Source organism: Equus caballus, chromosome 16 (assembly GCF_041296265.1).
Source record: "Equus caballus isolate H_3958 breed thoroughbred chromosome 16, TB-T2T, whole genome shotgun sequence".
Classification (NCBI taxonomy): Eukaryota; Metazoa; Chordata; class Mammalia; order Perissodactyla; family Equidae; genus Equus; species Equus caballus.
In genome coordinates this window covers 80,934,876-81,077,426 of record NC_091699.1, presented here as the reverse complement: position 1 = coordinate 81,077,426, position 142,551 = coordinate 80,934,876, and the positions used below count along the sequence as shown (strand labels likewise).

Sequence of the window (142,551 nt, the reverse complement as noted above, 5' to 3'; positions counted from 1 at the left end):
TTCACAGGCTGTGCACACTGAATGTCAGTATCCGGTAGCCCCCATGTGGTCTCACACTCCCAGCCCTGTCCCGCTTCAGTCTATTCTCAACACAGCAGCCAGATGGATCCTGTTACAACATGTCAGAGCGTATCACTCTCCAGTTCAAAAATCCTCCAGTGGTTCCCGTTGCCTTCAGAGTAAAAGTCAGGGACGTTCCAGTCACCTGCTAGTCCAGGCTGGCGAGCCTCAATGAAAGCCCCCACCTCGCTGTCCAGACACTCCCCCTGCCGGCGGTGGCCTACAGGAAGCGTAGCAGCTCAGCCGGAAGTTGTGAGTTGTCGGGGGCGGGTCAGGGTAGGGGCCCTCTCCATTGTGGGGTTGCCCTGCCCTCCAGGAAGTGTGTTCTCGCCCAGCCCAAACTCCTTTTCCCTCCCCGAGATAACAGGGCTTCGTCACTGCACTCAGGCCAGTCTCAAAGGGGCACTGGGCATGAAGCCCAATCTCAAAGCCCAGACCAGTGAGCTGGGGCAGCTGCCGAGACCCCAGCAAGGTCAGCCTGCCCAGCAGCCAAGTTGGCTGATTTCTTGATGAGCCCTGTGTTGTGTACAGATGGTCCTGGGGTCAGAGTAGTCCAGCTATGGCCTTCTTGGCCTCGGAGGGGGTGGCTGTCTGCCTGTGCCACCTGGAGGACAGGATCTAGCCTGGTGTTTGAATGTCCTCAGGCCATGTTTGGGACCCCAGAGGCTGCATGGGAAGGACCCTTGTGCTGGGTACCAGGGACACAGTGAAGAATGAGCCACAGCCTTGCCCTCATGGGGCTCTCATCTAGTGGGGAGACAGACACGTAAATGGGTAGCAGGGCAAGCATTGGAGCAGCAGGAACTCAGAGGAGGGTACCCTTATGACCCTGGGGTGTGGTAGGCAATCACGGAAGGCTTCTGGGGAAGGCCACAACCCAATTTCTCAGGAATAAAAGTTGCACTGGTATTCATTGACTTCTTTAGGGATCAAGACCCAGAGGACCTTTCCAACAGTTCTGATAAGCTGAGCACTGTCATCCACTTCTCACCACACTTGCACCGATGTCAACTGGCCATCCTGTATGAGTCAGCATCCTTGGCTAGAAGCCTGGCCCAGAGTTGTGGTTTTCTCATCCCCAGCATAGGAGGAAGGCAGGGGCTCCTGATGGCGCTGAGCATCCACCGTTTGCCCCGAGCATGCTGGGTGCATTGTATACCTGATCCCTGATCCCTTTTTGTTGCAGCATTGTTCTGTGGGGTCAGTATCATCACTGCCATTTAAGAGATGAGCAAACTGAGGTTCAGAGGGGCTCTATGTTGCCCAGCCACATGGAGGTAGGAAGAGGCCACGCCTGGATTTGCACACAGATCCATCAATCTTCAACCGTGAGACCTTCCCACAGAACTCAGGATGCACCTTCATGCCCTCTGACACCCCTGAGCAAGGGGAGAGTGACATTTGCGGTGTCTCTCTCACAGCCTCCAGGCAGCAGAGTGTTGCAGAAGCTAGGGCTGTGACTCAGTGGCCCCCAAACTTCACTTCACTTCACTCAGGCAGACTTCTTTATTTTTCTTTTTAAGGTATGCTTTCTGGTGAGGATGATTGGCCCTGAGCTAACATCTGTTGCCAATCTTCCTCTTTTTCTTTTCTCCCCAAAGTCCCAGTACATAGTTGTATATCCTAGTTTGTAAGTGCTTCTAGTTCTTCTCTGTGGGACACCGCCACAGCATGGCTTGATGAGTGGTGTGTAGGTCCACGCCCAGGATCCGACTGGCGAACTCTGCCCAGGCTGCCCGAGTGGAGCGCGAAAACTTAATCACTACGCCACTGGGCTGGCCCCCCCAGGCAGACTCCTTCCTCAGCCTCAAGGAGAGACGGGCAGAGCAGTTCCCCTGACAAACAAAACTCTGGAGGTGAGCTCCACCCCCCTCACAGCCTGTCTCACAGGAACCGGCACTCTTCTTGGCCAGTCACAGGAACACAGACAGACTGCCCGACACCCTCTCCCCAAAGATGGCTCCCCTTTACTGCAGGCAACAGGGTAAGGCCCGCAGTGATGCTAACAACAGGTCCCTGGTATCATGCCCTTCCTGGGTGCCAGGCAAAGCCAGGGGCTCTTCATTAGACCCTCACCTCAGATCTCTGAGGCAGTCAGAACTTCCGATCTCATTTTATAGAAGAAAAGGAGACCCAGAGATAATCAGGTCACAGTGTCTGATTTGAAACCAAACTGACCCAAAGCCCCTGTAGTGTACTCTTCTCCCCCTTTCTCTGACACCATTGCTCCCAGGACAAACACTGCACCGTCAGGTTGTTCTCTGGAGAGTGGGCACTCTGCCGTGGGTCAGGCTGAGGACTCTGTGTTGTATCTGGGGACAAGGACCAGTTAGCCGGACACTAAGGTGTGGTCCAGGAGAGACGACCGTGGAGTGTAAGTCAGGTTGCCAAGATGTCTTGAGGCCAGAGGTTCACCTCCCAGCCCCGCCTTCACATCACTTTTTCACATTTCATGTCAGGAGAAGGTGGGGACAATTAGAACAAGACCCAGGGTTCTCTGTCCTGGCTGCACAGTGTCATCCCCTGACCTGGGTCCCACCCAGAGATTCTGATCCAACTGGTCTGGGGTGGGACAAGAATATTAGTATTTTCAAAAATCTCCTGTGCCCCAGGTCGTCCTGCTTTGCAGCCCAGGCGAGGATCCCTGGTCTGGAAGGTGCCAAGTCCTGCTGCCGCCTGCCCTCCAGCTCCACTTCCCCACCCACAAGAGGTTGTGAGCTGGATCCAGTCGTGGAGTCAGGGCCTCAGCTGGGAGGCTTCTGCCAGGTGGACCCCCGACGCCCACTCTGGCTGCCTGGGCATCTGGAGAGCCAAGGAGGATGTGAGGCCCTTGCTCTTCACACATCTGGACAGAGGCTGAGCATGTCCTGGGAAAGCAGATTCCAGTCCCTGGCTGGCCTCGCCCTCCAGGACTGAGGAATTTTGGTGCTTTTAACTTTTTTCCTTGGAAGTCTGGCCTTACAGCCCTCTGGGCTTGGCCAAGTGCCATCTCCTTTTGTAGCCATGGAGCCAATGGCCAAATGAGTAGGACATTTCCCTGAGGGATCCCGAAGCATCAGCATCATTTATTCCTTTCTTCCTCTATTCATTCAACTTCAGTCTCTCACGCCTCTGTGGCAGGCCCTAGCTGCTGCTGAGTCAAGGAACTGACGGGGAGATGCAAGTGGCACACCCTCGTGGATAGACACATCCTCATGGCTGACAGACTGCTGAGTGGCTGTGACAGAGTGTGTGCAAGAGACAGTGGGGTGGGTGGGCGGGAGAAGACTTGACACCCAGCCTACATCTCTGCTCTGCCCTAGAGAAACCAGAAGCGGGGTTGGGCGGGGGCAGGGGTCAGAGATACACTAGGAGTTCACGGCCACTCTAGGTGTCTCTGAGCCAGATGCACTGGGGAAGCTGGACTCACAGGGGCTCTTTCTTGGAGACCCTGTGCTCCTCCAGACCTCATCCTCCCTGCCGATGCTGCCACCTTGGGGGTGGGAGTGGGAGCAGCTGAGATGGGTCGGGGGCACCAGAGCCTCTCCAGGGCAGAGCTCTGCTGAGGTCTTCATTCTCTCATGTCTTCATCCGGGAATTTCCTGTTTGATGGCTCCTCCTCTAGGCAGGGGCTCCCTAGCCCAGCTGTCTGCCAGAGGCAAGAGTCCTGGAGAGGCCTTCCTTTCTTCTGACCTGGTCTATCTCACTGCACCGCCAGCCAAACCTTCCTAGATAGGAGCCTGCGTGCTGGGAGAGGGGTCTGTTTGGAAACCCTGAAACACTGACAGACAGTTTCCTGAAAGCCATGGAGTTCTTGGGGCCACCCTGAGGAGCCCTGAGCCCTGGTGAGGGTCCTCTGCCTCTGAGCCCTGACAAGTGTCCCCCAGTCCTGAGCTCTGATGAGTGTCCCCAGCCCTGAGCCCTGACAAGTGTCCCCCAGTCCTGAGCTCTGATGAGGATCCCCAGCCCTGAGTCCTGATGAGGGTCCCCCAGCTCTGAGCTTGGAAGAGAGTCCTCAGCCCTGAGATCTGGTGAGTGTCCCCAGCCCTGAGCCCTGATGGGGGTTCCCCAGCCCTGATGAGGGTCCCCAAGTCCTGAGGTCTGATTAGGGTCCCCAGCCCTGAACCCTGATGAGGGTCCCTAGCCCTTAAAGTCTCATGAGGGTCCCCAGCCCTATGATCTGATGAGGGTCCCCAGTCCTGAGCCCTGATGAGGATCCCCTGGTCCTGAGCTCTGATGAGGGTCCCCAGCCTTGAGCCCTGATGAGGGTCCCCAGGCCTGTGCTCTGATGGTGGTCCCTCAGTCATCAGCTCGGTAACATCTAAATAGAGAGCTTTCAGCTGTCGGACCATGTCTCAGGCACTGCCGCTCAGCCAGGGTCTCTCACAGCATCTATTTTCTGCAAGAATGAGTCAGTAACTGACTGCCTCCCTTCCCCCAGCTGTCCCCTGTCCTCACTAGCCCAGGATCCCCACCTCCCCATCCACCCTGTCCCGGCACACTCACAGTCTCTGAATGCATGCCTGCTGACCATCTGCTGACCATCTTCTGAACTCACTTGTTGCTTCTCTGAGTACTTGCAGACTGTGCCCTCCTGAGGGGCATTTAAACCCACCCTTTTCCTTCTACCACGTGCTCTCCTGTGCTGCCCCTCCACCCTGTCTCCTCCCATTCTACGTGCACATCCTCATTCTTCTTCCGTCAAGGGCAGCAGCCAGCGAAGGTCTGGGGAACTCAGGCAGTTCCAGCCTGGCCAGCCTCCCAGGAGGCCAGCCCGGGTTTGTGGGTCATGCGAGTCTTCTGCTGAGCCCTTGGGAACACACAGGAGGCTGCCTTGCCAGTTGCGGTGGTGAAGGAAGCCCTATCTGGAGACCCAGAGGAAGAAAAGTGAGGATGGGGGGGAGGAGCCACGGAGAGCAGGGGGTCAAAGATCATGGCCCTTTCCTGTGGTCTAGGAGGACTGGGGCCCCCTCCTTGCAGGCGGATTTACAGTAGGGCCAGGTGTCTGCCCCCTTCCCATACTACGTCACATAGACATGGCTGCAGGCCCGGACACAGGAGCTGGAGAGAGATGGGCAAACAGAAAGAGAAGAGGGGGGACCAACCTGAGCAAGCTGGGCCCAGGTTTACGGAGCAGGCTGAGAGGCAGAGTGAGGCCACCTAGCAGATTCAGGCATGGGGTGGAGGCTGGGGTGGAGGAAGCCGGGGCAGAGTCCCAGAGCCCACTCTTGCTTACCCTGAGTCCTCTGGGTTCCAGTCTTTTCAAATGTATCGACTCCCTTTTGATATCCAAAAATCTTATGTCTTTTATGTGATTGACAGTATTTTTACGTTGTTTTTATGCCAATAATTTCCAGAAAATGAATTAAGAGCAGAACTGTCTACTTCGGTATGGACGTGGGACAAAATGTTCCCAAATGCTGTTTAGGATGAAAGGCCCACAATCTTTGGAAAACCAGCTTTGTTTCAGTAGGATTAATTCCTTCTTCTCAGATTTGATGTATTGTTCTGTCGAATACGTAATTATTACGTATTTGGATTTCATTAACCGCATTATTTAAGAAGTCCAGAAATAGTACCATTTTGCTTAAAAATACTTTTTTATTATGGAAAATTTCCATCACAAAAGTAAATAGTAAATTAAATCCCCTTGTGCCCATGACCAGCTTTAATAATTGTTAGCACATGATAATGTTGTTTTATCTCCAACTCCCACTTCCACTCCTTCCCCTGCCTCTGGCCACTGGATTTATTTTTAAGCAAATTACAGACTCACATCATTCCATCGGTGAATTCTTCAATCTGTTTCTTTAAAAACATAACCACATGCTATTACAACATCCAAAAGTCAACAATTATTCCTTAATATCATCAAATATCCCATCGTGTTTAAATTCCCCCAGTGGTCTCATTAATGGCTTTTTACAGATGGTTTGTTTAAATCAGGATCTAAGCAAAGTTCATGCATTGATTGCAGTTGATTATGTCTCTTAAGTCTCATGTAATGTCTAGCAGCTCTGCCTCCCTCTTTTTTTTTTTTTTTTCTGGTCATTTATTTATTGAAGAAACCAAGTCATCCATCCTGCTGAGTTTCCCATACTCTGGACCTCGTAGGTTGTACTCTCTTGGTATCATTAACATGTTTCTCTGTTCCTTGTCTTTCCTGTGAATGGTAGCTGGATCTGGAGGTTTAATCAGATTCATGGACGGTTTTCTATAAGAACCTGTCATAGATGGTGTGATTTAGTTCTCATTTTATCACAGCAGGAGTCACTTAATGTCTGTTGTCTCTGTTTTTGTGAGACATTCATTGTACAGTGATTCATTGTAGAGTTTTCAAGCAACATTCCAGCTAGTCGTTTTAAAAGACAGCCATTCATGACCATTGCCTAGATTCAGTATTTCATTAGGGTGTGCAAAGTGGTGACTTTCAAACTCTATCCACCCTTCTGGAATTTATTAGCTAAAATTTCTTAACTAAAATTCTTCTGTAAAGAACTTTCTTACGTCAAGTATTTAGTTACCCTGAAATACAGTTTGTGCAAAAATTGCAATAAACGTTTGCTTTTTAACAATTTTCAAAATAATGAGCTACTGTCCTAATAACTGTCAAAAGTGACCAGTGAGAGGGGTGAGTGTCTGGGATCTTAGCTTACGAAGAGCCACCAAGTTAGCCTGTCACAGTTTCGTGGATGTGAGCAGAAGACAAGAGATTTCTGGATCAGAGACAAAGACTTTTACTCACGTCACAGCAAGCAACAGGAGCTTCATGTTGACGTCAGTTCCTCTTGTCTCTCAAGTCCCATGAGGCAACACAGAGTGAGCCAAGTACGTGCCTTACACACAGTGGGGTTGCATCGCAGCTGATTGATCTTGGGAGATGAGGAGTCATTTTTGTCCTGGAGGGAGACGTTACTCATCCCCCAAGGTTGCTGTCTGCTAACGTAACCCTGATAAATGGCCTGTAGAGTGGCCAGGGCCTGGCATTCTTTGCATACCCAGCAAGAACATGCAGGGGTGCTCAGGGCCCACGGCCTGAATCTGACAGTGTTTTTGTTTTTGTATTGTTTATGTATGCACTTGGTTATTTTTAATATATTTGATACATTTCATTCCATTGCAGTAATTATTCTTTTTGATGCTCAAATTGTCCCATCTCTGGCCAGTGGGACTTGACTCTTGTGATCTTTTGACATGACCTCGGTAGTCTTGGGTGGCATCCTTACTTTCTAGTTTGACAAAATGTTGCAGGCTCAGCTGGTCAATTTCCTGCTTAAGACCTCTAGACGTATCTCCAAGAAGCCCTTTATTGGAAGCCGATATCTGGAGAACATAATCTGGATGCTAAGGATGCTCATTGCTGCTGGATGGGTCATTGATTCTAGGTCTTTTCAGAGCTAGGAAATAGTTATTTGTTTTAAATATAAAAATAAATTATGAGTGAATATTAATATTTCAGATTAAACTTTAAGATTATAGAATTTGACTTAACTTTTTAAATTTTGTATTTGTCTCTCCTTTCTCTTATGCTAAAAACTTTGATTCCTATTAAGACTAACATAATTATTTACTTTATCCTCATATATAATAGTTACAAAATAGTGTTACTAATGTTACTACCACAATATGATTACTGCAGTCATTGATTTAATATTTCTTTGCAGTTTTCTCAGCGTATGTCTTATTTGGAATATTCAGCCAAATTACTGTATTTTAAAGTCACTTTAATAATTCACTGTATGATTAAGCCATCAATTTGATATCTAGTTAGGTGCATTTGTTATATTTTTTACTTGATTTTTATGTGTATTTTCTTTTGATTTAATTTTGCGTAAGTATTCTGAAAACACCTGCATGATTCTAAAGTCAAAGCTGTAAAGTAGGATAAATTCAGCCTCCATTCTCTTCCCCTAAATTCTTTACACTCCCTCCATATATGGGAAACTGTTCTTGCTTTTATTTTGAAATACAGGCAAATATGAATATATACATTTATATTCCCCAGTCCTATATAAAAGATAATATATGATACACATGACTCTACACCTTGCCTTTTCTCATTTAACACTATGTGCCCTGTGGGTTATACCCAGAATGTATGTAGAAACTCTCCTTATCCCTTTGTGCAGCTGCATCGCGCTCCATTGCGTTGACATACTGTGGTTTGTTAAAGTGGTCCCCGACTGCTGAAAATGTGGATTTCCAGTCTTTTGCTATAAAAAACAGTGCTTCAGTAAAGAGTCTTACGATACGTCATTTTGTATTTTTTGCTGCTGTGTCTTTGGGATAGGTTCCTAGAAGTCGAACAAGTAAAGAGGTAAATGCGTATGTGATTTTGCTAGATATTACCAAATTTCCCTCCGCAAGTTTTGTGCTGTTTTGCGTTCCCGTCATTGCACACATTTTAAAGAGTGAGGTGACAGTTTTATTGAATATTTAAATATATCAGAAACTGTATGTATTTAGAGCAATTTAGACTTAGGATAAAATACTTTCGAGTTTAATTTTGAGAGAGTACAAAGCTTTTAAAAAATATTTTAGGGTTTTTTGAGCAAAATTTTAAGACAACTGGTGTCAGAGAGTGCAGAATGATTGCTTGGTTTGTATTCATGTGTTCATGTTGCTCCTGGGTGAAGGGTGAGGCTTTGACGTCAGGTAGACCTGTGAGCCCGTTCCTGCCTCTCCATCTACTGGCTGGGTGACCCTGCACAGGTCACTTAATCTCCCTGGGGCTCATGGGGAAAGCAATAGTGGAAAGTGGGAGATAAGTTAATGCATGAAAAGCCCTTGGCACAGAGTCTGGAGCAGGTGGGCCATCCTGTGGGAGAAGTTATTATTGACTTGTTCTTGCCAGGGCCACACTGCCCCTCCCCGTCCTCGCAGGTCTGAGTGGAGGGGGCAGCTACAGTAGGACTGAATGACTGGGGAGGAGGTTGAGCAACTTGTCCTGGTTTGCCCTGGACTTTTCTGGTTTTAGCTTTGAAAGCTTCACGCCCTGGGAACCCCCTCAGTCTTGGGCAAATTTGGACAGTTGGTCACCCACCTGGGGAGACAGCCCTGCGTTGAGGGGCCCCAGGGACGTCTGTCGGAGGTTGGAAACAGCTCCACCCCACTGTTCTCAGAAGGTCTCATGGCAGAGCAAAACAAACTACTCCCACAGAGGGGACCAGAAATGTTTGGAAGTTAAAATGGGGCCCTTGTCTTGAAAGGCGGACCCTGCAGGGGAAATCAGGGGTGACTGACTCCTAGTCTGTGGCTGAGAACAGTTTTCCGAAAGGCCTTTGTCCTCTTGGCATCAGCTGTAACTGAAAACTCCCCTGCCTGTCCCAGAATATTTTGATAACAATAGTGAGGTGTATAGTCTATTAGCTATTTCAAAACATGCATTTTCATGTAATAAAAAGCAATCCCATGACACTGCATTTAATCTTCCCCGTTTGCTGGGTTAAGTCATTGTTTAATACTGACCCAGCGAGTGAGAACACTGGTGCTTGGCAGCCTGAGCTTCACTACTCACGGCAAGAGTCTTCGTGCCAGATTTGTGTCACTCAGCTCCCATTATTTCAACATTTTCATGAAAGAAAAATGTCCTTCCATAGGTTGCAGGGTGCCCCAAGATTGCCAGGAATTAGGCCACTCAGCTAGAAAGTCCGGGAATGTGCGGGTATTCACTGACCCACCTCCGACATTCTAGGGCCACTAGGCCTCCCCCAAGAGCATCGCACGCCTTCCACCCTCCGGTTCCTCCCGCTGACTGGCCAGGGAACAGCCTTAGGGTGTGGCACACCAGGCGCTCTGAGGTTTTAGCCCTGATGGACTTGTAACATGAGTCATACAGCCAAATGCCATTAATTACCTCTGAAACTGTAACTTCATGTTCAGAATAGCTTAACGGTTCTTCAAGACCCAGGATCGCTCTCGCCCCCAGGGCCCTCACAGGAAATGCGTGCAGCCTCCTGTGTCCTTTCCTCACTCCCATGCTCCCTTTGGTCTGACCATCCACTGTAGTGTCAAGCGCATTGTGTTCTATCACCCCTGCAGGGGATGTTCAGCTGGTTGTAGTGACCTGGTGCCCCTCCTGGCACCTACCAGAGCCCAGTGAAGTGGGTGAAGCCTCCTCACCATGGGCAGCCCTGGTAGGGTGAGGCCAGGATGGACAGGATGTGACTCCTGGCCCCAGGCACTTCCCAGTATCACCCTGATGCAGCCAAGGGCAGGCACGGAGGTCTGGTCAATGGGCCTTCCTCTTCCGGGACCCTGATTCTCCACAGAGCCACGCGAGGGCTGAGCAAATGTCTGGACTTGAGCCCACTTGAGCTGCAGCTCTGGGAGAGGCTCAGATGTGGCCTACCTCCCGGGCTTTCCAGCCGGGTGCCCTGTGCACAGGTCGCTGGAGCCCATGGTGGCCTGGGGCCACAGCACTTGGCCAACACTTGATGGTGAGGAAGGCCTGTGGGCCATCATGCTTAGGGACATCCTTGTGAAGTAGTCTGGCTCCTCAGAGCCTTGGAATTTAAAAACTTTCAGAAATGAATTACTTATTTTGATCAAGTAATACATAAACCTGATACCAAATTCAAAATGTTTATAATAAAACACAGTAGAAACAAGGCCTCTCCCACTCCTGTCCCCCGTTCCGTGCTGCCAGCGTCCTTGTTTCCTCCCAGAGCTAACCCACACACCCAAACAGAACCCACCTGCTGACACGCTGTTCCACACCCTGCTTTCCCACCCACAACCCATCCAAGAGTCCCAACGCATCTGACGGGAGGGAGGAGGCGGGTGATTGTGTTGGCAGGAACAAGAACCCATTCAAGGTTCAAGGCTGGCCTCCAGGGGAGGGATGGCAGGACGGGAGCCGGGTGCAGCCTGTGAGTTGCCCTGTGGGTCTTCTGGCACCGCTGCTTGTTTCCTGTTGGGAGAAACCATTTCAGAGGCTTGACAAGGCCATTGAGCTATCTCATCCAGATATGTCTTCTCTGTGTGTGTGCAAGCGTGCACTGTGTATACGCACGAGTATGTGTGTGTGTGATGATGATGAGTGTGACAGGGTGGGGAAAGTCAGGCCTTATTCATCTTCTAGCTCTGAGCACAGGGCCTGGCACACGGTGGGAGCTCAAGATCACCTCTTCCTGGCCCCCAGCTCAAATCCTCCCTTCGCCAGGCTAGGCTATTGTTCTCCAGCCTCCCAGCCTTTGCTCACGAAACAATTTTGCTGCTTCTTTTTGGTTTGTTTTGTTTCTTCTACCGGGACTATTCTCCCAAGTTCATCATTGCTTGTTGAAGTTGTGAGCATGCTTCCTGGCCCTCCTTTTCTGGAATGCTTTCCCTCACCAGCGGGACCAGCCAAAAGCCACCAAACGCATTCCTCTGTCTCACACAGGACTGCCCCTCACACGGTTCTTCCCCAGGCCGGATGGCTCCCAACGGCACCTGGGACCAGAGGGCTGGAGCAGCCTCGGCCTCATCTTGGATCTGTGGTCTTTGCATGGTGAGCCACTGTCTCGGTAGCTGGGACCCTCAACGGGTGTTTCTTTTTCTTGCTGTCACCTGGCTAATATTCTCTTCAAACTCCTGAGAGAGAGGGAGCTGGAGACAGTCAGGGAATTGGCCCCAAATCCTCACCATGTGAGCTGAACTTTCTCCTCCCAACCATGCCTAGGTGCTGGCCCGTCTGGGGATGGGTGATACCGGGCCTAGTCAGCTGTAGGCAGAGGGGAAGAATCCTGGCTGTCTGGAGCTGCCCTCTCAGCATTCACTCATTCAATCATCCCTTATTCAACAAGTGTTAATCGAGCTCCTTCCATGCTTCCATGGACTGCTGGGCGTTGACATAGAGCTGTGAACACCACCATGTCCAGCCCTTGAGGAGCTCATGATCTAGGGAGGGAGACCAACAATAAACACACAAGCGAGAACAGAAGCTAATGTGTCAGCAATGCTGTGAAGCAAACAGGAGAGGAGATTAGGGTGTGCAGTGGAGTGGACGCTGGCAATTTGTCAGGAGGTCAAGGAAGGCCTCTCTGGTGAGGGGATACCTGTGCGGGGACTCGAAGGAAGTGAAGAAGGCTGTGTGGGAGCAGAACATGGTGGCAGAGAGAACAGCTGGAATGTGCTGGGGGCGTTCAGTGGTGAACAAGGGCCCAGGGTGCTGGGGAGGGGTGAGCAAGGGGACAGTGGGAAGAGATGAGGTCCAAGGTGGGGTGGAGTAGGGAGCAGATCGTGCAAGCCACAGAAAGGACTTTGGATTGTCATCTGTGTGACAGAGGACAGGGAAGTATCCTCTGGACTCTGGAACATTCTAGAAGAGTGACAACATTGGACTTATATTTTAACATGATTGTTCCGCAGCTGTGTGGAGAACAGTGTGTAGAGGGTAAAGGCAGAAGCAGGGAGACCAGGGAAGGGGCCACAGCAATGACCCAGGGAGAAGAAGATGGCACTTGGGCTGGGGTGGCAGCTGTGGAGGTGATGGGAGGTGGTCCAATTCTGGACAGATACAGAAGCAAGAGCCAGCAGGAGTTGTTGATGGATGAGACGTGGGGCGTGAGAAGGAGAGAGGCATCGGCAGAACCCCAGGTTTTGTCTTGAGCACTTGGAAGTTGGCAGTGGGAAAGGCTCTGGGAGCAGGAGGCCCTGAGATGTCCGGGACAGACCGCAGGATACCCTCTCAACCTTGCTGTCCGACTCAGTGGAGCAAACCTTCTCCATAATGGGTTCAGTTTTTTCTTCACCTCCATAACTTGGTGGTGGTTAGAGACTGAGGCTTGAGGAAAACCCAAAGCCTTTCTCCTCTTCTGGGCCCACTGCACAGTGTGGTGGCTCTGCAAGGCCTCCTGATAGGGGAGGGGGGCCACTGGGCTGCTTTGTTCAGGCCAACAGCCTGACCAACACTGTTCTAGTCTTTGCAGGAACACCATCTGTAGCAAGTAATTCAGTTTTCATATTTACACCAGAATTCTCAAATTTGATACTGGAAGATAGTTTTTTAGCCTCTGCTGAATGGCTACTTTGGGGAGTGACGGCTTTTTTTATAAACAGACAGGCCAGCCAGGCCAGCCTCAGCTGAGGACTGAGGAATTCTGATCCCATCCCGCCACTGTTATGGGAACATCCACACTGTGTCCTTTGAAACAATGGAGCTGGCCGAAATGTAAACAGCGCCCTTTCCCCTTGGATATCCTGGCTGGGACATCCCCTCTCCGCTCCCTCAAAGCCTCTGCAAGTTGAATAGCTTCTGCACAGAGCAGAACCTGCCCTGAAGTCAGAGGTCGGGGCTGAGCCTGGAGCTCCTCCGTGCTCCCAGGCCCACTCGGGGTTTTGGCTTTCGATGAGGAAGTGGGAGGACCCTGGCCAGTCTCGGCGTCTGTAGGTTGGGGGAGCTGGTGGATCCTCCCTTCTGAGTCTCTGGACGTTGTTGCTTGAGGCCTTGTTCTGGTCACTTAGCAGTGTCTCCCAGGGGACTGTGCACCGCAGGGGGGGAGCGCCTCCATGCTTCTCCTTTAAGAAGCCATGTCACGGCTCTCGACTATGAAGGAAGACAAGGACCCACTCACCGGGAGGCAAACTGGCGTCCATCCTGGGCCAGTCCGCTCTGCAGGCTGCTGGAGTCTGCAGGAATCTAACGATGGTGGTGGCTAATGTTTATGGTAGGCTTACTGTGTGCCCGACGCTATTCTAAGCACCTGGCATGGACTCCACCATCCAATCGTCACAGACACCAGATGCGATAGTGATCTTGTTGTCGCCGCTTTACAGTTGAGGAAATCTAGCCTGGGCAACATTAAGCAACGTGCCTGAGGTCACATTGTCTGGGAGTGGTAGGGCAAGGGTGGAAGCCCGTGTGGCCCTGCGCAAGAGGCTTCGTGGTGACAACCACCCTCGGTCAGGGTGGGGAAGTGCCAGCCCTCAGTGGATGGGGCATCGGACGCCGTGGCGCCACAGCACAGGAGACTTGCAAACGCTCGTGGGCCCGCTCTGGGGGTTCGAGCATGCACACAACAAAGTCCTGCCCTCAGGGAGCTCACAGCCCAGCAGCGCAAAGACTATGTGCTAAACCTGCCACCCTCACCAGTGCCCCGGCCTGGTCATTGTTCCACAGCGTTCCCTGCATGAGCAGGAGCAAAGAAGTGACTTCTGCTAGGATGCTAATGTTCCTGGGCTGAGATACCTGCCTTTTGGGGCTTAGGCCTTGTAAAACTCTTCCTTACAAATATTAACTGTTAACTTGGTGTGGGGAGAACCATGAACCCCATTGACTGTGGTGCTCACAGGCCTAGCATGGGGCCTGGCACGTCACAGGTGCCTGGTGAGGCTTGAGCGAACACAGAACATGGATCACTGAGGCGAGGGGTTGCTGCATCGTCAGCACGGCAGCCCTGGCCCCTGGGCCACCCAAGTGAGGCTCCAGAAGGCACAGGTGGATTCTGTGGATGACTCCCCTGGGTCCTGTCCTGAGTCCTTGGAAGGGACAACACTTTGGAAATATTCCTTAGTTTTAGGAGCCGTGGGTGAACGTGCCTCTTAGCACCAGCCCAAAGCCCACCCGAGGGAGGCTCTTCAGGGAGTGTGAGGGAGGCTGGAAGGAGCCTTCAAAGACAAATGGGAAGACTGGAGGCCGGCTCTGGGGTCCACACTGCCACTCCCCCACCAGAGGGCTTGGAGAAGGGAGGTGTGCCTGTGAGGTCCTGTGGCTCCTTCGAAGGAACCAATCTCCTGTGAACAGGTGTTCAGGACTTCCTCAGGCGAGATGTGACCAGCTGGGACAAGAGCAGCAGGGCAGTGCAAGGCACAGGCTCCCAGGACAGCCCAACCCAGCTTCCTGTCCCCCAAAGGGGTCAAGGAGACCCTCCAGTCCCTCAAAGACATCAAGAATAAGTCTCACTTTCCTTCAGTGAATATTTAGTGAGCACCTACTTCAGGCCAGGCACAGAGCGGACCAAACCCCTTGCTCCTGTGGTGCCCACCCTCCACTGTCATGACACGCCCCTCCCCCATACATGGAGAAGGCTCGGCCACCGGGGCTGTGCCTCTCCTGCAGCCAAGACAGGGGCTGAGTGGGACGGACCAGAACTACAGAGTCAGGCTGCCAGGAACACCGTGAGCAGCAACCAGGCCATCTGGTCACAGACTTTCTCAGCCACAGATATATTTTTTTAACGAATCCTACTTGGAACCCCAAGTAAACAGAGTTTTATTAAGCATTAACTTCATTTGGTGCCTTCTTATTTGTAATGTTTACTTATTAAGCCAATTGGTGAGAACAATAAGGCAGTTTTGATCAACATAACCACTTGATATCCAGGGCTATGGAAATCATCAGAGTTTTGTGCCAATCTCGGCATCCAGCGCCTTCCCATATCTGGATTTCTTGACCTCAGCACCATTAATATTTGGGGCCAGGTGCTTCTTTGTGGTGGGGCCTTGTCCTGTGCACTGCAGGATGTTTGCCAGCACCCTTCGTCTCCACCTGCTGGACTTGAGCAGTAGCCCTCCCCTCAGTAGTGAGAACCAAAAATGTCTCCAGATATTGTCAGGTGTCCCCTGTGGGGGCAACGTCGCCCCAGTCGAGAATCACTGCCATCTTTGATTGCGCAATGTCAAGAAAAGCCTGGCTCACTTGGAGACTACTTGCAGTTGGTGAGAGTGTTTTGTTTTGTTTTCTTAATCAGCTCTCTGGATACCCCTAGGACCTCCTTTAATTAAATAGAAGCTTTACTCTAAGGTCTGCACGAAAAACAACGCAGCCGCCCAAGCTCCCGCGTTGGTAGTTTTCAATGTACGAAAATTTACATGTAACACGTTTGTGTGGGTGTGTTGTTTTATTACAATTTCGAAGAATAGGAAAACCGTCATCTTAAAAACATTCAGACCAAATGTTGGCCAATCCCTTAAGCCCTTTGAGGGTAGGTTCAGAGATGCTGGTTTCACATTAGGAAGCGGCCATGGAGAGATGCCGGGATTTGCTGATGGTGCAGGGTCTCGGGCGCCTGTCTGTGCCCCAGGGACCCTGAGGCTTCATCAGGCAAGCCTGGAGAAGCAGGGAGGGCATGTGGAGGAGTGGGGGCCTCTCAGGAGAGGATGCAGAATTGGAGAAAAGAAAAAGAAGACTGATTTGTGGGGGTAAGCCGAAGGAAAAACAGGCCTCTTGCCCCATGCAGTTCTAAGAAAGAGCTCCATAATCTCGGTGACGCAGGGCCAGGAGGTTAAACCCAGAATAATCATAATGAAAACAGTCTGTTTGCACCGTTTGATGCTTCCAGAAATTCCCGGGAGCAAGTCCAAGGCAGAGAATCCCAGCGGAAGTGCTGCTGGTTGGAACTGAGCGGGCGGTGGCGGTTTGAAAGGATAGAGGAGAGCATCTTTCCCAGCTCCCAAAGTGGTGGGCATCGGCTGCCCTGAGGATCACGGAGTCGGGGGACCCCCAGGCTACAGAAACAACAGCTGTCTTTAATGTTCCGGAAAAAAATAGTCCTTCACTGGAATCAATTTGTTCTCCCTCCTCCGAAATTGGGAGTCAATTTCATGGCTCGCTCCTGGGAAAATCTTCCTTGAATGCAGTCAGACCGCTGACCACAGGCCAGCACCCGCCACACCCGCAGGGACTGATAATAGACACAGCAAAACATGGCAGAGGCCCGACTGGGGCCCAAAAACTGCCCCTGGCCGTGTCCTCAGCCTCTGGGGTGGTGCTGGGAGGGAGCCTGGCTCGGGCCAACAGGATGAGCCCGCTGGAGCCTGGAGAGCAGAGCACCATTCATGGGGCACCCTGAGCTCATTTCTCTCCTTCCCCTTCACCAGTCACCTAGGGGAATTTTGTCCTTGTGATATGATTGACTACTTTTTCTTTTTTAAAGATTGGCGTCTAAGCTAACATCTGTTGCAAATCTTCTTTTTTTTCCTTCTTCTTCTTCTCCCCAAAGCCCCCCAGTACATAGTTGTATATTCTAGTCTTAGGTCCTTCTGGCTCTACTGTGTGGGGACACTGCCTCAGCATGGCTTGATGAGCGGTGCCATGTCCACGCCCAGGATCCGAACCGGCGAAATCCTGAGCCGCTGAAGTGGAGTGCGTGAACTTAACCACTCAGCCACGGGGCCTGCCCCGTGACTGACTACTTGTAATGTGTCAGACTTTTCGTGCTGAGAGAGACCTCAGAGAAAATGAGGTCCAACTCCTCATTTCCGACCCCTGCCCCCCAGCTGTCTCAGTGCTCTCTAAAACCACCACTTGCTTTCTGACGGGGGAAGGTGACTTGTCCAGAGCCCCTCCGCTTTATCATCCAACTTGGTGTCTCCTGAGAAACAGCGAACGTGTGAGCGAGATGTGTGCAATTGCGAGGATGTGTCCCCTGGCACCACGGGGAGAACAGACACGCATGTGTCTACACATCTTTGTAAATTGCTGAGTACTCTCTGTCTGGACAGACACTGTGTTAGGTGCCGGACCAGGTTAGATTAGGGAAGGGTTTGAGGGTTGAGGTGTGGGGGTGACTGCTGAGAGTCAGGCAGGCTTGTGTGGGACCAGGAAAGTCCTTGGAGGTCTTTGACTGGAGTGTGCTCAGTCAAGGTCAGGCGGGTCAGAGAAGGTGTCCCTCTGGAGGTCCACGGAGGATGCTCAGAATATCAGTTGGTGAAGAGGGGCTCAGGAAGCTTGCCCCGCGGAAAGAACAAGGGCTGGGAGGCTGGAAAACAAGAGGCATGTTTGGGAAAGGGCAAATAGTCCACACTGACTGCACTGCAGGGTTTATTTGGGAGCAAATTGTCAGCTGCCAGACATTTATTGAGCGCTGGCTGTGTGCAGGTGCTGTTCTAGGTGCTAGAGACAGAGGTGGAGGAGACTTGAGTCGAGAGTTTACCAAGACTTTGTTCTATTCAATTCCCAGCGGACTCCCAGAGGCCCTGCTCTGTGGCACATTGGGTTCTAAGAGGAATGAAGAGAGCCCTTGAGAACTCACAGACCACGGGGAAGCCTTCTGGGAGGTGGACACAAAACGGAGTGCCCAGGGCTGTGGGGGCTCCTTGGGGGGCTCCTGCCTCATTCTACATCCCAGCCTAGTCGTAACTCCTACATGCCCAGGAGTCCTTAGCCAGGATCTTTGTGCATCCCCTACCCCCGAGAGTCTCTGAACTCCCAGAATATGCGTGAGTGTATGGCCCTCCCATGGGAGATTCTCGGAGGACGCCGGTTAAGAGCCACCACCCCCATGCAAGCTCAAGTCTCGATCTGAGCTCGGGTTAGCCGGGGAGAAGCATCCCAGGGCACCGTATCTCAGAGTCAAGGATGAGAGAGAGACTCCTCATTCTGCGGTCCCACCGTGCCCTCAGGCAGCCCAGAACCCCAGCTTAGCAGTGGAGGCTGTCCCAGCGGACTCCGCATATCTCCCCGGGACGACTGGAGACTGCGTCTCCCTTCACATCTGGGAAGCATCTCACAGCCTCCTGTAACACAAGCCCCTCCTTTGGCACTGGCGGAGAAGCTGTGGTTTCCATTTTACAGACGGGGTCACTGAGGCCTGGAGCGGGCACACATGGTGCCCGAGAGTGGGCTCCCTCAACGTTGGTGCCCTCCTCATGCCCGGGCCCTGCCCTGCAGCTTTCCTCACAGCCCCCACCCCCTCCAGCCACCGGGCAACTTCCCGCTGAAGGCGGGCCACGTGTCCCCGTGTGCCCTGTTCCTACGCAAGTGGAGTGGTTTCCAAAACCAACTGTGAAGTTTCCTGAAAGGCGCTGCGGGGCCGCTGGCTTCAAGGGCTCCGGGAAGCACTGGGCCACACTTCCCGCATCGCTGACCCTGGCCTCAGGGCCCTTCCTCTCCTCATCAGGGAAGGATGCCGGGGAGGATGCAGGAGGCTCTGAGGAGAGCCCAAGCCCTCCAGGGAACTGTCCTAAGGGAAGTGGACACTCCTGGGTGGCCCTGCGTGGTGCTGGGCCGCGCCCACCCTTGGCTTCAGCAGGGCTTTGGCGCTGGGAAGAATAGGTCTTGGCTCCCGGGCCTTGTGGGAGGCAGAGGTCACACATTCCAGGGCCGCACCTTTCCGCCTCAGAAGACTCACAGGGTGGGTGGAAGGCCTGGGCCTCCCCCTGGCTGTGCCAGGAGCCAGCAGTGGACAGGGGGTGGGGACAGCAGCCTCCTCTCTGCCAGGCAGAGCTCTTGGTGCTTGGGTTCTGCTGTTGGGAACTGACCCTGGAGCCTCCCTCCCTCAAGGGGCTTCTGGACCCCACACCACCGCTGGCTCCCAATGCCTGGGCCCAGCCACTGAGCCAGCTGAGGGAAGGCCTGTTTCTCCACCGTGGACAAGACACACGGGTTCTCATCCTGCCTCCCTCTCCAGACATCCACATCACCTGGTCTCCCCTCAATGCGCACAGGCCGCCTCCGCCCCTCACGGCTCTGCCCCGCTCTCTCCTCTGCCTGAGCGCTCTCTCCTCACGTCTTCCTCTTGCAGACGCCTGCTCCTCCTCCAGTCCCAGCTCTCCCCTCACTTCCCCGGGATTCCTTCATGGACCCCAGGATGGCTGGCCGCTCCCTCCTGTTCCCTGGCCTCTTCCTCCAGAGCACTCCACAGGGTGATAGGCAATGACCTGAGGTCAATCCATTGACCTCCCCTTTCCAGCCACAGGAGGGCTAGGGCAGTGCCTGCCGCTTGTAGGCCAGGCTGGACACAGTGGGAGCGGCCTCACTATGCGTATTGGGTAAGTTGAATGTTCTAGCAGGACTGGGGGCTCCAGAAGGTACTGCCTTGGGACCTGGCACACACCTAGGGTGAGAGGAGGCATGCACGGCCCAGAAAAGGTCCTTCAGGACAGGGCAGGGTCGGGGCAACAGGGTGCTCACACTGTGGACAGGCTGGGATGGAGTGCCGAGGGCAGTGCTGGGCAGGGAGATTGGAGCGGTGGCTGGTCCAAAGGGGACAAAATGCCTCATGATAGGTTTGCAGGGAGATGAGAGAACTGTGGAGGGAGCAGCGCTCAGTGGTGGACCGCCCAAGGCGGATTCCCTGAAAGCTTTGCATAATGTCACCAAGGGTCTCTGCTTACAATCGACCTTCCTCCTCGTGGGGAGGCGGCGGAGGATTCAGAGGCAGTGGGTTCCAATATGCTCCCCACCTTCTCTCTGGAGCCCCAACTTTCCTCATCTGTAGAGTGGGGATGACAAGACCTAACTGATGGGGTTATTGAGAGGTCAGCTGAGGGAATGTTCTTGAAAGGCATGTCGAACGTCATTTTGCTTTTTCCTCCTCTCCAGGGGAGGGGAGTCATCACCGTCTGGATAGCTGCCCTCCAGCTGATGGTAAAGGATGGCAAACCCTGCTGCTGTGATTCACGGCTTTGGGAAGAAAGCAGAAACAAGTTCCTGCAAACTTTGCAGACGGGGGCAGAGTTTCTCTTGCCCTTCCCAGCCTCGTTGTTCAACAAACACACACCCAGCTCTTACCAGGGACCAGGCACTGTGCGGGCACCAGCAAATGCAGGCAGAAGGACACGGCTCTGCCCTTGAACACTCACTGCCCTCAGAGGTCAGTGAGGCCTGAGCCCTGCAGGAGGAGTGGATTTGGGAGCGAGCGTGCAGTTTGCACAGAGCTGGCCCTAATGACCTACCTCTTACTGTGGGAGAGCCAGGGCTGGTCGTCACCTGCACTCTGCTCCTTCGAGATCTGGCCAGTCCCTGGCTTTCAGTCCTTCTCTGCTTGTGTCTGGCCCAGACTCCCTGGAACTCCAGCCTCCTGTGGCCAATTGCCACCAATCCTTTCCCACATGGAGACTATCTGACAGCTTGTGCATGTGTCCAGAGCTGAGCTCTGGAAGACCTCCCCTACTTTGCTTCACCCTTCTCTCAAACGATGGCAACTTCAGCCTTCCAGTCCTCGGGCCAAAACTGTGGAGTCGCCCCGCTCTTTCTCTCACAGCTGCACCCAATCTGTCAACCAGTCAGATCAGCTCTACTTAAAATAGATGCAAAAACTAATTGACAGTGACGGAAAGCAGACCTGTGGTGGCCTGGAGTGTAGGGTGGGGGGAAACTGACAAAGAGACACAAGGAAACTTCAGAAAGTGGTGGAAATGTTAAGCATCGTGGATGTGGAGATGGTTGAATCGGTGTGTACATATATCAAAACTCATCAAACTGTTGGGGCCGGCCCCGTGGGGTAGTGGTTAAGTTTGCGCACTCCACTTTGGCGGCCTGGGTTTGTGGGTTTGGATCCTGGGCGTGGACCTACACTACTCATCAGCCATTCTTTGGTGGCAACCCACACACAAAATAGAGGAAGATTGGCACAGATGTTAGCTCAGGGCTAATCTTCCTCAGCAACAAAACAAAACAAAACAAAAAAACCTCATCAAACTTTACACTTCATATGCAGTTTAAGTGTTCTGATTATACCTTAATAAAGGTATTTGTTGTTTATTTATTTATTTATTTTTTTAAAGATGTTTCCCATGACCTCTGTGAGATCCTGAACAAGTCCCTTCCGCTCTCTTAGCCTCAGCTTTCCCATCTGTGAAGTGGAGGTCTCTAAGGGACCTTCCAGCTGGACATCTAACCTCCTGCCCACCATGACCACCCCTGCATCTCTCTTCAAGGCAGCACCATCTTGAGGGGAGGGTAAGGCTGTGTGGCCCAGGTTTGTCCCAGCATTTTTCTGATCCTGGCTCAGCTCACCAGCCCTCCTTGCAAAAGTGGCTCAGACCAAGTTAAGAGATTATTTTGGGAGAGGTAGATGCCAGGAAACAGGGCCAAGCAATGGAGGAAAATAGGGATGTGCGTAAATGCACAACTCCACAACTGCCTGGACGCCTCTTCAGGCCCAGAAAACCGCCAGAAAGCTGGAGAGAAGCACAGAGATTTTGCCAGCACCTACACTTGATAGATGGAGAAACTGAGGCCCAGAGCGAAGTCATTTCTCAAGTACACTCAGCTGGAAACTGGCAGAGTCGATACAGAAATGCAGGTATAGCTGTTAACCAGACTTATGGAGGTGATCATTTCGCAATATATACAAATATGGAATCATTATGTTGTATACCTGAAACTAATATAATGTTGTATGCCAATTATATGGCAATAAAAAAAAAAAAGAAATGCAGGTTGCTGGACTCATAATCCAGTGCTCATCCACAGCCCCCTCCCCTGAGGGTCAGAAGACATGAAGCTCGTCCCTGGGTCCCTGGGCCTCTCTAAGCTGGTGCCCCCTGTGTCTGTGGGCTCAGGCTTGGGGGCCTCACAGAGGGCTGCATCCATTCATGAGCTCCCCTCCCCCAAAGGTGACACTGTGCAGCACCATGAACCCCAAGGCACTCCTGTTCTGGAGGGTCAGAGACTGATCTGTCCCAGCCTCCATTTGGGGGGCAGGGGGACAAGGGCTCAGAGCCCCAATCTGAGTCAGATTTCAGGACCTGGAGTCTAGAGGGTCCTGGAGAGCCGGCTGGGACCGAGCATCTATTGCTGGCTACACGCCTCACATCCATCTTCATAGGTGATTCCCAAACAGCCCTGTGAGGGTGGCATTGTTCACTCCATTTTGCCCCATTTTCTAAATGTGAAAACTGACACTCTGAGAGTTGAAGCAGGCTTCTCCAGCCTCAGAGCTGCTCGTGGGGAGCAGCAGGACTGGAATGCCGTCAGCCCCTTTCCACAGACTTTCTGAAAAGAAGGGAGGGGAGGAGGAGAGGGGGACTGAGAAGGAGAGACAGTGGTAACAGCAGCAGAATCTGTCACTTTCAGCCCCAGGACCACCTTGTTCAAGCCACTGTCTGGATTATTTCAAAAGCCTCTTAATTGGTGTCTCCCTTCCTCTCAGTTCCCCTTGTGGTCAGTTCTCAACACAGCAGCTAGAGTGATGCTGTTAGAACGTGAGTCATCCCACCCGCCTGGCCCCACCTCTGCTCAGAGCCCTCCAGTGGTCCCATTTCTGAGAATAAAACCCAAGTCTTCACAGTGGTCTGTGAGGTCCCTATTCCGTCCAGATTTCATCTCCTACACTCTCCTCCTTACGCCGCCCCAGCCACGTGGCCTCCTTGCTGTCCCTACATTTACCAGGCACATCCTCTCCCAGGGCCTTTGCACTCACTGCTCCTTGGCCTGGAGCACTCTTCTCCAGATATCCACATGGTTTAACTCCTTCCTTCGAGTCTCTGTGTACCGTCCCCTCCCTGAGGCTTCTCTGATCACCCTCTTTAACGCTGCACCTTGCCCCTCCCCAGCCCCAGCTTTCCTGATCCCCCTACCCTGCACCATTTCTTTTTTCCACGGCACTTACCACTTTCTACTGTAGGACATAGTTTACTCATTTATTATCTTTATTGTTGGCCTCCCTCAGGGAGACCATAAGCTCCCTACGGACAGGGATCCGAGTCTGTTTTGTAAAGTGATGAATCCTGAGCATCTGGAGCCTTGAACAGTGCCTGGCAGAGAGCAGGCCCTTAGTAAATACATGTTGAATAAATGAATTTGTTGGAAAGAACATGGGCTTCTGAATCACCCTTATCTGGGTTCAGTGCACTCCTCCAGCAGTGACTAGCTGCTTAATTTCTACCCCTTTAAGCCTCGATTTTCTCATCTACAAAGTGGGCCTGGCCCACAGCAGTCATACGGGAGCCAACTGTAGAGAGAAGGGACTTGACTTAGCAAACAAATGTTATGAGGTGAAGCTCTGGCAGAAAATAGGACAAGGACAGTGAGTGTCCACAAACTTGATTCAGGTGTGACGCTCTCCTCAGAAGAAACACTTTCTTCCCTCCTTGGAGGGAAATGTTCTGGTCCCAAAGCCAGTGAGTTTAAAAGAAACTGCAGAGGAGTGAGGGGACCCAGTGCCAGCCCAGCTCGCTCACTTCCTGGCAGGGGGCTCAGGGTCACCGACCTCACCTCTCGGGACCTTTGTGTTCTCATCTGTGGAATGAGACAAGAATGCTTTCTCTGCTGGCTCCAGGGCGCCAAAGGGGCTGAAGGAGAAAGCACCGTGACAGTGCTCTCTGGGCAATGTGGGATGGCCTTTATGGGCGGGCGCAAAGCTGCCCACCAGGGATAAGATGCTGGTTGCTTCAGGCAGGTGTTAGGGGGCTGAATTGTGTCCCCCCAAATTCATCTGTTCAAGTCCTGACCCCCAGGACACCACAAGTGTGGCTATACTAGGTGATAGGATCTTTAAAGGGGTAATTAAATTTGAATGAGGTCATTAATCCTCTGTGGCTTTAGTCTTCTGTGGCTGGTGCCTTCTAAGATGAGAAATTCTGGGCACGGACACACACACACAGAAGACGATGTGAAGACACAGGGAGAAGACGGCCATCAACAAGCCTATGAGAGCAGCCTCAGAAGAAACCAACCCTGCTGACACCTTGATCTTGGACTTCCAGCCTCCAGGACTGTGAGAAAATAGATTCCTGTTGTTTAAGCCTCCAAGCTGTGGTGCTTTGTCACAGCAGCCCCAGGAAACTCAGACGGTAGGCGTGAATGGGATTCATCGAATGTGAGCAAGCCCAACAACCAAGCTGCTCTGCTCCTCTCCCACTCAGACCCCCCCCCCCAACACACACACACACACACAGAGGTCCCAGACACCAGTCCCCAGTGCCCTGCAGTCCTCCCCGGCCTGCCTGGGTCCCGGAGATGTCCAGGTGGGTCTCTCAGCCTGAAAGGCCTGGTAGCTCAAGAGGAGTCCTGATAGTACCATGGGGGTCATCTCTGGGCAGAGACCCTCCGCAACACACTCTGTTGACGTTCTACAAGAAGGGGATTTCTGGAGGGGTCTGGGTCACATTGATTGAGATGGAAAACACTGCCTCTTCTTGCCCTTTTTTTTGTTGGCAGTCAGAGGAAAGAAGAAATCTGTATTCTCTGGAAAGGGCTGGGCAAACACCCAGGGCCCGGTGCCCAAAGCCCATTGCCCCTCCACACGCTTGGAAGGTCCTGTCTGGGCACGCTGGGCTGTCAGGGTTGGGAGATCTGTTTGTGTCAGTTGATGTCTCAGATCATCCCTGTGAGCACGCAGGGCTCCGGGAAGCTGCTGCAGACGGTCCTCACGTCTCCTCCCAGGGGTCACTTTCCCTGGGGCAGTTGGTCTCCAGACCTCCCTCTCCTGCACTGCGTTTATGTAGTCATGAGATGCAGTGGGGTCCACTTGCCTCCCCCAGAACCACCCACATGACCCCTGTGAACTGCTTTGGTTAACAACACAGGCTAAAGATCAGGGGAATGAGACCCACGTATCAACATTGTGAATGTCGACCGTCCTGGAAGAGTCTCCCCATCAGAAGCTGGGGCAGAGATGCTGTGGAACCTTGGTAGAAACCTTGGTCTCACTTCTTCTGCAGAGTAAGGGGAAAACATAGAACAACAGTTTTCTTGGCAAAACAAGGCCGTCCACATACACGCCTCTTAAAAATCTAGGTCTGCCTAGTGTGACTGTGAGGGTTGGTCTACTGTCGTGTAACTGTCCCACTGCAGCACGGGGTCTGAGGCAATCTCCTCGTTTGACTCACTCCTGACTGAGGAAAGGGGGGCTTCCGGCCCAGGCCAGCTTCCCCCAGCCCCTCCCCAAGCAGACACACCCTGGGGCCAATGGGGAGAGGGGTCTGAATCTCAACCACTCAGCCTTGCTCCCAACTGCCTCCTGAGTTGAAGGAGACTAAAAGTCAGCTACCCTTTGTCAGCTGGGGGACACGGCCCAGAGGAAGTGACTCTCCTGTGAAAGCGTTGGCTCCACGGGAGCTGCCAGCACACAGTATTTCAGATCCATGCAGAATCCTGTCAGATGCTGGACGGTGGTCCAAATTCTGACTAGGGCTTTGGGTGTGAAGACTCCGTCCTGATCAAGTCCTTCCATGAAGGATTTGGAACTTTTGCTCCTGCCTCTGTGGTTCTCCATAAACATGGATGTTTTCTAACGGAAGATGGACAACACACAGATGTCGAGGTCCATGGCCTCTAATCCATTTCTACAAACAATCAAGTTAAAATGGGCTTCTCCTGACAGTTCCTAGAGTGGATTAGTGGCCTGTGCTTGTGGGTGTTATGGGGCTGAGTGGCCTGAGACCCCATCTGCTATCCTTCTGTCAGCAGGGGAGGCTGCTGGGTAGGAAGATGACTGAGGAGCTGGCCCAGGTCCCCCCATGTCTGAGGGGTTCCCAGAGGCCCCTCAACCTCCTAAGCTGGAAGTTCCCAGAGAAGGCGGCCGCATCTTCCTGGGGCCCGCCTGCACTGCAGCTGATACCGTGACACCCAAGTTCTCTGGAACCCACTGCCAGGGAGTTTCCTTCTCCTTGGTGCCTCCGCATTAAAGAGAAGGCAAATGACCACCAGAAACTCATTTTAAAAAGATGTTTAGGGAGTTTCCTAGTTGTCATCACACATGAGCTTTCTGTACCTCCTACTTTTGCTGCCTGACCCAGTTGGAATTCAGAATACTGACCCAGGAATTATAAAATCCTGACTAATTTTTTAAAAAATTCAATTAAGCTTACTAGATGAATCTTACCAAGTCAGGAAAATGAGAAATATGTTCAGTAAAGATTCCCAATAACAGCATTTGAAACCACGCTGGACAATCTGCAGTCAGTAGAGAGTCTGCCCCACCCACAGGGGCTCCCAGATGGACCCACTATGACCAGCTGCCCCGACCCCGGCTGATTCTTCCGCCCCAAGGCAGCTGCTTGCTGAGAGAAAGAATAAATCCTGGTGCGTGGGTCCAGTCTGGCTACTGCTTTGCTGTCTCTGTTTTCAGAGTGGTTCCACGCCGGCTAGAATCCAAGTGACCCTGAAGATCCTCTCTCAGGGAGTTGGAATCTGGACACACAGAACAAGAAACAGAAGAAGAGAATGAGAAGCAGAGGAAGAGAGATGCAAAGATGTGGGGAAGTCATCTGGAGAGAATGGCAGACCTACCGGGGTGGGAGCCACAGCCGCCAGCTTCTGAGAGCAATGGGATGGGGGTCACCCTGGCAGAGTGGTTCTGGGCTACACTGATGGGCTCCTGACAGCTTTGGTTTGCTTCCCAGCCCTGCACTTACTAGCTGTAGGACTTTGGGCAAGTCGCAAACCTCTCTAAGCCTCAACATCCTCCCCCTCAAATGGACAATGACAGGAACCTATTCCTTAGGCTGTTGTGAGCATCACATGGTAATGCACGCAGACCACCTGGGGCTGGGCCTGGGTCCCAGGCGGGGCAAGCGCTGCATTCACTGTCATCATTACTAAGGCTGCCTTAGTATTAAACCCAAACCCGAGTCCTAACTGCAGGGCGCTGCTGGGGTCCTGCCCATATGTCTATCTGTCCTGTCTTTCTTCCTTTCCAATAAACAGCCATCACTCCAACTATCTTGAGAGTCTGTGTTTCTTGCAGCTTGAAAAAGCCTTTCTAATGCAGAAATAAAATGAACTGTATCAATTTGCCAGGGAGCCCAGGTGCAGGATGCCCAGTTCCTCCAGCGCTCTATGTTAAACTTGAGGGAAAAGCAGCTCGCAGGCGGTGGCTTCGCCTTGAAGGGCTGCATCTGGAGTGCCGTTTTTGGGTCAGTGCAAACAGAACAAAATGCAGATGTGGGGCACCGCCCAGCTGTTTGAGGGAGATGGTGGTGGAAGCCATTTCCAGACAGGAGTGGAGGGAGGGAGCTGGTGTCCAGGCCGCATCCGGAGGAGGAACGGCAGCACCCCAGGGGCTTGACGTTCATCAGCAGCCAGGTCACGCACCTGCATGTGTGTGTGTGTGAACTGGGTGTCAGCATGGATAGGGATGGGTGAATATACAAGAGTGCAGGATGTCCCATGTTCAGGGATACAAGTGTGCTTGTGCCAGTGCTTGGATGTGTGTGAGAGCAGGGTTGGAGGGAGGCGTGTGAGTGTACAGTCTTATACCTGGGGAGAGCTGTGGTGGGGTGTCCCGAGGATGGGTAATGTGCACAGGTGTGAGTGTGGCCCTGTGCACAGATGGCCATGTATGCCCAAGCATGTATGTGATTCCGTGCATGGGGGGGTGTGAGGAAATGACCTTTTGCCTTCAGGGGCTCAGCTGGCCCTAGTGCAGGATAGAGGGGGGCAGGCCACCTGGTCACCTGGCTGACAGGGCTGTAATGACAGCCCTATGGGGCTTGCTGCATCCCAGGAACCAGAGCCATTCAGGAGGTGCTGACAGAAGACAAGGAATGAGGAAATCTCAAAGGTTTCTTTGGGTTTGCATTTCAAGGGACACAAAGCAACCTTGGCCTCTACCACTTGGGCTTGTCCCTCCCCCAGGGATGGGAGGGGAGAGGCCAGTTTCACTTTTCTTCTAGTTGTTTTCTCTTTCAGACTCCCTGGATTAAACACCAAGAGAGGTGGGTCCGCGATGTCATGATGTGTGTCCCCCTCAGGTGCCCTCATGAGGGCCCTGGCTGAGGCGGGCCAGTGGAGACAGTGGGCTCAGCACCCGGCCTTGGGTCCATACCAGCAGCTATGATAGACCTGAGGAGAGAGGCTGTGACTCTCCTGAGCACGCAGAACTGTAGCTCTCTGGCCTCCTCATTTGCGCTGCTGAGAAAACAGCTCCAGAGGAGGCGTGGTTTGTCCAAAGTAACACAGAAACTGGGGCCAGAGCTGGGACCAGAACCAGCTGTCAGGCCTGGTATCGACAGAGAACAGCTGGCTGATTGGCCAACTGCAGGTAAAGACAGGAGCTAAACTCCCAACCCACGCGTCCTAACAGTCTACACCAGACAGCGCGGCTCCTAACTCCTCTGTCCACCCAGGCCACCAGCAGTGCCTCCCTGGCCCTCCGAGGCCACTTTGTTACTGCCCTCCCTGTCCCCTTCTGCCCCATCTGTTGGAGAGACATTGTGAACTCTGCATTCTCTGCAGTGTCAACAACAACAACACACACACACACACACACACACACACACACACACACAGGGCTCCCAGGCCACCGTGTGCCCCCACAGATACTGAGCATCCTTTGGAACCACCACCCCCCCCCCCCCACATACTCCTTGCCTGTGGGCCGACTGCCCCCTCTCGTGGCTCCTGTGAACTGGACCAGTTCCGCCTGAGGCTTGCTCTCCCGGCTCCCTCTCCCCTCACCCTTCAGAGCCTCCATCTGTGTTGCAAATGTGTTAACAAGCTATGTGCTGATGGATGTTTGACATTCCTCCATCTGGAATAGGTGTACTCTGCATTTCAAATAAAATAATGATAGTCTTTTCCCAATTCACAGAAAAAGTTAATAGTGAGAACTCTCTTTAAGCCCTTCCCCCATTAAAACTTTTGAGATCAGTGACCTCAAACCAAGAAACAATAACACATATGATATAAAGCATCTAGATTCAGTTTGTCGCCCTCAATCTTCACACTAAATTTGGCTGTTGTTTATTTCTAGCTCACCAAAATGTTTCGTGTGTCTGAGATGAAACGTTAACACAAGGACACTCATTTGTGGAAAGGGTTAAATGGACCCATTCTCTGGGAGGTCACTCAAGAGTGGCTTTGCTGCCACTTGACAGGTGGGCACACCCCACCTGAGTGTCCGGGGAGGCCTGGATGCTTGTCCGCAGCACCCTCGACTTGGTCCAGAACGGCCCTCATTCACCTAGTATAGGGTTGCTAGATTTAGAAAGTAAAAATACCAGGCATCCCATTTGATGTGAATTTCTGGTGAAGGACAAATAATTTTTTTAGTGTATGTCCCATGCAATATTTGGGACATACTTATACTAAAATATATTTGTTGTTTATCGGAAATTCAAATTGAACTGGGAAGCTGATGTTTTACCTGGTGACTCTAATCTGGTGCTCACATGCACTGGTGTGTGCCGTGTGTCAGAGGTTCTGCGAGGGAATTCTAACCAGCAGTGAAGAACTGAGGTTTCTCAATGACGTACACATGAGGGCAGACTTGGGCCTCTCCTGGTATACCGTCCCACTCTTGGGTTCTAGAAAGTGCATACAGCCTCTGGCCAACCTTACTGATGCCCAGACCCTCAGCCCCCAGGGGTCATGTCAGTGCATAGCTTATGGGGCGGTTACCAGCTGCACGCACTCTGGTTTCTGCTTCCATCGTCTGTTTCGTTCTCCTTTGCTCATTGCTATAAACTGAATATTTGTGTCCCCCCAGATTCTTATGTTGAAACCTAACCCCCAAGGTGGTGGCATTTGGAGGTGGGGCCTTTGGGAGGTGATTAGTTCACGGGGGTGGAGCCATCATAAATAGGATTAGTGCCCTTATAACAGGGACCCCCAGAGAGCTCTCTCAGCCCTTCTGCCATGTGAGGACACAGCGAGAAGACATTATGACCCAACGATAGGCTCTCACCAGACACCAAACCTGCCAGTGCTTTGATCTTGGACTTCCAGCTCCCAGAACAGTGAGAAATACCCTTCTATTGTTTATACGCCACCTGGATTATAGTATTTTGTTATAGCAGCCTGAACGGACTCAGATATTGGTGAACACGTTGTTAGGAAAGAGGAAGGCAAGCCTGATGAAGACAGCGTGACAAGAGCACCCGTTGGACATTGTACTTGGGCAAGGATAACGCTGTGAACATCTCAGTGAGTGCCACCACATAAGCTCAGAGCTGGACTTTGGAATGACATTATCCAGGTTAATGACACCATTGTACACATCTGTAAATTAAAGGGGAAGATTTCTTTATTCTTAGTCTTCGGCAACACTTCAAAGCCTTATTGCTAATACTTGTAGATTGGAGATATGCAAAAGAAGTCAGTGTCTATTGAAAAATATTCAGTATTTGAAAGCTTAGATTAATCTTGTTCATTTATCCTGTAGGGTGTCACATTTTAGGCCAATTTGTTTACTCATCTGTGACATGCTTTGGGATGGTTGCTCCAAAATGCGACATCTGTGGTACACTCTGCTCTGCTTCCCAGCCCAGTGTTTTGGGGATGTGTTGGGACCTCAGTCTGCCCTGGGAGGGGGTCGTGGACTGCACTCCTGCCTGCGCCCCACTTTGGGCAGGTCGGCAGCCACATTTCGCATGACATCAGCCTTGGCTGAAATCACCGGCAGATTGACTCACAAACCTGCTAGAACCTCAGATTTCTTCTTGTCGTGGATCCCTAAAGATGCCAGCTCATGAGCTGGATCAGATGTTGAGAGAACTAGTGGGAGAGAGAGAAGATGCTCTGGCTTTTATCTGTGCTGGCAAAGTGCCCAGACGGGAGGGCAGCAGGCAGACCCCGGCCTCGGTAGACTTGATGAACAGACTTCTCACTCAATCTGCTTTCAGAAGCTCTGCTGCTAGAAGTCACTTTGGCATCTGAGCCCAGAGAGGAAAACCTGGGACTGTGACTTTGGGCCACATGGCCCAGATGGGCAGCACTGCCCAACCCCACCTAGTGCGAGCTGTGTCCTGCCGGCTGGACTTGGGAGACAACAGTCACCTGCTGGAGCAACACATGGGGATTCCTCCACGTTCTTTCAACATTGCCCATAGAAAGAAGCACATTCCATGGGAGGCAACTGACATGATTTTAGGTACATAAACTGTAGCATTTTTTTAAATGGTTATGAACCATTTTCAAATTCCTCCAAAACTAGAAAAATGTGCACCAGACTCAGCAGTAATCATTTATTATACCATGGTACTCTGTAGAGTGATTTCTCTATCCTATGCCATGTCATCACACTATTTAGCCAGTTTAAGTAAAGAGTTTTATCAACCCATCAAGACAGACTTCCTTAAGGGGAAGGGCCTCTGCTACGATGTGTGGATCTAGTGTTGAGACACTGATTAACACAGTGAGCCAGGCAGGAAAAGAGGCCCAGCTGTGAGTGCGCGTCCCAACTCTCGGCTCTGCAATGCAGGTGTGTTTGACATATTGGCGACCAAATCAGTTCTTTAAAAAAATCCTTCCTCTGCCTTTTATTGACCCTAGGCCCCTATCCCTGGCCCTTCTTTGTCCTTTAGTCCTCCTGCAAGGCCCCAGATCTCCTGAGGCCTGGGACCTGGGGCACCATTGAAAAGGAATCTACAAGGGGAGGGACGCCTCACAGCAATCACAAGACATCCTGCCCTTGTGGATTCTGGGAGCTTTAAACCTCAAGAGGATGGGACACAGACCTTACATCGAGTTGGGGGCCCATCAAAAGGTTGTTGGGGGCTCCTTCTGAGGTGGGACCAATGGAGGGGTGGGCTGGGCCGGCTGAATGGACAGGTCGCGTGTGGTTTGCTGAGTGACCACTCCATTGTTCCCTGGTAGCCAGTGGCAGGATGAAAGGCGATTTGTTTTATGCCCCATCTGAGAACTTTAAAGGGGAAGGATTAAAAGAAACAGGAAAAACCCAGTTTAGATGAGAGTAGCCAGGACCACGTCAGATCTTCTGGAATGGATGCATCCATTCATTCAACAAATATTTATTGAGCATCTTTTGAGGGCCAGGCAATGATCCAGGCACTGCCCCCTGGCCTTCATTAAAGTGTGGCTACTTTGAAAGATTGAATCAGATCTGGGTCTTGGTAAGGAAGTGAGTACCATTTTATTACAGTTTTTACCAAAGAAAATATCAGATATTTTTAGGCTTCATCCAAAGGAACTCAAGCCCAGCCTCAGCAGCTTCATACGTCTGTGAGTGCATACGCCTTGGCCCTCTGAGAATGAGCCCCTTCTTCCTGTGCAGATACGATCAGCCCTTGCCGGCTGTGGGAAACAGGGCAGACATTTGGCAAGGGGCTCAAGGTAAAGGTCGTTTATTTAGTCCCTTGAGTAGACAGAGGGCAGAGAGGAAGGAGCCAGGGCGGCTCTGAGGCTCTGCCCCGGGGGAGCGATGCTGGCTTCAGTGTGGAGGCTGCCCTCGCCTCCTGCATCAGCAAACACATTCATTCCGTTTCCTCCCCAGGGCTGGTATCTGCCCTGTGTGGGAAGTCCTTCTCACTCTCAGCCCAGAACGCGGGTGCTGGGGGTGGGGTAGCTCAGGGGTGCTGGAGGAAACTGGGAAAGGATTCCAAATGTAATTATTCGACAACACTTTTAGGCCTTTGTGGAAGCATGGCTTTGTGTCCTTTTAAAATACACATGGATGGGGGCGTAGAGAAAATGCACCAGTCGGAAAGGACTGCCTGAGTCTAACCAGGCAGAGCTCCCTCTGATGGCCATCACTGCCCTACCTACATCTTGTGCACCATTAATCACCATTCATATCTATTTTCTGCTTTCCAACCACAGCAACAATGACCGAGAGTAAGTTGCAAAATGAGCCAACAGTGAGTCCAGGCACAGAAACAAGCCAACGTCAAGGGATTCACCACTGCCCACTGAGCCAAAGTGGAAGGCAGACACCATCCCTCCAGCTTAGGTGGGAGTGGCCGGCGTTCGTATGAGCCTGTTGCACTCATTGAAGGGTTCAGGACGAGGCTCTTTCCTCTAAAACAGCGATTCTCAGAGCACAGTCTCTGGATCCGCAGTGGCAGCATTGCCTGGGAGCTGATTAGAAATGCAGATTCTCAGCCCCTCCTCCAGCAACCTGCTTCCTCAGAAGGTCCATTGGTAGGGCCAGTGACCCGTGCTTCTAATGCACACTCAAGTGTGAGGGCCACTGCCCCACCAGGATCACCTCTTTTCATCTTCCCCACAGCAGCCAGCAGCAGGCCCGGCAAGTATGGTCACACTGCTCCACAGGTGTGAACTCCAGAGCCGAGCTTCAGCGAGCAGCCAAAGCCCTGGGCTCCCCAGTGCTCTGCTGCTGCCCACTGGCCTCTCTCTCCCCCAGCTTTCACTAAAGCCCCTCGGTGGTGGGGAAGGCAGAGCAGCAGAGGCGACCAGGGCCTGAGATGTGCCCCCAGAGAGACCAGCCTTCCATATGACCCGTGACAGTGTCTCCCAAGGACAGGTGGAAGAAGGCTGCTTCCCAAGGTAAACCGAGGTCAGAGGAGGGACAGACGCCTGTGTGCAGAGTGAGATCAGCATTAGGCTAGCCAGGGGTCTGAGTTTCAGTGAACTGGCAAAGGATTAACTTGGTCACAGGAGCCGCATAGGATATATTTGAGGTCTTCAGACACACCAAAGTGGCACGTTGCAGCTGGAGTGGAGGATGTTCTGACAGCTTTCCAACCTCTTCCACTCCTGGAAGTCTAAGGCCTCCTCCTAGTGAAGCTTTCGTATAAAGAGAGAATGGCCGAGACTCAGGCCCCCCGCAGAATGGGGCGAGTGTGGAAGTGGACAAGGGCATGAGCAGAGGGCCTTGATAACTTCTGGGGGCAGTGGGAGCCTTAGGGAGATGGAATGAGTGTAAAAAGGACAGAAATGGGGAGAGGAGTGATGGAGCGTAGCATGACGTACAGAGAGGAGGCTGCATGGCACGTAATGCCCATGGTGCCGACATCCTCGCCGTCTGCGCAGCAAGACCCGCCTCTTGACACTTTGGCCTGGTTCGGGGGGATGAGCTATTTCAGTCTGGGATGAACAGTGCCACCATCAGTGTTATTACTATTTGCTACTGTTGCAACTGCCCAGCTGAGAGGAGCGGGAGAGGCGGGAGAGAAGTCTAGCAAGACTTGACTTCCACCTTGGAGTTGTTGGCAGGAAGCCGGTGAGCAGGAGGATGAGATTTGGGGAGTAAGATGGACGCACTCAGCTGAGATCCAGGTGAGAGGTCAGGAGGTCGCTTGGTGTACAGTTTGGAGGTCAGAGAGGGCGTGGGTTAGAGAAAGTTCGTGTGAGTTGCTGGCAGCGGCAGGAGGTAGCTAAGGTCACAGGGACCTTGAGTGAGAAGAGAGCAGGGCACCAGAGCGACAGCGTTGAGGGGCGTGTGTACCACGAGGGTGCTGCAAAGGAGCCTGAGGAGAAGCCAGAACCGGAGCAAGGGAAGGAGGGGGCAGCGCGTGGACGAAGCAGGGAGAGAGTTCCCGTGAGGTGATGATCTCGACTGCAGAAAGCCCACCACGAGCAGAACCCAGGTGTCCAGGGCTGTACTAACAAGGCCCCTGGGGAGCTTGTCAAGAGGAATTCCATTGTGACTGTGAAATGCCCACAGTTTGCCGTAGGTTGAGCCGTGAATGGCAAGAAAAATAGAGACAATCTCAGGAAGCTTAACTGTAAAAGAGGACCAAAAACAGGACAGTGGCAAGAGGAAGACAAGGGGTGGAGGGTTGCCCTGGTATTCATGTGGGGAAACGTGGAAACATAAGCAAATGTGCTGAAGGAAGAGGTGTGGACTACAGGGAGAGCTGGAGACGCAGGCAGGGGAGAGGGAGGAAATGCGAAGGAGCAAACTCCTGCCCAAGAAAGAGGAAGGGGTTGGGGCCAAAGCACAGCTCAAGGAGTTGGCTGTTGTCAGTCAAGAAGAGGGACAGCCCTGCCATGGAATTCCCTAGGTTCTAGGCTAGAAGGAAGTAGAGATAGGTGGGGACAGATAGATGGGAGGCTTTAAGGCCCTGTGTGTCTCTGTGAAGTGCAAGGCCAGCTACAGCCGGGACGTGGCCAGAGTAGAATGTGGGCATTCCAGAGGTGGAGCAGCTCCTGGTGGAGGCGGCTCCCAGTGTAGGCGCAGGTGACTGATGTGTCTGGGAGGTAAAGGCCTCCAATGTGGAGGAGGTCAAGGACTGAGGGTGTGGGGATGGGAGGGTGGTCAGTGTGGACATTGACACTGGCAGGGGGGCAGTGGTGTGAGTAGAGGCCGAGGGGAAGAGCTCTGGGTCAGAGCCACAGCCTTAGAGAATGAAGAGAGGGACCTGGAGGGGGATGGATGACAGAAATGAGGAAGGGCCTGAGGGAGACTGGGATGGATGTCTGAGCCTCACAGGAGGCAGGGCTCAAGGAGAGGAGGCTTGGAAGTGGCCTCAGGGACCCAGGAGAGAGCCTCAAGGCACCCCCTCCTTCTCCAACCCAATGGCCACTGCCTGGCTCTGGGTCTTGGAGAATGAACAGCTCTTCTCAGAGGGGCATAAAGGAGTGGGCCCTAGAGGGCAGGCAGTTCATGCCGAGATTCAGGTGGAGGGAACTGGGGGGACAACAGACCCGGGCTCTAGGCGGGCTGGGAGGGGCAGCAAGGGGCAGAGCAGAGGGAGCAATTGGGTCTGGGAAGAAACATAAAGGGGCCTAGGGATGGTGGAGGCAGAGGATCTGGATGCAAGGGCCTTGAGTTTGGGGCCATGTCCCAGGCCAGGGTGGGAGCCTGGCTGCTGGACTGGGCGGGCACAGGCTGGCACTGCAGGAGCCCAGAGGCTTGGCAGGACTATCTGATGCTCTGCAGGCCCTGAGGTTGAGGGAGGAGACGGGGCGGAGGGGCGGCAATCCCATTCCCTGGGTTACACCGGCCGTATCCCCAGATCAAGCCTTGGTTGGCAAGGATGCTCTCTTGTTGCTTTTGACGGCTGGATAAAGCCCATCCTATTGCAGCTTCCACCTTCTCTACAAGTCTTTCCTGATCAACCACAGGTAGAGTTTCATGAATAAAGACTCATAAATAAAATTGGAGGGTCTTTTCTGACTAAATACCAAAGATTTATCTCATACATTTTATGTGGATGTTCCTCTATTAATATATCATGCATATTATAAAAGCATAAAAATAGAAATTTAAAATTATGAGACAAATAGCTAAAAACTGAAGTTGTGCTGTATTCTGCCCACTGCCCAAGGGATGGGCTTGTGCCCCTACTAGAGTGCGCATGCTCCCCTTTGAACCTGCTGAGCTGTATCATGAGCCACGGAGCTATGCCGGTGTCTGGCACTTGCTCCGTGTCTCCTTTGTGAATAAGAATTGTGTCATATGCATAGCAGGTTCTCAACAGGTATTTGTGAAAGGGACAAAAGAACAAGTCACTCCGGAATGTTTTGGAAAAGAGGCAGCATCAACGCACAGCCAGTGGCTTGGACTTTGGAATCAGATGGGTTGCAGTTCAAGTTCCAGCTCTGCCCTTCGCTAGCCCTGTGACCGAGGGCAAGTTCTTAGGCTCCCAGAAGCTCAGTTTTCTCCCCAGTGAAAGGGGCACAATGACCAGAGGTCCCCTGCAGGCTGTTGTGAGGCCCGAGCATGTAGTACAGGGTCTGGGTTCATGATAATGGGAGCCACCACAGAGCAGCAGTGCCTTCCGGCTGTCTGATATGAGTAGCTGAGCTCTCTTTCACATGAGGGCGCAGGTTGAATGCGAATTTCAGCAGAGGTCAGTGACTGCAACATCAGCACCAGGGGCGAGTGCCCTTTGAGGCCACCCACAATCCCTTCCCATTGCGCAGAACAATGATCGGCGCCCCACCAAAGTCCACAAGGTGAAGGCAGGGCTGGACCAGGAGCATCTTCCCTGACACCATCCAGACAAGGAATTGATGGAGATTTGGTTTCAATTCTGAAAATGGCGCTAATGGAAAACTGCTATGTGACCAACTGATTCTTCCCATCTTTTGTTTTTTTATAAAGTTTATTATATTTACTTCTTTATAAAGTAATATTTTCATAAAAATTAGAAAGATGTAGAAAAAATGAGATTACCAAAAAACTCTCACTTTCCCACCATGGAAAGATCATCTTTATTAATATTTTGCTGCTTTTCTTTTAGTCCTAAAAAAATTTATGCACTAGTTTTTTGAAAAACATAATTGTGAGTACTTCTTATATATGTATGTGTGCGTAATCTATAAATTTGTCCAATTTTTGTCATGACATAAGCATTTTCCTCGTTATTACAAATTCTTCATGAGTGTAATTTTTATTGGCTGTCTCCCCAAAGTGCTGGACAGTCCTGCTCTGCCCTTGTGTCCTCAGCCTCCAGGGCCTGACCCCAGAAGGGCACAAGTGGCTCTTTGGTACGTGAGACCCAGCAGAAGGATAAGTCCTCTGCTCAGCCCACACTAACATTTCGCAGGGATGGGTGAGCCCTTGACCTCTGAGCCTCCGCTCCTCCTCTTGCAACGGGGTTATAACAACCAGACCCGCCTCGCATGGCCGTGGCACAGTTCAGTGAGATCCTGGCTCCAAGGCGGCTCTGTGAATTGCCCGGGGTTGTCCAAACCTTGGTTTATTGGGTTTATCAGAACTCTTTAGATGCCAACAACAGGAAATCAAGGTCAAGAAAACTTAAGCCATAAAGAGAGTCTATTGGCTCACAGAATTGCAAAGTCCAGATGCAAGGGCCTGACAAGACCTAGAGGACATGGTCACAGGCCTCAGTGACCTCTGTCCAATATGCCCACTCCTTCGGTGGCCACATCCTGGGGCAGATTCTTCTCAGAATGGCCCAGATCCCAACACTGAGGGAGGTGCCCCCACTGCTGGCAGCTCCAGGAGAGAGCACGCCGTCTGGATTGCTCCAGCAGAGGGCTCAAGCGGCCAGGTCACGCCTGCCTGCTGCAGTGGGGCCCAGCCCACCCAACCTCATAGCCTGAGAGTGGGGAGAGGTGGTACCCCAAAGGAGGGTCAGGCGCTTTCACCAGAAATGGGACAGATTCCAGGAGGGGCCCACCGCCGATGTCCTCTGGGCCTGTCATGGCTGCAGCACAGACAGATAGACACACACACACACAGAGACACAAACAGACATACACACACAGAGATAGGCCCAACAGTCATTCCTGCTACTGTGGCCCAAGGGAGGTTCTCAGAGCAAGTGAGGCCAGGAGCCCCCGCGAGGTTTATTGCCCACACACCGGTGTGAGAGAGCTGGGTCTCCCCCTCCTCGGTCCGAACCCTCCCTTGTCACCCACCTCAGCCTCCGCACAGTGCTGGCTGCACGAGGAAGCTGTGAACATTCTCTTCCTGAATCCCCAGCTGTGGGGCCACACCCCCAGGCGCTCCCTCCCTGTGACCCATGAACAGGGAGGAGGTCTGACTCGCAGTGACCTCATCAGGTGACTCAGCACACAGCGAACACGGCCCAGGGTGTGTTAGGGACCCCAGGCCCAGGTGAAGGGCCACATGGAACTTTGCAGGCCTCCCGGCTTACAGCTGAGAAAGCAGAGCTGATGCCGCCTGGGAGAGCGGGGCTGCGTGGGCTCAGAGCTGCAGAAGAGGTCCTTGTCAGGGTAATCACTGGCTGTGGGTGGGAGAGCTGGGGTGTTCCCAGCACCCTCGGCCCGAGCTTTGTTCAGTTGGGAACTAAAGGATGTGATGAGTGTGCCCCCCACCCCTCCGGCCTGAGGTAGGTGAGGTGGGCTCCCTGACAGCTGGGCCCTGCTCTGTCTCCCGGTGGCATCCTGCTATCTGCACTTGTGTTTGCACTTGGTCCCTGCCCCGAAGGCTCACAATCCACCTGATACAGGGTCAGTCAAACAGGCAGGGAGGGCGTGTGCGCCACCAGGCAGGACGCCCATTCCCTTTTCCCTTTCTGAGAGAGAGACAGAGACAGAGACAGAGACAGAGACAGAGAGAGGAACAGACCTCGAGAGACCCTCGGGCGCCATGGAGGGGTGCTGAGGGGGCTCAGGGAAGAAGACGGGCAGCTGGAGGCCATTCCCGCACATAAGGAGGCCACAGACCCGGACAAACAAAGGAGGAGGAAAGGCGCCAGGGGGCCAAGGAGCCAAGAAGCAAGAATGAGGAAAGAGGAGATTCCTTCTAGAAGTGAGGGCGGGTCAGGTGTGAGCGTGAGCCCGACATGAATTCAGAACCAGGAGGCAGGGTGCAGGGCACAGGGCAGGATGCAGGTGCCCACAGTGATTAGCCAAGTGCTACAGGCCATATGGGAACTCAGAAAATGGAAAGATGTCAGGGCGCCTCCCTCGTTAGGGCTTCCATGCCGTGGGCTAACCCTGCGAGGAACGAGGTGAGGGAGAGGTGAGGAAGGGACAGGCACCTCTGAGCAGGAAATGCCAGGAGGGCTTCAAGGAAGCCTCTCATGAGGGGTGCGTGTGTGTGTGTGTGTGTGTGTGTGCGTGTGTCTGTGTCTGTGTGTCTGTGTGTCTGTCTGTGCTGCAGCCATGGACAGGCACAGGACTTGGGCTCCGAGAGAAGGAGGTAGAATTCCAGGGCTGGCACTGGGACCCCGGCCTGTCCTGTGTGCACATGGAGGGGGAGCCTCGGGGACACAGGAGAGGAAGCCTAGGACAAGGCCTAACCCTCAGGTCTCCTCCTGGACTCCCAGCTCCACCCCAACATTTGGGGAGGATAGGGCTCATGCTAAGTTTACTGAGGGGGCTGGAATCAAGTCCAGCCTTTGGGGCGATGTTCTTATGAAGAAAGCAGGGCCTCCTAAGGAGAAAAGTAGGGAAGAGCTGAGGAGGGAACAGTGACCTGTGAGGGAGGCACTGCTGTATTCAGGAGAAGACAACATTAATAATGGTGACCATGACTGAGGCTTGTGAGTCGAGTTCATTCCTCACAGGGCACCATGAGGCAAGTGCTACACAGAGAGGTTAAGTGAGTTGCCCCAGGTGGCACAGCAAGTAAGTTGACAGAGCAGGGAGAGAACAAAAGGATAACACTCCTTTGGACCGTGAGTCCAATGTCCTGATTACACAGGTGAGGAACCCAGCTCTCGCCCTGAAGTGACCACAGAAGGCATCTGACCTCTAGTCCCTGGTGCTGAGTTCCTTCTCCAGACCTGGGGCTGGAGGACAGGGGTTTGGATCAAGGCAGCCACACCCCATGGCATCTTTGGGTCAGCCCCGAGTTGGGTCTCTGAGCTCCAGGTCCTGTCTGGGCTGTTGGGGACAAGGAAGACCTGGGCAGTCCCAAGGCCCGGGTGGGCTCTACAGCTGGTAGAGTCTGGGATACTGGCCTTCCTCTCCAGGGGCCAGGAGAGTGTCACTGGTGAGGAAGAAGGACCTAAGTGCTGGAAATACAGATTTTGAATATCAGAGAAAAATGCCTAGAGGTGTTCAAATCACACTGCTGGCGACCAGCCCTGACGCAAAGCACTTTTTGCAAAAAGTAATCTATCAAGTCACTTGATAGGCTTGCAGGTTAGAGACATCCCCACACTCAACACCAGTGGAGGGTTGAAATGACTCCTGGTTGTCCTCGCAGCCATTGAAAGAGATGCCGACGAGCCCCTCTCGATATGGAATGACATTTGTTGTAAAAGGTGGGAGTCAATGCCACAATTTTTTTAAGTAAAAACATGCTTATAGGGGGACTGGATTGGTGGCGTGGTGGTTGGGTTCACATGCTCCACTTCGGCGGCCTGAGGGGGTTGTGGACCTACACACTACTCATCAGCCACACTGTGGTGGCATCCCATACACAAAATAGAAGAAGATTGGCACAGATGTTAGCTCAGGGCCAATCCTCCTCACCCCGCCTCCCAAAAGAAAAACATGCTTATGGGAAAGAATTAGAAAAAATTGACAATGCAGCCAAGTTTAAATAGTGGTATGGAATGATGGGTGAATTAAATAAACATTCTCTCTCCCAGTAGAGTTAAAACACAGTTAAATTATTGTTGCAAGAGTAGAACATAAAGATTAACGGTTTAAAAACAAGCATCGTGGCAAAGAGACGAAGCACTGGGTTTTCTGTTTACTCGTTAACATCCAGATGACAGGATTCACCAGGGCCCGGCCCACTCAGGGCCCAGAGGCCATAGGTGCTCCCGGATGGTGTGTGTATGACCCCAGCAAGAGGAGAATGGAGGGTGAAGTCCGAGCTCTCCAGGAGTGGCTATTATTGCAGGGGCGGTGATGGGCCTGCATGGGCAGGCACAGGAGGACAGCCCCTGATAAGTGCCCCTCGGTGGCCTGAACCGGGTGGGCGGAGTCCAAAGGATGGGCCAGGCTGAGGCTCCTGACCCTGGGGGAGCGGATGTGGGAGGGGTGCGGGGCCAGGCCCGTTAGGGTTTCTCCTTTTCCTGCCTGCTGCGCCTCGTGCCAAAGCACTGAGTGGCCCCCACTGGGTGAGACCGGGAGCTGGAACAGGACAGACAGGCCTGAAGAAGTTTTTCCCGGAAGAAAATGCATCACTGTGTGCCAGGCCCTGTGCGAAGCACTGGGTACCCCAGGGATATGCAGAGCGGCGGGGTTCCAGGAGGCGGGGCGCCCTGGTGCTACAGTGCCCCTGTCCCTCCTCACTGCATTTTCAGGAGTCGGGGGAGATAGCCTCAGGTCCTGAGGGGGAGGAGTCAGGGGAGTGGGGCCAGTATCACAGTTGAAGAGAGAATGGCCTGCAGTCGGTGCCACGGGCTTGGAATGTGCACAGTAGAGAAGGGCAGAATAGAGGGGGTCTTGGAGCTGGATCCGGGAGGGCCCCAGCCGCCCCAGCCTGTGCTCAGACCCTCACTTAGGGAGAGCGCTCCAGGCAGGGTGCGGTGCTGGCAGCAGAGGTTCCAAGGGGGCAGGGATGGGCAAGGCCCCAAGGTGGGCTCCTGAAGGATCATTCTAGGGGGAGGGGGCTTGCCTGCCCACTCACTGTGACTCAGTCTCTGGGAGCAAGAGCCCCAGGAGCGGAGACTCTGCACTGAGCTGCCCAGGTCTGAATCTGCTTCTGCCACTTCCTAGCTATGTGGCCTTGAGCAAGTTATTTTACCTCTCTGTGCCTCAGTTTCTCCAAATATAAAACAGCACTAACAAAAGTAACCCCTCCCATGGGGTTCTTTTGAGGATCAAATGAACCAAGGCTGTACCACTGCAAGGCATGGACTTTCAACACTGTGCTTGTTAAATAAAGATATAAACTAGTGACCAGGGCAACCCACAAGGGGAGCAGGCTGCCCTACCAGTGACAGTGACAAAGTGGTGGAGCATTTGGCTGCAGAGGTGCCCTTCACCTGGCGAGGGAGGCAGTTCTTGGGAAACCTCCTCCCATACCTGTTGGCGCACAAGGAGCTAGGAGGCCAGAGTTAATCCATGAACATGTCAAGTATCCAAATTACCAACAGCCCTTCGTCAGCTGCTGCAAGAGTGGGAGTGTGGCCCCTTGGACTGATAAACCCAAGGGGCCTGGGGCCAGCCAACGGTGAGGATGAGGATGAGGCTGAGGATGAGAGGCCTCCAAGGGCTGGAAGGGCTGGGTCCTAGAATGCAGGCCGTGGGGTCTGACAGAGACAGCACTGGCTCGGAGGCCACAGGACAACAAGGCCTTCCCCAGTCACTGGGTCCTTCTGGAATTCATTTCAGCTCCATTCCATTTAATAAATATTTTTAAGCAACAGGGTATGCACGACCAAATGAGGGACATGAGGAAAATTAACACAGAACCTTTGTCCCAAAGAGCTCACAGCTGAGTTGGAGAAAGAGGCATGGGTACACTTACTACCATCAATACCTCCAGCCACCGCAGAGGCAGCAGTTGCCAGCACTGAGATCTCATTACACACTTAAAACAGCCCTGGGAGGTGGACACTGATATCTTCATCTTAAGGAGAAGACACTGAGGATCTGACAGGTTAAGCAAGCCATCTAAGGCAACAGCTGATGTGAAGGGTGGTCAGCATCTAAGTCTGACTGTAAGATCTGTGCCCTTAGCCACCACTGTGACCTGTGACCTATGATAATAAAGGCAGGAACACACCGTGTGTGCTAGGGAAGAGCCCTGAGCCTCAATTTACTCATCTGTAAAGTGGGGATACTCACCTCTAGTTTCCTGAGTGACAAGCAACAGGTCTGTATCACTGCAAGACATGTTCCTACTCTTGTTTTGGGGGCTCCGAATAGGCAGCGGCAGGAGCTGCTCTTGGAGGGTGGAAGCCAAGCCCTTCGAGGTGGGCCGTGCAGGCAGGGGGAACAGTGTGAGCAAAGCCTGGAGGTGTGACCCTGCAACTGCTCCAGCAGGCCTGAGAAAGCTGGGGACTATTTAGCAGAGAGGAGAGCCTAAGGCTGCTCAGCACCTCCCCTCTCCTTCCCCTTCCCTCTGCAACCCCAGGAATGGTGCTCCCAGCTTCTTTTTGCACTTTCTCCTTTCCAGTCCCTCCGCGACCCACATAACCTGGCTCTGTACACATCACCCATTCTTGCCAAGGTCCTCAGTGCCAGCCTGTTGCCCGCCCAGTGGTCATCCTCAGGTCTCATCTTCCCTCCTCAGCAACCTAGACATGCTCCTGACCTCCTTCGCTTGGAAACACCACCCTTCGCTGGCTCGTTTGCTTCCCTCCATGCTGGGCTCTCCTCCACGTCTCCTTTGCTGGCTCCATCCTCTGTGCCGCCCCTGGATGTTGCTGTGGCTGGTTCCAGACCTACTTCCCGTCAACACATTCTCATGGGGAGACTCATACATTCTTGAGGCTGACCCACCTCTATGTGGGATGTCCAAGCCCCTCTTTCTAGCCCAGTGTCCACCCTGAGCACTGGATCCATGTACCCATCTGCTTGCAGGGCATCTTGACCTGAATGTATTCCAGGCAGTTGGAACTCAAAATGAGCCCAGGGTACTCATGCGCTCCCCCAGTAGCTGCTGCTCCTTCTGGGTTCCCTCTGCCAGGGCTTGGCATCACCAGTGCAGGCTGGCCAAGTCAGATTCTGGGAGTCATCCCTCATGTCTCCCTCACTGACACCCAGATGCTCTCTCCTTTCACCATCTCTTGTGCCTTTCTCTCCTCCACATCACCATCGCCAATGCTGCAGAACAGGCCTGCACCATAGTTCCTGGGATTCCTTCCACGGACTGTCCCACCGCACTCTTCCACAGCCTGCAGAGAGGTCTCTGTGAAATGCAAAACTGCCTGGGGCATCCCCTGTTCTGAAGCCTTTAATGGTGTTAGAGACAAGGCCCACACTTCATACACACCACTCAATGTTCCTGCCTCTTCACCACCCACATTCTCTGTCTCTGGGTCTTGTGCTACAGCCAGACTGAAACCATGGAGCAGATTTACCTGCCTTCACCCGAATCCTCCCAATCTTTCTAGGCCTTAGGGCTCAGCTTGAGAGTCACCTCCTCCAGGAAGCCTTCCTGCTGCCCCAGGATGAGTTAGGGCCCCTCTTCTGCTCCCATAGCAGCTCTGCACAACAGCTCTCTTCCTACAGCGCACTGATGCTGTCTCTCCTCGCTCCCTACCTGAGACCATGGAGTCTTTGAAGTCAGGGACTGACCTTGTGCTTTATTTTCCTACAGAGCTAAGAAATATTTGCTAACATCAAGGATCTGGGAAGGGTCTTGGGGGCAGATCCTGGGGGTGCTTTTAGGAAATGGGTTACTCTATGTGTAGACACTGCAAGTTGAATATGCAATATCCTTTCTCCCCTTTTCCCTAATAGAACCCCAATTTCGTTCTGGAGACAGCAATGGTGTTAACTGCATTTCTTGGCCTCTCTCACAGAGTGTAGCCCTGCGACCCAGCTTGGGCCAACAAGACTTAAGGAAAAGTGGCTAACTGTGCATAGGAGAGATCCGCTTCCCTGATGAGAGCACAGCCCCTCCCCGTTTCCTGTCTTCCACCTCCTTCCTGGAATTAGGAGAGGAGGCTGGAGGTGGGGTAGCCATCTTGTGACAATGAGCTAACCATAAGGATGAGAGCCACACACCAAGGAATCCTGAAGGAGCCCAGGCCATGACCCCTCGACTACCTCTTATTCTGAGAGACAAATAAATCTCATTGAAGCCACTTTGCTTAGGGCTACACTATATTTAGCCGAACTCCATCTAGTAAAGGCAGATAACCATCTGTGAGCACTTCTGGAGGAGATGCTGGTCCTAACAGAGGGCAGAGGGCAAGGTTAGGAGAAGGTGAGGGGTGAAGAGGCTGGCCTTTCTGGGATTCTATCAAAGGACCAGGGCAAGGGCTCACTCAGAGCTTGAGGAAGAGGCTCCAGCCTTAGGGGCCCTAATGTGTCTGTGACCTTGGCCTTCTCCTGACTCCACTTGGTTTCACTTGTGAAATGAGGTTGCTGGAGTAGATAACTTTTCAAAGGCTATAGTGCTTCAGGCTTGGGCTTTGGAGTCAGACAAAGCTAGGTTCAGGACCCAGCTCCATCACTTACTAGCTGTGTATCTTGCAGTCAGTTTTTTCGTTGACCTCCCTAGCATTGCCGTCTGTAAAATCTGGATTGTGATAGTACCTATAACTGTTGGGCTAATGCTGGGGATCTGCGGAATCACGCACAGGGGTGCCCAGCAGATTGCCTGGCACAGTCCACCATGCGTGCTCCAGCTCAGTGCCCAGCATGCACTGAGCGCTCTGTGGTGGCAGCTGTCCTTGCATTCCAAATTCTCCAAGAGGGAAGTCTGGTGACCCAGAGTTTCATGCCTGCTCTGGGTCTGGGGCTGCTGCAGGGCTCTAGAAAGCCTCTCTGGATGCCCTTCACTCTGTGGGTGAGGGAAGTGGCCAGGGGCCACCCGCTGTCCGATGGCTTTTCCTCCAGTACTGCATGCTATTGTGTGCAGGGTCCTTGGACCGCAGTGGAGAGGAGAAGCCCCCGCACAGAGGACAGCCCAGACCAGGCTCAGAAAGGCATCAGACCTTGGGTAGAAATAAGAAACCTATGTGTTCCATCTGTCCTGTGGCCTTTGCCAGAGCCCAAGCTTCCTGGGAAAAGCAGGGTGGGCTCCTGCTTTTCATGGAGTGGGAAGGGCTTGCAAAGGTTGGCTCTGCAGGGAACTACAGGAATTAGGGAACTGGAAAAATACTTCCAGAACTGGACTCCTTGCTGCAGCTGCTTTTGGCAGAACTTTCTTATCCTTCTCTTGATTTTCTCTTGAAAAGCCTCACCTTCTTTCTCTTCTCTGCACTCGGAATCGTGGTGGAAAAAAATCTTGAGTAAAAATAAAGCTGCTGCTCTATTCCAGCCCTGAGAAGGAGGCCAATGGGGTGCGTCCCGTCGGTCCACAGGGGCCCCCCTCTCTCCCACAGTACTTCAGGCCAGACCCAGCCGTGCTGACACTTGACAGCGCCTGCAGTTTACCTTGGCTCAGGTCCAGAGAGTTCGGGCCCAGCCCGGGGCGGCCCCCACTTCTCCACCTTGTTACCGGCCCCCTCTCCAGTGCAAAGAGCAGTTTAAATATAAATCAGTCCTCGACACAAACAGAGCCTCAGCAAGTCTCGAGCCATCACCGGAACAGAGAGCCCAGGTTTTCGGCGAGTGCAAACAAGCAGAGACCGGCTCCGTAAATCTCCCCCAGCGCGTCGGGAGGGGCGCGCGGGCTCCCCTCCACCCCTCTCCGGGCTCCCTCAGGCCCCTCCAGCACCCCTCGGTCCTTCTCCTGCCTCCTCCTGCCCCTGTAGCTCTGCCAACCCCTTCTCTGGTCCCCTCCAGTCTCCAACCCGCCTGTCCCCGCTGCACCCACCCTCGGCCCGCCAGTCTCCCAGGCGTCCTCACCCTCCTGCAGCCTCCTGCCCCCTCCAGCCTCTACCTCCCCTCTCCAGGCCCGCCACCTCCCCACCCCTCACCCTCCAGGCAGGAGGGACCTTCTCCAGGGGCGGTCCAGCCTCGCTGGTCCACACTGAGCTCCTGGAGCAGAGAGGCACCCCCGGGCCGGCAACGAGCTCAAGCGCGACGGGCGGCCGCGTCACACCTGTCGAGGGGGGAGGGGGCGGCATAGGCGGGGGCGGGGGCCCGCAGCGCCTTTGACACCCGAGGAGCAGAGGGAGGAGGGAGGACGCGTTTCATCATCGGCGGCGGCGGCGGCCACTTATAAAACTTCTGGGCGCGCACTCTCTCGCTCAGTCTCCGCTGCGCGCCTCCTCCGGCCACCGCCGCCGCGCTCGCCACCCACCGGTCCGGCCGCACCCGCCCAGGCGCCCCGGCCCCGGCTCGCCCGGCCGCCGCCCCGACCCGGCCGGAGGGGACGCGCCCCGCGCCGCTGCCGCCGCCGCCGCCGCCGCCGCCGGCCCGCCGTCGCCCGCCACCATGGGGCTCCTGCCCAAGCCGGGCGCGCGCCAGGGCAGCGACGCCTCCTCGGACCGAGCCCGCCGCTGTCCCCGCTCTATCTTCAGCAACATTAAGGTGAGCGGAGAACCCGGGGCCGTCCGCGGGGCCCGCCGTCGGCGCTGCGGAGCCCAGGAGGCGCCGGGGCGCCGGGCTCCCTCCTCCGCCCTCGGGACCGCGCTCCGGACGCATCCCCGGGCCTGGCACGGCGGGCGAGGGGACCCCTGCACACGCGAGCGAGTGCAGGGCGTGTGTGTGTGTGTGTGTGTGCGTGCGTGTGTGTGTCACACGCCCTCGTCAGACTAAGAAACAGGACAATGAAAGTACCTGCTTATTGGGCCAACTCCTCTCGGATAGTCTTGGCGCTAGCCGAGGAAATCGTCCTGTGCTTTGATTGAATAAGAACATCTCCCCCGGCACTTTTTCCGTCTCTTGCGGGCAGTTTACGTCGTTAAGGGGGTGGGCTTGGAGGTGCCCGGGTCTGGCGCCTTGTCGGGGCCAGGCCGTTATCCCTCTGAGATGGAGATCAGAGCCCAACTCATCCTGGGGTGGGAGGTAGAAGGGAAGATCTCCTCCTCCGGGCTTTCATCTTGCCCAAGAGCAGCCGCGGGGACTCTGCGACCTCGCTGGGGCTGCCTGCGGTGTTCAGAATTCCCCCAAGGCTGGCAACCAACTCTGCAAGCTTGGACCAGTTTCCTGGTCTGGAAAGCGCCCCAGGAAAGCAGGGGCCCTCAATGTGTTCAGTAACATCTAGGCAGGTGCCTCTGGCCTGGCAAGCTTGGGAGAGTGGGTCAAGAGAAGATGGGGTGTAGGCCAGCTGTATGGTGAGCACACTTTCTTCCCCAGGGGGTCAGGAATGCTTTCCACTCCCTGTCGGGTCCAGGGGAACCTGGAATGGTTGAGTCCACACTCAGGCTCTTTTGCCCATTCTGGCCGGGCAGAAGCAGCTGAGGAATGCACCTCCTGAGCGGGCAGAGCTGCGGTGGTGAGGGTTGCAGAGCCCACATCAGGGCTCCTTGGGGTCAGGGTGGGGATTACCATGCAGGGAGGCTGTTTTTCACAAGCATACCATCAGATGGGGCTAGGTAAGGCCTCCAACTGGTGCAGTTAAAGGGAGCCCAGATCACACAAAGGGAGGATGCGGGGCTCTGTGGACTGGTTATGTGAGTGTCCAACAGAAAGGGATCCTGAGGTCACAGTGGATCCTACCTATATACTTACTCATATGGTTACCAGTGGAGCTGGGATCCCCACCCCTGCTCCTCCTCTCTCCCCACACCACAGTAAATAAAGGCTGAACTGATTTTGTGGTTGGATATAAACAAGACAAATTTTTACATAGTTTAATATAATCTTCTGATTTCCTCACCTATGGCCAGACCTGGATGAGAATGCTGTGTGCAGTCTTGGTCCCAACGTTTAAAAGAGTCTTGGAGAAGTTTCAGCAGAGAATTGTGGAAAATTTGGTGTTTATAACTTAAGAATTGGGAGGGAAAGGTGGGGGCAACGGTTGGGTGATCTGAAGAGAGAGGGGCTCAGGAGGGAGCCAGGGTGGGGCAACCGACCCACCCCCCCATTTTCACCAAGAAGGGCAGGAAGGAGGCTTGTCCCGGAACAGATTCCTGACAGGGAGGGTGACCCTAAAGGAGACAGAGCCACTTAGACGCGCTCTGAGTTCCTAAAATAAATAAGTTTATGGTAGCAGTTTCTTTGAAGATCTATAAAAATAGGATAATTTATCACATGCTGATGGTTTAGCCACACGTGCCTGAGGCCTGGGCCCAGGCCAATTTGCCTCCTAAAGGCTCATACTAGTTAAGAGTTTTCCTTAACTATAAAAACCAGATTCGCTTAATCATTGCCTCCATTCATGTGCAGTAATTCTAGGACCTGAGCTTGGAGAGGTTTCCACTGAGCTTCCGTTATCAGCCTGACAGCAGGTACAAGGCTGGATGTCTCAAGGCAGACCTGGAGTCTGGAATTTGCTTAATTAAACTCCCTTAAGCCTTTTCTCCCAAGGGGTGGCGCTGGCTGTCTGGGGGCTTGGCTATTTGCTGGGTGATTTCTTCCTCCCAATAAGCGACTGGAGGACTGCCCTGCACCCACCCCGTGGGGTGTGGACTGCACATGTCTTGTGACTTGTGTGATATGGGGGGATCAGGGGACACCCAACCTGAGGAGTCATCATTTTTTCTAGATTCCTCATTGCTGGGACAGACTAACCAATAGGTTTTAGGGCATTCCTGCAAAACCCTCCATACCATATGGTTTAGGGGAAGGAGAGAAAGCCAGGGGCCTGGGCTCCAAGCCCCAGGCCAGCTTCCTACTAACCAGGTGACACAGGGGAGCATTCCTCTTCTTTCCTGCACCTCAGAGTCTTTGGGTGAAAAAACTGGGCAATATGAACAGTTGCCCCTCGTGGGGCTCTGTCAGGATTTTGTGGATGAGGCACAGGAAAAGGGCTTTGTCACCCGTGCTGGGCTCTCTGGGACTGGCATCCAGGTGAGGTCAGCGCTTGCCGCCACACACAGGGCTGCACGTTCAAACATCATTTAGGATCTATTGTTCCACCAATAGTTAAGAGAAACTACAATTAATAATGTCCAAAATAACAGTAATGGAAGCTAACAGTAGTGGAGCTGTCTGAATATACCAAGAATTATGGAAATATTTTACACGTATTTAATCCTCATTACAAATCTACCAAGTGGGTCCTATTAGTGTCCCCATTAATGATGAGGAAACAAGGCTTTGCGAGGCTGGTCCCTTGTGCGTGGACACATAGCCAGAAAGGAGTGGAGGGTAGAGGAACCAGGTATGTGAGACTCCAGAGTCAGAGACCCTAACCACTGTGCAGCCCAGCCCTCACCATCACAAGGTGCTTCTCAACTCTGGTTTAGCATGTGGGGATACTATGGGTGTGCTTGTTCCAGGTGGTCAGGGCCTTCTCCAGGCCCTGGTGACACACACGTCCCAGCCGTGATGTGGGGGCTGCGGTGGCTGCAGCGTGTCTGCTCCCATGTGCTAACAGTCTCCACCCTCTCATTCCTCCTAACTCTCATCTAAAGAGCCTGGTGACTCCCACTCTAGGGCTGAGGTTTTCCACCTCCTCTCGCAGGTGTCAACACGATTGTTTCTAGTCTAGGGACAGTCTCTACTGTCTCTGGCTCACAGAATTCTTAAGAAGTGGAGGATCCACTTGACCCCATCCTTGTCAGAGGGAGCAGTTTGTCATCCAGAACTCTGAGACTCTAAATTAAAACCAGGTTCATTCAATGATTACAGGAGCGGGGGACGAGGGGGAGGTAGGAGGGAGCCTTTGTGGCGAACTTTTCCTGCCAGCCTCAAACAGATCTGTTTCTCCTAAAATGTAACTTTGGGGGCCAAACTGAGGTTATCTTACAGAAGGAGGGGTCGATTGGTAACTACTGCCCAAATTTCAGGAGCTCCCACACCCGGGGCCCCAGTGTAGTGGAATCGTGTATACCCAGTCAGTTGGGGAACATTCCAGGGTGGGTGGAGGGCTGGGGAAGAACGGTGGGATGAAAGGCATAGACAAACCTCAAAGCTTGGCCTCAGTGACCCTGTGACCTCTGACCTAGGAGGGAGGCCCAAAAAGGAGGGAGATGTACTTTGTCCTGGTCTGTGTCCACAATGCCCTGAGGCCCTTGACCCCAGCTAGGGGGAGGCATCTTGGACTTAACTTCTCATTTTCCAGGGGAAAGGGCCAAATCCCAGCAACCTGCAGTTCCTGCATCAGAAAACACTCAGATCAACTCCCCCGTGCCAAAGAACTCCTTACCTGACCCACTCCTCCCCGCAGTGGTGTTTCTCTGACATCGTGGGCAGCATTTATTGTGTTCTCCAGGCGTCTGTCCTGAGAAACCTGCCTTGCCCTGCTTGTTGGGGGGTGGGGGGCAATGGGAATGGGTGGGGTGGGGTGGGGGTCACAGGTCATTCAGACCCTCTCCTCATGGGATGATGCTAAAGCCCTTCGTGGCTTTCATTTTCTCTCCTGGCGATGAATTTGTGACCTGTGCTGCCATAGAACAAACGGAAGAGCAATTTATGTCTCACAATATAGATGGCTCATTTCATCCCTTTCTGATCGTTCTCTTTTGTCTATGGAGTGACTACTTTTTTTCCCCTTCTGGGAGACCCAGACGTGGCATCGGGATGTTGGAATGAGACCATGGCTTCCCCTCACCTTCTTTTGCTCTGCTTGTGGAGTAGGTCATGGTCCATGCAGAGGAATGTGGGCAGCTCCCCACCCCTCCTTGGTTCCGCTCATCACACCCCTGCTTGGTTTTATCCTGGCCCATGGTTTTAAACATCTCTAGCTGTTACTTCACCCGGTTTCTGTGTGTGGAGGCACTGGCCAACAGAGAACCCGAGTTACAGGCCAAAGCTGGAGAGCCGGTAATGGTGGAGCTGAGAAGCCAGGGGTGCTTGTGGGCAAATGGGCCCTCAGAGGACCTTGTGTGGGGCTGGGCTGGTTTGGCCCCGTTCTACATCATAAGTTCACTGACGTATACTTGGGCATTGACCTTTCAGTCTCTGTTGAGGAAAGACGTGAAGAAATAGCTGAGTGAATTTACGCTTGTGTCTACCCTGCAGGACCAGTCTAATGGGTTGCCCCTACAGCACCTGGGGGCTCCCTTACAAGGGAGGGACTCTGGGAGAAAGCCAACTGAGTTCTAAGTACCAGACAAAGCTTGATATATTTTGAGCTTTTAAAAAACTTTTTGTTTTGAAACAATTATAGATTCATGGGAAAAATAGTAGTGAGAGGTCCTGTGTACACTTCATCCCATTTCTCCCAATGATTCCATCTTACATAACTACCATATGATACCGAAAGCAGGTAACTGGTATTGCTACAATGTGTGGGTACAGTTCCATGCCAGTGTTTCACAGGTATAGATTTGTGGAACCATCACCCCACCACTTCAATACACAGAACCATTCCATCCCCACAAAGATCTCTGTGTGCTCCTTGATAGTCACACCCACCCGCTTCCGACTACTATCCCTAACCCTTCCCAACCACTAATTCGTTCTCCATTTCTGTTAATTTTGTCATTTTGAGAATGTTATATAAATGGAATCATGCCATGTGTGAGCTTTTGGGGCAGCTCTTTTCATTCAGCATAATGGCCTTGAGATCCATCCAGATTGTTGTATGTATCAATAGTTTGTTCCTTTTTATTGCTGAGTAGTATTCCACAGTAGGGATGTACCGTAATTTGTCTAACCATTTACCTGTTGAAGGACATTTGGGTAGTTTCCACTTTGGGGCTGTTGCAAATAAAGCTGCTATGTACAAGTCATGTACAGGTTTTTGTGTGGACATAAATTTTCACTTCTCTGAATTAAATGCCCAGGAGTACATTTGCTGGGTCATATGGTAGTTGCATGTCGATTTCTTTTTTTAAAGAAATTGTCAAACTATTTTCCAGAGTGTCCATACAATTTTACGTTTGCACCAGCAATGTATGAGAGATCCAGTTTCTCTACATCCTTGCCAACATTTGGTACTTTTTATTGGCACACTACTTTTTCTTTTAGCTCTTCTAATGGGTGTGCAGTGACATCTCGTCATGGTCTTAATTTGCATTTCCCTAATGGCTGGTGATCCTGCACGTCCTTGCATGTGTTTATTTGCCACGTGTATATCCTCTTCATTGAAAGATCTGCTCATATATTTTGTCCATTTTCTAATTGGATTTTTTTTACTATTGTTTTGAGAGCTCTCTCTCTATATAAGATACAAGTCCTTTGTTTGGCCATGTGGTTTGCAAATATTTTCTCCCAGTCTATAGCTTTTCATCCTCTTAACAGGGTCTTTCACTGAGAAATAGATTTTGATTCTGATGAAGTATAATTTATCAATTTTTTATTTTCTGGATCTTGCTTTTGGTGTCATGTCTAAGAACTCTTCACCAAACTCTAGTTCCTGATGGTTTTTGCCTGTGTTTTCTTCTAAAAGTTTTATAATTTTGCATTTGAATCTATGATCCATTTTGAGTTCATTTTTGTGTAGGTGTGAAGTTTAGGTTAAGTTTCAGTTTTTTGCCTGTGGTTATCCAATTGCTCCTGCACCATTTGTTGCAAAGACTATCCTTTCTCTATTGAATTACCTTTGCAACTTTGTTGAAAATCAGTTGCCCATGCTTGTGTGTGTTATTCTGAGTTTTCTATTCTGTTTCATTGATGTATGTGTATATCTCCCTGCCAATGCCACACTGTATTGATTATTGTAGCTATACAGCAAGTCTTGAAATCAGGTAAAAGCTTGATTTTTATTCTGCATTGTTATGTGTTTATCTCATGGATACCAAATTTTATAACCCATTCAGTTTCCCTTCTACTTTGCCTTTTAGGAAGCTGTAAGGACAGATTTAAAGCTCATTTTTAGAAACTGGATGAGATCTTATGTATTTAGGGCTTGGCTGAAGGCTTTCTGTTTTCCCTTGAATTTGATTTTTTTTTCCCCCTGAGGAAGATTCACCCTCAGCTAACACCTGTGCCAGTCTTCCTCTGTTTTTTTTAAAGATTTTTTTTTTATTTTTTCCTTTTTCTCCCCAAAGCCCTCCGGTGCATAGTTGTATATTCTTCGTTGTGGGTCCTTCTAGTTGTGGCATGTGGGACGCTGCCTCAGCGTGGTTTGATGAGCAGTGCCATGTCCGCGCCCAGGATTCGAACCAACGAAACACTGGGCCGCCTGCAGCGGAGCGCGCGAACTTAACCACTCAGCCACGGGGCCAGCCCCGGTCTTCCTCTGTTTTGTATGTGAGTTGCTGCCACAGCATGACCACTGATGAGTGGTGTAGGTCTGCCCCTGGAAACTGAACCTGGGCCGCTGAAGCAGAACACACTGAACTTAACCACTAGGCCACAGGGCTGGCCCCTTGAATTTTATTTTTAATCTATGTTCCTAAACTTTCTCTGTTCTCAATGACAGCCCTCCAAGAGAGCTGTCAGCATCTCCATTTCACACTTGAGGCACTCGAGGCCCATCTGAGACCACCACATCCAGTGAATGGCAAAGCAGGAGTTCCCGCCCGGGTCATCTCACTGCCCAGTTGCCTTCTTCCCATGGCCACAGAATGCCTCTCAGGTCTGGCATCTCTGGTCTGTGAACATTTGGGCCTGAGCTCGGTAATCTCTGAGGGCCTTTCAAGTTCTCAGATTCTCATCTCCTGCTGATTGAGATGAGAGTAGGAGCAGGGCCAGTTGGGTCAGAGCTTTGCTGGGAGTACTGTTATGAAACCTGGCCAAAGTGGAGGGTGCAGCCTGGCTGGGTGTCTCTGATCAATCCCCAGCTCTCTCGGTGTAGAGGGCCTTGATTCTCTGAGTGTGTCCTTCTGTTTGGGATGGATTAAATTTGATCAGGGTGGGTAGTGAAACCAAGGCAAGGAGTCTCAAATGATACTGCAGGGTTGGAGGGCGGGATGCTGTTACCCCGGGAGCAACCCTCTTCCCCCGCCCGTCTTCCTGGCCTCTTTGCCCTGTTGATGGAAATGCTGAGGAGGCTCAGGGGGAGCCGCTGGGGGCTCCGGCACGGCTGAGGGCACCAGCCAGGGCAGGAAGCCCAAGACTTGGGACCTTTGGGACACAGGCTGGTCAGCATGGGCACTGCGCCCCACAGGGCTGCTCCTGTCTCCAGAAATGTGGGCAAACTAACCCTTTCTTAGGGATTCAGTGTGCACCTGAGTCCTGTAGGACCCGGGAGGCCTGATGACAAGTCTCATTTTGTTTACCCAAACAGCAATAACACCTATTTAGGCTCTGAGGAACACTCCATCCAGCACCCTTGGGAAATGCTGGCCTAGAGCACAGAAGGCCTCAGTGAAAATGCACATGTCATCGGGAGGCCACAGTACACTAGTGTTTGTCACCTGGCCCCACCAAGATGCCTTGAATTCTACAAGGGGGTGTAGGGTTTCCACACAGGGATAGGACAAGGGAACAAACGGGGGTGTCTGGAGATGTGGTTGAACTAACCCGAGTATTACATTTCTGTGATATTTTATGTTTTCTCTAAAAATCAAGTGAGCTTTATATTTTCCTCCACAGTATCTATGTGTTTCCAAATAATATGTTGTATTTTCCCCCAAATCTTGGAGTGACACTGATGCTCCAGGAAGCTGTGCTGCGTCCAGCTCCCGTCGCCCAGATGTGACTCCCAGGTGGAGCGTAGCTGGGAGCACAACCCAGGCAGACCTCAGGTTGGAACGAGTTTATCTGGTTAGCTCACCCAGCCGGCTTGCTGGGCGCAGAGGGAACAGTGCCTGGAAGATTTAAATCGGACAGGTGGGGGTGTGGAGGTGACAATTCCTGGGCTCAGCCCCGTGGGATGCCCCAGGAGCAGAGCCAGCTAGAGAAGGCAGGGAGGCCCCTGTGGCCCTGGGGGGGGGAAAGTCAGCGGCAGAGGGGAGGGGAGGGAGGACAGCAGGCTTCCAGAGTCACGCTTGTCCTGCCCAGCTGATTGGTAAAGAGGTTGCAGGATGGGACCACTTTCTCAGCTGTTTCACAAGTCGTTCCTGCCTTGTGCCTCAGGCCCTTTGTGCCTGCCCTGCTTTTGCTTCACAGGGGTTTGAGGGAAGTGGCTGGGAGCTGAGCCTGGGCCTTGCTCCTGCATCAGCCTTGACTGCCTATCCGCCCCCCGGGAGAGGGTGGGGGGCACCTCTTCACCAAGTATCTTTGTGCTTGGCTCCCTAAGAGGCCCCTATGTCTCCAAGACACAATTGCCAGAAGTTCCCTGCTTCCCAGCGTGACACACTGTCTCCATTTGCCCAGGGCTGAGGAGCTCCCACGACACAGGACCGTTCAGGGCAGATTGGGATGAGTTGGTCACCCTGCTACCTCCCTTGCTGTAACATTTTACAGAATAGACTTCCACCCTCTCTGACTGTGGGACAGGGGAGGCGCCGATGGAGCGTCAGGGATGGTGCCCAGGCCTGGAAATAAACCTCAAGGATCCGTGCAGGAAGAGACTGGAGGCTTCCAGAGAGAAGACGAGCGAGAACCAGGATGCCCAAGGCTGTGTTCTCGCAGAACAGCGAGGCCCATCTCTCCCTCTTGTGTGTACGCGGAAGTCATCCCGCCCAATCCCGCTTTCATTGTTCGTCATGATTTTTATGGCATTTCCAACTTCTCATTGTAAAAAATTTATGCAAATGATGATAAAACTGAGCTTTAGAAAGATGGTACTGCCTGGTTTATAGAATTATTGAGTTTCAGAATGGAAAGTGACGAGAAAGCTCATCTGCTCAAAGAGGCAGGAATCCTCTTGATGATGTCCTTGCCTCTGCTCGCATAGCCCCAGTGATGGGGAACTTACGCCATCACAAGGCAGGCCCAGCAACTGGGAGTACCACAGGCTTTTAGCAAGTTTCTCCCATGTTGAGCTGACATCTGCCCCTGGCCTTCCACAGGTATCCCCCAGAGAGAAGCTGCAGAACCCTTCTCTTCCTGGTCGCTCTCCTCACCGTTTCTAGGAGAAAGCGGTCTCCCCACTCCCATAAGGCACTCTAACTGGGGAACTTCTCGGCAGGGTTGCAACGGAAAACCAGGTGGTCTGGGCTGCCCTCCTGTAAAAGCCAAACCAGGCTCTGACAGTGGGCGCTGCTGAGGGGCATGTGTGGTGCCTGACTCCTGTTGTCCCAGATCACAAAGGTTTGCTTGCCTGGTCATCACTCACCAGGGGGCTTCAGGTGCTGTGGAGGCTGGTAAGCCCAGGGCTCCCCAGAACCAGCAGAGAACTCCCCATCCCATCATGCCCTGCAAGTTTCTTATGCCCTTGTGGGCTCCAAGGCTGGTACCCACCCATCTCTCACACTCTTCCTTCTCACCCCCATGTTCCTTTGTTTTCAACGCCTAGCTCCCACTTCTCCTTGACTTTGGGAGCCTTCATGGATGTCCAGCACAAGCCTGGAGGAGCCCTGGACAGGTCATTGAGTCCACCCTCCAGCCTCCAGCTGGACGACATCTCTCCAGAGAAGGGGCTCACTGAGGACCACCTTCCTTGGCTTTGTTGCCAGAGGGCCCAACAGAGACCCTTACAGAGGACATCTGGCCTAATGCTAGTGGGAACCTACCTGTGGATCCCAGCCTGTACCCCAGGGCTGCACCCCTCACATCCCACCCACCCCAGATGGGCAGGGCCAAATTAATGCAGGAGCAGCCCCGTCTATCGGGCCGTCTTCACCCCTGGACCTTGTCGCTGACTTGGAAAGTGAGCCTACAGGGCCTGGTAGTTGTCCACTTCATTAGTAAAGTTCCCTTGCTGTCAGGAGGCTGTCCTCCTGGGCTCACCACAGCTTGAGACTCCTTCTTCCTACTCGGTGTCCCAGGAAAGCACGGGCCCACTGAATCAATGTCTAAATTTAACATGCAAACATGTAAATTAGCAAGGCGTGAGGATGGGCATCAGTGAAGCCTGTTTTGTTTGCCTTAAAGTCACAGATATTCAGGATTCTCACCCTCGGCTCCAACACATTTTTAGCAGCGGTTAAGATTTTCTGAGCTATCATTACAAAGATGGGTACATTTTATTAGGACATGTATGTATGGTAAAATATATGGGTGCATGTGGATATTTAGTTGTGAATGCACATGCGTTGGGGGGCACCCATGAGATGACAAATTGAGTGAAATATCAAGTGGACGGATAGGTGCTTTGAGAAATGCTATCTGACTAAACCCTATCTCCCGTGCTACGAGGTGCATATTGTCCACATTTTCTAATGGAGGAAGCTGGGAGGCAGCTTGTGGGAACTGCCATATTACACAATGACATTCCTGGGATGTGCAGGCTCCATCTTAAGGCTCTTTCCTCTACAGCTGCTCCCTGCATCCCACCGCAGACCCCAGCCAGCTAAGCCAGAGCTTTGCTGCTTCAGTCCTTCAAATCGACAAACACAAGCAGGCCTGTGTATTCATATTTGCTGTTTTATCTTCCCAAGACACATTTGACATTGGCGGCCCCCAAAGTCTTTGTTCCTCAGTTTTCCTCTCTCGCTGCACATTCCCTCACCCATGGTCATAAGGCTAGACCGATACTCCTGCTGTACGGCACACGAGCATCTAGACCAGGGGCCTGGTATGCGGTGGGGGTGGCAATCAAGTGGCTTAGAAACACCTCCTGAAAGAATAAATGGAAACCTGTCAGCTGAGCAATGTTCTGTCGTGGAAGTCATCTGCCCAGAAACTAATAATGAGGAAATCACTTGTATATGTAGCAACTGGAGAGTCAATAAATAAATCATGAGACACCCATCTATGGAATATCTACAAATCATTTTTTGAAGTTTTATTGAGAATGGTTTAAACTCGGGAGAAGGGTTCATTCCATAATATTAAGCAGAGGTGGCAAGACGGACAACTGTATGTAGAGATGATCCAACTTTTTTTAAGTCGCAGGAAGACTTAGAGAGGGTGAACCTAAAGAGAGAGAGTTCTCTGGGTGGGAGGCCTATAAATGGTTTTATCTTTCTTCTTTGTGACTTTCTAGTTTTCCATTTTTCTACAAAACACATGTCCTGTATTTATAATTAGAAAGAACTACCAATGAAAAAGCCCTGATGTCTGTGGGGACACCCCCACCCTCCTTTGCTGGGTACAGCGAGATATCTCGTTGTGGTATATGAAATGCCATATAAGGTGGGAGGTGGCTGGTCTCCAGGTCCCTGAGGATGGACCAAAGATGCAGCCAGAATGGCAGCCAGGGGATGGGGTTGTCTGGAAGGACCATTCCTGCAGTGCCCCTCGCTGTTCCCACTGCATTTTTACATCTGTCACTGCATTTGAGTCTTATGGCTCCCCAGTGATGGAAGTGGTCAGAAAACAATATGGTAACTCTTAAAGAGAATAAATCTATGGGACATTTTCTTTTCTGGGAAGACTGAGAGGCATTTCTCTCCAGGAAGCCCTCTTGGTTCTTCTGGTGCCCACTCTCAGGGGCTGGCTCAGAGCTTGGGAATCCAGCCCTAAGGATTGGCCAAACATCTTAGGGAAGTGAGTGTATCTGATGGGCTCTGTGCCATGTAGGAAGAGTGGGCCTGAGGGGGAGGCAGTGAGGACAGAGGCTGAGACAGGATCTGCTATGAGCTGCCTGGGCCCAGGTCCTGAGCCTGGAGGGTTAGACCTGGGAGGATGTGGAGACATCCCTGGGTGGGCTTTCACCCAGTCACTTGTTGAGCCTTGATTGACCACCACTGTTTATAAGGCAGCTCTCTGCTAGTGTTGTAAACAGCAGAAATTTCAGAACTCTGAGACCAGCAATGGTGTCAGGATAGCTGCCTGAGACACAGTCATTCGTTTATCCATTCATGCAACATGTAATTATTGATCACTTACCATCAACCATTGAAGAGCCAATGATGAACTAAACAGAGTGGGCTCTGCCCTCACAAGGGGTATAAACAGTGTGCAGATACAGAAATAAATGCAAAATTACAAAATGTGTCAAATAAGAGGTAAAAGAATTGGTTTTATGAGGCAGAATTGAATTCTGCCTAATACCTATGGGGCCATGGACTCTGAATTCTAACAAGTCACCTTCATGCTTCTGATATGTAACCTCTGTGTGGGGAACACAACTGTGAATCACACAAGGTCCCTATCTTCCAAAGGCTCTGGTTAGTTGGGATAAGATGGAACTGTAGTGAGGGGCCAGCACCCAGGCCAAGTGGTTAAGTTCGCACGCTCCACTTCGGTGGCCCACGGTTTCACTAGTTCGGATCCTGGGCGCGGACATGGCACCATTCGTCAGGCCACACTGAAACAGTGTCCCAAATAGCACAACCAGAAGGACCCACAATTAGAATATACAACTATATACTGGGGGTCTTTGAGGAGAAGAAGAAGAAGAAAAAAAAAAGATTGGCAACAGTTGTTAGCTCAGGTGCCAATCTTAAAAAAAAAAAAGGAACTATAGTGAATTATGGTTTCTATCAACATGATAGGTTCACCTAATATGGGATCCTCCTATTACAAATACCTGCAGATGCTACATAAAATAGAACCCCACCAAATATTTAAATACATGCTGAACTTACAAGAAACAAAGTGAAATCTTTAGGTGTAAGAAGTGAGAAATGAGTTGAACACCCAAACAGTGAGTGTACCAGCTGACCCTGCGGCAAGGGCTGAGGGTGAAAATGTGTATGGTGCGATTGGACTGGTGAAGAAATCCTAAAGAAACGCCTAACGGAGATTGAGTATCAGTAATCACATGGGTACCAAAGATGACATGGGGAGTTGGCACTCAGATTCGCGCATAAAGTTGGGCCGGTTGGCGAGAGGGGAACCCACCACCCTAGGGACAGCAAAGAGACTTCTCTCTAACAGGACCTCTGGCTGAAATAAGTCCTCTGAGAAATCGAAACCCCAAGTCTGTGCCACATGGAATTGGAAACAGAATTTATACGATCCACATAGTATGGGAATCTCAAAGCAAATAAATTAGCATAAAAAATTGTTTCTGGGCTGGTGATTAGTCTTTGGTATCTGGTAGACACAACAGTCTCTTCACTCCAGTGTGGAGTATCTGGAGGGATATTTCACAATCCAGACCAACCAGGATCCCCAAGAGAAGACTGTCCATGGGAGAGTTATATAACAATAAAATAATAATAATAATAAAGTTACACAAGGAAACAATCCACGATAAGCAACAGGCAGCAGATATATCAATGAGGAAGATTAGCACCCTAAGATTTTGAGATAATGGAACATTCTGAAGAGGCTATAAAAAATGCATTAAAATCTTTAAAGAGGTGCAAGAAGAAATAGAAAACATCAGGAAAGAACAAATGCTATGAAAAAGGAACAGGTAGATTTGAGAAACTATGGGAATTCTAGAAGTGAAAAATATAGATACAGAAAGTAAAAATCCAGTGAATAGTTAAATAGCAGATGAGGTGCCATGAATGGTTCGGTAACACAGTGGACAATTTCCCAATCTAAAATCCTTAATTTAACCACATCTGAGTGAGAATTAGTAAGTGGCAGATAAGGTTGAAGAAGTCGCCCTGAATGCAGCACAGAGAAATAAAGTGGGAACTGAAAGACAGGTCAAGAGAGATGGAGACAGGAGGGTAGTATCCACTGTGAGTCTGCAATGAGCACCAAAGAAAAGAATAGAATGAATAGATGATAGACAATATTGAAAAAATGACAGAATTTCCAGAATTAATAAAACATATGATACCTTGATATAAAGAAAGCACAGTAAGTTCTGACAGGAACTTATGGAAAAAAGATATCTATACACAGCATACTGTAACTGCAGAACAGTGAAGACAGAACAATTTTAAGAGCTACTGGAGTGAAATTACACATGAATCAATAATTAGACCAACAATGGGCTTCTCAAAATAAATAATAGATACTAGAAGATAATAGAATAATTTTCAAAATGCTAAGAGAAAATTACCACCAAATTCTAATTTTATAATTAAATGATAATTCAAGGGGACAAAATAGAGATTTTCAAACCAAGGCAGAGAATTTACTAATCCTAAGTCCTCACTAAAATAAACTACTAAAGGATGAAATTCATAAAAGCAAGAAATCAAACACAGCAGAAAAGAGTTGGATGCAAAAAGTAGTAGTAATTATTGATTGTAGATAGATAAAAATAATAATGACTCATGGAAGGCAGAAAAGTTGGAAGTAGGATAATACCCAGCAATAACTGGGAGAGAAAATTGGAGTTAAAATCTTAAGCCCTTGCCTTGTGTGGGAGGAGAGTGGAAGAACTCACTTTAGTCTTTGTTAGGTCAATTACATATGTTAAAACGTGTGGAGAATCATTATGAGAAAGACATTGAATGCATACTTTTCAAAGCAGAATAGAGTAAAACATAGAAACTGAATGAAACCAAGAGAAGACTGGAAAACAGAGAATAAAAGGCAAAAGAATAATGATGAAAACAAACAAACAGCAAAAGCCATGGTAAATAGGAGGACAATAAAATGACTAGATATAAATCTAGTTTTATCAGAAATTACATCACATGAAAATGGACTACTCTCACCATTTCAAAGCAAGAGAATCTCGGACTGGATTAAAAAAAGAGAAAATTTAGTTGCATGCTCTTTAAAATAAAAGGTTGAAAATCAAAGGACAAAAAAAGATGTATCAGGAGAATGCCAGCTAAAGAAAGAAGACGTCTACTTTAATAACAGAGAAGAGTGTTTAAGGCAAAAAGAATGAGATTGTGACATGTTCGCAATGTCTAAAACTGACTAGAGACTAATATCTGGAATGATCTCCAGATAGTCAACAAGAAAAAGACAAGAAACACAATAGAACAGTATGTAAAGGATTTGGGCAGGTGGACAGGAGTGCTGACTGGGCTCTGTCTTCTCTGCTTTTCTCTGAAGGTCACGGTCGTTATCTTCCTTTGTAAACCTCTGTCTTCTTCATGGTTGAGTCATGGTCAGCAACCAGCATACCTGCGGCCCTTCATTCAGTTCCACCTTGAAAACATCCTGGGACAGGACTCTGATTGGTTCAGCTGGGTCCTGTGTCCCTCCCTGAGGCAGGGTAGGGTCCTCTGACTGGGGGCTTCTCCTGGAACCGTGTGGGTAAACAGAGGCCCCTCTCTAAAACAAGGGGGAGCACCGTTCTCATGGGGAGAGCTGAGCAGACAAGACAACTGAGACTTCCTAGGAAGAGAACAGACTTGAGGCATCGCAGAAAAGGAGGAAGTGTGGTCCTGCTGAGGGAAAAGAGGCGGCCTGAATGAGGGCATTATTGGTAGTGGCGAGAAGGGAAGGGCCAGAATGAATCAGGGTTGGTATTAGTTTCCTGTTGCTGCCGTAACATGTCACCATAAACTTAGTGGCTTAAAAGAACACAAATTTAGGGGCTGGCCCCATGGCCTAGTAGTTAAGTTCGGTGCACTCTGCTTAAGCGGCCCAGGTTCGCAGGTTCGGATCCTGGGTGCGGACCTATTCCACTGGTCGGCCATGCTGTGGTGGCAACCCACATATAACCACTAGGTCATGAGGCCAGCCCCTGGGGAGGCCATTATTTTGTCTGCCTCAGAGTTCAATCAAACCAGAGCCAATAGAAAATACACACACGTATGTGTATGTATATGTATTAAGAGATTTATTTCAAGGAATTGGTTTCTACAATTGTGGCGGCGGGATAAGCAAATCCAAAATTCACAGGGCAGGCACTCAGGAATGGGTGAGCACAGATATTAGGCTGAAGCTTCTGTCCAGGGGAGGGATCTTTCTCCCTCCTGCTTTTAACACCTTCTGATTGATTGAATCTGGCCCACGCAGATTATCTAGGATAATCATCCTTACTTACAGTCAGCTCACTGTATATTTTAATTACATCCGCAAACTCCCTTTGCAGCAACACCTAGATTAGTCTTCGGTTGAATAACCGGGAACCACAGCCTAGCCAAATTCACACGTCAAAACACTGTCACAGGGTCAAAGGGCAAGTGTCATTCAGGACATGTACAGGACGGAACGTTACAGCAGCAGGCACTGGGTGATAGGCAGCCCCAAAAGGAGGGGTGCAGGGGCCAGAGGGGCTTCAGTGAAGTCACTGATGGGAGGAAGGCATGCTTAGGGGTGAGTTTCTGAAAGGAGGCCTGGAATGGGACATTCCATCCACTCCTTCTCACAGTTTGAAAATCCCATTATCAGGGTCTGCTTCCCTCCTCTGCACAGATCAGATGCCCAGCCTATTGCCAGTGTCAAGATGCCCCTTCCTGGTCTCGCTTACCAGTACTTGTTCTGTGACTTGCTGCTGAGGTCGCAGGCGCCTGGGCTGCAGACGTGAATGGACAGTGGTGCTGGAAAGGTGGGTGAGCTCATGTCTGGGGCTCCCAGGGCTGTAGCTGGTAGGTGTCAAGTATTTGGTTAGCTAATCTTTCCTTGTCTAAAGATGCTTATTGATGATTTCATCCCAGAGGCTTGAAACCTGCAGGAAGAAATCCCAGCCAAGATAAACCAGGTATGGTGATGAAACCGCATTTCCTTGCATGGCCTTCGGGAGCTCTAGGTGAGGCTGCGTGGAATGCTCAAAGGAGCTGGCAGGTGGACAGAGTGCCCAGCCAGGGCTAGCTGTGGGGTGCTCCTGGCCCACACTGACAGTGCGGCTAGACCCTCACCAGGTGAGGACACCCCATGCCCAGATGGGCAGATGGCCAGCGGGAGTGCAGAGAAATCAAGGGATTGCCTCAGTTTATCACATTCCTTTGTAATGGATTTGCACACAGAGGTTGGGCCTTGTCTCCAAGAAAGAGATGTCTGGAAGGAGACATTTAGGTTAGAGCTCAGGAGGACCCACTTGAGTCTGAGGCCATATTTCCCGAAGTGTGGTCCCTGTACCAACAGCATTAGCATCACATGAGAGCTTGTTAGAAATGCCAATTCTTGGGCCCCTCCCCAGATCTACTGAATCCAAAATTGGAGGTGGGGCCCGGCAAGCTGTTTCAACAAGGCCTCTAGGTAATTCTGATGCATCCTGAAGTTCCAGAACCTCTGCTCTGAGGCGAGGCACATGTGGGGCACAATTCACATGCAGAGTCGCTGAGGTGGCTGTGATATCCTTGTCCCCAAGGCAGTTGTTAAAGTGACTGATGGGAAGTAATCATAGTCAACTGAAATGGTTCCCAGGGAACATGCGTCTCCAATGTGGAGCCATAATTGAAGGGAGGAACTTTGGGGAGCATCCTAGGTTGGCTAGTGAAGGCCTTCCAGAGCTAGCTGTGGTGTGTGGCCTGGGGCAAAGCCAAGGGCTGTGAACCTCAGGCCCTGAGACCTGCGTCTGGGCCAGGAGGAGGGGGGGGAGGGAGGTGGGGCGGCTGTGGGGGGCAGAGCCTCCTCAGTGCAGAGGAGCATGGTAGACTGCTTGTTGGAATTTGGAAGATCTCCAGGGGTGCTCCGGGCTCCCAGGCTCTCTGTGCTAGGCTGAGTCCCATTTCACTCCTTCTTTTTTCCCAGTTAGTTTGGAGATGGCATATGTTCCCAGAGGCTGAGGTTGGGTGTTCTAACTGCTGATATCTATACCTTAAAGCTAAAGACTGTGGGTAAACAGGAAATTTGAGAAATTGGCTTGTTTTCCCACTTGCTCCCTCTCTTGCCCTCATTTTCCGCATTTAGACTAGACATTTCATGGCTCAGAGAAGATCTTGATGCCCTGAATGACCCCTCCCAGCAACGGTGGCAATCACTGGGACCCAGTCCCCTCATCGCTCTCTGGGGCCCTGGGCAGTGAGGGTGGGAGAGTGCCAGAGGGTGTGGGTACCAGGGAAGTGTGTTCTGGCTGATTTTATCTAAAAGTGGCTTTCTGATGGGAAAGAGACTGGCACGCCTTGCTTGAACTCCTGCCTTAACCTCTCATTTAACAGTTTCCTTTCCTCTCTCATGCCAGCCGGGGACCTGAGGAAACTTTTCCAAGAAAGACTTTGGGCATTTTCTGTGGTGCTGACCGAAGCCCTCTTTCTTCTGTCTGCCTGAAGACTGGAACCCATCCAGTTTCTTCTACCTTTCCTGACCCAGGGCCTGTAAATGCTTTTTCCTCTTCTCCCCTCTTGCTGATCTGAGAAGTGGAGAGGGGAGGAAGGCAGACAGAGGGGAGGGAAAGAGGGAACACCTGGAAGACAGATAGGAAAGTCAAAGAGATGAGGCCACAGAAGGAGAAGACCTCTGTCCGGAAAAGTCCAGAAATAAGTTGAGGTGATGGAGAGTAGAGCTGGAATGGAAGCTCTTTGGGGCAAAGCTGTCCCAGGCCATATGCTGGCCAGGGGTAACCTCAGAAGACCAAGCAGATGGCCTGACCACCTGCGTCCTGATGCAGCCCTCAGTGATAGGACTGCCCACTGCTGGGAAAGAGGCAGGGTGGGGACAAGACAGGCAGACTTCTACCCATCTGAAGACTAGACAGGGCTCGACTTAGACAAAATCATATACATCATTGGAAATCAAACAGCCTCTGTCAGGCTCCAGATCCTTCATCTTTCAAGTCAGAATTCAGATGTCCCAGAGAGCCTCGTCAAAGGCTCGTCTGGCCTCCTAATTCTTCTGTAAATTTAGTAAGTGAGGTTCTCTTAGGAGGTTTTGCTGGGACTGCATTTCAGGCAAACCCTCCATCCTACAGATAGCATCTTGCAGCTGTGTGCAGTCTAACAAGGCACGAGGCTCTGGCCTCAGGGAGAAGGGGCAAAAGGTGGCAAAGATAATGGGACAAGACATCTTCCCACAGCTGCAGTATGGCTCAAGGAGCACCAACATTGCAGAAAGCCCAGAGGGATTTATTTCAAGATGTCAAATGTAGCTACTGGGTCACTATTTTAATTTGGGGATTCGTCCTCAGATTCTATATGGTCCAGAAGGGACCTTATCCTTTCTTCCTGGGTGTGGGGTTGAAGAAGTGTCAGAAGTGAGGCCCTCTTTCTCTAGAGGCACCTGCTGGCTAGCCTGAAACGCAGGATGGCTCCCCAGATGTCCACTTGGGCTTTCCCCAGGCCCATAGTCTAAGTCTGCCTCCCGCCACTCATCCTTTTCCCTGTGGTTTTTGAATTCCTTGCTTCCCTGATGTTATCTTCCCTTTTCCTTGGTCTTCAGGCACTCACTCACTGTCCACCATCTCTCCTTGGTCATCAAGTCATTGCCTTCCCCAGAAGCTGATTCCCCCTGGCCCACTGCCACCCTCGACCGGAGGCTTCTTCTGCCTTGTTCCAAGACCTTGCAATGGCCTCCCTGACTCTAGTCTATCTTCTCTCTTATCTCTCTTTCACTTTGTCACAGCTTAACCTTTCTAAAATGTTTGACATGCATTGTCCCCGCTCAGAAGTCTTCAGTGATGGCCAGAGAGAGAGAAAATTCTGTGGTCCCTCTCGGGCACCAATCCCCTCTCTTGACTTGGTTTTCTCCTCTCACCTAGTCAGAACTTTCACAGACTAACCAGATCATTTCCTGACCCCTAATCATGTTTGTGTTTTTCTACTCCTCATCTTGTCTCCTGAGCCTAGGATGACCCCCTTTTTCCCTCTCCACTTTCTGACATCCTCCTCATTCTCAAAAACCTAGCTCCAGCCTCACTTGCTCCAGGGCCCTCTCCCTCACCCTCTCGTATTCTGAGCGCCTCTGGTACCATTACTTGCATCACTTGTATCTCTTGTATTGTGTCCATATACCTCATCTTATTAGCAAACCGCCCCCAGAGTGCTCTAGCCCTGCTTGGCCCTTGGTCTCCCCTGGAATGTGCTTGGCCCATAACGATATTCAATAAATATTTGCTTATCACATTATTTCAAATGGACAAAATTAGCAATAAGCCACCCACCCAGCCACCCCCCCCCCCCCCACACACACACAGAGTCCCAAATAAAATCTGTCAAAGCTGGCAGGCCGAGGGAATTGTAAGCTTTGTCTGCGCCTTTGCTAGAGGGAGGCGTCATTTCAGCCATCACAGGGAGACACAGCATCCAGGACTAAATGGATTAAATCTTGACTTGTGTTTTGAACTAGGTGAGGGCTTCGAGAGTGGATCCCCTGTGTAACCACGATTGCCCTGGAATCACAAGTGGAATGGATTGGAGAGAGAGGCCCACAGGTTCCTGCAGGAGTGTGTCAGCAGGGGAGTAGCCTAGATGAGGGAGCAGGAAGGATTCCTGAGGAAGTGAGGTTCAAACAGAGCTGGACAGGGGTGTCAGAGTTAGGCCAGCAAGGAGGCGAAGGAGCGGGCAGGAGAGTGTTCTCTGCAGAGGGCAGCATATATGACGAGTTGGACCCCAGATGAAGAGGGAGGGGTTCAAGGAATAGACACGAGTTCAGTGTGACGGGGCTGCTGCCTCCCTGAGCCGGCCATCCAAGGTAAGGAGGCCTCCTACAGCCATGCATGCTGGCAGGCACAGGGTTAAAATGAGTCTGCAAAAGGAAAAGTCTGGAAAAGCAAATCCATCTGGAGCTCTGTCCTTTATAAGGTCTAGAAAAGTTGACGAGTTGACATTCTCTGGCTGGTGGAGAAATGCCTGCAGACTGATTCTCTGATATTTGTTGGAATTTCTCCTCAGCCAAGAAGGCAGGGCATTGTACGTGACAGCTTTGAAAGGAAGAGGGGAGACAGTTTCGACTTGTGGAGAGGAGGAAGGCCGCCTCTGCTCACATGGACTACCAGCAGCTATTTGGCGCACACAGAAGAGAGGTCTGTGCATTTGGGGAAAATGCTCGTGGAACGTGAGCAGTCAGGACCCTCCAGCTGTAGATGGAAGGCAGAAGAGCCTGGAATGAGAAAGGGGCCACTAAGGCAGGGGAGCGAGGCCCAAAGACACGACAGATCAAGGACGGCAGCAGGGGTGAGGCAGGAGATGGGCAGCCAGCACGGGAGGCCTTGGCTGTCACAATGTGTGTCCACAGTGGACAACAGATGAGTAATAGAGGGATTCAGGAAAAACTGGGTGAATTTAGAGGAACTCAAACAACTAAAAAATAAAACAGCCTGCTTTCTGGGTCACCTGGAGAGCAGGAGAGAGCAGACTCTCCCTGGAGCTGGAGGAGGAATGTGGTGGGCCCAGAGAAGGTGGACAGGTTTCTGGTAGGGCCAGCTGAGGATGTTCAGGCCAGGAGGACAGGATTCTGTCACTGACCTAAGGGAAAGAGGACCAAGGGGGTTGCAGGGCATGTCTCCTGCACTTCTAGTGATTGCCAGAAATCCTTGGTGTTCCTTGGCTTGTAGACATATCACTCCATTCTCTGCCTCCATTGTCCTATGTGTCTCTTGCCCAAATTTCCTCTTCTTATAAGGACAAAAGTCATTGGATTAGGGCCCGCCCTATTCCCGTATGACCTCCCCTTAATTTGATTACATCTGCAAAGACCCTATTTCCAAATAACGTCTCATTCACAGGTACCAGGGTTTAGGACCTCAACATGTCTTTTTGGAAGACACAATTCAAACCATAACACCCAGCAAGGAGGCTGGGGGCAGTGTAGGTGGTAGAGAACGCACATGGCATTTCCCTCTGAGTCCAGAGGCAGAGGGAGTAGGATGCACAGAGACATGAGATCAGTCATGAGGATGGTAACAAAGGGTGCTGGGGGACCACGTGCAGGGCTGGAGCAGGAGGTGAAATGGAGACCCACGGGGACAGATATCTCGGCTTCCCTGCTCAGAATCTTCTGCAGGTGATGTAGTCCTTTGGGTCCCTACCTTTGATAGCTTACCTGTTAGTAATCAGTGGGAAACAGACCGCCGGGTTACCCGCCCCTCCTATGATCTCCAGAAGGCCAAGTAGTAGAATCTGGAATTATGCTCCGAGCTTAGTTCTTAGAAGGACATTTCATTCTCTTGAGGTGTCTGATGGGACAGAAAGACTTGAATGTTGGACAAAGAGCCTTTTCCTCCAACATCCTTCCACCTGCCACCAGAACAGCGGAGGGAGGGAATGACCACAGGAGAGGGCCAATTTCCCTGTGTCAGCAGTCTGATCTGTTGTCCTTTGGGTTTTCCTTTTTTTCTCCTAAACATCTTATCCTGGCTGTCAGGGCCTGCTCCACCTGGGACTGAGTTTTAAGAGGATGCTGTCACTTTTGGAAGGATGGGGTCTTACAAGGGAGTGGGCACCTCTGAGAACAGCCCAAGGTTGTAAATCCTGGGTGCCTCAGCAGGCAGGGGAATGCCAGGTGATCAGTATGGTGTGTGAGAATGTTCCCATGCAGGAAAGCGTGTCTCTGCCAGTGACAGGCCTGTTGCAAGGGAGTCCCTGCCTCTGCGCACACGTGGTGAGGGTCAGGAGAACAGGCTGAGCACACCTGTGTGTTGCAGGTGTGTACAACTCCGGAATGCCATCGCCTCAGGAGGAACTCTGACATCAGAGTGACCGGAGGGGACAGTGCTGACAATGAGCAGAGCCCAGCCTCATGACTGGGGTCAGGGCCCACAGGTGTCCGCGCACGTCCGTGCCTTGACCTCTCATGGTGAGCAGCCTGCTCACCCTCCTCTCAAGCGTCTGCTGTTTTTGACTCTATTAGAGGTTCTTGAAGCTTTGTTCTCAGACCTCCACTGTGGCTTTGATAGGGCTGGGCATGCTGCGGTTTATCAGGAACTCAGCAGCCTCTGTGCGGGGTTATGGGATGGTCTTCCCGGAGCTGCTGCTGCTGCAGCCGAGCTGGCAGTGGGTGGGCACAGGCTGCCCAGGGCAGGGGCTTCCCGGGGCCAGGGCTCCTTCCTTGTCCTGCCTGGGCACCCACTCTTCTGGAGGAAACCTCCTCAGGCACCTCCCCAGGCAGCCCCAAGCAGATACCCAGACATTCTCCCTCCTAACTGCTCAGAGCCCGTCTCCAGCCTCTTCTCTGCTGAAAATCCTGGGCCAAGGGGCGAAAATGGGTCCAGGATTTCATTTCTCCAAATGGAGATATTGGGGAGCTCTGACATGGAGCTGGACCTGGGCGTAATTCTGATGAGTGTGAAAGAATTTAGAAGAGTTTACTAAGTAACTTACTAGCCTCCAGAACTTCGGGGGGAGATAAATGGATACAATAGAAGGGAAACAATACTTATTTCTACAAGGAATATACAGTCCATTTTGATAATTTTACATCCCCTTACTATGGCTTATGGGTGCCTAGGTAGCTGGTGGTGTCATTCCATGAAATTTGTTCATCATCAAATATTTGCTGAGCAGATCGCCTCTTCCTCATAAAGTGGCGGCAGCGGCGATCTGTGGTCATTTCCCGCCTCCACCCTCCTGGCTGGTGACAGGTATGTGCCGGGTGCCAGCATTGCTGCAGGGTCCAAAACAGTGAGGTGGTTGTAATTGCAGTCTGGGCTCAGTGCCCTGGAGGAACAATGGAGAATGTGTAACAGGAGCGACATTCTCTGCCACCAAAAGACAAGTGAGTACAAGTTAACCAAGGGAGGGGGTGGGAGTGAAGAGCCCCCAGGGTGGAGAGAAGGTCCCCCAACCAAAGACTCTGAGGCAGCAACTCATCTCACACGGGTCGTGAACTTGCCACTCAGCTGCAAATTTCAACTGCTTGTTACCATAGACTGACTGTAGGTAGCCTGGGACCCAAGAAGAGGTCGCTGTGTTAGGAAGCTCAGCAAGAGCAGGTAGCTGGGGTACTTTGCTTGATTTTAATCTGAGGTGGTGGGAGTCCATTGGAGGGGTTTGTTACAGGGTTATGACAGGCTCTGATCTCCGTTTTCAGATCACGCTGACATAGTATATCATTGCATTTCTGTAAAGTACAAAACATGCAAAGTAACCTGCACTGCCAAAAGTCAGGAGAGACGTTACCCTGGAGGTGGGTAGTGATGGAGAAAGGCACTAGGGAGCTCCTGGGAAGCTGGAAATGTTCTGTTTCTTGATCTGGGTACCGGTCCCTCAGTCCTTGGTTTGTGAAATTTTATCAAGCTGTACCCTTCTGACTTGTGCCTTTTTTGTGTGAATGTTATACTGAAAGTTTCTTAAAGAATTACTCTGGCTGCTGCTTAAAGAATGGGTTGGAAGGGGGAAGGAGTGGGCTTAGGAAAGGGTAGGAATGCTTGAGGGTGGCCAGGTGGGATCTGACGGGGACTTGGCAGTGGAGATGGAGAGCACGGGGTAGATCTGAGTCTTGATTTGGAGGTTGAAGCACAGGGCAGGCACTGGAATTGAGAGGAGGGACGGTATGGGATAAGGATTATGGCTTGGGGCATGAATTTCAGATACTGACCGGGAGCCAGAGTTGAAATGTGTGGGAGGCAGTGTCCTGCAAGGCTGGGGTTGAGGAGGGACAGCTGTGCTCTAGTGGTAGGCTGGTAGCTTCAGGATGCTGCCGAGGATGACCCTGAGGCTGGGTGACTAGGACGCCCAGGACAAGCATGTGTGGAAAGTGGGCCAAAGGGCTGAGGACAGAAGCCAGATACCATCCACAGCAGGTCCGGAGCTAGAGAAGGGCTCCCACAGGGATTTCTAAGAAGGAACAGTCAGAGAGGGAGAGCCAGAGCACTGGGGGGACAGGTGCCATCACACATGATGAGGGGAACGAAGACTGTCAAATGCTCAGAACTCAGGTAAAGATGTCATCAGAGAGCCCACTGCATTTGGCAGTTGATAACTGGCAATCTTGGTGAAAACAATGTCTGTGATGCCTGCTTCCCCCAAACTCTCCTAAGATTGGGCAGCTTGGTGGAGCAGAATGGTGGCAGGATTTGGCATCAGTTGGCTGCTGCTGTTTACTAACTGTGTGTTATGAGACAAATTTGTAAGCTTCTCTGAATCTCGGCTTCCTCGTACATAAACAAAAAGAATCATACATACCTCTCAGGGTGGTATGAGGATTAACTTTATGCAGCAAATACTTATTGAACTTTTCTCACGTGCCAGCTAGTTGGCCAGATGCAGAAGATACAGGATGACCAAGACGGACAAACGAGGAGACAGAAATTAATAAGTAAACAAACAAACGCAATGCTGTGAAGAAAAGAGATAGCCCTTCAGTGCTTCCCTGAGGCCTGAGCCCACTTTCTTGGGCAGTGGGGTCCCTCCTTCCTGGCCGGCTTCCTGGGGATCAGCTCCCAGGGTCCTGGGCTCTTCCAATGCCACTTTCCCATTCCCCACTTTCTCTCTCTCTGAAAAACTAGGTTCTCTTCTTTGAGGCAGGAAGGGAAGGGCTTAATCTTCAAACCCTTCAGGGAGGTGAGGGAAAATGTGAACATTCCATCTTATTACTGCAAAGAATAGGAAGAATATCAAACAGGTGAAGTTTCCATATTAATACTGTCTGGATGTTCTTTTCCCACCATAAATGGATTCAGAGCAGGTTCCCTAATGGTGCCATATTTCAACCGAACAAATTGCTCTTGTGCTAACTTCCAAAAAAAGACAAGTGGCACTTATTCTCCCTAAAGGAAAGCTTTTCTGACTTAAAAAAAGAAACGACTTTGGGAATTTCTGAAGGGAATTTGGACACGGATTTATATAAATGTCAATGATAATTTTGTTTCAAAGTTTTTATTTTTCTTGGAAACCTTGAGCACCATGCTTCTGGCTAATCTGATAAACTCAGCTAGTCTCATGTGCTCATGTTTCATCTCTTCTAAAATGTTTTTTCAAATCTATGATTTTTAAAGCCCAGACTGTGGGTGCCGGTCACCACGGGCGGTCTCTCGCGCTTTGCTGTTTCCCTTCATCTTCCCTCACAAATGCCACCAGATCAGTCCATCCATCTGCCTTCTCCGTCCCTAGGACTGAGCTCCAGACAGGCGCCACTAGAAACAAAACAAAACAAAACAACCACAGTCAAAAATGTTTGAGGGTTCCTGGCGTTAGGAGATAGGAGCTCATTGATCTCCCTTTTACGTGCAGTGTCCCTGCAAACAAGACACTGTGATGGAAATCCACATATTTCCCTACAGATGGTTCTGATCTTTATACTTCCAGGCGCCCCTAGGACTCTGTCTTATCCAAGGCCTTTTCTAGCTCATACTAATACAAAATGCAACCACACAAAATAACAAACCCTACAGAATTACACAGATTGGGACTTCCAATGTCCGTTTTAATTTAATCTTACATAGAGGCCTTCAGCTGAGATTCGATCTAAGCTGAGAGGACTAAACTGAAAAATGGCCAAAAGATCGTAGTCTAATCCAATTCACTGGGGACCTGGCTCCGAGAGATGCCTCGGCCAGGAAGCCCCAGGCAGTGTGAAAGGTGGGAGAGAGTCCACTTAGCACGATGCTCCTCCATGCTTGCTGTTTCCTGTGGCCTCCTGGTCTCATTGAGGCTCCAAGCCTCCCTGAAGCAACTGTCACAGGCCTCAGAGGATGGCCTTTCTCCGTCATAGTAGGAGAACCCTGCCAGACAGTAAGATCACTCTGTGGACCATAGACACCAACGAGGGGGCGCTGGAGAGAAAAATTATGCTAGAGAGTGAGAAAACTGTCGGGGGCCTGGCTCAACTGGCCTCCCCTCCCAGCAGGATCCCAGTTCCACCTCTCCAGCCTGGCCACTTCCCTCTTAAGGAACAAGGAAACTGTGATGGACATTGATGTTTTTCTATTTAGATTGTCCTGATTTTTATACTTCCAAGGGCCCCCAGGACCCTGTCTTATCAAAGACATTTCCGGTTCATAATACTAAATACTAAGGATACCTTTTATTATTGCTACTATGAATACCACCAACTTTGACCCTAGGCTGGCTATTTTGAATCTCTGAACCTTATCTTGTTCAGACATTCTTCCTGCATAGGAACATATGTGATTTCCTCAATCGTTTCTTAAAAGAGACATTCTCCTTTGGGACCACCAGGCCATGGTTTGGATCCAAAGTCACACCCTGCAGGAGGTGCAGGATGGGTAAGCAGGCCAACTGGTTGAAGGAGACCTTCGTTCCAGGACACAACTGAGTTTTCGCTTTGCTTCCTTCTTCTTTTGGCAGGATAGAAAAAAGAGTCCCTCTCTCCCCTCCAGCTCTTAGGGGTCACTTAGGAGGGCCTCAGAGGAGCCAACCCAGAGACCCTCTGACCCTTTCAGATGCCTGCGTCTCTGAGGTCATGGAGAAACAGCCAGGAGACGCCCTTTCCGAGCTCCCTTCTTTGTCCCTTTTACATTAGGGCCTCCAGAGCCTCGCCTCCCAGGTCTTATCCGATAAGCGAACTGCCAACCAGAGACACTGAAAAATAGAAATATAAGTGGAGATGGGCAGACGCGCAGAGCCAGCATCACTCTCTAGCCATGTGCCTTCTACTGGAGACACACCAAGCACTTTGGAAGATTCTAGTCAAGTAAACAAGATACCGGGACGCATGAATACAGAGGAGGGGAGGGTTGTGGAGAAGGACCCGGGTACACTTTTTGGTTTGACTACTTAGCCCACTGACAAGTGTCTACTACTTTTTTTCCCCACTGAAAAGGTGGGGACAGAATTATTAATTTATTTACTACACTCAGCATCAGGAAATAGATTGGGTTTGTAATTCAGGGTGGCAGACTCGGCACATTTGTGTCCCCTCATCTCCAATACCCTCATTATAATGAAAGTAATGAGTAAAAATACTGGTGAAAACCAATAACAGAAGGAAAAAAAAGGAGAGAGATTACGAGTGGATGAAAAACTTCAATAATTTCAGCAAGGTGGGAGGAGGTTGGGAAGCGTCAATGGATGAAGTGGAGTGGAGGAAGGCAGGTTCTCAAGTGCATGCAAGGGGCCTATGGTGCGGAGCCCTCAGTCTTGGCACAGCCCCGAAGAGCAACAGATTTAAAGCGGGTGGGTGTGGCAGAAGGCAGAAATGAGAAGTGGAGCTGAACCCCAAGGGAGTAACACAGAGCAGCCCTTCGCCCCGAGGAGGCACAAGCAACCTTCTCTCCATGAAGGGAAGGCCCGTCAGCTATTGCAGGTGTGCACCCAGGAGGGAAGTCCCGCTCCTTCGGGAGCCCAGCTTGCTTGCCACAAAATGAAGTGATCCAATAAGGATACAAAGATGCAAGAAAAAGTGAGCTCAATCCTCTTGCATAATGACATGCAATCTAAAATGACGAACCAAGAAACTGCAGAACAAGCATTTTATTTTGAGATGCGTGGATATAATCAACAGAAAAACTAAAGACAGAGGTGGCTGTCCCTGAACCGCAGTACTGGTGGTGGCGCTGAGCTAGTGCAGCGCTGGGCCTTGTCATTCTAAGCTGTTCCCTGTTGCTTGATTTTTAAAGCATGCATGTAATACATGGATTCAAAATAAAGAAATAGATGAAAAAGCAGAAAGAAACGTAAATGGATTTATGATTACATAGGAGGGGTTCCAGTTGACTGTGAAAAGGAGCTCTGGAATGCCAAGTGTTGCTCCAACCCAGTTGGGTTGTTGGCATGGCTGCACAGTCTGGTGCTTTGCAAGAGATGTGTGAGCCTCAGAGGTGTTCCTTCCTGTCTAGGGTGCAGTCAGCTCCAGCCTACAGAGAGGAAGAACAGAATGGACCCTGGGGCCAGATTTTGACTCCCGGAGGTTGGAGGAACTGAAGGAGGCAGCACCTCGGTGTGTCCTCCCTCACTCTGAGAACTGCAGAGTGGCCCTCAGCCCACCCCCGAGCTCCCCGTGTTGCTGGGGAGGGTGCAAATAAGGTTCACTGTGCTCTTCTTTTCTCTTTCTTCTCCCTCCCTCCTTGCCTGCCTCCCGGCCTCCCTCCTTTCCTTCCTTCCTTCTGAAGAACAGTTCCATTTAGACTGCTGACAGCTGCCATTTATGGATAAAAGCAGTTGTTCCCAACCGGGAGGTCACAGCCTGTGTCGCAGTTCAGCCCCATCTCCTGCTCCTGAATGGCTTTCTTCCCACTCCTGGGCTCCCTCAGCGTGTTAAATCATCTCAGAGACATGACATCCCAGTGGACATAAAACATGAGGTAACTTTTCTAGAGTTTTGCCTTCCCCGGGACATGTGTGGACAAAATCAGAGTTGGTTGGCAGCAGAGTCGGTGGTTAAATAACCCTATGGGATCACATTTCAGGACTTCTGCCCAGTGTCCCCGTAACCAGGATTCGATGCCTCAGATCATAGTTCTAATGCCTCGTTTGGAAAAGAGACTCATGAACATGAAGGGCAAAGGAAACCACGTCTGGGCTGCACTTTGAGCCTTTCTCATTCATCCTGAGCTGCGCTTCCCTCCTTGTCCCTGTGGTTTACCCTTTGTGGTCAGATTACTTACATCTCTGAAGTTTGGCTGGGGCCTGGGGCCCCACCCTGAACCTTCACTTGGCATCTCTGCATCTGTTCAGCCTTTCTTAGCCCTTTGGCACAGGTGGTAAAAAGATTCCTCTTTATTGGATCTTTTGATCTTCACGGCCACTCAGATTTCCCTGCTTCCTTCCTCTCCGAACTTCCTCTTCGTGTTTGCTAGGATTGGAGAAAGAATGGAGCTGCGAGAATGAGCATTTAGAAATCTTAGAGCTTCCTGCCCACCACACCCTGAAAGAATGTTGTTCCCCAGCATTAGCTTTCTCTTCCAGCTTCCTTCTACAAGATGTGCCAAAGAGAAGAGTAGTTTTAACACACACTCGAAAACCTAGATGTTGACATGAGCACACACACACACACACACACACACACAAACTTAGATATTTACATGGGTTTTGACCCTTTCAAAGTGGGCCCCTTGAATAAACAGATTTATTCCAATGACATTGCCAATGCTCATAATACTTAAAACAAAAATCTGCTTGTGAAATTCCCTTCAAAGCCTCAGAACATTATTTCAAATAACTTCAGAGTTTCAAATCTTTTCGAAATTAATTTTTCCTTAAATCAACTTTATTGAAGTAGAGTTGTCATATAATAAAGTGCGAAGATTTTACATGATTGATGAGTTTTGACAAATGCCTACATCTGTATAAATACCACCACGATCAAAATAGAAAATATTTCTACCACCCCAGAAAGTCTCTTCACACATAAAGGCAAACCTTTAACGTTTTAGTGTGGGTTTAGAAATACCCAAAAATGATTTAGAGTTGAGCCAAGTACATAAGTGGGGCAGTTAGACTGAGAAATGCTGGTCTGTGCCTTGCGAATTCCGTGGCTTGTAGATTGATTGAAGGCAGCACAGCAGGGGGAAGTCAACAATGACTGAGGACAGATCGTAGGAAGGAATCTGCAGCCTCCCGCAGGGTGACTCTGATGGACCTATATTCTGAGCAAGGCTTCATCAGTTAGAGTATTTAAAGACACATTCATTCACTTGACAATGACTGAGCCCAGATTCTGGACTGGGCATTGTTCCTGGCAACAGGGATGAGGTGCCCTGAAAACACACGGCATCCTTCCTTCACGAAGTCTACCTTCTGGTGGGGCAAGATGTCCATCAATGAAAAGTCAAATGCGTGATATAATTTTAGGAAGGAGTAAGTGCTATGAAAAAGAAAAAAAGTAGAGTGAGGAGATAGAAAATGATGGTGTGCTATTTTAAAGAAGATAATACAGCCCATGTAATATATCTTTATTTTCTTTTCCTTTTGTGAAGAAATCACAAGACACAGATTCTACCATAAGCTGCTTTCTAAAAGGAATGTAGTATCTTTCCCTCAAGTATGTTTTGCAGAATGCTAGTATCTGTTAGATTAAATTTTTTAAAATGTGTACGTGGGGGTGAGGGGGCGTCCCACGGTTAAAGAAGCATGGAGCAAGTTGGATAAAACAAAGTTAAGTAGGTCTTTGCTCAAGGTTTTCTCAGAGCCTTTAATGTGCTAATGAGAATGGTAAATATTCACGAGGGAGGATTAGAGTATGCAAAGTTTTCCAAATTTTTTTCTCCTGGGAATCCTTTCAACTTGGAACATCTCAAGCAGGTGGTGTTCTGCGTACACATTGTGGGAAATTCAGTTCTAGAATTCTCATGCCACAGGAGAATTGAAAGCAACAGAGGTTCAATGACCTGGGCAAGAGGAGGGAGTGGAGGAAGCCTCAATTTATTAACTATCCTCTGGTATGTGGAGCATTCACTGTGGGCCAGACAGGGCACCAGGTGCTTTAAACACCATTCTCTTGTGCAAGCCTCGCAATACAAGATGAACAGATGTTATCCAGCTCCCATTTACCCCTGGGGAAACTGCTGTCAGAGAGGTCAGATACATGGTCAAAGGTTGCACCTTCCTTACAGAGCCAGGATTTGAACCTAGGCTTATTGGACTCCAATACCCAAACCATCAAGACCCATGACTCTATCTTGTCCAAATCATGGTGGAGGATGGGTTGCAACCCAACTAGCAAACCTTTCCCTTCTCTCTCCAATCCATCTACATATACTCTTAAACCCCACGTTCTCCTCGAGGGATGGATTTCTGTTTCACCTGCATTGTGTCGATTGTCTGTTGTTCCATCTCATGCCAACCATGGAGTAGGTACTTGGTAAGTTCAAGCTGCCTGGGTCATGGTCCCAGGGTCCCATCCACATAGGCTCAGTAGGTGGGGCCAGATGGCTGTGACCCTGAGTGGTCCTGGCCAGAAAGCTCTACTGGAATCATCCATCCACTTCTTTCTCTTTTCCTGGCATTTTTTCCCTGCCTTTCCCTCCCCTGAAGCCACGTATCTCATTCATCTCCATCTGTTGAATCCACTGGAACCTGGGGGCCCAGATATATGCCAGCACGTCTGCCAGAGTACCCTGAAGTCACCAGACCTGACAGGGCTGCAGTGGCCAACAGCTGGCGGTAAGGTTGGCTCTGTGAGGGGACGTGGGGTGTGGAAAGGTGCCAGCTGGCTCTAGGCGCAGTCTTCCTGCTAGTATCTGAGGGGAGAAAATGGGGGATTTTTGTATTTACTGGAAAGAGCAAAGGCATATCTTTCAGGAAAAGTTCTAAGAGCGATTTCTCTCCTGCTGCCCTCACCTTCCTCTCGTGTGACTGCTGGGGAATTTGGCAGAGACTAGTCACTCCTGTTAATTCATTACTCATTTGGTCAGAGGGAGACTGGTCTTTTCTGAGCTTTATGCTCAGAAACTCGGGTGTTCTGAAACTGAGCTTGCTCCCTCTCCACATGCACTTCTCCTCCTGGGCTCCCTGTCTGCACATACCGCCTTGCCCCTTCCTGCCCCTCAGACTGGAAATGCTGCCCCTTTTCTTCCACCTGGAATCAGTCAGGTCAACTCAACCTCTGTAGGAGCCCCTGATCGAGTCCCTCCCTGCATCTCTACTGCTCTGGCCTTTGGTCCAGCCCTCACTGTCTTTCTCCCAGGCTGTTATGAGAGCCCTCCCCCCTCCACTAGATGCTGCCCTTAATGCCAGCCATGGGCCAAGTTATCAAGATGCCTCCGAGCGGAAGTCAGCAAAAGGGTGCTGGGATTTTTAGAAAACCTTAAACTAAGGACATAACTGAGCCCCATGCTGGGCAAGAGGGCCACTGAAGGGCAAGGAAGAGTTAGCCAGACAAAGAAAGGGAAGAAGATTCTGTGCAGGTTGTCAGCAAAGACACAGACAATGAATGTGTACTGTGGGGAACTTGAGTGGTATGACCTTTATGAAGTTTGAAGGGTAAGGTGTATCAGCTGTCCAGTGCTGCATAACAAGCAACCCAGAATTTGGTGCTTAAAACAATGACAACATTTGGTTTGCTCACGAATCTGCCATCTGTATAAGGCTTGGTGGGGATAGCTCATTTCTACTCCATGTGGCATTGAAGGCTGGAACTGAATCTGCTGAAGGTTCACTCAGTAACCTGCCTGGTAGTTGATGCTGGTGGCAGGCTGAAACATTAGCTGCTGCTGTTGGCTGTAACACCGACATGTGGCCTCTCTATGAGCAGGGAAGACTGGGCTTCCTTACAATGTGATGCCTGGGTTCTAAGGGTCCCAGGAGAGAAAGAGCCAAGTGGATTCTCTAAGTCTCAGGACTAAGCCTCAGAGGTGACATAGCATCACTTCTGCGTCATTCTCTTCATTCAAAGAAAGTAACGAAGAGTGACCCATATTGAAGAGGAGAGAGCACAGACACCACCTCTTGATGAAGGAATGTCATGGTCACATTGTAAGAAGTGTATGTGGGATGGGACATATTGGTGTCACCATCTTTGTAAAATACAAGCAGCCACAGCAGGATATGAAGCCAAAGAGGCAAACAAGGTGTAGGACTGTAGCGTCTTGGATACCACGCCAAGGGCATTGGTTTTTATCTTGTAGGAAGTGGGGACCCAGTGAGAGGTGTTAACTGGGGTGTAACCTGCTCATGTTCATGTTTCAGAAAGCTCTTTCTGGGATGGTAGGATGGAAGGTTTGAAAAGGGCAGACAGGAGACCTGTGAGAGGCTCTTGCAGTAACCCAGAGGAGAGAAGAAAGGGCCTGAGGCAAGGCATGACCTGGAGATGAAGGGCAGGGCAATGCGAGAGGCGCCAAGAGGAAATTGCAGGGCTTAGCAACGGCACCAGATGCCAGGAGTGAGGATCAGGGGCATTGAGGATTCCCAGTCTCTGGCTTGGGGAACTGAGTGGAGGTGTTGGGGGATGAAGGAAAAACAGGAGACGTTTGTTGGGGCGGCGATGAGCCCTGTTTGGGAAGTGATTAGTCTGAGGGGTCTGAGAGTGTCCAGGTGGACATGTCCAGCAGACAGTGGGATGGACTTGAGTATAAAGCTCTGGGAAAGTTCTGGATGAGGGACTGAGATGTAGGCACTACAGATGGGATTTCCAGTGAATCTGTGCAGAAAGGGCGCCATGTCCAGAGAAGGGACTACAGTCAGTATTCTGGGGGCGTTAGCCTTTAGGGGATGGTCAGAAGAGGACCCGTCAAGGCATCCAAGATCAAATTGCCTCCTTCCTGGATCTGACCTGGACCAGGGAATGAGGGCTTGAGCATACACTGATGCCCGGTGTCCGTGGAAAATGCTCCGACCTGGACAAATCCCCTCACTCTCCCCATCACCTTTACCAGCACCCTCACCCATCTTGTGTTGCTTTCCCGTGAGCCTGCTCCATGGCTCCTGTCTTCCTTCCAACTTATAGTGGAAACTCCTATAGATTAGGGGATGCCTGCATTTGGTTTTTCTTTTCCTGCTCTTCACATATCACCCTCTGCACGGAAATGGTCAGAGCCAGAACGTGTCCTCTAGTCTCATGGTAACGCCCATTGCCCATCAGATTCTGCTGGAGGAGCTTTTCCAAGTAATGCTTTTGGGGTTTCACCTCTGTGGGTTTTGATTCAGCTTGGGCCTGGCCTCTCTATTTCAAAGACACCCCCCCACCACCAGGTGATTATGATCCAAAGCTGAGTTAAGAACCACTGGTTTAGCCCACTTACCTCACGGTTGGGGAAACCAAGGATCTAAGAGGGTGGGAACTGGCTGTGGTTGCTCCATTGTGTGACAGTCAAGCCCAGAACTGGTCCACTCCAGGCATCTCCAGTGCCTGGCACCTAAGGCCAGAGTGCCTACTATGTGCAGGGTGCTATATGAGGCCCTCAGGTTCCCCCCTCCGACCTCAGTTTCCCCATTTGTAGAAGAGAGTGGGACTAGAACATTTTCAAAAATACCTTTATCACAAACTGTTAAGAATTCCAGTGAATATGAAATGAAGCAGAGTGGAGCCTCCCCAGGGAGGCAGGGATAGACTGCTGCCTCTGTGTCCAGGTGGACAAGCGTCCTTCTGCCACTGGTGAGGAGTGAGGTGGCCACATGGGCTCCAGGCAGATGGCAGTTTGGAGAGGTGTCTGATTTCGTGGGTGTGATGACCCCCTCGGATTTGGAGGTTGCCAGCAAGGATGCGTAGGCAGGCAGACAGTGCTGGCCCCGTCGAAAGCCCCAGGCTGGCCTCACGAAGGCTCTGCCCTGGCACGTAGGAGAGGGAACGTCAGCTCTGATCCCACAGCCTGGAGCGGGGCCCCTGCAGTGGGGGGTAGGCTCAGTTCTCCAAGGAAACGGAAATGAAGGTGGAGCCCCAGTCGCTCTCCTGAGATGCCAGCCCTTCAATTAAGGAAAGAGCTTTGGCAGACTATGAAACGTAATTGCACCCCACCCTTCCCTGGAGAAAAAGTGTGATCTCCAGAAGGGGCACCTTCCACGGGGGGCTCGGGGCTGTGGGACTCCTGGCTTTAAGGCTGCTCTCAGGCCAGTAGCTGAGAATGCAGGAGACCCAGAGCTCAGCCTGGAGCCAACTCCACATGCTGCCAGTGGTTAAGTTCCTGTGCTCTGCTGCGGCGGCCCAGGGTTTCAACGGTCAGAATCCTGGGCACGGACATGGCACCGCTCATTAAGCCATGCTGAGGTGGCATCCCACATGCCACAACTGGAAGGACCCACAACTATGTATCAGGAGCCTTTGGGGAGAAAAAGGAAAAAATAAAATCTTTTAAAAAAAAGAATAGTGGAGCAATGTGACCTAGGGCTTGTTCATGCCCCTGGGAGTGACCTGAATTGGCTGCAGAGTGGCCTTCAGCCCTCATAGGACACAGGAGGAAGAGCAGAGCAGCAGCCCTCAGGCACGGTAGTGCTGTCAGAGAACAATTCGAGGTTCTGAATGCCTTGGGCATATGGCTGATAAGTCAGGCCTTTCCCTTGTGACGAGTGGGTGGGGGGATGGGGGCAGGTGCTTCTGCAACCCTGTGGTTTTACTGGGCCATTTATGATCACAGTGGAATGATGGGAATGGCTAACTGCATTGAGTAAGTCTGCGGGTAAAACACAGGTGTAACCATGATGGGATTTGACCCTCAGGACCGCCTGGTGAAGTATGTGCCCAAGTACCAGGGGAGGAAACAGGCCAGGCTGCTGGGCCTCCGTGCCCCACAAGCCCCAGAATGGAAGGCCGAGGTGGGCGGCCGGGGCTCCCTGTGCGGAGACCTCACAGGCCATGGTCTCTTCCGCCAGGTGTTCGTGCTCTGCCATGGCCTCCTGCAGCTCTGCCAGCTCCTGTACAGCGCCTACTTCAAGAGCAGCCTCACCACCATCGAGAAGCGCTTTGGCCTCTCCAGTTCTTCTTCGGGGCTCATTTCCAGCTTGAATGAGGTAAGCGGGAGGTTCTGGATCATCAGACCCCACTTGTACACCACCCTGACCACGGGGTCCAGGAGGGGCTCCAGGAGGAACGGAGGAACAGGGAGCTGGGACGCACCCCTGGGGAATGGAGACAGCCCAGTGCAGTGGGCGTGGTGGAGTGGCTGTGTTTCCTGAGGCCTCCCTGCACCAGGCACTGAGCTGAGAGCCTCTGACGGCAGCTCTGCAGGCAGGGGCTCTGGCCCTCCCTCCTGACAGATGTGGGCACTGGGGCTCAGCAAGCACAGCGGCTTGCCCCAGGTGTGCAGGGCTGTCTGCCTCCAAACTCTGTGCCTCTAACTCAGTTCTGTGACCACCTGTGTGTTGATGTGGCCTCTGCTTGTCCCCAGTGCAGAGGGAGATGAGTCCTAGGTATGCAGGTGGGGAAACAGCCGCAGGCCTGGCAGGTTCTGTCTTGTGAGGGTCACAGGAACCAGAGCTGCCCGATGGCCTTGATTCCCAGTCAGACAAGATCAGATCTCTACGACCTCCCAGCAACATGGATTTCATGCAGTCCCTCAGTGACTGCACATCAAAGTTAGCGGAAGATAGGGTAGGCCAGGAGGTCGGGGGTGGGAGGTCAGAGAGCATGGTCAGCTAGGAATCACTGGAAACCAGGGAGAAGGAGGCAGAGGAGGCAAGAGAGCCCCTCTCTCCATTGTGGCTGCAACAGCGGTGGCTCCAGGTGAGAAGACGGGGCTCCCAGGCCTGGCTTCTCTCTCGTCTTTCTGCAAGCCCCACTGTTCCAGGGTGGAGGCAGTGGCCTCGCCCTCCTGGGAGCCCAGCTGCTCCTCTGGAGCATAATTAGGTCTTCCCTCGACTTACTGAAATTCAGGTAGATGTAGTAATTTCGAGACTGGGGCTCTCTGGGGGCAGCTTCTAAGATGGAGGCCTAAAAGAAGGTGGGGTGTCTCCTAACACCCGCAACAACCACCACCATTCAGTCTCCCCATCCCCCAACCTGCTCCCAGCTGGAAACACTCCTTTGCCCCTCACCGCTTCTCCACCCAATGGCCCACACAGGGCCCCCAGGATGCCCTCCCTGGGCCCCATCCCCTCTGTAGCCCTAGGAGGAGGGCTCTCTGCATAGTCACGTTTTCCAGACAGGAAACTCGCATCAGAAAGCCCAGGGCCCCCATCCCAGGGCCACACGCTTGTACACAGTGCAGCCAGGATCTGAGCCCAGACAGCCCAGGCCTGTCTGCCACACTGAGGCCTCCCCTGGGTCCCCAACCCCCTCTTCTACTGCCCGTCCACAGCCCTGTTCTGTCCAAATCCTTGTCCTCCAAACATCGCTGGAATCTCTGTCGGTGCCCCTCTCTGCACGCACTCCCCCTCCGTGGGCCATTCCCGCACACCTGCGACATGCACGAACTTGCACTCATACAGTCATCCCTGCTGATGGGCCTCAGACCCTCCTCTGAACTCCCAGGCCGAGTGTATGCCTTCACTGCTTCCTGTGTGTCTGTGTCTGTGTGTGTGTGTACATATGTGTATCTCTAATTGATTGTGCACCTGTGTCTTGAATTTCCTGGTGAGGCCCCATGACTGGGTCTACCTCTCCATGTAGATTTTGCTCTCCTACAGGACAGGGACCTGGCACCCCTCACACAGAATGCACCCTTCTAACTGTTGGCCTGTGACGTTGACAATGTCCTGGCACATCTTGTCCTCACTCATAAAGGACACAAGGAAAACAAATCTCTGACGTTCATGTCAACACAGTCCTATCCTGAGTCTGTCAGCTATTGCTAACCAACCACGGTCCTATTCTCTGCTGAGTCCTTCTCAGGCTCTCAGCCTTCTCAACACAGTGTTCCAGGCGCCTCTACTAATCAATATCAGAGCTGGCATGTGAGTAAACCTCTGTCCCCCCGCAGCCTGGGGATAGCCGAATCAACGATCTTCCATGGCTAAATTTTCATTCATATTTTTCCTATGCTTAGAACAAAAATGTGGGCCCAGGGGCAGGGAGTAGCCAGCTGGGACATGTGGTGGAGTCTAAGACACGAGGTTGATTTTTTTATAGTTCAATAAAAAATGAAAATAATTCACCCATTAAATCTTTTCTTTCCCAAACTCAGATGATCTTTTCAACATCTGGTTTTAGGCCATCCCTATGGGTATGGTTTGAGGCAAATACTGTAAGTTCATTCCTTGGACCTAACAGCACTGTGTGTGTCTGTGTGTGACTGTGTGTGTGTCTGTGTGTGCATGTATCTGTGTCTATGTGTGTCTGAGAATTTGTGTATGTCTGTGTGTATGACTATGTGTGTATATCTGTGATCTGTGTCTGTGTGTGTGTGAGACTGTGTGTTTGTATCTGTGTGTGTGTCTGTGTGTATCTGTGTGTGTGTCTGTGTGTATTTGTGTGTGTGTCCGTGTGTGTATTTGTGTGTGTCTGTGTGTATTTGTGTGTATGAGTCTGTATCTGTGTGCATATCTGTGAGTGTGTCTGTATGTGTATTTGTGTGTGTCTGTGTGTGTATCTGTGTGTGTCTGTGTGTGTTTTGGGAGGCGGGTTGGATGGATGAGCATGTGGAGAAGGTAGGACAGGAACTCAGCCAAAGGGCTTTCTACACTCCTGTTGCCTCTGAGCCAGGCATTTAGAAGCAGACCAAGTAGTAGAGTAGAGGTCTTACTGGGAAAGCAGAAGGCAGCCAAATCAGAGGGGACCTTCACGGTCAAGCTCCGGCTCCCAGCTTTTGTGGTAGGCAGTAAGGAGCGGGCATGGCTTCTTGAGCAGAGCCGAGGCGGAATGAACAGTCTCGTGAAGACAAACTCTCTGATGGAGGTGGCTGGCAGACACTAGAGGTGGGGCACAGTGCATCTAGAAGTCGACTGGCTGGCAGGCTCTGCCACTAAGCCAGGCTTGAGAGCCTAGGGGAGAAGAGGACCCCAGGGATACTGCAAAGGAAGAAAAGGCAAGATTGCAGCTGCTCGAGGGCAAGATTGAAGGCACCACAGACCAGGGAGAGGCTGCCTGTCGGAAGCCTGACGAGCGTGAGAAGAGAACCAGGCCTGGTGGAGGGGAGAGTGAGGCCATCCAGGTGGGTAGAGTGTGCAGCCAGCCTCCAGGGGGCGCGAGCCTTCAGGCTGCAGCCCAGTCTCGAAGTTTTCTGGGAGCCCAGCAGGTCGGGTGAAGGGGAGGCCAGGGCTGGTGTAAAAGGACAGCAGCAGGAGGAGCTTGGCTGACAGGAGAAGACGTCAGGCATCTTCCCTGTGAAGCAGCAGCTTCTCTTGCCAGCTACTAAAGGCCAGGGCAGAGCAGACCAAGTCAATAGGAACCCTAGAGGCTCCCCCGCTTAATGCCTCCCACCAGTTTGCCTGGGGCCCCTTTGGTTTGAGACACTGATGGGCAGGGATGTTCTTAACAACCGTAGATGTCAATACGGGAAGTCCACGGAGCTGTTCTAAGGCCTTCTTCAGGGCTGAGGAGCGGAGGTCCGCATGCAGAGGCCTTCCTCTCCTCGGCTAGAACAGCTTCATTTTTATTATTTATTTTAGGGAAAAATTGTCTTTTCAAAGAGACACCACTGCTGAAGAAAAGTTTGGAAAGCGAGGTCTTAGGCCAGCATCAGCCATAACAGCTGTGGCCGTCCAGCCTCCCTCCGAGAAACGAGCCCAGGCCCCGGACAGTGAGCGCTGGAAGGGCCCCTCCAGACGGCAGCCGGGCAGCCCCGGTCCCTCCTCCCTGAGTCCCACTTTGGCGCCCTTCCCCATCCCTCCGCTAGACCATTTAAAGTCAGCCTCCATCAGCTCAGCAGATGTGGTCCGACATTTACAACCATTTCATGAAAAATGATGGAGAAACAAAAAGGAAATAAAATCAAAGAAGCATAAATAAAGTTTTGTTTCCAGGTACGGGTTTCAGAATGTCCTAGAACTACGTCTGACCAGGGACTGGAGTGGCTCCCTGGATCAGGCGAGGCCGCCTCCTCACATACCTTCACATCCCCTTTCTCTGTGTGTCATAAACCATCTTACTCTTGGCCACGCAGGAGGGGTCTCCTGGGCGATTGTGTCTTCTTGAAAAAGCCGACCATTGACTCATTCATTTATTCATTTATTCAACAGATATTTAATGAGCACCGACTATGTGTCAGACACTGTTCTAGGTGCCAAGGAGACAGGAATGAACAGACAGACAAAATCTCTGCTCATATATCATTCTAATGTTAAATATGACATTTATTTGTAGAAATAAATAAAACACGGTAAATCAGATTATGATAAGTGATATGAAGAAAAATAAAGTTTTGGAGGGGAGTGGTGGTTATATTTTAAATAACTTTTTATTCTTTAAATTATATTTAAATTATCAATATATTTAAATATAATTAAAATAATAAAATATATTTAAATATGATTTAAATTTTAAGATATATTTAAGTATACTGAAACATTGTCATTAATTATTGTAAATATGTTATATTTAAACGACTCTTTTTTATGGAGAGAGAATTGACATTTAACGTATTCATTTCAGGTGCACAACATGATGATTCAACATTTGTATATATTGTGAAATGATCACCAAGATAAGTCTGGTTAACATCCACCACCCTACATAGTTAAAAATTTTTTTCTTGTGATCAGAACTTTTGAGATCTACTCTCTTAGCAACTTTTAACTATACAATACAGTATTGTTAACTATAGTCACCATGCTGTTACTTTACATCCTCAGGACTTATTTATCTTATTTTACTGGAAGTTTGTACCATTTGACCCCCTTCACCCACGTCACCCGCCCCCATCCCCCTCTTTTTCAGAAAAGGCCTTAATGAGAATGTTCAATCTGAGCAGAGATCTAAAGTAGGTTCGATGAGAAGGGAACCCTGTGGACACATAAGACAGAAGGAGCAGCAAGTCCACAGGCCCTGAGGTGGGCACACACACCTGCCATGTTCAGAGAACAGCTGGAGGCGGAGTGGCTAGAATAGAAGGAGGGAATGGGGAGAGGTAGGAGAGCAGATCAGAGCCGGAACAGAGAAGGGGGCAGGCTCCGTGGGGCCCTGGAGGCTCAGAGACAGACTTTGCCTTTTACTATTGTGGGTCTGAGCAGAGGGAACATGGTCTGACATTTCGACAGGACCCCTCTGGCTGCTGGGGAGAGAACAGACTGCAGCGAGGCAAGAGTGGAGGCAGGGAGCCAGGTAGGAGGCTACTGCAATAATTCAGAGAGGATAAGATGGAGGCTTAGATGAGATGGCAATGATGGAGGTGGTGAGAAGTGGTCAGCTTCTGGGTGGCCATTGAAGGTCCAGCCAATGGGATTTGCTGATGTTTGGGTGTGGGTATGAAAGAGCAGCCTAAGATGATGCTCAGATGTTTTACTTGAGCCACTGGTAGGATGGAAGTGCCATTTACTGAGATGAGGAGCACTGGGGAGGGGGAATCAGGTTTTCAGGGGGAAGATGAGTGAGATTTGGGGTGTACTAAGCCTATGGGAATTAGAAGCACATAGAGAACATGTAAGGCCATAGGACTGGATGAGCTCACCAAGACTAGAGCAGAGGTGCAGGGACTGAGCTCTGAGAGCTGAGAGTTGAACCAGCCAAGGAGACAGAGAAAGAACAGCCAGGGGAAGGAACTAAGAGAAGGTGGTATCATGGAAACTCAGTGAAGGAAGTGTTTCAGGAAGAAAGAAGTGGTCAACTGAATCAATGGTGCTGAGAGATCAAGTAAGAAGAGAACGGAGAACTGACCAGTGGATTTGGCAATGAGAAGATCATTGGTGGTCTTTGTAAGAGCCACGTAACAAGACTTTGGCATCTATGTCCTGAGGCAGAGGCACCTGCTTTTCCAGCCAGAAGGAGACATGTGGTGTAGTCAGGGCAGGGGCTGTGGGTACTGATATTCAGGGTTCCTCTATTCCAGGTGAACTTAGTCCCTCTTCTGGGGCAGAAGGACACCTCTTCGGATGGAGTCGTGGTTCAAAGATCTGCCAGCACACCCTTTTACCATTTAAGACTCTGCTCCCCAAGCTGGGACCTCAGTTCCCTTCCCTGGCTCTGGGTGGGGCTCTGAGAGCACACCTTCCAGAGAGTGCCAGGAACATGGAGTTACTGATGTTTCCAGCGGGAAGGGACTCAGCGTACTTTAGTCCTTGTCCCTCCTCGACACAAGTGGAAACCAGCCCAAGGAGGGACGGGGGCAGGTTAGAGACAACTGCTGGCACAGAAACCCACTTCTGCAAGAGGCAGTAGACCAGTCAGGTTAAGACTGGCTGCTATCCCTGTTCAAGCCAGCTCCCAGCCTCAGGGACATGGGCAATCACCTAATATTCTGAGCCAAAATTTTGTCGTCTGAAAATGAGAGTTGTTGCCTGATGAAACGAGATAGCACGTGTTGCTGGGCAGTTATTCCGACCTCCAAGAGGAGTCCTTGGGAAGTTTAATTAGGGAATATGTGCTGTGCCCAGGAGCAGGCCAGAAGTGGAGTCTTTGTTGGATTTTGTCCCAAAAGGTTTGGTTCTAAGATGGTTGCAATTTAGGCTATGGGTTTTTCATGGTCTCCAGATACTTCCCTTGGTCTGGTCTAGAAGGCTGAGGCTGGGCAGGGTTTCTGACAAGAGGAAAGCTGAAACTGGGTGTGCTCGGCCCACTGCAAGTCTCCCTGGGTGGGGCTGACACTGCAGCTCTGCTGGGCCCCAGCTACCCTGGACAGCTTCCTGCCTCTCTGCTTTTCCTGGACAAGGTACGGGGCAGGTCTCCTCTGTGGGTGGGTGAGGATGGAGTCTCTAGTCTCACTCAGCCCCTCTGCCCTCTTCGCAGATCAGCAACGCCATCCTCATCATCTTCGTCAGCTACTTTGGCAGCCGGGTGCACCGTCCGCGGCTGATTGGCATTGGGGGTCTCCTCCTAGCTTTGGGTGCCTTTGTCCTCACCCTCCCGCACTTCCTCTCAGAGCCCTACCAGTACACCTTGACCACGGTCGGTAAGTGGCCTCGACCCCCCTCCCAGGGGATAAGGGATGATTGGGCATCTCACAAACTTGGTGGGGATGCTTCTGGGGCCATGGATTCGACTCTGGGCTATGCCGTCCTCTCCCACCAGAAAGTTCCCTTGGCTTTTAGTGTTTTGTTTCTCCTCAAAGCACATCTGAAAGTCAGAAACTACAGAGTTATGTGTAGCTATGGAGCAGCCATCCCTGCTCCAGCTTGCTGAGGACGGAGCATGCAGCTAGTGGCTCACCTCCCGTGTGATTCTCTGTGATTGCTTGTGCTTCATGCCAGGAAGTGGGGACATTTGTGAGCAGTGCCTGTGATGGGCTTGGCGGGAGGAGGGTCACAGCACTGACCGTGATGAGCTCTGTGGACTTCTCCACATCTAATCATGTGTTTAACGCTTCCTGCCATTTGCACATTTGTCCATCATTCTTTAGGTTATGGTGCACTTATGCTATGATCCCATTTGGTCCCCTGGACACCTGTGAAGGGGAGATAAAATGTCTAAGATGAGAACGTGCCACTCAAAGATGTCTAGTAACTCTCCCGAGGACACCAGTCAGTTCGGGAGAGACAGACCCAGGCCTCCCCATTCTTAGACAAGTGGCCTTTCTGTGACATGGAGCCTCTGGTTCTTGGTGATGTGCCCTATGGCAGAGAGAGATGGGTGAGAATTTTACGTAATTTATGAACACGGAATTCAATAGCACAGAATTGCCCAGTAAGAGTTCCCTTTTCTCTAAAAATTATTTTATTTTTAATGCAAATAAATTCAAAATATAGGGCCAGCCCGGTGGTGCAGCAGTTAAGTGTACACGTTCCACTTCGGTGGCCCAGGGTTCACCAGTTCGGATCCTGGGTGCAGATGTGGCACGCTTGGCAAGCCATGCTGTGGAAGGCGTCCCACATATAAAGTAGAGGAAGATGGGCATGGATGTTAGCTCAGGGCCAGTCTTCCTCAGCAAAAAGAGGAGAATTGGCAGCAGTTAGCTCAGGGCTAATCTTCCTCAATAAAAAAAAATATTCAAAATATAACAAAGAAAATAATATAACAGATACCTATATACTGACTAAAAAGAATTGTTAGTTTTCCTTCAGATACCCCATTTTTTCTTTTCTTTTTGCTTTTAACAGCTTTATTGGGACATAATTCACATACCATAGCATTCACCCATTTAGAATGTACAATTTAATGGTTTTGATATATTATTTTTTAATTGTGGTAAATATACATAAAAAATTTGCCGTTTTAATCAATTTAAGTATACAATCAGTGGCATTAATTATATTCACAATGTTGTGCAACTGTCACCACTATGTCTAAAATTTTTTCGTCAACCTCAAGCAAAAACTCTGTATCCATTAATTCTCCATTTGGCCCTCCCCTCAGCCCCTGGCTCCCTCTAATCTACTTTCTGTCTCTACGAATTTGCCCATTCTACATATTTCATACAAGTGGAACCATACAATATTTGTTCTTTTGTATCTCGTTTATTTCACTTAGCATCATCTTTTCAAAGTTCATCCATGTTGCAGCTTGTGTCGGAACTTCATTCTTTTGTTGCTGAATAATATACCATTGCATGGCTATACCATGTTCTATTTATCCATTCACTTGTTGATGAACACTTGGGTTGTCAGACACCTCGTTTTTTAAAAGAAATAAAACATTAACTCTCTCTCGGCTCCTCACTTCTTCCCCAGAAGAAGCTACTCTCCTGGAGTTGGTGTGCTTAAGCTTGTTGCTTATCTATGTTTTTCCCCCTTTTAGCGTCTTGTCCTGTTTCTTTAGTCGTATTTTTTAATTCCTACTAGTTTGAAAGTTATACATTGCCAGCTATCCTTCCACTGAAACATTTTAAAAAATTATTAGAGAGTAAAATTGACTTTTTGTGGGGGGTGATTACAGTTCTGTAAGCTTGAACACATTTATATATTTGTGTAACCACCACAATCGGGATTCCAAACAGTGCCATGACTGCGAAAACTCCATCATGCTATTCCTTTAGAGTCACGCTCTCCCCAGCCATGGCAACCACTGGTCTGTTTTCCATCACTCTAGTTTTGTGGTTTTGAGAATATCACATCAGTGGAAACATACAGTATGTCGCGTCTTGAGACTGGATTCTTTCCTGCAGCGTACCTTTGAAATTCATTCAAGTTGTTGCATGTATCAGAAGTTCCTCCCTTTCTATCGCTGAGTAGCATTCCAGCACATGGATGTACCACAGTTGATCCATTCGCCCATGGAAAGCCATTTGAATTGTTTCCAGTTTGTAGCTATTATGAATAGAGCTGCTGTAAATATTTGTGCACATGTTTCTGTATAAATATAAATTAATGATGTTGAACATCGTTTCATGTGCTTGTCATCCACGTATTCTCTTTGAGGAAGCATCTGTTCAAGCCTTCTGCTCATTTTTTAATTGGATTATTTGTTTTCTTACTGTTTAATTTAACAGTTCTTTATTAACTCTGGATATAAGTTGTTTATTGGATATAAGATTTGCAAATATTTTCTCCCAGTCTTTAGCTTATCTTTTACATTCTGCTATGTGTCATTTGCAAAGCAAAAGTTTTTAATTTTGATGAAATCCAATTATCCTTTTTTTCTTTTATGAATCATGCTTTTGGTGCACATTGAAGAATTCTTTCCCAATCCCAGGATAGGAAGATTTTGTTCTACATGATTTGCTAAAAGTTTTATATTTACATTTAGATCTATGATCCATTTTAAGTTAGTTTTTTTATAAGGTTATTTTTCCTCTTTTTGCATATGGATGTTAAGTTGTTTTAGCATCATTTGTCAGAAAGACTGGTTTTTTCCATTAAATTATTTTGGCACCATTATCAAAAATCAGTAGGCCATATTTATGTTGGTCTATCTAGACTTTCTATTCTGTTCCATTAGTCTATGTGTCTATTCCTTTGCCACTGTCACTATCTTGATTACTGCAGCTTTATCATTAAATCTTAAAATTGGGTCCTGTGAATCCTCCAACTTTATTCTTCTCCTTCAAAATTGTTTTACCTATTTTTATTCATTTGCCTTTCCATATAAATTTTATAATGAGCTTGTCTGTAACCGAAAAAGAATCCTCTGGGGGCTGGCCCCATGGCCAAATGGTTGAAGTTCATTGCACTCTGCTTTGGCAGCCCGGGTTCATAGGTTTGGATCCCAGATGTGGACCTACTCCACTCATCAGCCATGCTGTGGAGGCATCCCACATCCAAAAAATAGAAAAAGATTGGCACAGATGTTAGCTCAGGGCTAATCTTCCTCAAGCAAAAAAAGAGGAAGATTGGCAACAGATGTTAGCTCAGGGGGTGAATCTTCCTCACCAAAAAAAAAAAAAAAAAAAATCCTCTGGCATTTTGATTAGAATTGCATTGAATTCATAGATCAATTTTGGGATAATTGACTTGTTTATTATGTTGAGTCTCCCAATCCATGAGCACAGGATGCCTCACCATACCCTTACATTTTAACCTTGATCTATGATTTAACAAACTGTAAAGCTGATGAATGCCTCTGTTCTCCAACAGAACGAAATAAGGATCCTAGGATGTCTTAATGCCCACCATCCTCTCCCATCTTTCATGTTATTGTTGACCAGTGTTTTAGTTCCGCTTGTCTTTAATCTCCCCCCAGTGGTCATTATTTTCATAGTTGTTGTTATTATGAATAAGTCAGTGCTTATTTATCTTTACCCACAAGTTTGCTGGTTTCTTTGCTCACCGTTGCTTCTTGCGTTTCACCCACCCTTGTTGATTTAATTTCCTTTTTCCTGAAGTATATGCTTTAGAAGTACTTTCAGGTGGACCCATGAGTGAGAAAATCTCTAACCTCGTGTCTGAAAAGGTCTTAATTTTACCCTTGCTCATAAATTATAGTTTAACTACAAACAGGATTTTAAATTCACAGTTGTTTTCTCTCAGCACTTAGAAGGGACTATGCCTCTGTCTTCTGACGTCTCTTGATGGTACTGGGGCTTCTCCATCAGCCTGATTGTCGTCCCTTTCAACGTATTCTGTTTTTCTCTCTGGTTGTCTTTAAGACTTTCCGTCTTCTTTGTTTTTCTTTATGTCTGCCATAAAGTGTCTGAGTATGAGTTAATTTTACTTATCTGTTTGGAAATTCAATGTGCTGTTTCTTTGGAAGATTAAGATTTTTCTTTAATTCTGAAAAATTCTCAGGCAAATATATTCCTAATATTGCATACCCATTTTCTCCCTTCTTCCCTCTAGAACTCTTCTGTTTTGTAGTTTTCAGCGCTTAATTCATCTGTGCTACCTGCTAGGTGATTTCCTCGGGCACATCCTTCTGCTCCCTTTGTTTGTCTCCAGCTCTGTGAGTCTGATGTCTAACCCACACTTTACATTGGAAATTTTAATGGTTCTATATATTTTGCTAATTTCTAAAAGTTATTACGATAGTTTTTCAAATCCATCTGCCCTATTTTCATGGTTTCTTGGTATTCCCTTATGATTTCTATTTTTCTTATGGTCTCTTCAACTATTTTAAATGTTTATTTTATAGTCTTTTTCAGATCGTTCTATTGGCTCAAGTTTCGAGAATGCTAATACTCTCATGTTTTGCGTCTGCTTGTTCTTGTTCACGGTGCGTTATTTCCTGGCATGTTCTATAATGTTTGACTGTGGTGTCATCTGCAGTGGGGTTTTTTTCCCCTGTAGAAATTTTGCGTGGTCTGGGGTGGGAAAGAGCCCTACACGGTGGCTTTACATTGGCAGTTATTCGGCACCGCAGGGACATCGCTGCTTTGGAGCTAATTTTCTGATACTTTATTGGCTTGGGATAAATTTACACTTGTTTTAAGGGATGTGGGAAATCGATATGGTTTTGTGATGATCAACAGTGAGAGGCCCAGTCCATAAATGCTCATCCTTAGTCCACTGTACTGGAGCTGAAGATGTCTGAGGATAAATGAGCCACCCAGGGATGTGCTGAGGAAGTAACTGATTCCTGTGTGCTTAAACACCAGACTATTTTTTGAGTCATATGTGCAGATCAGGTTCAAGAGGTTAATGATTTAGAGTGATAGAAGGGCTTCCTTTATAGGTTTTGAGACCTAGAGTGGGGAGAGAGAGGTGACTGGGATGGAAAACGAATGGACTCAGACAGCTGCGTCTAACCATGAAATGTCTGTTGGGTTCTGGTCATGGGAATCTTTTCCCCACCTCTATGTGAATCACCAGTGAACTAATTATTTCCCATAAATGTGTTGTGGCCTTGGATCTATTTGGACTATTTAAGGACCAAGTGCTGTTTCAACTAGGCCCAGGAGGAAGAGAGACCCAAGCCTAGGGGTCCTGCCATGCTCTTTCTTCCCCTCAGTCTAGACAAGGGGTATGAGGCCAGCTCTGAAGGAGAGTCAGGAGTTGGCTGGCCACCCTTTGAGAGAGCTGTTGGCCAAGCCCACTCCAGACTCATGGTCCCTGCCCTTCCCCATCAGCATGAAGACTGGGCTAATGAAATCAGCAAGGAATCCTGGGGCGCTGGGGCCAGGCTGAGGGGAGGGCATCCTGCCAGGCACCACACATGGTGACCTGCTTAGCCTGGTGGGTTGGCTCCCCACGGCCTGGGCCACATACCAATGGCATTTGCTTCGCACAGAGCAGCCACCACAGAGGGTGGTTAGGGAAGGGCGGGCCTCTGAAAGCAATCACTCTACTTCTTGTTAGGGATGGTCCATCAGCTTGGGTTCAGCCCACCATGATCCTTCCTGCTCAGAGGGAAATACTCTGCTGCTCCGCCCTGACCTCCGTGTTCTTAGCCAAATTCCACTGAGAGAGGACTGAAGGGGCCTGTAAGGGCCCACAGCTTGCCTCTCACGCCTGCAGAGAGGAATCATTGGCCAAGAGAGAAAACTTTTTCATTGTTGTTGCTCATCTTGTTTGCGTAGATCTATTTGCAACAATAGGACACGGCATTCTGTTGCTCTGGCTGGGATCAGAGCAACAGCTGGAAGTGCTCAGGACCGAGCTACCTTCAGGCCATCTTCCCGTGCCAGGGCCAGGGATGAGGAGGACTTTGGCCCAGGAGCCCGTCCATGGTGTCTAGCTGGGGCTGTGCACTGGGTGCCAGTGCAGTGTGGGCATGTGCTATGCTAATAGGTACAAGTAAAAATATTCATAAAGTCCCCCTTCGTGGGAAAGGTTTAGAATGCGACTCCTACTTCAAACGTATTCCTATGGGAACTTTAGTTTTGAATTATGCAAGGTCACTAGGAACAAACAACTTTCATTAAGTGCACCACCCTGAATGGTGTCCTGAATCTGCACAGGCTTCTGGAGTCAGGCGGTCCTCGGTCTGAATCCGGGCTTTGGGACTCCCTAACGGTGCAGCCTTGGACCACTTCCTCCCTCTCACAGGGCTGCCAGGGCTTCGAGGATGCGTGTGCAGAATTTAGCTCAGTGGCTGGCACGTGCAATAACCATTAAGTGGTGGCCCTTATAACCGGTGGTGGTGGAGACAATACAGGTATTGTGCTGGGTCCCAAATGAGGAAGCACCCTGCTTCCAGTGGAGAGCCGAGTCTGACAGCTCATCCTGGGGGGGCATCTGAAGGCAGCTCCTCCCGGGTCCTCACCATGGGTCCTCTGCTCTGGCCCCTCCCTCGGCGAGATCCTTGCTGCGTCTTCACATGTGAGTCCATAGCCTTTCTCTCGATTGAAGTTTGGACTGCTGTTCTGCTTTGTTCCCAGCTCCTCAAGCTGGAGAAGCCTGGTAGGATGGGTAGAGCGTGGACTTTGACATTCAAATCCCAGCTGAGCCATTTACTTGCCAAGTCTCTTTAGGCAAGCTGCCGCTTCACCTTTCTGAACCTCAGTTTCTATATCTGTAAACTGGAAGCAATAATACGTTCACTTTCAGGGTGTTCTGAGGGTAAAGTTACAATGAAATAGTACAGGTAAAGTGCCTGCCCCACGTTAGCTGTTCAGCAAATTTCTCTTTGCTCACCCTCATGGTGGTACCTGAAATCTGTTACTCATAAATAGTGACCCCCAGACCTATTGTCATGAGTTGACTGCTGATTTCTTCCCCTTGGAGCAAAGCTGCTCCAGAAATGAATGTGGAAAATGAAGAGTAACTATGCATTTTAGCAAAAGAAAAGTAAAGAGCGGCTGAAAATCGTGGGAATCATAGAGACCTTTAACAACTAATTGCTAATTTTCAAAAGGCCATGAAGACATTTATGAATGTTTAGATTTTCTAAATGTCAGTGGGGTCCAGAAATGTGCCCTGGCGCCTGTAGAGAAAAGACTAGCTATGCAGCCAAAGCCTCTGAGACCACTTCTGGAAGGGGCAGAGAGGTTTCGGTAGATGGGAGAAAGGTCAACATGAGACCAGTCCTCCCAGGAGACCAGAGGAGGGCCTTCGGAAACCAGCGTGGGCTAGGATTAGGTGTAACCTGTGAGAGCTCCTAAGCCAAGAGCAGAGGGAAGTCTGTCCCTATGCAGACAATGGGTGCACACGGGCAGGGAGCTTCCTGCAGGATAAGGATGGGGCGAGTCGGATTGTATTTTTGGAGCAATCAAGAAAAGAAAGGGAAGAGTCACTTTCCAGGTTTATTAGTGAAGTTCCCAGCCCCTCACCCATGCTCATTCATCCCAAGGGTGTCCGTGGGAAGGAGGGTGGTGGGAAGGCATAAGGAGGGGAAACCTCAGGCTCCTGAATGACTGAGTCCCTTCCTCCGTGAAGGACACTCGGGGCCTGGAGCCAGCTCCCCAACTCCCTAAGTAGACCCCACCCCACCGAACCGTGGGAGCCATGCAGGGTCCTTCCACTGAGGGAGCTGCTCACAGACAGTCTGCTCAGGGCTGCCAGCATGGTGTGAGATGGAGACGTGTGGAAGCTCTGGAGAAAAGGGACTAGCACACTGTATGCAGGGAGTTATGAATGTGTTTGTGGAGTAATTGTGTCTAGGTGTGTGAGAGCTGTTTCTCTGTGTAGGAAGTTGGTGGTGAGGAGGTGTACGAGTATGGGGGGAGGTAGATGTGGGTGTGGAGATGGGGATGGTGGGGGTGGGGAGGTATGTGAGGGAAGAAGGGGGGGTTGGGAGGATGTGGGGGAGATGGGGGTGTATGTGAGAGGGAAAAGTATATGTGGTGGGGGTTGGGGCAAGGGTGGAGGCGTGCATGGGAGGGAAGGGGAAAGTGTGTGTGTTGAGGAGGGTGAGTGGGTAGGCTGTGGGGGTGGGAGTTGCACAGCCTGGTCAGTTGGATTTAACCTGAAAAGGAAGAGGAAACAACAAGAGGGGAAAAAAAAAAAATCACAAAACACATGGGTTTTATTAAGTCAACCGAGAGAAAAATAGCCCCAAACTGATGAGCACAAAAAACCTAATGAGATTTGATGTAGAACATTTTTTTAATGCACAGTGTAGGAAAGAATAGACACCTACGTGAGGAAATGATAGAAAACACTAGGCTGCTGTGTCAAAGGTTAGGGGAAGGCCAGGGAAGGGGCTGGGGCTCCGGGAGAGCTGGCTGTCTCCATGGCAATGGCGGTGGCCTCCAACGGTCCAGCGGTTGATGCGAGGGTAGCTGATTCTCTGTCAGGCTCTCTTAACATCTGCTCTGTGGGCAAGTCACAACACGCCCCCTCCCCACAGCCCCCCAGCCACCTTGGCTGGCCTGGAGACGTAACCTCTTGTTCTCCTGGGATTCCAGCTGAGGCCTGAGTAGAGACCTGAGCCTGAGCATGGCTCTCCCTCCCCATCCGGCCCCTTGAGGCTCGTTTAGTCATTCCTTTTGCTCCAGAATGAGGCTGGGGAGGCAGGTCTGCTTCTGTCTGGGGAGGAGAGGTGCCTAGGTCACAAGCTGCCTCCTGCGTCCTGCTCCCCTGGGGAGAGTTGCTTCTCCAGGACCACTGGCAGACCTGTGTCTTGGACCCACCTGTGGCAGAGGGGAGGGTCCCCTGGGGAGGCTCAGACCCAGGGTGAAAAAGGAGGGCTGATTACTATTCCAGCGGCTTTGGGCACCTCAAGAAAACTGTTAGGGAGTGGGAGATAGCCCCCCAGAAATGAGGTGCAGGCCCCGGTCCTGCTGGGGAATGTGGTTTGAAGAAACCATTGAACCCTCCCACAAGAGGCCTTGGCTCCCTGAGGGTCCCCAGAGGATGCAGGGAGGAACTTTCTGTTCTTCCTGCCCCACAGTAGAGCTGAGGTTGCTGGCCGTGCTGGGACACCTCCTGTGGCCCAAACGCTTGAAATAGGAACCACCAGGCACACTGGGGCAGTGTGCTACCCACCAGGAGGCAGGAAACCCGCAGGAGCAGTTTCTTTCTCTCAGGAACAAAAGGACTTTTCAGGATGCAGAGCTTGGTTTGGCTCCGAGATCTATAGCCGGAAACAGCAAAGAGAAGTCAGAAGCGAGGCGATGGTATTACGAAGTGGGGCCTTTGGGAGGTGATGTGGTCATGAGAGTAGGGCCCTCCTGAACGGGATTAGTGCCCTTACAAGAACAGGTCAGAGAGCTAGTTCGCTCTCTTTCAGCCGTGTGAGGATACAACAAGAAGTCGGCAGTCTGTCACCCAAAAGAGGCTCTCCCCACAACCCTACCATACTGGCACCCTGATCTGGGACTTCCACCCTCCTGAACGGTGAGAAGTCAATTTCTGTTGTTTATAAGCCACCCAAGCCCTGATTCTTTGGTGTAGCAGCCCAAACTGATTCCATCAGATTCATTCTCTATGGTTGAAGCCCCTCCTTCTAGCCTTGGGTCTAATTTTGAGTTTTCAGCTTTTGGACTGCCTTATTAGCCATTCCTCCCAGCTTCATGTCATTCACGAATTTGTCAGCTGTTTCTTGTCCTCACTCCAGTCTAGGAAACGGGGTCGAGTGGTGCACAGTTCGGGCTGCCGTCTTCCAGGTCACACTGACCCATTAACACCTGCACCGGACACGCTTTGAGCTGGGTCTTCCCAGAGGACTCTCCAGCCACGTGTCCACATCTTGTCTACCAGGATGTCATGACAGGCTTTGTCAAAAGGCTTCCTCCAGTCAAGTAACACCATGTTACAGCTTCCTGCTATTCTGGGAGGCCCATTAACAAAGGAAATGAGGTTGGTTTGGCATGACTGGCTCTTGATGAACTCATGTTGGCTCAGCTAATAGCTTTTTTTTCTTTGAAGAGCTCCTTGTCAGCCTATTGAATAAATCTGTGAACAATAAGTTCTGCTTCATTCCCAGTTGGGAAGTGCGAAGTAAGTGCACATCTCTTTGAATGCTAAAATTAAATGGGGCTGAGCCTCCATCCTACTCGCTCAGGTTTGTCTTCCTTCCCTCCTCTCCACTGAGAAACAGTTTTGATAATGAGCTGAGCAGGCAATGCATCCATCCTTGGCCTGGTGGCAATTCCTCAGGGTGCAGGAGCGAGGCTCTGGACCTGCCAGAAGTGTGACGCCCAGCCTTGTTGCACCATGCACAGTGGACTCGCCCTCTCCCACCCAGCTCATTGGTCACGTGGCCTACTCAATACAAGTAGGCATTTTCCCCACAGCCCCCTCTAGGGCCAGAGTGTGGGTGTGGGAAGGGAGGTCCAGCCTCAGCCTCAGAACCAGTCTTGGAAACTCAGTTTTCAAAGCAGAGCAGAGAAATTCTCTCCTTCCGTTCCCCTGAGCTCGCTCTTTTCCTGCACAGATGTAAACCCTTCCAGGCAGCCCACCAGCCCCCCCACCCTTTATTACAATCCATCCATTGCTGGTGGCCAGCTCTGATCTTACTTGTCTCTAGTTTCTGGACCCTGTTCCCAGGTTCTTAAAAACCTGGGCAATATTGCCTATCTCCAGGGTTCTGCCATCTCCCTCATCCATTTACATTTCTCAAAGTTTCTGGCCTCTTTAGATGAAAATTGATGTTATTATATGATCACTATGTCCCAGGTTATAATAGACACATTATTTTTAATCCTAGTAAGAATATTGCAAGGGGGGCATTATTATAACTGTTTTGGAGATGAAGACACTGAGGTTCTGAGATGCCTCCGACCAGGGAGCAGTAGAACCAAGATTTGAACCTGGTCTGTCTGGCTTCAAAGTGTGGATTCCTTCCATTGTCCCATGATGCGACCCAGGCTGTCAATCCCCACTCTATTGGTTTCTGCTGGTGCAGAAGAATATGTTCTCCCTAGTCGAAAAAAACTCAGAATGCATACGCCCATAGAAATCATTTTATAAGCGGAGGCTTAGGCTAGTCAGAATAGAATACATATTATTACAGGGGTATTATGGATTAAGAAGGCTTTGTGAACTCCACTGGGAACCCAATCACTTCTGCTGTGCAAACAACCCACTTTACAAAGGACTTCGTGATCTCAAATCATGAGTGAATTCGGGACAGCCTATTCCAGGCCTGCCAGTGGGTGTTGCCAGAGTTTCGGGAAGAACTATTGAGTAGCTGAATTTAGGAGGATGAGGAAATAGGTCCTTCAGAGTAGAACATTCTGAATGAGGTTCCAGGAGTTTGCTGATAGCCCAAGGGCTTGGCACCTTGGCCATGCTTCCAGAAATCTCTCCGGAAGCACCCCTGCCTTTTCCTGTTGTTTTCTTATGAATTGCTTCTGAGGTTGGGGTCTTGCTGACTTCCTCGTCATTTGACCCTACTCACCCCCCAAGCCATGCCCCCTTTTGATTGAGGAGATAATGAGTGGCCTTCAAGAACCATGAATTGAAGGAGAAGTCCTGTTGCCCTTCTGTCTCCTGGCAGAATTCTCTCTTTCCTCTACCAGAATGATAAGAATGACTAGCCAAAGGAAAGCCCCGCTTTCCATGGCCTTCCTATGTTGCTTGACCCTTCTGGGGTCCTCTCGGCCCCAGTTCCGGATCTTTGTGCAGAGACTTCTTATACCCTTGACAGCCTTCCGGACAGCCTCTGCCTGGCCACACCTGAAATATATGTCCTTGAACAATGGAATGGCCAGACCTTGGTCTGCTCAGATCTGCCCTATCTCCATGGGTCTTATTCTAGGGAGGTAGGCCTTCCTCCACAGAGTCCTCTATCTTTCCAAATCTGCTGTGGGGTCCAGAAATTAGAACTGAAAGTCTGCGTATTTCATCATGGGATGAGTCAGAAGGTTGACTCACGTGCAGCGAGGGTGGTGCTGGGGTAGCTGGGGAGGGGAGAGGTCCCGGCCTGTTCTAGTTAGCATTTCACAGTGAAAACTGGCACAGCTGGACCTCTGGTGTCTTGTGGGGAAAAAAATGTGCTCTGATGAACTTGAGCCTTCCAGAAGTCTGCCTCGGGAAGATGAGAAACAGACTGACATCCAGCTAATGAATAGATTCCCCTCCCTCCCTTTCTCAGGCCCCTCAAGATGGAGGCAGGTGGCCTCCGGAGTCTGTGGTGGCTGGAATAGGCAGGCATTTCTCTGATCTTCCCACAGGATTTGACACGGTGGGGAGATCGCAGCTAGCAGCCTCTGAGGAGGGCGATGTGCTTCCATGAGTCAGTGGAGAGTAAGTGGGTTCGGGGCCTTTGCTCGAAAGCCTGAAAAGTGGGGAGCAGTTGCTCTCTCTTCCTTTACATGGACCCGAGCTCCTGAAGAAAGCTGAGGGAGGAGAGGGGTGGAGTGGGGCAAAGAAAGCTGAGCCCCCCGATTCTGCCAAAGGCTCCTGATGCAAGGTCTTTTCCTCCCCCTTCTTCTGGTCCTTGGACTCACTTATCCCCGTCCTCTTAGGAGAAGCGCATAATGGTCTAAATTCTGGAACATTCTGCTCTCACCAGAGTGAGCTGGCCACAGCCACTCACTGCAAGGAGTCCCAGGTGTGCGTTCTGAGGAAGCCACACTATGTCTGTCTCTGCTATAAACACCTGTTCCCACGTCAAGCCAGGGAACAGCGAGCCCTACCCACCACCACGCCCTGCTCTTCCTGGCTCCGGAGTTCCCTGCATCCAGGCCAGCCAGCTGCTGCTTCCCGGAGGGCAGAGCTCCCAGGTGAAAAAAGCCTTGCCCTCTGCGGGTGGATTTAGTTGCCATTTCCCTTTCATGTGTGTCAGACGTGGTCCAGGATGAATCTGGTCCCACTCAGGGCTGGCATATGAAAAAGAGAGTTTCTTGGGAGGTCTCGAATCATTCTGGAAGGCAGACTAGCCAAACAGCGACTCAGTAGACTTGGATTTAATTGGGGCCAATTGATTGTTTTTTTAAATATGCATTTTTACTAAGTAAAGGCAGTTTCTGACATGTAATCTCACATTTTAAAAGTTAATGATAAGTTAAGTGACTCGCAGAGAGTTTTGCCTCCCGGACACTTCATTAGGTGAAATTTCATGAGGATTTTTGTGGCATTGGTGTACCATGCAACATGCCACGTAAAGACGTGTAAGCAATCAACATTTTTATGATCCTCAATGACTATTAGATGTCCCTCAAAAAATAATTTTGCCAGCCAAGCCAGCAACAATGTTCTACTAGTTGTGAATTCAGTAAAATAAGGAGAATAGGCAAAATCAAGAACTAGAACTCTTAAAAGAAACACTTACTCTCTGATCCTTTGTTTCTCAAGCGCCTTCTCTCCTACAAGCCTGGCCTTGTGTATCTTACACACACCCGCTCTGGGCTGTGCATCACCACCTGCGCAGCTGCGGAGCCGGCCAGCGCTCCCTGCCCCATGTGCAATGCTCAGTCTCCCATTTTACCACCGAAATATCTGGGTTAATTCAGCTCCTGACACACGGACCTTGAAAACTGGTCTTAATCTCTCTCCAGTGCGTTCATTGTACTGCTCCCCTCACCATCTTCACGCCTCTGGGGTTTTCCTTAGGATACAATCCGGGCCCCTTCCCAGGACACACAAGACTCGCCCTGGTTGTATTTGCATGACAACGACACTGAACTCCATTTCATGTTATGAGTGTGCCACCCACATCTCTGAGCCCCTCCACGTGCTGTTCCCCTCTCCTCCTCCCCACTGGTCTTCTATCTACTCCTGTTGATTCTTCTGCGCTCAGAGGCCACCTTCTCCAGGAATCTTTTCCCAAACCCTCTCTCCAGCAACACTTGGTTTGGTGCCTTTCCCGTGTGCTCCCTGGGACCCTATCCTCTCCCAACTCAGTATGTACCAGGCTGTGTTTTTTTTTTATTGTGGTGAAATATACATAACATGAAAATTGCCATTTTTGCCATTTTTAAGTGTACAGTTCGGTGGCATTAAGTACATTCTTACCGTTGGACTCCATCATCACCATCCGTCTCCAAAACTTTTTCATCTTTCCCAACTGAAACTGTACCCATTAAACATTAGCTCCACATTCCTCCTCTCACCAGCCCCCCACCTCCATTCTACTTTCTGCCTCTATGCATTTGTCTATTCTACGTTTCTTATAGAAGTGGAATCATGCAATGTTTGTCCTTTTGTGTCTGGCTTTTTCAGTTAGCATAACGTCTTCAAGGTTCATCCATTTTGTATGTAGTGTGTGTCAGAATTCCCTTCCTTTTTAAGGCTCAATAATATTCCATTGTACGTATATATTACATTTTGTTTATCCATTCATCCGTTGATAGACATTTGAGTTGTTTCCACCTTCTGGCTATTGTGAATAATCCTGCTATGACTACTCGTGTACAAATATCTATTCATGTCCTTGCTTTCAGTTCTTTGGGGTATATATCCAGAAGTGTAAATGCTGGATCATATGGTAATTCTATTTTTTAATTTTTTTTAAAGGTTGGCACCTGAGCTAACATCTGTTGCCAATCTTTTTTTCCCTTCTTCCTCTCTCCAAAGCCCCCCAGTACATAGTTGTATATTCCAGTTGCAACTCCTTCTAGTTGTGCCACGTGGGACGCTGCCTAAGCATGGCCTGATGAGCGATGCCATGTCTGCGCCCAGGATCCAAACCGGCGAAACCCTGGGCTGCTGAAGTGGAGCGCGCGAACTTAACCACTCGGCCACGGGGCTGGCCCCTATTTTTTAATTTTTTGAGGAACTGCCATACTGTTTTCTCCAGTGGCTGCACCATTTGCCTTCCTACCAGCAATACACAAAGTTTCTAATTTCACCACATCTTACCCAACGCTTGTTGTTTTCTGTTATTTGATAATAACCGTCCTGATGGGTGTGAAGTGATATCTCACTGTGGTTTTGATTTGACCCAGCAATATCTTGGTTGCTTCTTTGATGATCTGTGTACCACAGCCGACTGAAGGTTTGTAAGGGCAGCTCCTGTGCCCATCTCAGTCACCTCCGTGTCCCCCACCCCAGCAGAGTGCCTGCCCACGGTCACTATTGGCCAAATGACTGAACAACCAAGAATGAATGAAATTTGCTTCTGCTGACTTTTCGGGACTCAGCATCCAAGCTTTCCCCCTGTGAAGCAGGCATCATCCACACTGTGGCTGACGGGCCTGCGTGTGGTCCTTTGTTGGCCACGCTGGGAGTGGGGGCCTGTTCTTTGCACCTCTTTCCCAGTTGGGCCGTTTGCTCTCAGGTGATCTTTAAACCACTCCTCCACAGAGCCTGGACCTGGCCCTGCCACCCCGTAGCCTAAAGACAACATGCGACAGGGAGCTGCTGTCACACCTAGACAGACCAGACAGGTGGCTTAGCCGAGCACATTTGCAAGTGACAACAGCCCACGGTTTTAGGGAACTTCAAACTTTGCTTATTTCCCTGTACAAAATATGCTCGAAATTTGTTTGAGTCTTCTGAAAAGAAATGCCCATTTGAAGTCTTGGCAGCAGCCCTTTTATTTATGGGCCTGTAGAAATGCATCAGCTCAGTCCAAGTTGGCACGGGGCAGTGAACAGAGAAGGGTACGTGCCGATTTGAGTGATTGCACAGCTGCGTTTGGTCTGTCGCCAGTGTGGGCCAGCAGGGTTCTCCAAGGCTGGGCAGCCTGCTCTGCCCTGGTTCCTGAACATGCCCCTCTGGTCTTGAGAAGGGCATAGAGGTTTCGGTACTCGTCCATCACTTTTTCTAAAGACCAGCACAGCCCACGTGTGTAAACGCTCGTCCTGGGGTGTCCTGCATGGCTGCCGCATTGAGGGCAGGGAGTGAGCAGTGAGCCCGCACTGCCCCCTCCGCACCTCCAGAAGCCTCCACCCTCTACAGTGCTTGGCCTCTCCCTAGAATCCTGAGGTCTTTCAAAGTCAAGGCCACTGACCTACGGAGTCACAGATTCAGTCCAGAACCCAGGTCCCAGGCTTCCAGTCCAGCCTTTCCAATGTCTGTTGGCCTTGTCTGTCCACGGCTGCCTGGGCCTCCCCATGGGGATCTGGATGAGTCTGCCAGCGCCACACCCCTGTTCCTGGGTGTTGGACACGAGACAGTGTTGGTAGAAGGATTCCTTAGTGGGGTCGGGGGAGTGGGCTACACAGCCCCCACGGTCTCTTTCTCAGCAGGAACATCTTACAGTTCTGTGCTTCCAGATAAAGAGACTGTCCTGCGAATCGGACCCTCACAGCGTTACTGAGCCACACCAGCCTTCCTTCAAGAGGGCAGGCACAGCCATCAGACCTGCCGACTGCCCAGCGGGGCCCAACTTTTCATGCCTTCACCCCTTTCTGGATCCATAACCTTCTGGCTCGTGAATGACCCATAGGAGTCTCCATATCTGGCCACCTTGTGGTCTTTGCCTCAAGGGAAGCGGGGGCTCAGAAAGACTTAGAAACTTGCTCAAGTTCACACAGCTACCTGGGGCTAAACCCAATTTCTTTCTTTCTTTTCTTTTTAAACCACTTTATTGAGGTATGATTGACATGTAAACAGCTGTATGTGTTTAATGCATACAGTTTAATGAGTTTGGGGATAAGTATACACCCTTGAAACCATCACCACCATCAAGGCCATAGACTTATCTATCACTTCCCAAAGTTTCCTCCTGCCACCTTTATTACTCTGTGTGTGTGTCTGTGTCTGTGTGTGTTAAGACCACTTAATACCAGATCTACCCTCTTAACAAATTGTAAGTACACAATGCAGTCTCGTTAGCTATGGCACTCTGCTGTAGAGTTGGTCGCCAGAACTTATTTATCTTGCATACTTGAAACTGTGTACGCTTTGACCATCACCTTCCCATTATTCCCTCCCCACAGCCTCTGGCTCAACCACCATTTTACTCTCTGCTTCTACGTGTTTGACTGTTCTAGATTCCACATGTGAGATCATACTGTATTTGTCTTTCTGTGTCTGGCTTATTTCACTAAAACCAATTTCTTGACTCCTTATACTGTATGTTTGTTTCATCTCATTGTCTCAGACTTCAGCAAAACTCCCAGCAGCCAGCCCCTTCCCAGGACACCTCTACTGGGGAGGAAGTCAGTATAAGGTGCCAGCCACCCACGGAGATCAGAGAGCCCTTGTGTTTGTGGCTAGGGACAGAGGACTCTCCCCAGGCCTGGCTCCTCCATCCCTGAAAAATGTGTGTTGTGTCTTCTCAAAGTGACCATTTCAGACTTGACTTCAGTATGGAGTTTGATTCAGACACACACAGGTTCAAATGCCAGCTCTGTCCCAAACCAGCCACTTAGGTAGGCCAGTAACCTCTGTGAACAGGAGACAATGTGCGTCACAGCCTCGGCAGTGTCTGCCTGTGCAATAAACGAGAGTTTAAAAGTTCTGGCACTGGAACTTGGGTCTCCAAAGTAGAGCCTGTAAGTGGGAGAAAGGCTCAACACCACACAGGGGAGAGGCAGTGGGGGGAGGGCAGAGAAATGCAGCCCTAGTGTCATGCAGACCTTTGCAGGCCTGGGGCCTAGGCCAGAAAGAAGGACAATGGTTGTGGAAGAAAGACATGAGAAATGGGAGAGACATTGTTAAATTCTGGCTATATTTATTTATGGAAAATTTTTTTTAATTTAGAAGATTTTACTGTTGCTCTATTGCAAAATAAAGGCAAACACACACACAAAGAACACCCACTCCCATCGCCCAGAGAGAGAGCCGTCGTCTCCAGAGTTTGTCTCTGCATATTCAATTAGTCCATGTAAGTTGTATAAACTAGGGATCATACTCTTCTCCAAACTGCTAGTTATTTTTTGAACCTACAGGACTTTACAGCTGTCTTTCCATGTTGTAAGGGTACTTCCCCATCCTAATTCTGTGAGGCTGCCTCCTATTTCACGGTGAGGTTGGACCACTCTCTAATTGAATTCTGCCTTGAAAGGTGGGATAGTGGGTGTGAGATGGGAGAAGGAAGGGAAGAGGGACACTAACCAAAGGCCAGGGCCTGGCTGCTTGCCCAGGTGCTCCACACCCTGCACAAAGCTAGAGTCAGGTCTGGACGACCTGGACCAGACAGACATCTTGGCCCCTTTGATTTCCTGGGACAAGACTCCCTGATCGATGGGGGAGCACCCTAGGCCAGCAGTTTTCAAATGTGTCCTACACAAACACCAATGTAGAGGACAGGCGATGGCGGGGCCGGGCTGGACAAAGCGTGTATGTCTGGGGAAGGGGAGAGGATGATGAGGAGGGCAGACCCCTCCCCAGCCCCACCGCCCAGGGAAGCCCTGAGCCCAACAGCCCTGGGCAGAGTCCAGTGTGAGGGGCAGATCTAGTCCACAACCCCCACTTTTCCTCTCCATGGGACTTTGAGGCCCACCTAGCTCAGGGCCGTGCCCTCCCTGGGAGAACCACAAATGAGAATCTAACCAAATCCCATTAGTGTTAAGTGAACAAACCCACAGAACAAGATCAGTGATGTCGCTGGTTTCCACTGGCCTGGGCAAGGCAGGAAAAGAAGAGATCTCATGGAAAGGAGCCCTCAAGAGCCCTCGGGCCTTGGAGAGCTGACAATGCTGAGTGTTTAGTGTGGGCCAAATTAAAAACAGCGGCACGCGGAAGTGACAGTCTAGCCTGGCCAGGTTCCTATAGCCACAGGCAGCATGGTGCCCATGGGCCACACTGGGGGTCTCTGGGACCCTCACCCAAGGGTCTCAAGATGCAGCCTCAGCTCCCCATCTGTAAGAGGAGGGGTTGAACTAAAGGGTCTCGACATCATTTCCAGCTTCCCAAGTTCTGTGATTCTTGGGAATCACAGACTTGCTCAGACTTGGTAAGGACACTAAATGCCTTTGGCATTGGGCTCTCCAGTGTGATGCAAGGCCAGGCTCATCCAGGAGTGAGGGCTTTGGGAGTGTTGACCCAGGAGCCATGCATCCCAGGCCAGGGGTGACATGGTCTTCTTTGGAACAAAACAACCCCTGGCCTGCTAAAGAGGACCACCCCGTGGGGGCCCGACACTGAGGCTGACCACAGCGGTACTGAAGGCCCACAAGTCTGGGTGTTCATCCTGGATCCCCTTTTCCAGGTGGGAGACCCTTTCCTCCTGGGATGAAAGTATTGCTCTCTCCATGCTCAGCCCCCTGCCTGTACCCACAAAGGAGAAAGAATATAGACCCGGGAGAGAAAGATTCCTCTTCCACCCGTGAAAGGCGGCCCTGGATTGGGAGCCCACATTCTCACCTTTGTTTCTTGAGTCCCTCCCAAAAGGCCTGGGAGAAAGGCCAGGCTTGGAGGCTGGCTGGTGGATGCAGGAGACAGGTAGTGTGACTGGCGTGCACTCTCATTGCAGGGAACAGCAGCCACCTCCAGGCCGAGCTCTGCCAGAGGACCCAGCAGGACCTGCCCCACAGTAAATGCCACAGCCCCAACCGGGACCCCCGGAAGGAGACCAGCAGCATGTGGGGGCTCATGGTGTTTGCCCAGCTGCTGGCAGGCATCGGGACAGTGCCCATTCAGCCGTTTGGGATCTCCTACGTGGACGACTTCTCGGAGCCCAACAACTCGCCCCTGTACATCTGTGAGTCGCGGCTTGAAGAGGGCTGCAGGGAGGGGGCAGGTCCTGACGTGGCACTTCCTCAGGCCCTGAGGGGCTGAGTCAAGGGCTAACTCTCTCTGCCCCACAACACAGCAAATGAGTGCAGAGGTGTGGGGATCAGACAGACCTGGTTGGAATGCCAGGTCTGTCACCAACCAGCCATGTGATCCTGGGCAAATGGGGCACAGGGCCCCAAGACCACCTGCAGAACGAGGCTGAGAGTATCTGTGTGCTGGGCGCTGTGGGATTACCTGAGCCCCGAGCCAGGCACAGAGGAGCTCCTTAACCTGCAGTAGCTACTGCTGCCGTCCAGTCCTCTGGGCCCAGGCCGAAGCACACGTCTTCCCAAGCCATCTCCTTAGGAGCAGGTTGGCCTCAAAGAAGCACATGCAAAGCAGAAGCAGATGACCATCCAACTTCCCAAATCCTTCCCTTAGAACAAGCCACAGTGAGCATCCTCAGGACCCACGGCCCAGACCTGGCAGACCACACCCACTGGCTCTGTGGCCCAAAAGCTCCTGCCAGGGCCACCAGCATCGTACCTGCAGGAAGCTTTGCCCACCAGCACACCCCTGGGCCAGCATCTTTAACTGCCGGGGAGGCCATTTCCTTTCTGGCGAGTGGATCTCTCTGGCAGCTGGCTGGAGGAGAAACAGCTTTGGTTCTGCACGTCTCAGGATCTTGAGTGGCTCTGGCCTTGTCTGTGGGAAATGCCATAGGTGTGGACTTGTCAGGGTCAGAGGGAAGATGGGGTGACATCTCAGGAACCCCTCAGCTGGGGAAAGAGCCTGGCTGCCACACCCTCTCTATCCCCCTCAGCCTCCTTTTTCTGCTCTCCTTTCCAGCCATCTTATTTGCCATCTCCGTGTTTGGACCGGCTTTTGGGTACCTGCTGGGCTCTGTCATGCTGCGGATCTTTGTGGACTACGGCAGGGTGGACACAGGTGAGTGTGTGCGAGGACGCCCACCCCATCGCCAGTTCCGCGAAGCAGGCTCCCCCCAACCCCCAGCCAACCAGGGCAGAGAATGAAGCTTTGGCTGCTCACCGCCGCCTTCTCACGCACTTATTCACTCCTGCAGCCCCCTCAGACAGCCAGGAGCGAACAGCGCACACCTCCTCCTACCAGGCCTGTGCTGGACACAGGGGAGGGGTGCTGCTAAAGAAAACACACTTTCTGCCCTCAAAAAGTTTGCAGTGGGAAACCTTGAGACCTGGGGCAGGGCCTCAGGTGTTGCCACCACAGCTGCCCATCTTGGTGGTGATATTAAAAATATTTCTATGGTCCTTTGATTCTAAGATGGTTTTGATTGTTTAAAAATAAAAAAGATTTAATAAGAGTCCTTTTGAGGAAAAAAAAAGAAGCATTACATAAAACAGACACATGGATTATGACTCACACCCGAAGGGGTATAACATCATGTTTAACTGTGCGGGCACTGGCAGTGGACAACCTGGGTCTAATCCTGGTTCCACTTCTTACTGGCTGAGTGATCCTGGGCAAGTATCTTTACCTTTGTGGACCTCAGTTTCCTCCTCTGTAAAATGGGTCTAATGATAGTAAAATAGAGTTTTTGCAAAGATTAGAAGATGCCTGAGGCTAGGGGCTGGCCCCATGGCCGAGTGGTTAAGTTCACATGCCCCGCTTCAGCAGCCCAGGGTTTCACCAGTTCGAATCTTGGCAGACATGGCACCACTCATCAGGCCACACTGAGGCGGCATCCCATTTACCACAACTAGAAGGACCCACAACTAAAATATATACCACTATGTACTGGGGGGCTTTGGGGAGAAAAAGGAAACATAAAAAAATTAAAAAGAAGATGCCTGATGTATAGTGAGAGGTTAACAGGTGTAGCTCTTATTCTTCAAAGAATGGTGTGGACTAAAATCACTGTGTATCTTAGAATGAGAAAGTACAGTCCATAGACAAGGGCAGAGTACTGAGCTGACCATTCAGGGAGCCAGCCCCAAGATGAATCCTGCAAGGACTTCTGGGCTTTGTAAGCTTGTCCTGCACCACCCAGCCTCCCACCATGCATGGAAGGCCAGCACTGTGACAGAGGGACAGGCAAAATGCTTTGGAAGTTCCTACCTCGTAGACTTGATTAGAGGACACAGAGGGATAACAGATGTAAACACGTGATCTGGTGTCTGGCTCATGGTAAGCCTTGAGAGAGTCAGCTGCCTTCATCATTATTCCTGTCAAAGGCTGGAATAAAATAAGGTGAGGCAAAGGTTCTGATCCCTTCAGCCTGGGGATTCTCTCATACTCTGCTTCATGGGCAGTGGTCTCCCTTCTCTGGGAAGACCGGAATGGCCTGGAGAGGGAATGTTGTCTTGACCAAGGTTCTAGCTCATGGCTTACCTTTTCTCCATCGTGGGAAGAAATCCCCCTGATTAGAGCGTTCCAGTAAGGTGAGATCATGCATTCATCCATCAAATACTTGTGTCCTTCGCTTTCTCTTCACTGCAGTTAATTTGAGCCCTGGAGACCCCCGATGGATTGGAGCCTGGTGGCTGGGCCTGCTCATTTCCTCAGCCCTCTTGGTTCTCACGTCTTTCCCCTTCTTTTTCTTTCCTCGAACAATGGCCAGAGGAGTGGAGGTAAGGTTCTGAGAGCCCGTGACTCTACCCATAGGAGTTTAAAAAAGGGAGGTGTGGGGAGAAAATAAACAGAACTGAGAAGCTGCCGCAAGTTCAGCAAATTCTGGGTGAAATCTAAACACGTTTCATGATGCAGCCTCTCAGAGGCTTTGAGAGGAGAGAGTACTGGTGAATTTCCAAACAGTGGTATCTCATCAGTGGTCCCTTACCATGTGAGCATCTTGGGGATCAGGAAGCTCCAGGGAACGTAGTTTGGGAAACACAGAATTCGTCTAAATTGGAACAAAGAGTTAAGAGCCAATGAAGACTGCACATGTGAGCTGGTGCCATCAACTTTTGCATTGAATCCAGCCCATTGGGTCTGAACATGAAGGACAGAGTAAGAGGGGATTCCTAGGGCTGAAGAGCGTGGGTATGAGCTGAGAGTGGAGCATATTTTGAGCACTGCCCTTCCATGCATCTTTTAGTCGTTTCTGTTTGGGAAAGAAATCAGGGAAAGATGAGAATGGAAAACAGGGACGAGAAGTCTGAGTGGGGGTTTTGATGTTGGCCTGAAGGCTCTGAAACTTGTTCTGATCCCATGAAGTTCTGGGACACGGCAGTGACTGGGTGACCACTCAGGTGGAAACATGGCAGCGAGGTTGAGGTTGGGGGGTCAGGAAGGAATGAAGGCTGGAGATCTGAAGAGGCCAGCATAGAGATGGAGGATGCAGCTGAGGCCCAGGGCAATGGCCGGGCAGCTGAGGGAAGGGCAGGGACAGACGTTCTTGGAGGCGGTGCGAGAAGGACTCAGCAGTGAGCTGGCTTGGAGGAGGAGAGGGGCTGAAGTTTGCATCCAGGTTTCGGGCCAGAGTCAGAGATTGATGTCCAGCAGTGAAACCCAGGCCCAGCAATTGGAGGAGGGGCAGTGATGGGAGAGCCCCAGCTTGTCTTGAGGAAGAATTTCAGAAGCTGCCAGCACATCATGGTGGTTCTGAGTTTGAATCCAGCTCTGCTGGCTGAGTGATCTTAGGCAAGTTTCCTCTCCTTTAAAACACTGGAGACAGAGTTCCTGTCTCAGACCAAGGCTGTGAGGAATGGGACGGTGCATGTGGGACGCTAGGCATGGTGCCCAACATGGAGTGTGCACTACTGGGAGCTCCTGTGCCTGGCGACGCAGCCCCCTGAGGATCCTGACAGAGTCAGAGCTCAGGGCCCTTGCATGTGCCTGGTGGTCCAGAGCTGTCGCTGATGAGTTCAGAAGACGTGGGCGAGTTCACGGAGGGGAGTTGCACAGAACACAGGCCAGGAAAGAACAGCAGTTAAAAGGACTCAACTTTGGGCCCAGAAGGAAGCGGGGAGCCCATAGTGGAGATATAAAGAGAGAGCTAGAAAGAGGTCATGCTAGACTAGAGTGTCCCAGAAGCTAGCACCCCTGGAATCTGAGGACAGGGAAGAAGCAGAGCCGTGATGGACAGACAAGGGGTGAGATCCAGTCAGACCCCTTTTGGCATCAGTCATGGGAAAGTTAGATGTGATATCACGTGCCCGGAGGTATCTTGGGAGGCACTGGCATGGATGCTTTCTGGTCGGCAGCCAAAGCACGGGGCTCACTGACACGCAGGTGGTGTTTGCTTCAAATGAGCCTTCTCTGGACGCACACACACACACACACACACACACATACACACACCTGGGGCAGCTCACTGCCGCCCAGCCCAGAACCCCCAAGACCAGAGGGTCAAGGGCCCAGGGAAGGGTGGCTGCAGGGAGCCTGGGCCATTAACACTCACCCCCTTTGCTGCCTTCAGAGGTCTCCTGCCATAGTGAACGGGGCAAGGAAGATGGAGGAGGTCAAGCCAAGAGGCTCCCTGATGGATTTCATTAAACGTAACTGACTGACCCGGCAAAGCCCTGGGTGGGCTGGCTTGGGGAGGGGGGTCAGGGGATACCCCAGGCCATATGGTCTCGTGTGTGGTAAGGGGCAGTAAGAGCAGGTGGTCTGTGATTGGCCCATCTCCGAGGAGGGGTTTTGCCAGGGGTCCTGGGGACTGCTTCTTTGCGGTTCCAGGAGACCCAAATTCAAGCAAAGTCGGCCCCACCCCCATAGTCTGACCCCCATGTTCTCCTCTCTCCTCCCTTCCTGTGGAGGTGGCTATCACGTGAGGAGAAGCGTCCCAGTGCTGGTTCTATTTCTATCCACCCTCCCCCTGAGTTCTTCTAGGCACATCCTCATTTTATCCAGCCCATGAGCATGTTGAGTGGAGGTCTGAGTGGCTGTGTGCCCCTGGACTGTCCCCTGAACATCTTGGTACCTTGGATTGTGCCCTGAGGAAGAGAGGAGAGCTGCCTGGAAGGAGGTGGAAGGGCAGCAGCCATTCTCACGGTGACGAATGCCCCAAAGGCCTGGCCCCTGACGGCCGTCTCTTTGCAGGGTTTCCCCGCATCTTTCTGAAGCTCCTGATGAACCCGCTCTTCATGCTGACAGTCCTGGCCCAGTGCACCTTCTCCTCCGTCATTGCTGGCCTCTCCACCTTCCTCAACAAGTTCCTGGAGAAGCAGTATGGTGCCTCCGCGGCCTATGCCAACTTCCTCATCGGTGGGTCCCCAGGAGCTGAGCGTCTCTGCCTGAGCCGGGCCCAGCCCTCCTGCCGCCCATCCAGGGACGGGAGAGGCCAGACCGGATACAGACAGGAGTCAGGGGAGGACTTGCCCCGGAGAAAGAATTTTAAGGACATTTTTCCTGGTTGGCAATCTAGAATGTTCTTGGCAGATTTCTGGGGCTGCTATCATTCCAGGCAGGAGTGGGTGGAGGCTGGGGGCTGCCTTCTTCCCGGTCAGATGGGCTGGAAGCCTGATAGCCTCCCAGAGGCCCTGGCATTATCGGGGGCAGCAGAGGAAAGAGAGAAGATTGAGTTTGGACTTAGGTAAATGCCTTCTGGGTTTTCCCATCTTCTCCAAGGACTTGAATACATTTGTGTGGGTGAGGAGCACGTGATCCAGTGACTCTCAACCCTGGCTGCACTTGAGGTTCCCCTGGAGAGCTTTAAAAAATACAGATGCCCAGGCCCCACACTCAATCAGTGAAAGCCGAATCTCTGGGTGGGGCTGAGCATCGGGGTCTTTTGCAGCTGAGGTTGAGAAGCACTGATGCGTTCTCACCAAGGACTCAAGTAAATTATTGGGCCCAATCCACAGTGAGCTTGACCATAGGAATGTGGCAAGGTGGTCAGGGCGTGACTCCAAACCTCCTGTGTGGCCCTTGGCTGGGACCTCATCCCTCTAGCCTTTAGCCCCTAATTAATTAGCACATCAGGCAGAGGGCACCACCAGTGCCTTGCTAACCCCATGTGGTCACAGCGAGGATGCACTGAGGGGCCAGGTAAGGAACGCTGCTTAATAAACGCACATAAATAAACGCATTCAGCCCACATCCCTGTGGCTGCAAGGGCCCCACTTCTTTCTTCATTCTTTGCACAGGCAGGGCAATCCTCTCTGTCAGGATAACTCTGTAGATGTGCCTGGAAAACTGTATATGCTCAATTAATGTCAGCTACTCCTACTGCCATTGAACACATCAAATGTTCCCTCAGGAAGCCATGCTGCCTTCTCCATGGTCCAGCTCAGTGTCTGGGCCCACACGCACTCCCAGGCCTGTGCACCCAGACCAGCTTCCCTCTTTCTCTCTCTCTCTCTGTCTCTCTAGGTGCCGTAAACCTCCCCGCTGCGGCCCTGGGGATGCTGTTTGGAGGAATCCTCATGAAGCGTTTCGTTTTCTCTCTGCAAACCATTCCCCGCGTGGCTGCCACCATCATCACCATCTCCATGATCCTCTGTGCCCCTCTCTTCTTCATGGGATGCTCCACCCCGCCTGTAGCAGAGGTCTACCCCCCTAGGTAATGGGAATGAGGGGTGAGAATATACCCTTTGCTTGGGTCAGACCATGGATCTGACTGCCATACTTCTCCCTTTCTGCTTCTTCAACTCTCTTCTCTCCTTTTCACTTTTTGATCTAATCTCTTATGTGGCTACTTAGAAAATCAGGTCTTGAATAGTATGCTCAAGTATAAGAAGAAATCGGAGGGTCCTAGTGGGCCACCAGCAATCAGGGTTAGGGTTCTGTTTTTTAAGAAGCACCAAAAATGAATTAGTTTGGTTTCAGGATGAATCTGTAGGGCTGTGAGCCTCAGGAACCAGGAAATACGCTATGTTTAGCATCAGCTCTGTGCCAGCTAGAATTACAGAGTCTTATTGAGCTGCTGAAGAAAGATGAGAGAAGGAGACTTAAAAAGATCTGTAAGAGAACAATGAAAGTGCTAGCAGACTTGAAAAAGTAGGGCAGGTGAGGAAGAGGGCAGGTAAAGCACACCTTCGGTTTGCATAAAGCAGCATGGTCCTAAGTGTTAAGTCTGGCCTCATGTGCAGGAAGAGCTTTAGAGCCCTGTGAGGGGAGGGGACTGAGCGAAGGACATTTAATTTCTTCTGGGTGCCGCTTTCAACCACCTCTTCTTTTAGATTTTGCCTAGTGAGTTTGCAACATCCCGAGATGCTGTACCTTTCAGCCTGGGTGTTTTCTCTGTCTTTCTCTTTGGTGGAGGAAGGAGAGAAGGGAGGGCTGCTCAGGACACCCCTCCTTCCCCACCCCAGCGCGACCCCCCTTCACCCCTGTTTGTATTTGTCTCTGCAGACTAACTGTAGGCTGAGAGAAGCCGAGAAGGCTTTGGGCTTTGGTGGCCTTCACTGGGAGTTTAGCACAGGGCTTTGTCATCAGACTGGACTCCAGTTCTGGACTGCTCTTGATTAGTTGGGGAAAATTACTTAACTTATCTAATCTGCAGTTTTCTCATCCACCAAAGGAGCATAGTCAATTGTAGTCATTGTGATGACTGTTTATGGAAAGCCCTGGGCACAGAGCCTGGCACATAAGAGATGCCCTCTTAGTGTTAACTATCATGATGATTGTAGCAAAGCTCCAGACTGCGGTTTGTCAGCCCTACCCCAACCCTCCCCAAAGATCATGAATGTCAGATATGGGGCAGGGCAGGGGGCGCAGATGGTGAGATCAGCCAATGAAATCCCCTTGGTTGAAGCTCAGGGGGATGGAGTGACTGGGGCAATATCTACCAAGGCCCAAAGACAGGAGCCATCTTGACCCCAGCTTGTCCTCAGAGAGTCCCTCAACCTGAGCCCAGGGAACTATTGCCTGTGCCTTTATACAGCATCTGCGCCATCTCTTCCATCAGAGGCCAGGTGGTGGGTTGTCTTGACCCCTTCTGCAGTGAGAGGGTTTGCCCACCAAGCCTTTCTGACTATGAGTAGCAGGTTTGGGTTCCTGGTGGCAGAAGAAACGGAGAGGTGCTCTGAGCATCGGCCAGCAGCCAATCCCCCGTGGGCTCCGATGGCATAATTCTGATCCCAGGGTGGCACTGGCCCAAGACAAACAGCCGCACAGACACACAACCAGGCGGAGCGCATGCTGCTGGAGCGGAGGGATTTTTCTTTGGTCTTGCTTTATCTGATTCCCCATTTCCTGTCTTGCTGGCAGCACATCAAGTTCTATACCGCCACAGCCCCCCGCCTGCCACAGGGACTGCTGGTGCCCGGACACCATCTTCCACCCAGTCTGTGGGGACAATGGAGTGGAGTACCGCTCCCCGTGCCACGCTGGCTGCAAGAACATCAGTATCGGCCCTGCAGCCTCCAAGGTAAGCGCAGCAGGAGCCCCACGAGGTCTCCGTGCAGCGTGCGCGCTCGCGGACTGCTCCGAGGCTCCTGGACGGCAGCGGGCCACCCATGCCACGCTCATTCCCAGCATCCTGGCCTCCGGGCCACACCCGCCCTCTCTCCACCTCCCCTTCCCTAAGGTCATGACCAGATCCCTGCATCCCAAAGTCAATTAAAGGTTGGCCCGTGTTCAACAAACTTGCATTCCTGAGGCCAACAATGCTCAGAGCAGAAACAGGCCAAGGCAGTCCTTCAGCCGAGGCCTTCGAGTCTCGTCCTGATGGATCCTAATGGGCATCTCTGGGTCCTGCATCCTGGAAAGCCACACGGACAGGCCCAGATAAATTGAGGGCAGAAGGTCCTCTGTGATGTGGACCTGGAAGATTAGAGCTGGAGGCATTTGGCATTTGGTCAAGCCCTCAGGTCCCAGGAGTGGCCACCTAACTGGCCTGAAGCCGTGCAGCTATTTAGGGGCAGATCTGGGGCTAGAACCCAAGCCCTGCCTCAGTCCAGGGACACATCTATTCAAAGTCAGGTGTCTCCTGGCCACCAGCCACCTTCCCCATGCTCACTTGGTGAGGTCCTAACAGCCCTCTGAGCGCTATGGCTTCTGGCCTCCTAGGATCAGCCAGCGGGAAACCAACTTGAGTCGTTTGATCAGTTATTCAACAAATACTTAGTGGACGCCCGGCACGGCCAAGGGTGCTGAGGAGTCGGCGGTGAGCCCATCAGACAAGTCCTGCTCTCGTGGAGTTTGCATTCTATCAAATAAATGCACAAGATCTTTTAGAAAGTAACCTGTGCTGTGAAGAGATTTAATGGCCAGAGAGTGCCTGGGGGGCCTCCCTGAGGAGGTGACATTAGAACTGAACGAATAGAAGAAGGAAACTCCGTGAAGACATGGGAGTGAAGCAGTCTGGGTAAATGAACAGCAAGTGCAAGGTCCCAGGGAGTGAGTGAGCTGGGCGTAGGAGAAAAAAGAGAAGGCCAGGGCTGGCGCTGAGCGAGGAGGAATGTCTCGCCCAGTCGGGCCAGGGAGCAGGCAGGGGCCAGAGCCGGGCAGGCCAGGCTTAGGAGTTGGATGTTCTTTTTCCTAAGAGTGATAGGAAGTCTGTGCAGTTCCCCTAAGGAGGCCGTAAGGTGAGGAGTGCGCCTCATCCCCTTCAGCCTGTGTGGAGGGCGTGGGCGAGGCCGGTCCCCACTTCCCATCCTCCTCTGAGAGGACCGGGCAGGGCTGCTGCCACTGCCACTTCTGTGGGCAGAGGAGTGGGGTTCTTGGGCAGAGGGGGCACAAGGAGCTTGAACAAGATGCTCTCTCAGTTGCCCTCTAGATGGAGGTGTCTGTCGTGGCTTCTGTGGTTTTCTTATCTTTGTTTACTCACCTCTGACTCATCTACTTCCAGAAATAATCTTGACAAGTTTCCAACAACAGCACAAATATATCCATTAGCATACTATCAAGAAAAAATAGTAAATTATAAGGAAAAAAATCTGCATTTAAAAAATCCAGATGGAGGAAAGTAGCAGCCATATTGTATATGACTTATTTCTGAGCTTCCTAGCAGCCAAATGAAGAGCATGCATAGTTCCTGCTGTCTGGTAGAAGGAAGCACACTAGCTCATTATTTCCAACCATGGCCTTATAACTGCTTTGACACTTAAATGGCCATAGGCTAGTCTATCATACACTGAGAGAGGGAAGGGGAAGACCATCTGACACAGGCAGTGGCCACCAAGGCGAGCTGTACAGCAGAGTGGAGCCACATGGACTTGCAGACTTGAGACGGACCTCCTTCTCTCGAGCCCTTTACAGACAGGAGGAATTCCTCTCAGGCAGGAAGCTCTGGCAAAGGCCCGACAGAGGGGGGGGCTTGGTGCATTCCATTGTGTTCCCACTGCTGTCTGCTCCTATTTATGCGTCCTTCACCCTCCCTGCAGTAAACACACGAACAGCACAAACCACCACCCACAAAACCTCCGCTGCTGGGCACAGGGTGGCCTGGCCCAGAGGCAAGCCCTCCTAGCCCTGGTCCTGAGCTGGGTGAGCCTGGCCTGGCAGTGGAATCCCACACGTGCTGACGTGGGAGTAATGCTGGAGGAGCCCAGCCCATGCTGGACTACTGGTTTGGGTGAAGACGGTTTCTACCGCCCAAACAGTGGTCAGAGGTGGGCTCCATGGGGCGCCTTGAAACCCTCACCTGGTCTCCTCTCACCCTCCGTCAGCCTCACCCAGCTGCCCAGGGGACCCGGCAGCAGAGGGGTTGAAACCTGAGGGACTCTTTGGCAAGAGCAGACCTTCGACGTGTATGGAGATGAAATAGTAACGGCAGATTCCCCCCTTCCCCTCCCTCTCCATTTCTAGACCTATCTGAACTGCAGCTGCGTGACGGGGACCGGGAGATCCGCTTCAGCAAAGACGGGATCGTGCCCCATCCCCTGCGCCCACTACCTGCTCCCGACCATCTTCCTCATCTCCTTCGTGGCCCTCATAGCCTGCATCTCCCACAACCCCCTCTACATGATGGTCCTGCGGTGAGGGTGCCTTCCTTCCCCGTTTCCCTCGGCTTTGGCCCGGCCGCCGGCTTCTTGTCTCTTCTCCCTTTGCTGGCCCTCAGTCTTTTGAACGTGAATGTGCAGTGTCCCTAGGGTGGTACCTGGAGGTGATATCAGTGCCACAGGGCCAGGGCCCACCCACACCAGGACCTGTGCATCGCCTCAGCATCTCCCAGCACCATCCATGTGCCGCAGCCCCATTGGCGCCTCCATTCCGCACGTGGGACCCAGGAGGGCAGAGCCGGCCAAGGGCTGAGCCGCCTGAGCAAGCCAGGCTGCCTGGCTCCACATTGTGGAAATGCCTGTAGATTCACATATTCTTAAATGCCGGAAGAACTGAGAGTGAGGAGAACTCAGCTGGATACACAAAATTGAGGAAGGAAAATGAGGAAAGTTCCAGAGACAGAGTGAAGGGAAAGGATGAAAATGAGAAAAGCCCAGTGTATTAGGCGCCAGGACTACACTCTCAGGTCAGAGGGAGACGCTGGCCAAGGCGGGCGGGAGGGGAGCGGTGTCCCATTACAGTGGCACTGAAGGGCCTCTGAGGTCTTGATGGGGAATGACCCTCCGTTCACCTCACCGTCTGCAAAGGAGAAAACAGCATTTCAGCCAAAAAAATAGCACTTCACCCACCACCTGCCTGCCTCCCTTGTCCTCACCAACCTCACAAGCAGAGAGGGGGAAAGCGTAGGAGTGGATGCCCAGTGCCAGGGTCAAAGGCCCAGCTCTGCCGTCCACTGGCTGAGTGTCCCAGGGTGTGGCCAACCTCACTGAGTCTCAGTTTCCGCGCTTATGAGATGGGGTCGATGATGTTGACCTCAAAGGATCGATGTCAGGAGTTTTTGGTAAATTGCTTTGTAAATACAAGGTGCTCTACATATTGGTTAATTATCATTATTAACCAAATTACTATAATTAACAGCTAGCTAGATGTCAACAACCTATTTTCCTCAGGCTAGGAGATGAGGAAGGAATAGAAGCAGCCACTTGTCAGGGTCTAGGACTTACCCTGTTTACAAGTTAGCCTGCACACTACCAAGCTCCTGTTTCTGTTACTGTTTCAAGGATGCTGGCAGAAGACAGGAGATTCCTGGGTCAGAAACAAAGGGCTTTGTTACTAACAGCACAGCGAGCAGCATGAACCTCCTATTGCTTCATTTATCCTTGTCCCCCAAGTCCTAACGGGTGACATGGAGGGGCCCAGGTGTACATTTCACATGCAGTGGGTTTGTCACAGCTGAGGAACACTGAGCATGGGAGAGCCACTGTTTATATAGACCAAATCTGCTCTTGGCCTAGGGGAAGATTTTACCTCCTGTCTCAAGGTTGCTCATTGCAACTGCAGAACCGAGAAACGGCCAAGGAACAGAGCAGTCAGGGCGTTGCATTCTTGGCATATTCCACACAAACATGTAGGGATGCTGAGAGCCCCCGGCATACTGCCTCTCCCAACACCATGGTCACCCTCTTCTCTGCTGCTCCCGGTCCTGTGCATTCCAAGGACCGACACTTTCACCTAAGGCCCTTGATTGGCATTCCCTTCTTGTACCCCAATTCAGATGGACCATAGTGGACCCTCGACTCTGAGAAAGATCTGTGGGCGGCCATGATGAGGAGACGGAATAGGTTAGGGACATTTCCTGGGGAAGTTCCTGAGCAGTGGGGGCAGGCAATCCCTGTGAGATCACCTCCCGGGGGACTTCTGTCAGCCCCAGTGATGGGAAGGAGTGGAGGAGGAGCAGCATTTCAACCACAAGATGGGCTTTCCTAGGCAATCTCTCCTAGAAGGGAGTGGAGTGAAACTGGAGAAGATGCCCCAGGATCCCCAAATGGCTTAAGGATAAATCTCACTGGGAAAGATGTGAGAATGGATGCTATTTAGTGTAAAGAAGCTGAGACAAGGATGACTTTGTAGGTGACCCAAGCATTATTTGCATCAGTCCTGGACCCCCATTAGGCATGGGAATAGAGGCTGGGAGTGAAGGTTCACCGACAATGTGGAAGGAAGGAGAGTAGTCAGAAAGCCAGCATTAATTCAGGGCTAACACTGGCAGAGACCAGAAGGGGCTCAAGATCTCCATCAGAAGTCAAATTGGGGTGTCCAACTCCCATTTAGTTGAGAATCTAGGAGACTGTGCCTGGGGGTAAGGACCAAGACAAGGGGGCATCTATTATGGACTGGCTCCCCACCTTGTGTAGAGGGGCATCCTTCCTCTCTGCTCCATGCCCAGCTGGGATGGCAGGGCCTGGCAATACCACCTCCAGATAGCCTCCCTCCTTTCTCTGAATTTCCCTCCTCAGCCAAACACATTTCCACTCTTGAGGGAAGAAGCAGAAGGGCAGGACTGGCTGCATAATTTTCAGGACTCAGTGCAAAATGAAAATGCGAGGCTCCTGGTTCCAAAATTATTAAGAATTTCAAGAATTTTAATGAAGAATTAAACCAAACACTGCTTTCCTGAGGGTGGGGCCCTGTGAGGCCACACAGGTCACATGCCCACAAAGCTGACCCTAGGTAGGGGATTCTTTCAGTTGCACACAGAAGCCCACAGCCCAAAAGGGTCCCTAGTTACCCTTTGCACCAGGCTGTCTTTTATTGCTATAAAACTCTCGAGGGGAGTTGTTCAGACCTGCTGCTGTAAACACGCCCTTCGGCATCCTTCTCTCTGCTCCCAGCCTCTTCTGCCCTCTGCCTCTTGAAGGGGGCCCTGGGCAGCCTTGAAAATCACAGAGATCAGTGGTTCTCAAATGTGAGTGTGCAACAGAATGCCCTGGAGGGCTTCTGAAAACACACATCGCTGGTCCCTGTGCCCAGACTCTCTGGTTCTTAGGGCTGAAGTGGGGCCTGAGAATCTGCATTTCTAACAAGTTCCCAGGAGATGCTGATGCAGCTGGTCCAGCGATCATGTTTTGAGAACCACTGACATAAACGACAGGAGCACTTGGCCCGGGAGGATCCAGTCAGGCCGTGTGAGGGCAGGTTCTGACACGCTCCGAGGCTGGCGGCCCCTGCCTCAGGGAAGGCACAGCCCTGACCCTGGTCTTCCTTTTCAGTGTGGTGAACCAGGATGAAAAGTCCTTTGCCATTGGGGTACAGTTCTTGCTGATGCGCCTGCTGGGTAAGTGTCTGAGGCGCCCCCTTCCTGAGGAGTAGCAGGGGGCATCTGGGGCTTAGGGGGTGTGGGGTGGGGGTGGGGAAAGCCCTCTCTCACCTCTGTTGTAAAGAGAAGCTGTGCATAGTCAACACAACAGCCAGTGCCAAAACCCTATATGGGCGGTTTCCCCGTTACTTGAGGTTAGGAAAGATTCTATCTATGATATTAAGTCCAAACTAAATTATGTAAGGAAAATGGAAAGTGGACACAGCTGAGAATACCTAACAGCGAATTGAAAGCAGGTGTGTTTTAATCTCTCTCCAAGAACGCGCTGTAGGAACATAACCTTGCATTCCTGTCCCAGCCAGAACAGCAGCTGAGCCCAGCCCTGGCGTCCCTCCCGTTTTACAAAATTCACTCCTCCTACCTCTGTTTGGCAAATGTTTCTCAGAAGGGGGCCTCTGCGGCAAACCCTGCCTGCCCTCAAGCAGCCAGGAGCCCAGGAGGAATGGAGCTGTGCACAAGCGGTCAGCAGTGCCCCTCAGGGAGGACGAGCAACCTGCAGGGAGCAGGGGACCCCCAGCCCTTCCCGGGTGGACTGGGGGGAAGGGGCACATTGTGGGCCTCTTCCCAGATGGCGTGTGCTGGCCTGTCCCTTCTTGACACATCCAGGCACTAGATTAGACACGAGGCTCTAAGATGGAGACCCTTGCAGTGACAGGTAAATGAAGTAAAGGGACGGAATTCAACTGAGGACGTATTTATTAGTGGACACGAACTGCAGTGAGGAATATGGAGTTTGCAGTGGAGAGACTTGACTTACTATCAAGGTGTGCTTTCTGACCTTCAACGCCAAAATCCCTGCAGAGCCTACTGTGCGTTATTATTGTTATGTATGTAAGTGCCAGGTCTGCACTTCGCCCTGCCGTGGCTTCCATTATTCTGGGGTGTGTTGGCGATGTCCCTCCCGGGGCCAGCTGAGCAGGAGCCTCTGCAGAGCACTCTCCAACCGAGGTTGGGTGAAGCGTTCAGATGACGAGGAATGAACTTTTTCAGTGGGATTCCTTAGTCTTGGGCCACTTGCTCCTCTCGTCCCAGTACGGCCTCTTCAGACCCTGCCCCTCTGGCCTGTATTACAAGCACAGAGGACACAGGGCGGCAGGATCTACCCTGTCCTGGTGGCAGAGGCACGATTGTCATCACAGCTCCTGATTTTCATTTATAACTTACCATTTATAACTTCCTCGGAGACCTCCGCTGGGAAGGAAACCTTGCGTTCTGCCCAGCCCAACCAGCGGTGAGGATGGGCTCTGAGGAGCCCTGCCCTGCTTCCTCCAGCGGCCTGAAAAACGACTCTCCCACTGCTCAAAGCAACGCTGCCTTTCTTTTTTCACTTGAGCTCAGATAACTCCATGTGGGACCACAGTTAGAAAACTCAGGCCTGGAAGGATTCTGTTTATGACCCAAGAAAGCAATTCCACTCCAGGTTAGGAAAAAGGTCTTCGTACCTATAAACCCCAGCAAGTTTAAAACTACCTGCTGGGACTTGATTGAAATTTCCTCTGGACTGCATTTCTATTTAGGGAAGCATCACTGGAGGTCAGTCTCGTGGCCAGTTTTCATCCCCCGTTACCTAGAGACTTGGGAGTGAGCAGGGTTGAGTGGAGGCTGGTTCTCAAAGGTTCCACTTATGTGTGGAGCCACAAGCAGAAGACTGCCTCTCTTTCCTCCGGAAGCAGCTTCTCACAGGGCCTTAAACAGCCTGGGAGGCTGTTCTCACACAGTGGTTCTGAGAATGGGATGGGCTGACCTTGGCAGGGATCCCAGACAAGCCCCTGCCCAGTCCAGTGACTGCCTAGCACTGCATCTGATGAGACGGGGCAGTCCTGAATATTTACCAGCACTAAGGGATACGAGCTGCTGGACCAGCTCTCACCACTCAGCTGCAGGGACGTTCAGGGGGCCTGAGGCAGAGGCTCTGAGCAGCCAGGGTATTGGGGGTGTTCTGAGGGTGCTGTGTAAGCCAGCAGGGCAGCCTGGTGTGGTGGAAGAACATGCGATTCGAACCCCTATAAACTAGGGTTCAGAGTCCAGCGCTGACCCCTCTTGGCTCTGTGACAGGGAGCTAGCCAAGTCCACCTTCCTCCTCGTTAAAGGGAAGGCACCCACCCGCCTCCCGGCTGCTGTGAGAGCTTAGGAGTCGATGCCTAACAGCCTCCCGCTACACAGTGAAGGTTAGCGTATCTCCACTTGGGGCCAATCCCAAGTGTGGGAACGATGTTGTCTGCCTGAGCAGGCACCAAGGTGACCTCTGTGACTCCCTCTGCCCTGCAAGGATGGCTCAGGTCGCTTTTCTCTTCTAAGCCTCCAGTGAAAGAATAATGCAGGCTTCACGGAAAGCTATTCTGCTTTCCAAAGTCGATGTGGTTCCGAGGGGTGGGCCAGAGCCGTTGTCATACGTGTGAACCGTGCAGGGGCGCTGGGAGGGCTCGCTCCCCACCCTGCCAGGAGCCTCTGCTGGTAGCTCCGCGTGACCTGGGCTCTCTGAACTCTCTTCCCGCTGATGCCAGCCTGGCTGCCATCTCCAGCCCTCTACGGCCTTGCCATCGACTCTTCCTGCATCCGGTGGAACTTGCAGTGCTCAGGCAGGCGAGGGGCCTGTGCCTACTACGACAATGACGCTCTCAGAGACAGGTGAGGGCCCTGCACGGTGTGTGTCAAGGCGGCCAGGCCCCAGGCCTGAGCAAAGGGCAGTCATCGGCTCTGGCGGCTACAGTGGGGCTGTCGGGCTTCTGAGGGAGAGGATGGAGGGTGCTGCCATGGACAGGGAGTCACCACGATGGGCATCTCAGGGTTCACAGAGAGCCGTCCAAGTAACAAGACGCTGGAGCTGCTCTGAGGTGGCCCCCAATCTGCAGTCCCCCCAGGCCCACGGGAGGGACAGCAGCAGAAAGAAGTTTGTCAAAGGGAAGGGGCATGGCTGGAGTCCGAGGGACAGGCTGTGGCTGTGGACGATGGTGCCAGGTCAGCCTCCCACTGCTCAGAAAGAGGTGGCCCCGTCACGGCTCCTGTCAGAGGCCAAGAGCGGGGGACCCAACCTGCCGCAGCCGGCCTGAGCCTAGCTGCAGCCCCACTGAATTCCACACCCCTTCCAGCCACCTTTCCTGCTGCCATCATCACACAGACCTGAAAGAGTGAGGAGAGTGGGCTTCTGGGGGCTGGACGGGGGCTGGAAATGCTGTGAGAGTGGCCTAGAAGGCCCGGAGAGGGGCTGACCATGAGGGCAGGGAGAAGGTGCCCCTCTCCTTCTGGCGGTGCTGGGCCATCAGGACCCTTCAGGCTGGCTGGGGCTGCAGTGTTGCCTCTGGCCCTCTGGGGGCACCAGTGCAGGGGTGAGGACCACTGGATTAGGAGTCTGTGCCTACTCCCTGCGAGGCCTGTACCCTTTTGGGTCAAAGGAATGAAGAAAGTGGTCCCCACCTGGGTGGTGATGGATCCTTACCTGAGTGGTGACCACACATTCCCTGGGCCACTCTGAGAATAATGCTGCTCTTCCTGGTGGCCCTGGCCCTGGGAGCGGGCCACAGAGCCTCTACACCCGCTCAGTGGTCCTGTCTCCTCCTGCCCCACAGGTACCTGGGCATGCAGGTGGGCTACAAGGCGCTGGGCGCGCTGCTGCTCTTCTTCATCAGCTGGCGAGTGAAGAAGAACAAGGAGTACAATGTGCAGGAAAAGTCTGAGGGCCTCATCTGACCCTTGACCCTTGGCCAGGCCACCGCCCTGCTCCAGAGAGTAGACCCTGTCCCTCCACTCCTGCTGTATTTACTATTGTTAACACGTCATTCCCTTTTGTTTTTTAAATAAGAAAGAAAACCCCAGTCACCATTTGCCTTCCCTGCCTCCGCCTCCCAAAAGCCCCCTCAGGTCCTTAGGGCCGCTCCGCACCTGGGCTGGGCGGGCACAGAGCTGGAGGGCCAGGGCTTCCCTGGCTCCTTCAGATGCTCAGGCTCTCCTCAGTGCTGAGTGCTCCAGTGAGGATGCCCACTGAGGCGGCCCCTGCCCCTCACCAGTCCTGTAGGTGGTTTCCTCAGGGGAGAGAGAAAAGGGGGCATCTGCCCAGAGGAAGAAGGGAGTGAGAGGGCTTATTAATGGCCAGAGCCAGGCTAAGGGAAGGGGAGCCTGACTATAGTCCCCTTTGCGTCTGGGTTCAGCATCAGCACAGAACCCAAGAGGCGGTGGCTCCTTGCCCTGCAGCTCCTCGCTTCCTACCCCCGGAGGCCACTTTTGAAGCTGCCATGTTGGGAAGTATGACCAGCTGGTCTTCTCTCAATTACCCACTCTCAGGCACCAGAGAAAGGACTAAGATACCCCAAGGGTGGGTCATCCAAATGCTGTTCACATTAACTCTAGACCCTTCTATACATGGGTCTGTGCATGTTTCTCTCTCTTTCTTGGGGTACGTTTCAAACTAAGAAAGCCACAGCATAGTGAAGACCTGAGGGAGGCTGTGAAATGGTCATGATGCTACCCTCCCACCCCCACAATGTGGGGACAAGACCCCTCATCACAGAGTGATGGGAAGACCCTCCCCAAGTTTCCCTGGGAGCAGAGGAGGCAGCTTCACACGGACTTCTCTGTCTGGACATCAGCTTGTATGCCGTGGAATAAACAGAGGCAGTCCAGGATGTCAGCAAAACGAATGATGAAGCAAAGGGAATGTCAAATGCTGCCATGCTGGATGGCAAGCTGCAGCCCACAGAACAGAGGCCGGTGAGGCTGACTTTCCTGGCTTCAAACCCACCTGTGTTCATTAACATTTTCTCAGCCTCTACTCACTGCCTCTAGAGAGGTGGGCGCTCTCTGTGGGACTGGGTGGAGGGACCCTGCTGCCGTGTGGTAGACAGCCAACAAAAGAGGCCTTTCATCAACAAATCTTATATTTATTGGAGACCAACTTTGTACAAGGCAGTGCTAGTACCTGGTTCTCCACTGAGCTTCCCTGAGATCTCCCCTCCCCTCCCTCGATCGACACCACGGCCTCCTCCCAGAGTGTGCTCAGTGGGCAGCGGGGGGAGGCACAGCAAGAAGACTGTCAACAGGATCTTGACCATCCATGCCCCACCAGACTGACCCTGCACTTGGCCCTTTGCGAGAGAGAGTTGACTCACCATGTCCTCCGGGGCAGCTGGGTGTTGGTCACTGCCACACGTGGATCTCTTGAATGCCACTCCTTGGAAGACCCCTCCCAAAGCATACCAGAAACCACCTCCAGAAAGGCCTCATATGGTGGTAAACCAAAAAATTTATGTCAACGGCCAAACTGCCATGAGACTGAAGTCTTTGTGAAAGCCACTGTTACAGACAGCCTTATTTCCAAAGCCACCAGGCTTATTTCCAAAGATCTCACTCAGGAAGCACAGCTCCATGCAACCTCAGGGGCCAGTTTCAGCATTTAAAGTGGTCCTGCTTAGAAAATGATTCCCACAGCTAACCCTGGTCCTTCTTGCTGCAATTTAACCAAATTCTGAAGGCTCTGCCTTCAACTGAGCTTACGAATGGTGAATGCCAATCTTGAGATTCTGGAAGATTGATTGCCCTCCGAAGCCTTTATTCTATTATGATATTGCTATTAATATATTATAATTTTGCTATTGATGTAACTTGGTCATGAATTTGTACTGTCATGTCTGTCAGAGCAGACAGAACCTGCACCTTCTAGCCAGAGGAGGTGCCCATTCCATAGCCCTCAGGGGCCTCTGGCCATGGGGATCAGAGGTCATGCAACTCTCAGCCCATCAGCCTGGTACAGAGCAGGCAGCAGGTGCTTCTTGTTCCTTCGGTGGAGTTTCTGCAGGTAGCAGTCAAAGGCCCACAGTGCTGGGTCCTCAGGAGGCCTGATCCCTGCCCTTGAGTTTATATCCAGAAGTGAGGTTGGACACAAACAGCTAAGTCCACGGTACAAAACAGAATTAATACCATAATCATCATTGATCACTTGGTCACAGCCAACACTACCGCTGCCACTGCAAATCTTTCCTCCTAACTGCTAGCAGGGAAAAAAAGGGTGTCACCTTCGTTCCACTTCTGGAGAAAAGCTTAGCAAACTGCCTTGAGTATTAGACTCCCATGGAGGATGGTGTTAAAATGCAGATTCCCGACGCCCTCCACCAGCCCTGGAGTCTATTTCTGTGGGTCTGAGGGGGCCCAGGAGTGGCACTTTTAACTGGCCCCTCACGTAAGGCTGATGTGGGTGGTCGTCCCACCCTATGTGGCTGGTCGTCACTGCAGCAGAGCCTCAGGGACGCCCACTTGGGCTTAGGCCACTGAGAAATGTACACGCTCGACTGGCCTCGGGTAAGCTCAAATGTGAGTGAAGGATGACAAGGGGAAGGGGTGCCTACAAATCTGATTTCCTGGGCTGCTGCAATCAGGAGATGGCGGGCATAAGAAACTGTCCAAGAGCTCACATTTATACAAGGTTCTTCCAGTACCGAGAGCGGAATTCTCAGTCTACAAGCCTGAGAGTGCAAAATGCGTCACAGTTATTTCTTTAAATCAGTTATGTCTGACTTCAAGCCCTTATCCTTCTGGCTACCTGGAAATTCAACATCAACCATCTTTCGGTCTGGCTCCCAGAGCCCTCCACAGGTCCTTGGGTCCTGCCACTGTGGGTCTCTGGTCCCTTCCCAGTCTGAGGCCCCCTAGTGTCCTGCTTCTGCCCTGAGCCTGGAAACCCTGCAGAGGCCAGAGCCCAGAGTAAAGGCCGCCTCCCTGTGCACACCCCAGCTATGCCCTCTTCCCCTATCCAGTCCTAGGATGCCCACCCTTCTGCTCCACTCCCCCTCCCAGTCCCTCAAGGGCTGAATGAAAAAGCCAGGAAAGGAAGGGTCTGCAGGAACGTTTTCACTCCATCCTTCTTTGAACCTTTTTGGATAGGAGAGGGAGAATGAGCGAGAATCAAACACTGTGTCTCCATAAGTTATCCTTTGGCCCAGAGCCTGGGGTGATCCTCCCACTGGCCCCATGATGGAGGCCAGACTGGTCTTAAGGCCCCATTTGAAGATAAGGAATCTGAAATCAAGGAAGTAACCATTATGGCCAACTTCATGCAAATAATAACTGGCCAGACCTGGGCTCAAACCATGCTGTCCAGCCTCTCTGTCGGCTCCACTTCCAGCTCCAGCCCCCCTACTGAGTCATTCTGGAATTGGGGGGAGGCCCCTTTGTTCCCACTGAAGTTCACTGGCTCATAGGAGGGTGGGGGGCGGGCATCCACTGAGGCCGGGGGAGGTGGGTCATGGAGGCGGGAGAACCAGGTGGTATTTCATTTACCCACCTTCTATCCAAGCAGCAAGGTCAGCATAACTGTTCATTAACCCGGGCCAATTTAGCCTTATAGCACCATGAGCTAAAGGAGAGTCGTGGAGAAAAGGGACAAAGAGGAAAAGGTTTCAGGAGAAAAGGCCCAGAGAGCTGCCCACAGACAGACCCTCAAGGGAACACCCCCACCTGGTGAGGGGTTAGCAGATTCTTGCTTAGGAAACAAAGCCACATTGTGATTTTCTCTACCCACTCTCAATGATGGAGAGATGCAGTTAAGCTGGGGCTAAATCCAGTCAGTATCAAATTGATATTAAATATATTACAGATTCCCAGAGAGATTGGCAGGGGCTGTGCATGTGTGTAATAGAGAGAGAGAGACGGAGACAGAGACAGAGAGAAACTCTGTAAATCCAAGAGAGAAATCCTCTCTTTTACAACCACAGGAACTAAATCCCTGGGAGAAATGTCCGTCTCCTGCCAGGAGCACCCAATTCATTATAACCTTTCATCAGAAATTAAATATGTAAACAGGTCTTGGACAAGCCCTTGGTAAATCATAAAGGAGAGAAAGTTGTTCCTCCTGTGACACACCCTGCCCATTCACCCACCCTCCAGCCCCCCATCCCCACCCCTGCATTGTCGCCACACTACACAGGGGTCACCCCAGTTTGCTGACGTCCCTGCCCCCCACGCACCTGCTACACCTTGATGACGATAATAGTGACCAAAATGTGCACAGATCTTTAGCGTTTACCAAATTCTCCATTCATTTCACAAACTCCTTTAACTCGTAACTGAGTTAGGACAGGCTTGGCTATGCGGCGGTAACAAACCTCACCAATCTGTCACATGACACAGCAGGGGTTTGTATCTTGCTCATCGAAAGTCCACTGCGGGTCTGGGTGACTCTCCCGGGCAGTGGCCTCCAAATGGTGGCTCAGTAATGCAGTCTGCTGGGCTCCCGAGGTACCTCCATTTCATAACATGCTGCCGGATTGATGAGGCAGGGCCGGAGAGTCCTTGAAGGTCTTGCGCTGCAAAGTAGGTGTTTTGGCCCAGAAGTAATACACTTCACCTCTGGCTCCCAGACCATGGGCCAGAAGTAGTCACAAGTCCCTGCCTAACTGCCAGGGGGGTGGGGAAGGATAGTCCTCCTGTGAGCTCAGAAGACTCAAAAAGCAGATGTGGACAAGCACTAGAATCCTCTACCACCAGGGGGCGAGCTGGGTGGACACAGGCACTCTCTGGGACACTTCAGCCAGCGTTGTCAGGCTGTGGTGGGAGGAGAGGCACAGTCGGGAAAAGTTTTCCAAAGGAGGCGGCATCAATGCTGGGTCCCAAAAGGTGAGGAGATGCTTTCCAGGCAGGGCTGAGCCCATAGGCCGTTTGCAGACGGATGGGGAGGTGGGAGAGAAGGCTGGCTCAGAGGACGCAGAGACTGGGTGCTGGCTGAGAGAGATGCAGAGTCAGGGAAAGCTTCTCTTGAGATGGGAGAGATTTGCTAGGGCCAAAGGATCAGGGAGGCTGAGGAGCCAAAGAGAAGGACAGCTGCCAAGCAGGCTCCCTGAAGAGGAGGGGATGAGCTGATCCACAGTGGAAGCCAACCCCGGAAGGCAGCATGACTAATCCCACCTACAAACGGAGAAAATGAGGCCCCTTCCAGTTGTCATTGGTGCCTTCGTTTATTCATTTAGTACCTGAAGTAGATGAGGACAAAAGATGACAAACGCATGGTCCCTGCCCTTTAAGGTCATATAATTAGGAGCAAGAAAAAGGCCTTATCAGAGGGCAAAGTACAAGTGCTATGAGCTCATTTGGTTGAGGGGTCAGAGAAGGGGCTAGATTCTGGTCTTGTGGGATGGACTGCCTTTTGAGAGACTCCAGGCAGAGAAGAAGTTCCAGGGAGAGGTAAAGAAGCAGGAAAACCTGTGCAAGCTCTGAGAACTCACTGCACACAGGGTCCATGAAGGAGAGCAGAGGGAAGGCCGATAGAGGCATCGAGGTTCCTGGAGCATCTTGAGGGCTGGCTTACACCAGGCAGCGAGGGGTGGGGCCAGCCTGGTCCTGGCTCTGGGACAACGCCCATGCCCACCTCTTCCCACTCAGGGCCCGGAAGAAGGGCCTCAGAGCCCCAGCCAAGCAGTCCTAGAAGCTACTCCTAGCTCAGGGTCCCCTCCTGGAGTCTACACCGGGAAGGGGCTCCTGAGTGGGCCACGCCATACCCTCGTGAGCAGTCCTCTCGGTACTCCGAGCACACACCAGCCCTGCCCAGCACACTCACAGGGAGCCCCACCTTGCATGCTTGGAGGAACCACGCGTGTCCAGCCTCCCTCTTGTCTGGTGCTCCAGGGCAGCCCCAGCCCAGGGTTGGATGGGAGCTGCTCCATGCCCTCCCACCTCCTCACTCTCCCCATCTGGGTGCTGGGAGCTGGAGGCTTGGAGCTAGGAGTCAGAAAGTCTCCATCTCAGGGCAGAATGGGGCAACTAATTTAAAGGGGCATCTGTGGAGACCCCCAATCTGTTGCTAACACCCTTCTCTTTGCTTTGTGGTCCATCAGTGTGCAGTACACCAGGCATCCCCTTTTATGGACACCAAATCCATAAAAGTGACCTCAAGGGTCCCATGTGGGGACCAACGTTTGTTGAAACCTTGGTCCTCATTACACCTCACGACCACCAGCTTACAGATGAGGAACTGAGAGCTCGGATGAAGCAGAAGCTTTCCCTTGGGTCCACACTGGGGAAGGACAGAAGCAGGTTTCACACTGTTTCTGTCTCACTCCTTGACCTGAGCCGCCTCTCCAGACACACAGGTTCCAGAAGGGCTCTTGAAGCCAAATTTCAATAGCTCAGGTGCGCTGAGGGCTCAGACACTGTCCTAAGTGCTCTGCGTAAGATGGCACCTTCAATCGTCACCACAGCCCTATGAGATGCAATCAGCACGCCATTTCACAGACGGGGGACCTAAGGCACAGCGGGCTGCCGTCTTGGCCCCTGTTCTCTCATTTCCACCGGGAAGGCACGCGCCCGGAAGGCTCGGCACTGAGGTCTGCAGAGAGCGGCGTCTCGCCCGGCGCGGGAGCCAGGCGGAGCGGCAGTGGGCCACCAGGGGGCGCCACACCCCACCTCCGCCGGGCCCTGCAGTGGGACCCAGGCGGCGCCACGCCCCGCGGGCCAGGGGGACGCGGAGGAACAGGCTCGGCGTCCGACCGCGCGCTCTGCTGAGGGAAGCCTGCCACCCGGCTCTCCGCGGCCCCACAACCCGGCGCCCTCGGTCTTGCGGGGATCCCCACGCCCACCCCACTCCCGCATCCCCTGTTCTGGCCACCCCAGAGCAGCCAGGGTCTGAGCCCACCCAACAGTGCCTTGCGATCTCCGTCTTTCCTGCCCCCGCGACAAAGCACCATTTAGTCTATCTACATTTTCGTACGAAAGTGTAATAAACACATTAAAGAACAAGGAAAGGAGAGAGAAAGATGCCAGGAAGCACCGAGACGGCCCGCGGGCACACACAGCTTCCCCTACGCTCTCCCACCTGCCGTGAGCACAGCGGTCACCCAGCCCGCAGGGTGGGGTCATTTCCGCCAGGATGCAGTGACGACCTCCCCGTAGCGGTCACCATTTGGGAACCCCCATTCCGGACTGCAGGAGGTCAGGTTCTCCAGTTCCCAGAGCACCTCCTGAGGCCTGGCCCTGAGACAGGAGCAGGCATCAGAGAGAAACCGATGTGTGTACCCCGAGCACTGTCCACTGGGGGGAGTGTCCAATTCCCTTCCTGCCTGCAGACTGCAGCATCAGTCAAGTGCTGGGCACCAGGCCTGCGGGGGTGAACAAGACAAACATAACCCCTTCCCCCTTGGAATTTACAGTTTGGGAAGGAAGGCAGACCTAACCAAGAAGGCACACAAATTGTGTGGTTGCAATTGGCTAATAATCAATTACAGGTGCAATGGTACCATGAAGAAGCAGCACAGACAGGCAGATAGACACCAGCCCAGGAATGCAGAGGGAAGGGGGGATGTGGTGGTCTCACAAAGTGATGGAGGCCAGTTCCCTAGCAGATTGGGGATCAGGAGTAGAGGAGGCGAACCCGAGTTAAATCTGGAAGGATGGGGCAAGTTTGTTGAACAGGGGCCTTAGAATGAAGGGGTTCTGGGCAGAGGGGACTGCAGGAGTGCAGACTCCGAAGTGAGAATGCTGGGAGAACCTATCCCTTGCCCGGAGGGCAGGGGGTAGGTAATGCAAAGTTATAAGTTGCGGGGCAGAGTGTAGCGGGAGGTAGGCTCTAGAGGGAGAGTGTACCGTGCACACCTCCTTTAGTAACTAGATGCCGCCTGTGGGTACCAGGAAGCCACAGACAGGCTTCTAACAGAGGCAAGATGCAACCAGATTTCTGGGTTTAAGAGGTCACTGGGGCTGCATGTATTCTTGGGAAAGGGAGCCTGGCTGGCAAAGGTAGGTTCTTAGGAAGGAGGCCTCCTTCTTGTCATTATGGCTGCTGGGGACCCTGGTACTGGAGAAGATCAGAGCTGGGATGCTCCAGTGGGTCCAGAACTGAGAGCAAGACCGGTGAGAACAGGAGCATCCCAGGTGCCTACAAGCTTCTGCCGCCAGGCTGCGATCTGCCCAGAGAGCTGGGCGTGAACATGAAACCGTGCTGGAGCTGCTCTCCAAATGTGCCTGGTTTTAAAGCATTTGCTGGGAACTGGGCTGTCTCGGGTTCTAATGGGTACACATGACATTTATGTTTTTAAATTATCTGAAAACATTGGGAGAGTTTCAATCTCAGGTTTGTTTTTGAAAAAACCCTGGGCCAGCACTCCAGCTGGATGACAAGGGACAGAAGCAGAGTAGAGAGCACCCCTGCAGATGGTCCCTGTCCTCTTAGGGATGCTGCAGCCCCCACATCACCTGCTTAGCCCCTGTGCATATTTCAAGTTTCACACATACACACACCCTCAAAGAGGCAAGCGAAGCCACCAGAAATCCAAGTGACGGTTGGAAAGGACCGGTCTGGGACTGGGATCTGGAGGAGAGAAAGGCCGTGTTTGAGAAGTAACGACCTTGTAGATGACTACCAGGTGGAAGTTGTGAGGAACCACTGGTGGCTTCCAGGTGACTGATCTGGGCCTGCTAGAGAATGAAGTCCAAACTGAACCCCCATCTTTCTCCCCAAACCTCCTTTCCCTGACTTTCCCATCTCACTTAATGGCACTCCAGTCCTCTAGTTGATTAGACCCAAAATTTGGAGACGATAGAAAAATAAGCTTTTTTAAAAGTCAACTTTATTGACATATAATTTGCATACAACAGAAAGTACTAATTTTAAGCCTACCTACTGTTCAATGAGTTTTGACACATGTATACAACCACGCAACCACCACTTTAATCCAGTTCTAGAACATTTCTGTGAGCCCCAGAAGATGTCTTAATACTCCTTTGCAGTCAATACCCCCTCTTCATGCGAACAATCACTGATGGGCTTTATTTCACTGCAGATAACTTTACTTGTTCTAGAACTTCATCTAAATGAGATCCTATAATACATACTCTTATGTGTCAGGCTTCTTTTGCTTAGCATGATGTTTTGGAGATTCAATCATTGGGCTGTGTGCATAAGTAATAGGTCATTCCTTTCTATTGCTTGTTAGTATTCCATTGGATGAAGACACTATAATTTGTTTATCCATTCACTTGGGCATTTAGGTTGTTAATTTTTTTACTATTATGAATAAACCTACTATGAACATTTGTGCACAAGTCTTTTTGTGGGTCCATGTTTTCATTTCTCTTGGGGAAGTGGAAGACCCCAGAAATGATCTCTTATGTAGACTACGTTAACCATAAAAAGATTGCTAAATTGAAGTACATTACAATTAAATACTTCTTTTCATCAAAAACACCATGAAAGCATGAAAGAGCAAGTCACAGAGAAGAAAAAGAGATTTCCAACTTATATAACAGATGCAAGACTTGTATCTAGAGTCTGTATATAAAACTCCTATACACGTAAACAAGAAAAAGATACACCCAATAGATAAATGGGCAAAAGACTTGAACAGATACTTCACAAAAGAGGATATCCAAATGGCCAAGAAATATATTAAAATGTACTTAATATCATTAGTCATCAAGGAAATGCAAATTAAAACTACAACATGATTCTACCACATCTCCACCAGAATGGCAAAGTTAAAAAGACTGATGATGGAGCTGGCCCAGTGGCATAGTGGTTAAGTTTGCATGCTCAGTGTCCCAGGGTTAGCAGGTTTGGATCCCAGGTGCACACCTAGCACCGTTCATCAAGCCTTGCTGTGGCTGTGTCTCACATACAAAAATAGAAGAAGATTGGCACAGAGGTTAGCTCAGGGACAATGTTCCTCACCAAAAAAAAAGACTGATGATACTAAGTGTTAGCAAGAATATGGAGCAACAGGGAACTCTTCTACATTGCTCGTGGGAGTGTAAATTGGTGCGATCATTCTGAAAACATTTTGGCGTTTTCTACTAAAGCGGAACACATACGTATCATCTGACCCAGAAATTCCACTCCTAGGTGTATACCCAACAGAAATACATCGCACATGTGAAGCAACATGTATAAGAGGCTTCATAGCCCCCACCTGGAAACACCACCACACACATACACGAACACACATATACATATACAATACATACAGCAATGAGTACAAATGAACTATAGTAACCACAGCATCATGGATGAATCCTCCAAACATTTCATTGAGTGGAAAACTGAAACATCAAAGAATACAAAGCCAGGGATTCCCAAATCAGGCAAATTGAACTGCCCTGTTAGAAGCCAAAAATTGGTTACATTTGGGAAGGGAGGAAAGTTCAGTAACTGAGAAGGGCGTGAGGCGGCTCCTGTGACGGTAGCAATGTTCTACTTCTTGAATTCCTGGTGGGTACACTGTTTTGTGATAATTCATTGAGCCGTACAGTTATGCCTTATGGACTTCTGAGTATTACAGTTCACAGTATAAAGTGGCAAAACGTCATGTGTGCATCTCAGTTGAGCACTGTTATTACTGCACCATCACCACACGGATAAAACACAGACCTGTCCGAGGAAAATGCACAACTAAGATGTGATTTTCCAAAGGGTTACTTAATCAGGGGTTGGGAGTAAATTTTAGATTAACGTCCACATTCATGGTTTTATTATACAACAACATGTCGCTATCTTTTTAAATAAATGGTCTTTGTATTGAAATGCCCTCAAATGGAAAGCATTTCCAGTTGTAAGACTTCTACCAATTTAGCTTTACATTTATTATTTCTTTAAGTGAGAGCCAATATTCCACGTTGCAAGGCACCACTGCCCTGTAACTTATTTTAGACAGAGATGGCTTCAAGCCAAAAGTCTGATTTTTTTTTTCTTTTTAAAGATTTTATTATTTCCTTTTTCTCCCCAAAGCCCCCGGTACATAGTTGTATATTCTTCGTTGTGGGTTCTTCTAGTTGTGGCATGTGGGACGCTGCCTCAGCATGGGCTGATGAGCAGTGCCATGTCCACGCCCAGGATTCGAACCAATGAAACACTGGGCTGCCTGCAGTGGAGCGCACGAACTTAACCAGTCAGCCACGGGGCCAGCCCCAGAAGTCTGATTTTTTTTAACTTAACAAAATAAAGAAAAGAAGCAACTTTTTTATTCCCCACTTCCTCAGTCTGCACTGTCTGATAGGGGAGAAAACAAATTATGTAAGAAAAAATAGGATTGTCAATTTTAACATTCAGCATAAATTATAATAACATTTTCATCTTTATTGTTCAAAATTCATCTGGAACTTAAAATATTATAATAGCTTCTTACCCCAAACTATCTGCATATATTTGTTCTCTTGTCAGAGCACAATATTTACTTGTTAAATGGAAGCTTAATTATTAATACATAGTTTAATTTTACACTCACAAGCTACCTACTTTGAGAACAAAGTTTTTGTTTTTTTAGAAAGCCCGGTCCTCTATCCATGAATTTTTAAAACTAATTTAATAGGCTTACACACATCTTAGAGTTTAAAAATCACACTCTTTGATACAGCTTTCTATGAGATTGCAAAGATGACCCCCTCAGGCCGGAGGGCACTGGAGGGCAGGGGGCCGGGGGGGGGGGTGCCAGGCGGGGGGTAGCGGGGCAAGGACGCATGTTCACGAAGCCTTTGGTTGTTAAGGCAATGAGTCTGGAATCGACAAATCACTGTACTGTTCCTGTGAATCCTGCTGGAAAATTATTCCACATCTTTGGATAAAGAACCTCTTATGGCCGTGATTCATCTGTGCTGAGTGAGAATCCCTAGAGACACGCCCTCCTGTCTCCTCCCACCTCTCTGTGCTTGGGCGCTGTTCAGGGAGAACATCATCCACACTTAAACCCTGGAACAGATGTCCTCAACCCTGGCACAGCTGGAGAGCACCGAGAGGCGCTCTCCACCCACATGGTGCTGCCGGGACTTAGTGGAGTCCACTAGGGGGATTTTCTGGGGTGCAAAGCAGAATGCACACCCAGAGAGGGAGCTACACATCTTGACACATACACAGCAAGCACCCCCTTTTTGTTCTGGCTCATAAGTTGTGGGCCCCGTTCTTTAAATGTGAATCATGCTCCACACGAGCACAGGTAGGAAAAGGAAAGAGACACCTGTGCTCAGAACTGACTCCTGTTGAAACAAGTAGGGGCTGGAAGCATGAAAGCCCTACATCCGCCATTTGTGGATCAATACACCCCTTCTGCCTTCCTGTCCTCACCCAGGTCCAAAAGAGCAAACACCCAGCCCAGCGGGTGTGGGCGTCTTCTCTGACCGAAGCTTTATCGTCTAGCTCCAGAGAGGCCTCAGGAAGGAGGCCAGCGGGTGGCGGGAGCTCTGAGGAGGGCAGAGGCCTCCGCCTCGGCTTCAGGCAGCGCTGGAAACCTCCCAGGTGGGGGCTTCCCAATTCAGATCACAGGAGATTCACACACTCACAGCTTTCAGATGGAAACCTTAGTTTATACAGTGTGAGGAGAGAGAAACTTTTCTAGCTCTTTCTTTATCTTACAACCTGTGATAGGCTAAATCATGGCCCCCAATGATACGTCCATGCCCTCATCCCCGGAACCTGTGAAAGTTACTTTATATGGCAAAGACTTTGCAGGTGTAATTAAATTAAGGATCTTAAAATGGGGAGATTGTCCTGGATTATCTGGGTGGACCCTAAACACAATCACAAGTGTCCTTTTAAGACGGAGGCAGAGATCGACCACACACGGAAGAGAAGGCAATGGGACGACGGAGGCAGAGACTGGACTAAAATGGCCACGAGACAAGGAATGCCCACGGCTACCAGAAGCTGCCAGAAGTGGGGGACGGGTTCCCCTCAGGGCCTCCAGAGGGAGTGCAGCCCTGCAATGTCTGAATTTCAGCCCTGTGATCCAGGTGTTGGACTTCTGGCCTCTAGAACTGCCAGAATACATTTCTGTTATTCTCTGTTGTAGTCATTTGTTACAGCAGCCGTATAAAGGGATACACCACCTCTCAGCCAGAACCCTAAATTCTTCGAGAAATCTTCCTCAAGATGGGTTTCTAAAATTTTGGTTCTCAACCCAGTTGGCCGGCAGGCAGGCATTTCCTCTGCATATATAATTTAGTGATTATAAAGGAAAATCAGCACCGTCTTAGCTTTGAGCTGGCAGGAGAGGATGCTGTGCTCCCAGCATCCCATCAGCTGCGGCTCGTGCTGGGCCGGCTGGGCATCCTGTGCCTCCACTCCCCACAGGTCTATAATCATCATAAAAGAGATTCTATGTTTTATTTAAAAATGACTATGCTACAAACCCTTGCACAAATATTTTTCAGGAAGAAAGCTTACCCATTAAATTTCTTATTCCTCAGAGCCTCTGCTTAGTTTATCTACTGTCAGATTAATTATAAAAAGGTCAGAGGGGACACGGTCCAAAATTACTCATCAAGTGGTTGTGAGCAAATTCAATTTCCTACCACAAATACAGTTTGCCACTCTAGGTGAACATTCATAATTTTGTATAACAACCTTCTTAACTACACTTTTCTCGAACAAACATACAGAATAAAACAAGCATTACGGTTTCTATGGCCTTGAGATTAAGGGATACATTCCAAAGAGAATTAACAGTAAGCCTATAGTGAAACTGAGGAAGGTTCGGGAGCTCTCCTGCCGATAAACTACTTAAGGCAATGATGACACGATGAAAACAAACAGAGAATTAACTTTAAAAAATTTTCTCTTTTATATGAAGGAAAACCAGTATGAGTTTTGTAAAAAGAATGCACACTTACTATAAATTATTCAAGCATTTCACAGAGGTTAAAAAATTCAAATGCCACTCCTCATAAATAAT

At 51.0% G+C, this 142,551-nt stretch overlaps 1 protein-coding gene across 1 annotated transcript; it reads left to right on the top strand.

The window, feature by feature from the left end:
* The first annotated feature begins 47,491 nt into the window (after positions 1-47,491).
* Positions 47,492-130,510, top strand: SLCO2A1 (solute carrier organic anion transporter family member 2A1). The gene is made up of 14 exons (XM_023620957.2): positions 47,492-47,770; positions 84,001-84,138; positions 90,944-91,106; positions 110,654-110,881; positions 111,745-111,843; positions 113,374-113,504; positions 115,295-115,373; positions 115,918-116,082; positions 117,190-117,379; positions 119,029-119,188; positions 121,570-121,739; positions 124,815-124,879; positions 127,426-127,549; positions 128,488-130,510. Exons 1-14 carry the CDS (start codon positions 47,675-47,677, stop codon positions 128,606-128,608), a joined length of 1,929 nt encoding a protein of 642 aa, XP_023476725.1. The 5' UTR covers positions 47,492-47,674; the 3' UTR covers positions 128,609-130,510.
* Positions 130,511-142,551: the final 12,041 nt, after the last annotated feature.

Excerpts from the sequence above, each read along its gene's own strand:
- SLCO2A1 (XM_023620957.2), top strand. The coding sequence starts at position 47,675 with ATGGGGCTCCTGCCCAAGCCGGGCGCGCGCCAGGGCAGCGACGCCTCC. Across the intron at positions 124,880-127,425 it reads CTTGCTGATGCGCCTGCTGG|CCTGGCTGCCATCTCCAGCC; the intron begins GTAAGTGTCTGA and ends CGCTGATGCCAG. Across the intron at positions 127,550-128,487 it reads AATGACGCTCTCAGAGACAG|GTACCTGGGCATGCAGGTGG; the intron begins GTGAGGGCCCTG and ends CCTGCCCCACAG.